This window comes from Bos taurus, chromosome 11 (assembly GCF_002263795.3).
Source record: "Bos taurus isolate L1 Dominette 01449 registration number 42190680 breed Hereford chromosome 11, ARS-UCD2.0, whole genome shotgun sequence".
Classification (NCBI taxonomy): Eukaryota; Metazoa; Chordata; class Mammalia; order Artiodactyla; family Bovidae; genus Bos; species Bos taurus.
In genome coordinates, this window is record NC_037338.1 from 14,546,729 (window position 1) to 14,663,080 (window position 116,352).

Consider the following 116,352-nt stretch of genomic DNA (forward strand, 5'->3'; position numbering starts at 1 on the left):
AATATTATTGTCTTTGTTATAAGAAGAAAAACATACCATTTGCCTTGCTTTATTAAATTATCAATATCTAAAACTCAGGCACAGAATCTTCCACTTATTTTTTATGGAGTCAAGAACACTAAGTAAAACCCCCAAATTAGTAAGACCATATCTCTTGAAAGCTTACTTTGGTTTATATTTGTAAAGAGCATACTGGAACTGGCTAAGAGTCAAGAGGAAAAAACGAGTTTCAACTCTAAAAAACTCTCTGTATTTAAAAGAAAGTCTTGGCCAGTCATACAGTGATAAATAACCTTAAATTACCAAAACAATAAAATTTAAATTATCTTAAAGGTACTAGAAAGAAAATTTACTACACATACCTAAAACTAAAGCTAATAAGCTGTCACAGATGGTATCAATTAAGATATTCCAAAACATAATAAGATTAAATGTTTTCTTTAAAAAAAAAAAACAAAACAAGGCTTCCTAAGGATACTCACATTTAATAACACCCCAATGGGATGTCTTCCACATATAGTATTATGGTATTTCTTCAAGTAATTGCTAAAAGATACAGGATCTAATTGTTCTATAATACTCATACCCTAAAAAAAAAAAAAAAAGAATGAAAGAAAAAGAAAATAGGACAACTTATTATTTCCTAATTAAATTTAATTACATTTTAAAACAGCTACTTAAAGCTAATGATCATAATTTTCCAATAAAGAAAACACATTACTTAGTGAAGTTGATACTTCACTCATTCATCCAAGGTAATCTCATTATAGTCAACTCTCAACAATACACACATTTTATTAACAAAAACATTTAATCCCCAGTTTAGTTTTCTCTAACCTCCTAGGATGTTTCTACACCACGTTCCCCAGTTGTCACTCAGCTCACAAATCCTCAAACATTTCAGGATTTTACATTTTTCATATGTGTGTGTGTACACACACGATTTATACAAGTAAACCTATTATGAACATTTTCATACAAAATCTAAAATTAGATTTGATATATGGTTATTTTTCTCATGTCCATTATATTACTCATACCACTGACATAATCAAGAGCTGATTATAATTTTACTACTTCCATTACATATACTTAAATATCAACAGTGTGTAAGGCATTTTAATTATCAGTAATTATTTAGGTATGTGATAAATGACACCACAAACTAAGAAAATAGTTAATATATTTTTAATCAATTTAAAGCTCATAACAGACTGATATAAGCTTAAGCAAAATAAGTCTTTACAAACAAGCTGAAAAAATAAAAGTTCTCTCTCTTTTAAACTAGAATGTTTTGTTTTCAAAATTTTAACTGAGAGTCAAAATTTTTTAGACTACTATAGAAACGATCTCTGATTTGGACAAATGTCCAATCAGAGATTACACAATTACACAATTAATTCTGTATTCTGCAAATGCCTTCAAATGTGTTCATAATACATCGATATAGAGCAACTTTAACTCATCTGAATCAAGCAAATAAACCAATGATTCTAAACTCATCCATTCACTAACTACGTCACCTTATTTTCTTACCCAGATAAAATACTTTATACTTATGTTCAATGAAGTGGATTAATATCCTCTGAGAGAAATGTAAATTGTGGTTTAACTAATGAATCAAGTGACATAATTGTGTCTTTTTTTAAAAAACATAATTTGTGTGTTTTTTAATTGTATTTCAACATATTTTAACAAGCACAATGTAAAAGCGTCTACAGTAATCAAATGAACACTCATCTGGAAAATGACAGCAGTTAGCAAGTGACATAGTACAAATACTGCAGTGGCAACATTTAAATCAAAATTTAATTTTATAAAGAATCTTTCTTCAGAATATCCAAGTTTTTCATAAACATTATCATATTTTTCTACAAATATATCTGAAAGATAAGCCTATGTGTGTGGTCAACTTCCAACTTCTTGCACATCAATTAGCCACTCTCAAATTTATCCAAAACCAGTGTTTAATGCTAAGTTGGTTTTCTCCTGTCAACTAGGTGGCATATGAACTAATTTAAAAGTTAAACCTAAGATAAATGATTAGTATTATGATGTTGGTACATAGAAAATCACTCAATATGTTTCTACAGCAAATAATAATACAGAGATGGAGTTATAAATCTCTTCCATAAATATGAATAATCAAGGTCTAACTCCCTAAAGATGAAGAAACTATACATTAAAAAGGTTAAAAACTTGTCTCTAAATTTCTAATCCTAGGCTCCTTCTCATTTACTTACTCTACTTCATACAGAATAGCAAGAGAAATATCAATAAACCTTTAATACTCGCACATAGCTACAAATGCTATACATCTTATAAAAGAATTTTCAAAGCTCCTGGATGAAGTCTAGGACAGCTTACCCTAAATCAAATTCCACTTTGTAATACATTATGTAACATTAAAGGTACAATATGTACCTTAATATTAAAATCGCAAAAGCACACTGTGAATAAATGTATTACATTTATATATATTAACATGAATAATTCAAAGAGAAAACTAATGATCACATTTGTAGAAGACAAAGAATTCAAAGTAAGTGGCCAAGAAACTTCACACAGAAAATATAAAATTATAAATGTAAAGAAGACACTACTAAATAAAGTGTTCAAAATGAAGATACAATAGTTAAATTACAATACAGAAAGCAAAAAATTGAGGTAATGGAAGTTAAGAGATTAAATTTAAAATTTTAATTCCCTGAAGTGCGTTATGTACCTACCAGGGCAAGAATCAATTTTATTATACTCAATTCTCTGACAAATACAACAGTTAAGAGGTATGCCTTTTTACAAATAAGGGATAGAGAGAAAAATTGAGGCATTTCTCATGAGTGAACCTCACCAACTAGAAAATTCATAAAGTATGCAAAAACAATAAAAACGATTAGTAAAACTGCAAAATGGAACACCCATTAATTAACATGGAACAGTGACAAATAAGCTTTTATATATATTTATGTTTTGATTCTAACAATTCTGAAACTACTATGACCAAAATTCAAAGAAGATAAAAAAATGCCAGTTTGATGCTACTGCCCAAATTCCAAAAAGATGAAAAATAAAAGTGCTTCCCAAATATGCCTAAAGAACTCTTCTATTTCTTAAAATACTGGAAGAGATGATCAGTAAATCTAATGTCCAGGTGATAGAAAGCTTGGTAGGGCCTGGTATATTGAGAATTTGAACTTAATCTAATGTGATTAAGAACTTAATGAATTTAATCTAATAGGAAGCAATGAAGTGGGTCACTACCCATTCAGCTCTAAAATACAACAAGACATTATATCCAACTGCCTATCCATCACAATGACCATATGGGTTTCTGAGGAATTTAGCAGCTTTGACAAGAAATCCTCAGACTGAAAGCTAACTTCCTACCTTGAAGGGAAGAAGAGCAAAGGGAATCTATCATTGTGCTGACTCTCCAAGTAATAAGTGAAAGTTTGTAATGTCAAATCCTACCTGGTCATCCTAAACTGAACAGGCGGTTCACCTAGCAGAGCTGCAAATTCAGAACTCTAATAAGATAACAAAGATTTTCCCTTTTTAAAAGTCTGCTGCTGCTGCTGCTGCTAAGTCGCTTCAGTCGTGTCCGACTCTGTGCGACCCCGTAGACAGCAGCCCATCAGGCTTCCCGGTCCCTGGGATTCTCCAGGCAAGAACACTGGAGTGGGTTGCCATCTCCTTCTCCAATGCATGAAAGTGAAAAGTGAAAGTGAAGTCGCTCAGTCGTGTCCGACGCTAGCGACCCCATGGACTGCAGCCTACCAGGCTCCTCCGTCCATGGGACTTTCCAGGCAAGAGTACTGGAGTGGGGTGCTATCACCTTCTCCGTTTTAAAAGTCTACCTATATATAATATATTACGTAAATTTCACTTAATTTTAAATACTATTACCTAGAAATAATCTCCCTCTAAAGAAACAAACACCAAAAAGAGTAGCAAAACATTTTTAGAAGTCTTTGAGAAATAAGAACTGAACCATATCTTTCAATTATTAACACACAACTAAAATTATATTATCATATCATTAAGACTGTGGCCTTCTTTTTTAAAATAAGGATACACATTTATGTTGGAGAGATGGGTACACATTTAGGAAGATGAGGTAGGAAAAGGAAATATTCTAGTTTCTTTAAGAGGTACCAAGATAAAATCTTATAATGAAAGAAATTTTATGGGGAAAAAACCACTCTAAACATAGCAGTGCTAAGAACAAATGTACTAATAAACAGCTACCTTAAGGAAGATACTATGAAACTAGTAGCAACTACTAAAGAAACGACCGGGCTAAGTTCAAGAGAAAGAAGTGTGAGGAGACAAATATGAACGATTTCACTTTCAAAAGATTAACAGGAAGAGAAGCAGCTAAAGTTCAAAGTAAATAAAGTGACTATTATAAATCTGGAAGGAAAAGAAGTTAAAAAGATGACTACAATGACATTTTCAGATTCTCTCTGCCAAATCATAAATGCCACTAGCCATAAGCAAACACTGGTTTACATCAAAAGCAGTACAGAAAAATAACCTACAATCAACTATATATAAAATATGTATAAATGTGGCTGCTGTTTCAAGTATGTTATCTAAAAGGTTCACAGAAATCAATATCTTAAAATGTGCTCTACTTTGGTCACTATACAAACTGAAATTGCAACATACTAATTACCAAAAAACATGGCCAGTAGTCAGTAATATTGTAAGGCTTTCAGAATCTACATCTCTTACAACTAGTTACTTTTTTCCTCCAAACTACAACATTTCAAAGATTCAGCTTGTTTTCCTATATATTTTTCTTTCCTTATGTGTTTTCTTCACATAATTAATTTTCAAGATATCCAAATGCTAGACATAAAATTCCTCCCGTCAAAAAATCAGCAATTTTTCTTTTGATTTTGGAGCCTAAAAACTTTATTTTCTAACATTTTATTAACTATGTTTAAAAAGACTCTTCTGATAACAAAAAAGGCACCAAAACTTAACATAAGTTTCAAAATAAAATCTAAAATTTTATAATTTTATACTTAAAATAATCTTTTCACTCTATCAAACTTTCCAAAGGTATAATTACAATTCAGAATTGCTAACATTTTTGCAATACTTGTATAGAAGTATCCTACTATATTCTCCTCTGAAAAGATTGATATATAGAAATTATGATATTAATTCTTAAATGAAAGAAACTTTACAACATAAAATGATATTCATAAAAAGGAATATACAGTAGGATATTCACCATTTGGTCACATAATCAATTAAGAAAACACACTGCATAAGAGCTGGCATAATATTGAGTGTATAGATATACTTACATATATAAAATCATATATACATGAGTATATGTATACAGCTAACCATTCTTGTTATTTTAATCCATTTATTCTAACTCCCAGAATGGATTTATAACTTGAATTAACAGCATGCTAATAAAAAAAAAAACAAAACACTTAAGAGCCCTTTGAAAATTATATAGACATATATTACTTATGGACTCTGTGGGAGAGGGAGAGGGTGGGGAGATTTGGGAGAATGGCATTGAAACATATATAATAACATGTATGAAACGAGTCGCCAGTCCAGGTTTGATGCACGATACTGGATGCTTGGGGCTGGTGCACTGGGACAACCCAGAGGGAGGGTATGCGGAGGGAGGAGGGAGGAGGGTTCAGGATGGGGAACACAGGTATACTTGTGGCAGATTCATTTCGATATTTGGCAAAACTAATACAATAAAAAAAAAAAAGAAAAGAAAATTATATAGACATATATTACATAAGTGTTTCAATAAATGGACCACAAAAATCAAGTTCAAGTCAAATGTTATATCAACTATTAAATTCAAGCATATTAAAATGAAGCAAATATTCAATATTTATTCCAAAATTATATTCCAGGCTATTTAAATAAAAATTTTAAAGCTAACTTCCAATAATTTTGCATATGTAAAGTATGGTAGATTTGGAATTCAACCTAAAGCTTATTGGTTCTGCTGAACCAAAATTTGTAAAAGTTTCAAAGCCTAAGAAGTGAGCAGAAGAGGCAAAAAATTTCAGAAGTTACAAGAATCAACCTATGGGTAAATGTGACTCTTCTTGCTCTTCCTCAAAGTAAGAAACCAGGGTCTAGTTATCCAACTGATCATACACATCAAGAAAGACAAACAAAGCTAGTCCTTTTAATATAACCTAAAAATCAACAAAGTTAGAAGGCAGGCTAAAAGAAATGTTAAGTATAGATGTTTGTAATATACAATATACACATAGAACAATAATATTACTTAAATATGTCCTCTATTCTAAAAAATTCCAAATGATGCTATTATGTTCAGTAACTTCAGAGCACCAGGTAAACCAATGTTTTGGGGAAACATTTCCCTTGTGCTAAAAGCATCAACTCACTGATTGATGAATTCTTACATTTGCAAAATTAAATGTTCTCTGATTAAAGTCCACAAATTACGTAGCTGAGCAGAAAACAAAGGGTAAGAAAATGAATAGGAAATTCTGTTCTTTTTCAACAGATCAGGGTCCATAATAGGCTAGCTCCAACTCACCTTCAAAGCTGGTTTTGGAATACAGTTGTTTGGACTCTCTCCATATTATTAAAAGGGGATCCCCAGGGGCAGGTATGGGCAAGTCTATTTTGAGAAAGTTCCACAAGTGATTTCAGTTGTAAAGATGGGGTTGGGAATTACTACAGTAGACAATCCCATCTCTGCCTTGGCTTTGATTAACAACTACATGTTGAGAACTCCCAAACTTACTCCAGATCTCTTCTCTGAGCTCCAAACCAATACAGTTAATCCATTAGCAAAGCCCTGTGGAATACAAGAACTCAAATCTATGAACTTCTTTCCATCTTCACTAATACCACCCTGGTTCAAATTACTAGCATCTCTCCCCACAACTCCTGCCAATGCCCACTGTTACTACTCCTGATCCTTTTGTAGAATCCATTCTCTATACAACCAACAAAGCAACCTTTAAAATAATTATTTTATTATTCCATCATTTCACTTCCCATTGTATTCACATAAATTTTCTATCCTGGAAGTTAAACCCCTACATTATCTGATTCCCGGCCCACCTCTCTTACCTGAGCTGTATCATTCTTATCCCTATCTCCTATACTCCTATAACCCTGATCTTTTTCCCTTTCTTCTAACACACTAGCCTCTTCCCATCATAAGACAGTTTTGTCTAGAATGTTTTCTTCCCTCTTATCTACTGAGTTTGTTCCTTCTTATCATTTATACCTCAATTTAATGTTCTTCCTCAGGAAGTCTTTTTCCAAGCATTCAATCTAAAGCAGCCTAGAATTATACGCTTTTTCAAAACCCTGTTAATATTTTCTGCATAGCACACATCACTTTTGGAAACTAACATATACTATATCCTTGCTGCTGCTGCTGCTAAGTCGCTTCAGTTGTGTCCGACTCTGTGCGACCCCACAGACGGCAGCCCACCAGGCTCCCCTGTCCCTGGGATTCTCCAGGCAAGAACACTGGAGTGGGTTGCCATTTCCTTCTCCAATGCAGGAAAGTGAAAAGTGAAAGTGAAGTCGCTCAGGTGTCCAACTCTTTGCGACCCCGTGGACTGCAGCCCACCAGGCTCCTCTGTCCATGGGATTTTCCAGGCAAGAGTACTGGAGTGGGGTGCCATTGCCCTCTTTAAAAATATATATATATATATGTGTGTGTGTGTCTCCTCCAGATAGAATAAAATTTCTGTGAGATCAAGTGAGCTTATTTGTTGCCTTATTTTCAGCAGTGCCTAGAACTTTAAATTTAAATGTACTCAAAAATAATTGGTGAAAAGAAAATCCAAATGCCTACTTGCCTGATATCTCCACTTGGATGCCTTGCTATTTGTAAGAGCAAATAAAACATATCCCTAATATTTGAATTTATGATCACCCTCCCTTGTAAAAAAACTAGTCTTATCATCTTGTGATTATGACCTAAGCGCAGAGAACGAAGACATAACCAGCAGCATAAGCCAGATAATTAAGAAACATCTTTTTTTTTAATTTTTAAAAGATTTTTTTATAAATTACATTCCATATACAATTATTACAAAATACTAACTCTATCCCCCACGTTGTACAATACATCCTTATAAGCCTATCTTACACCCTACAGTTTATACCTCCCACTCCCCGACCTATGTTGCCCCTCACCTCCTCCCACTGGTAACCACTGGTTTGTTCCCTATATCTGTGAGTCTGCCTCTTTTGTGTTGTATTCACTAATTTGCTGTATTTTCTGGAAGGAATTACCCTTGACACTTCCTTCTCCTCCAAGTTTTATCATCAGTCTGTCTCTAAAATATACTGGACACATCCACTCTGTCCCTCTCTTCCCCATCATCAACCCAACCAAATTACCATGTCTCACTTGGATTATCAAACTAGTCTATTCATTTCTCCTCCGGCCTCTGTCCAACCCATTTGCTGCAGTACAGCTATATGATCTATTCACATACAATCTTCTTCTATCACTTTCCTATTTGATATCCTTTAAACAGACTGTTCTAGATTCTCTAGCCTAATTGCTCACTCTCTCTCATCCCCTCAGCCATTGATTTGACAGATATACATACCGAGTACCACAAAAAGCCCAATACAAAATAAAGATCTTGATCTCATGAAGCTTACAATCTAATAGAGGAGGTTTTCACCAACAAATCAACAAATATTAAGTCACACAGTAATAAGTGCTAAGAATAAAAATAGAACAGGGTAAGGTTTTACACTGAGTAACTGAACAACAAAAGGTCTTAGAATGGTGGATTCCCGGATCGCTCAGTAGTAAGGAATCCGTCCGCCAATGCAGGTTCGATCCCTGGGTTGGGAAGATCTTCCCTGGAAGGGAAGATCCCCTTGAGGAGGAAATGGCAACCCACTCCAGTATTCTTGCCTGGAAAAATATCATGGACAGAGAAACCTAGAAGGCTACAGTCCATAGGGTTGCAAAGAGTCAGACATGATTGAGCACATCATAGAAAGGTCTTAAAATAACTGTTCACCACAGGGGCTTAGTGGAAAATTGTGGGCATATTTCTAGATGCTCAAATGCTCCATCATGTCCAACTCTTCACAATCCTATAGCCCGCCAGGCTCCTCTGTCCATGGAATTCTCCAGGCAAGAATACTGGGGTGGGTTGCCATTTCTTATTTTAGGATATCTTCCCAACCCAGGGCATATTTCTGGGTTGTGCCAATAACTAGAAGATACTACTGGGGGATTTAGTGGGTGGCAACCAGGGATGCTGACTGTCCTGCAATACAGGACAGTCCCACACACAAGGAACTGTTCTTATCCCTTAACACTTTCACAGCCTGGAGAATCCCATGGAGGGAGGAGCCTGGTAGGCTACAGTCCATGGGGTCACAAAGACGACTGAGCAACTTCACTTTCATGTCCATATATGAGAAAAACCTGCTTATAATTATCTACAGTCTTAACACCATTTTACATACAAACACAAAGATGTTTTGTATGATTTTAATATAGATTTCCCAGAAACAAACTATCATATAAAGTGAGGGAAAACTATACTTTGTTTAATTTACAGTTTTCCTATGAATTATTCACCATTTTAGAATTGGTGAATTATTCACTCACCCATGTAACTTGGTAATGTAAGTCACAAATATAAACATCTTTAAATAGATGTTTGTGTGTAGCTGTTGAATTAATGATACTCTGTAAGTATCTAACTACTCCACTGTCTCCTCGAATACAGCTGGTACCTGGGCATGTAACATTATCAAATATATATTAATTGACTATAAATTACTTTTCCTTTTATTTCTTTCTCAGATTACAATTAGGGTATTTGTTTAATCTAATTATGTACACAGAAAGATTATATTCACCAACTCAATCATTTGAAAAATATTTGCTGGGCCCCTACCTACGTTTCAACAGCTAGTCTAAGCACTTTGGATACATTTGTAAAGAAAACATATATCCTTACATAAAAAATAAGTGAAATATTTAGTTTCTTAGAGGAAAAGTAAGGTGGACGGTGGATGCTGAAAGGGCAGAGTGTAAGATGTGCCAGTAGGCCTCACTGGAAGGGTGGAAACCGAGCAGTCATAAAGTAAGTGAGACAGTCCAGTGCAAAGGGCACAAGCTCTAAGCTAGGGCACATATATGGCATCACTGGGGAACGGTATGGAGACCGGTGTGTCCAAAATGCCTCCTAAACATCTTACATCTCTATATTGTAATGGCTTCTTTTCTAAGTCTACTGGATGATGAGACTGTAAGGTCGATTAAATCAGAGATCATGCTTTCTCTTCTCAGTATCTTCAATACTTCATACAGTATTAGAATACAGTAAACACTCAATAACCATTTGCTTTATGAAGAAAATAATGACATAGAACCAGAAAAGTTTTCTGAGGCAACTGAGAACTAAACCTCAGAATAGCAAGATTAGAATAGTAGCCAGAAAAGAATTAATTGACGAACATGACAATATAATAAGGCAAAAAAAAAAAGTCAGTGAATCAAAATTCAAACAAAATTTCAAAGGCAAAAGTATTAGGCCATAATCGGATTTAAAGTAACATGATAAATTTAAATATGATAAAATCTCCTGAGTAACTGCATTTATTCCATTTGGCTTTTAATAAAATAATACTACTCAATATAATCTACTTATAGCTTCAGATCCAAAATCTTTACTAAAATGTATTTCTACTTTGACTAAATATTCTTATATTAAAACATACCCATAAAGCTTATCACAAATTGGCCAAGTTGATTTTAACAGATTACAGGTTACAGAGTTAAAGGTTGATAAGAGTTTAAAGATAATTTAGAGACTAAGTCTCTCCAAGTCTCTCATCTTAGAGATGACAAATTGAGGACTATAAAACTGAAACAATCTGTTGAAGATCAGAGAAAATTAGTGATATATTTGCTAGATTTAATATTCCATTATGAGTCGATACCAAAATGATCTGCATGTCTCTAAAACATTAAATATTATCTAAAATATTAAATACTAAATATTAAAGCAAGTACTCTAACCACCCTACTTCAAGGAAAACTTGAGGTTTTGACTCAATATCCGCAGGATATTTTGACTGTAGATTTTGACAATATCTGCAGTTTTGACTGCAGGATCAATATCTACTGAATTCCTGGGCTAGTAAAGAATACAATAATGTTTTAAAATTCTAATTTAAAACAAATCCAAATTCCATTTAGGAAAACCCAAATGGCCAAAAAATAGAATTAAGTAATAAAATAAACTTAGAATTTCCTATGATTGTCTCTGCTTAACAGTAAGTAGTGGCATTAGTATCCTATTGTCCCTAAAACCAAGACATTCCCCAAATAGTATCTAAAATTTGTATCTAATTATTCAAAGCATAATTAATTAATCAAATAAAATTAAGATGAAGGAAATCTCTACTAATAGAACAGGGATTATTTTATAATCAATATCACATGATTACAATATATATTTTGCACATTTAAAGATAGGGAAAGAATTATCAGCCCATTGTATACCTTAACATAATAAGTCTTGAGTCACTAATCTGAAATTAAAGAAAAAAATCTTAGAGCAGTAAAATCCCACACCTGAAGGACTTACCATTTTATCTAGATGTTCAATGGATCTATAAATCTCCCCCTGGGATTCATCATAGTAACTGTAACGGAACCTTTGACCTTGAAACAAATATCATGTACAAAATAAAATAGGGAAAAATTAGAAGCTAAAAAGAAAGCAAGCGCTTACCAAATAATTTCAGTTCTCACGGAAGGCAAAGCACAGCTTAAGCCTCTGAGAGAATGATTCCCAAGAGCCCTTGTATGTAAAAATAAAAGGCATATTTGGGAAGGTAATAAAGAAATGATATATCATCAGTGTTTTACAAGGTTAAAAACTATTTCAAACTGTAAAACCTTAAAGTCACAAGCAATACAAAAGACTAAGGAGAAACAGTTTAAAAGTTAGAAGCATTGTTAAAACATATTATATCGGTCTATAATGGAAAGTAAACCCAAAGAACATGATTCAAGAAGATTTGGCTTAAGGAAACTATCTCAATATAACAAACCAACGAAAGCTTGGCTTTTGTTGTACAAATGCAAAGATTTAATCTCTACTACAGAAAAAAAAAAAATGTAAGTCAGAGATATATGTGGCTTGTATAATTTTTATGATCTAAATTTTTAAAATTTATGTCACTGTTGCAAATGTTAGAAAACGATTAATACAAGTGCCTTTAAGTAGGATACACAAAAGTATAAATTTAACAAGTAAGTTCTACTCTGACAATGAAGTCTCCGTAAGGGTACAAGCACAGAACAGTCAATGTTTAGTTATTCTCCAAAGAACAGAGAGGGCAAATGGAAGAAGTTTAAAAAGGGAGAAACAAAAGGCTCAGGAAGTGAATTTTGCTTCCTACTATGTTCATATAAAAGCCAAAAGTTAAACATATTCATAATTAATTACAGATTATTATTCAACTGATTGTGTTGTATTTCAGATATATCAAAACTTGTTTTTCAGCAATGCCTTTATTTTCAAGAACTCAATATTTTTATATTCCTTATTTTCAAAGATGCATCAAAGTACAATTCTGAAGGCATTAGAGTACACTAATCGTGTACACACATACGATGCGTCTTTGTGCTGAAATTTTACAGCAAAGTTCACATAGCCAATTATTATCCTCGCATCTGAGAAGATGGGTTTCTTTGACTGGATAATTATGATTTTTAAGTTTTCTATTTATCTCACTAAAAAATATCATCTTACAGATCACGAGCTATGTAAAATTATAAAACCCTTTGGATGTCCTTTTTGAGAGAAACCATACTTCACAATTTTTAACATTTCATTAACTTGTTGATGCTGATCATCTCTGATAGTCACCTTTCTACAATATACCGTATTTCCTTAGCTTTCACATATTAACTTTTCACATACATTGACACGTATAACTACTCAATGTGGCAATTCTTATTTCCCCCCACTCCCCCACCGAGCACCACTATTAAATCAATATTGCATCTTACAATTCATGATATCCTAGAATCAAACAATAGTTTCTGAGACAATTACCTGCATTTTGAATATTAACAACCTTTTCTGGTAAACACTGGAAATTACTGTATGTTGCTATAACTATCAGATCTGTTACAGTCCTTGAACTAAAAAAATTCTTAAACAGTGACAACTCTATCACTCAATATCTCTATATTAAACAATTCATCAGACATTTCCTTCAAAACTTAGAGTTAGGTACAGCTTTGTTTTTCTTTAAAGACTATATGTACTTACTCCTATCTAACATGCATTACATAATTTACCCTATTTTTCCTATTTGCCAGGCTGGTCTCAGAAGGTTCAAAGACAAATCTAAAGTCTATCGTAATAACTTAGTGATTCAATTCACTGGTACTAAATTTCGACTTTTATTGCAAAGTTCTTTAGATAAAGCTGCCTCACATCGTCTGTGAAATGAATAAACAATCAAATAAACAATCCTGGACAAGAAAATTCTAACTCACTGTCACTGTAATTAGCCTATGTGCCTGGAGAACTGGACGTGTACTGGGCAGTCGCAAGACTGTGTCCAGATGCAGCAGAAGTGGAATGACGTATCCTGCTCCACTCTTTGAACCTGAGCTGCTTCAAGTTTATACTAATACATTCTCTTTTTCTTACTTCTGACAATAACTGTTAGTTTTAGTTGCCAATAATCCCTGTTACTGGGACATAATTGTCTTATCTCAAGATGGCCACTCTCAAGTGCAGAGAAAAATGTGTGTACTTTGTGACATTTGCTATTCAAAAGTCTTTTCTACTTATTTTCAATTTTAGAGCTGCTGTTTCAAATTGCTGAAGTTGGTTAAACCTGCCTTAATCATACATCAAAAGTGTAACTATATTTTAAAATGCTATCTTATTCATATGGACCATTTTCAATGTAACATTCACTTAAAAACTGCTTCTGTAGACAGAAGTGCACAGAATGTTTAAAATAAGTTAAAATACTAAATCAACATGTGATTTAGTAAGAATGACAAAATACAAAGAAAATAAATAAGCAAATGTTTTAATATTTTGTTATCTACTTTTTGCTATGTTTTAGTAGCCATCTCGAAATTAGTAGCTGAAGAACTGAATAGAAATATTTGATAAGCACTAAAGAATTTCTGTTAAGAAGCTAAATTCACACTTCTATAGCTACTACATTGAAAAAAGTATCTTACTTGTAACAGCTCAAACTGTCTCATGATAATTTAATTTTACAAACATTTCAAAATTACTTCAGTAATTCATTCTGGTCAACACGCTTAGAGAAAGCATCAAATTTAACGTAAATAGTTGCCATTGTCCTAGCCTAAATGCATTAATACGTACATACGTATGTATGCATATACATGTGAAAGCACATGAGTACACACACATAACACCTTTACTTAAACACCATTTGCAATTTGAATTCAAAAGATTTTTTTGCTTCCAATTATTAAAAATAAAGTTTATCAAGATTTTATTTACTAAGAAATAAAAGAAACGACACTAATACAATACACTGCTCATTGATGCACCTTCAAATATTGCTCATTTAAAATATATTATGATTTCATGTACCTCATGAGTTTTGTTTCACAGTATTTCTAACGTTCAGTAAAGCTTATGCAGCTAAAGTGAACAAATACGGTTGCCTATGTGCCTGGAGAACTGGACGTGTGAACTTTTATATAAGTATGAATTAAGCATATCACATAGTAAGAGAAAATTACTTACCTGAAACTTATCCTTTCAGAAGGTACACTGGGAAAATGGATTCTTTGAGCCCCTGTTTCAACTCCAAGTATGAGCTTTCTAGCTTTAAGAGCCATTGACACTGCCCCTAGGGGCAGCACAAGCTTTGGAACTCCCCTAGTGAGTATGTCAGTAGTTTCTTCAGGTGCCTTCCCTCAGTTCTTTTCAAATTCAAAAGATGAGAGGAAAAATAACCCAAGAAAAAAATCCTGTAAAGCAGAAACCTTACTCTTTGAGGGAAGGAGGGTAGCTCATTTGTGAATCCATTCCAGAGCACGCTTTCTGAGAAAAAGAAATACAGGTAAGTAATTTTCCCATCTCCAAAGGTGACTGGTGATTAATGAGTGGATTCACAGAGTGTGGAGAGTAAGCTCCAGGGATGTCTGTTTAACACACAACAGTCAACTAATGAGGACAAACACAACAATGAATGGCACAAGAACCAACACTGCTTTTGAAATACCTCAAAACAGGAAGTAAAAAAAAAATTAACTATCTCAACATTAAGCTATATGCTAGATTGCAGAAATAAATATTGAGCTTGGAAAGTTGTTCTATAAAGCCCCCAAAAGATCAGTGAGCAAAACAGACTTCCTGATGTATGTCCAGGAAAAACTGTACTATTATACATTTACTTAATCCCTTTATATGTTTAAATATTTGAGTTCAACCTCACAACACCTTGAGATAAGACTATTAGACCATTCTACACTAAGGACCTAAACTAGGGACATTTAATTGAAATCACTACCAAAGAAAAAATGTTTCATAAAGAAAATATTATCTAAGTAGCATCAAATAAGGTATTCATTTTTATAAGCAATATACTATAGTCCTTTCATTCTGAAGTCTTAGTTACAATGTAAAATTATTGGCTTTCTCTCAAACTCGCAAAAGATCAAAACCCTAAATATGTGAAATCACTATGTACCAATATTTGAGAAGACAAATATGATATCTTGAATAAGATATATTTCAGGAATTAGCTAACTTAAATCAATTTAAATATTTAGAAAATAGTAATACCATCATACCCAAGAGACTAACAACAGAAAGGGAGGAGAATATGAATAATCATATACTAATACATATTAAACTAGAAATGCCAGTTTTTAATAAGTGGCATGTATTTATTAAAAATTATGTAAATATACAAATGCAAGTTTACAGATAAAAATCCAAACCTGCTGAAGTGACTGTAGTATAAACCTTATTCATATTTTAACAAAATAATTTATCATTAACTTTTACCAAATAAATTTACTGAAACTGATTTGAAATTAAAACTATCCTTTAAAAGGAAAATTATCTAATAAACAGAAGTGTGAATCCACTTTAAAGAATCAACTTCTGTTAGATCCAGTTTCATTTAGAAACTTCTCAGAAGTTAACTGAAAGTTATGTTAATGAAAGCTGTCAATAATCTAAATTTCAAAGTATAAAGTTCAGGATGATCAGGAAAAAGCAAATATTAACAGAATATATGGGAAAGAGCAAAAATAAAACTCAGGAAAACAGAATACAAACTCTACTAACTAAAAAAACTAAAAAGTCCTGACAACAGACAAAATTCTCTGTAATGGAGCCATCCAGCAAGGTGTGGCATTTGTAAGTGCACAGTGCATGGGGACACATCACTTAACCGGGATGAAGTCAACTACCAGCGGCACGCGTCCTTTCTCTTATGTTACTCTTCCTGATACGCAAATGGTATCAGAGAAACACCATTTGGGGCTCCCCAAAAGCAGGGAGATTCAAATGAGGGGACAGAAAGACAGGGCACAACAGAATCTAGGTTCCAAACTGTCCCTTTGCTTGTCTCACCCAAAAAGAAAAATTCAGAGGATTTTAATCAATTTTTTTATTTCTCCAATATCTCCTTCAAGTCTAAACAAGAGCTAAGTGGGATCAGAAAGATGAATCTCTTTAAAGCAAACCACCCCTTTAAAAAATTAATTTTTACAATGGACATTGGCTAACAAATAAGGTTGACAAGGCAAAATTCTTCCAGTTACACACATATAGGTCTCTCAACTGTCTCTATCATCAAGTTTTTCATTTTATTTTTCACAGAACCCGGACTGAATACAAAGAGAAACAACCACTAGAAATAAAGATGTCGTTACTGCCAGTACTCTAACATATTATTTAACAGCAACAAGAAAAAAATCCCACTGTATATATCTGAGCAATTGGTCAACTGTACCATAATCAAGTGACTTCTCTTAAAGAAAAAAAAACAGCTATTCAGAAATGTGAAGTGTATTAAGAGCCTAACTCAATGAAACTTTTAAGATCTCTTGAGTACTTCAGAAAATTCATCTTTCCTGTGAAATGATTTTGAATTCAGCATTATCATTACTTAGGCATGATAAAATCAATCCGCATAGTATCATTAAAACAAGAAGAAACTAAGTATTGTAGTCATGAGAAAAGGCTAGATTTTTGAGATGGAAATTACTGTTCATCCATATAGGAAAGAGGACCAATGCCACTAGAGCATGAATTTCAAAAATATGAAATTTATCTTCTTTAAGTAAACACAGTTCAATCCATAACTAGCCAATGATTCATATTATTTCAACAGGCATGTACAGGAGAAAATGAAAACTTACTTTACAAGAATGGCAGTCATTATTACATTGTAGAAAGGAGTCTACCAATTTTGGAATAGTGTCCATGTAACTCTTTCCACTTACCCCCAAACCTCCAACAAATTTCCTAACAAGAATTAGTACAGTGCTTTCCGTAAGTACAAAGTAAGCATTTAATGAGCATTATTAGCGACAGTTATACTGAAAAAATAAACACTTGGAAAGGTTCTATTACTTAACCACTAAATGTAAATATAAATATGTTTTAGTCTCTTGACAATTCCAATAGCTAACATTTACCAGGCTTTGGAAAGTTTGACTTCTTTTTTGTAATTATAACCAGAAAATTCAATCCTCCAATTTAAATTCCAAAATTTTCAAGAAATCAGTAGATTAAATGGCCTAAATAATTTTCTGAAGATTTAAATAGATACAAAACAAAATCTGTTTTTCTCTCTCAACATTCTACTTAAATACAGTAGCGGACTAGGATTTGCTTTATAATCACCAATGAGGTAAAAAGGATGAGTTCACACAAAAGCAACATTAAAACATCTCGTCTTTTAAGTGGATTTATGTTGTGGTTGTACTATACCAACATTGAGGGATAGTCCAGGCCCTGAAGAATACTATCATATCAGGGAAGTGAATTATTTAGATCACAAAGTGATTTTAAACAATTCAAAGAGCCTTAAAAGTGAAGAGGAAGGGACACATGCTTTAGGAACTTTAAATTTCTTTATTCATAATACTTTATTCTTTATTCATGCTTCATTCATAATACTAAGAAAAATAGCTTCTCCCCCCCAATAATGATACTCCTTAGTTTTATGACTAAACTTCAAAATCCCCAAGAAAAGAACCCTTTCAGATCTAAGTAATACACTTATATCCATAAAAAATAACTTCTGCCAAAGGTAGCAAACCAACTAGCAAATAGAATTAATTATTAAAGAACCCTGAGAGGCGAGGTAGCACACAGAGCTACCTGCATACCCTAAACTAGGGCTTTCAACCTCAGCACTATCGACATGTGGGCAAGATAATCCTGTACGTTATAGGATGTTTACCTAACAGCTCCTAACAGCTTTGCTGGACTCTACTCATTAGATGCCAATAGCATCCCCACCTCCTTCCCACTCCAGCTATGAGGGCCAAAACTGTCTCCAGGCTTTTCCAAATGTCTCCTGTGGGGATAATCAGCCCCAGCAGAGAAATCAGTGATAACAAAATATTTATCTGTACCATTAGGAAGAATGGTTCTCTTGAACTGAAATCTCAAGGCCACACACAGTGCAGCATGATGTAAGAGAAGAAGAAACCAGCCTATCCAGGCCTGATAAATGTAGAATCAACTCTGGCAATCAATGACAAGACATGTAAAGGCCAGAGCTCCCTATAGCTCATTAAGGGTGTTTTTCTGGCCATTATGTAGCTTAAAATTTATGGTGTTGAGCCTTATGTTTTCACCATAATCAAAGAAACAACTGAAGAATGAACAGATATTGGCATCCTTAAACCATTAAATCAATGAGTCAAAGAGTGTCCTAAAAGGAACAGGATTCAGAAACATTCTATCACAGTAATGAATAAATAGAACAAACTGTATCCAAAGAATTCAAGAAAAAAATTTAACTAAAAGAGGCATCCATAAACATCTCACTTCCTTTATGATCTATTCATTGTGAAGCTTCCTTATTTTTTTTAATTCACAATAACAAAAATCTCTTCGAAGTTCTTATGCTTATGAACCAGTGAAGACCACAGTGCTAATAGCTAACATGTTACAATCTTTGGAGGGTACTTTGAGGTATAATCTTTGGAGGCAACTATGCGCAAAAATTAAGCACCAAAGGCAAAAAGAGAAAGAAGAAAGGACTAATTACAAGAAAAAATGTGGAGCAAGACTGGCATAGCATACAGTGCTCTTCTTCGTTCTAAAGAACATTTGTTTTATCTGCCAAAAAACTCACTTCAGAGAATTTATCACACAGCTCTACCTAGAAATGGGGTTAAAAGATCTTAACTCCTACTAACCTAAGTGTCTAAGCAAGGATGCCCTCACAGTGTGAATCCAATTATACCAGTCGCCTTTGGAAATGTATCCATAATCCCCTATTACAATCTCATCCTTTTTAAATGACCAAGAGTTTTTTATTCACCTTTATATATTATTGCTAAAAGTGTAACTTTCCAAGGAAAGTGATAAATAACTGAAGATCAGAGCTTAGAATGAAAAGACACCTTTAACCACAAGTACATAATTTCTACCATGAAATGGTAAAATCTAGAACTTACCCCAATGGCAGAAATCAGAAGAAACCACAAAGAGATTGCTAGGCTCCGCTAGGTATTTACTGAAGAGTTTTCCGAATTCCTGTTCTTTTGACTCACTCAGAGCTCCAACCAATACAGGAATAATGGTAAACTCATCCTTATGGCTTAAAGAAAACAGAAGAAAAAAAAAAAAAAAGTCATTTAAGAAATAAAAAAATAGGTTTCCAATGCTTGGCACTAAAAAGTGGAACATTTATTAACAGTGGTATGGATAATATACATAATGTTGTTTAATCCTTAAAATCTATAAATTAATATTTAAAGAAAACCATTCAAAAATGAGAGGTACAGAATATTAAAAATATCTATGTAAATTACAGAAATGTACACTAGTTCTTTAGGTAAAGCAGCTATTTTACTACTAACAATATCATCAAATATAAAAGTAAGCTCATCAAATCACTATCATCAATCTTCTCAACTACCCAAAAAAGCTACAATCATCTCTGCCCAATGCTTCTGCAGTTTAAAAGAGCATTAAATTCTTCCTTACTTAATTCTGATTGTAAACACCACCATTTCTGGCACTAGCTCTATAAACCTGCCAAGTGAGACCCACAAAACTTATCTTGGCTCCCAAAAGATTCACCAGCTACACCTCAAACCTAAACTAATTAAACAGATACAGAACAGTCTGAAGATACAACTCAAATTTCACTGGCATCTAGGATGGACATAGAATTCAAGGATATAGGTATTAATTTCTGGCAGCAAGAAAAAGATACCACGCCCATCCACAATGTCTATAGCATATTTACAAGTCCCTTTTTCACTCTACAGATTGAAAGATTTATGGAAAAGGAACAAAGCAAATTAAGAATAACCGTGACAGGCTATAGAAACAGACCTTTAAAAATTTTCATTGTAGTGAAATTTAATTTACATATATCCAATATTATTTATATTCTAAATGACCCCAGATTTGACATTGTAGAAACATGACTCATGCTTGTCTGACTTGTTGTGAACAGGACTTAAAAAAAAAAAATCTTATGATAAACGGCTTTTAATATGGTACTCTGGCACTTAATTGATGTAGGACAAACAGAATTTATAGAAGGGTCTGTAAAAAAAAAAAAACTAGGTTTAAGTATTACCAAAATAAATGTTAGCTCAGCTTCATAAAGCTAAATTCAGGGCACCCAAGCGCCTCCCCCAAAAAGGCCCCCTTACCCTTGTCAATTGCGAAATAAACAGATCATACAGATCTCCAGTCCCTCTGCAATGCAGGGGCTTCTTGGGCAGAATCTGCATCTATGGAGTAAGAAAAAAACAGGAAGCTGGCAGAGGAAGCTGCCATGGGATATCTCTTTCTATGATTCTTAACCACTGTGCTTCACAACTGCGTGAATGAATAGGGGCTTTTCAGTAAGGTAAGAGTGATTATCATATGAAAGAAAAGAATTTGTACTCTTGCAAAAAATTCAAGAAGATTGTTATGAGTTGTTCTAACTTCAAGCACTACCTACATAAATAAAAACACTAAGATCATTAAAATGACACAGTAGGGAAGCAGAGTATAAAAAAACAAGAAGTCAGAAGAAATGGGTTCAAGTACTATCTCTATCACATATAAACAAATGTTGAGTACAAAGGTAAGTTACTAACCTAAAAATTTATCTTATTTGCAAAATGATCATAATTACAATGCCTAATTCATAAAACTGTTACAAAGTGAGGAATACTGTAAGAAAAGTACTTTGTCCGTGTTGGTTTACTCTGCAGAAACATCACAAGTCTAATCTGTAAGAGCCACCAAACCACTCAGTTAACCTCAGTTTGAGCTATCTATACAGGGGTAAAAGTCTCATACTACTGAGAAATCCAACCTTTGAATTAAGATTCATCCATCTACCTCTTTGCCATTTCACTTTTTAAAAAATAATTGTTACTTCTGTTCTGTATCCCCACAAGGCATAAATCAAAGAAGAGAGAATTTGGCTTTGAACTGTGACATTCCTATTAAAAGTCCAGAATCCAAGTTGTGAAGCTGGTCTTCCCTAGCAAAGGAGTATAAAATCTTGCCCTCAAAGAACAATTATAAAACTGAATAAAACTGTCCCCAAAACAACGATTTTGTGCTCTGAAAATCAAGCAAAGGCCAAAAAAATACAATGAGAAGAGTTAATTCCTGAAAAATAAAATAACCTTTTTGAGAAGAACAGTGCAAGCCTGGCGCCTTACCAGGAACTGCCTCAATCCTCTGTCCTTCAACATTATGGTAAATGCAAGGTGAGGCTGGCTATGAAAAACCAGCAGCTTCGCTGTTGAAGGGGGCTGACTTTGGCTTGGGGCAGAGAGCAGAATACGCACACCCAGCAGGAAACAGAAAATCCTGCCACTTTTGTAGCCTGAAATGACCACACCATTTGAGGCAAGCCACAAACCTGAGGACTACCTAGAAATCTAACAGGGAGGTCCTGGGAAGGAGAGAGCCATATAGGGACAGGATAAACTGACAAGTTGTGAGAAGATGCGCCAGCTGAACAGGAGGCAGCACATGTGTGCAGGGGAGGTCCAGAAGGCTGAAGCTCCACCCAAATGCCAGGGAACTGGGAGGATGAGAGCAAGCACAAAGGCACGTGGAGACCTGAGGGACAATAAGCTCTTACACATCCCTGGCTGCCTGGAAACAAGGGATGCACACAAGCACTGGGAGACCAGAGAAGACCCAAGAGAAAGTAAAGGAGGCAAACCTGAAAACTTCTAATGTTCTCCCCAAAACACTCACAACCCACCAGCACACAGTGAAAGCTATATAGGCTCACGGTATTTAAACACAACTTCCAAACAAACAGTAGCTAGCACTAAGCAGTGCAGACACCAGGGTGAACTCTAGACAGTCGAGGTAAAAACAAGTAAGAATGATTTAAAAGCTGAGGAGATGCATCAATAGCCAAACACTGGAACAAAGATTCTGCAGACAGAGTCTATGAAAGGTACTTTTTTTAAAAAAATGAGGGCTTCCCTGGTAGCTCAGCTCCTATACCTCCCACCTGTCAGTATAGGAGGTACCAGTTCAACAGCTGGTCCAGGAAGATCTCACATGCCTCAGAGCAACTAAGTTTGTGTGCCACAACTACTGAGCCTGTGCCTGGAAGCCTGGGAGCTGCAACTGTTGAAGCCTGCACACCCTAGAGCCTGTGCTCCACAAGAGAAACCACTGCAATGAGAAGCCCATGCGCCACAACAAAGAGCAGCCCCTATCTGCTGCAACGAGTAAAGCAACGAAGACCCAGCACAGCCAGAAATAAATGAATGAATGAAACCATCACCACTATCATCTGAAGAAAAAAATTAATTACAATAAAGTTGCTATAATATACTGTACTATGTAAAAGTTCAGTTTCGAGGGAAAAAAAAATTCTGAGCCAAAGAACAAGGAAACTGTAACCCATTCTTGGGAGCAAGGAGAGAGCTAGCAGAAGCTGTATTCAAGTGGAATCGGATATTAGATTCAGCAGACAGATTTTAAAAGTTATCATGTGCTCAATCACTCAGTTGTGTCCGACTCTTTGCAGCCCCATGGACTGTAGCCCGCCAGGCTTCTCTGTCCATGGAATTTTCCAGGCAAGAATACTGGAGTGGGGTATCTTTTCCAACTCCAGGGGATCTTCCTGACCCAGGAACTGAACCCCCATCTACCACACTGGCAGGCAGATTCTTTACCACTAGCGTCACCTGGGAAGCCCCTAGAGTTATTATAAATATGTTCAAAGAAATAAAGGAAACTATGCTTTAAAAAGTTTAATGTATCAGTTCAGTTCAGTTCAGTCGCTCAGTCGTGTCCGACTCTTTGCGACCCCATGAATCGCAGCACGCCAGGCCTCCCTATCCATCACCAACTCCCGGAGTTCACTCAGAATCACATCCATCGAGTCAGTGATGCCATCCAGCCATCTCATCCTCTGTCGTCCCCTTCTCCTCCTGCCCCCAATCCCTCCCAGCATCAGAGTCTTTTCCAATGAGTCAACTCTTCGCATGAGGTGGCCAAAGTACTGGAGTTTCAGCTTTAGCATCATTCCTTCCAAAGAAATCCCAGGGCTGATCTCCTTCAGAATGGACTGGTTGGATCTCCTTGCAGTCCAAGGGACTCCCAAGAGTCTTCTCCAACACCACAGTTCAAAAGCATCAATTCTTCGGCTCTCAGCCTTCTTCACAGTCCAACTCTCACATCCATACATGACCACAGGAAAAACCATAGCCTTGACTAGATGTACCTTTGTTGGCAAAGTAATGTCTCTGCTTTTCAATATGCTATCTAGGTTGGTCATAACTTTCCTTCCAAGGAGTAAGCGTCTTTTAATTATACAATGACTACAGCAAATATCAACAAAGAAAGGCAAACCATTAAAAAGAACCAAAGGGAAATTTTGGAGTTGAAAAGTATAACTGAAATGAAAAATTCACTATATGGTCTGAAGAGGAGAATCAATATTACATAAAGAATCAGTAAAATTAAAGACAAAATAAGTTATCCAATCTGAAGAACAGAGGGAATAAAAGACTGAAGAAAAATGAATAGAGCAGTGGAGACGTGTAGACAACATCAAATACAAGAGGATGCACACAGTGAGAGTCCCACAAAAGTTACAGGAAACAAGTTAGAAAAAATAATGGCTGAAAAATTTCATGAAACATTTATCTAGAGATCAAAAACACTCAACAACCCAAAGTAGGTAAGTATAACAAGATTGCCAACCTAGATACAGCACAATGAACTGATGAAAACCAAAGACAAAGAGAAAATCGTGAAAGCAGCAAAAAGAAAATGACTCATTACTTACAGGATAGTCTTTTCACAAATAGTATTGGGATAATTGCATAATCCATAGAACAAAAAGTGAAGTCAGACTTTTACCTCATACCATACACAAATTGGATCATAGACACAACTATATTATAAGCTAAAAGTGTAACACTCAGAGAACAGGGTTCAGCAAACATCTTTTGAAATGGGCCATACTTTAGGTTTTCTGGGCTATACAATCTCTTTAGCAACTACTCAACTGCTACTGTAAAAAGAAAGCAGCCACAGCCAATAGGTAAATGAATGGGTGTGTCTATGCTCCCATAAAACATGACAATAACAAGCTAGACCCTTTCCGGCGAGGCAGGAACGTGGACGTCGGGTCTCTCGTTTGCACCGCGAAGACACCTCTACTGCAAAGATGGTCAACGTACCTAAAACCCGCAGGACTTTCTGTAAGAAGTGTGGAAAGCATCAGCCTCACAAAGTGACCCAGTGTAAGAAGGGCAAAGATTCCCTGTATGCCCAGGGAAAGAGGCGCTATGATCAGAAGCAGAGTGGCTACGGTGGGCAAACCAAGCCAATTTTCCGGAAGAAGGCTAAAACCACCAAGGAGGTCGTGCTGAGACTTGAATGCGTTGAGCCCAACTGCAGATCCAAGAGGATGCTGGCCATTAAGAGGTGCAAGCATTTTGAACTTGGAGGACATAAGAAGAGAAAGGACCAAGTGATCTAGTTCTAAGCTTTGGGATTCTTTTGTTCTTATGTTTTGAGAGGAAAATGTTGAAGTTACAGAAAAATTGCCTGAATGAGAATAAATACAGTGATATTCCTACTAAAATAAAAAATAAAAAAATAACAAGCTAGATATGGTCTGCAGGTTGTGTTTGCTGACCATGTTCAAGAAGAGAAAATCTATGTAACCCTAGATTAGGCAAAGATTTCTTGATATCAATAGTGGAATCCATACAAGGAAAAAAAGAAAGAAAGAAACTGAATCCATCAAGAACATTTGCTCTTCAATAAACACCATTAAGAAAACAAACAGATAAGACATACCATGGGAAGAAATCTTTGCATATCAATAAAAAACTTATGTCCAGAATACAAAAATCTCTCATAACTAAGTAAAAAGATAAATTATCAAATTAAAACTAGGGCAAAATATATGAACAGACATTTCACAAAAGAAGATACACAAATGACTATCATATGAAAAGTAGCTCAAATTCATAAGTCACTGGGGAGATGGCAAACTAACACCACAGTCAGCTTACACTACACATCTGTTAGAAGAGCTGTCATGTAAAGACTGACAATACCAGGTATTGGCCAGAATATGGAGAAACAGAACCCTCATGCTTTGTTCCCTAGAATATAAAATGGTGCCATCACTACAAAAAACACAGACTTATCATATGACTCAAAATTCCATTCACAAGTACCTATTCAAGAGAAATGAAAACATATTCATATAAAGACTTGTACTTGTACAAGAATGTTTATAACATTATTCCTAATAGCCAAAAATAAAGATGACCCAAATGTCCATCAACTGGTGAATGGTTAAACAAAATGGAATATTCATACAATGGAATATCCACTTGGCAATAAAAAATGAATGAACCATTAATACACAATGCAACGTGGATGAATCTCAAGAACAGTATGCTAAGTGAAAAAGGACCAACACAAAGGACTACATATTGTATGATTCCATTTATTTAAAATTTCCAAAAAATACAAATCTACAGAGAAAGAAGGTAAATGGGTACCTGAGGTTGAGAATAGAAGCAGAAATTTTCCTCAAATGAACACAAGGTTTCTTTTTTGGGTGATAAAAATGTTAAAACTAGATTGTGAGGGACTTCCCTAGTGTCCCCAATGCAGGGAGCCCAGGTTTAATCCCTGGTTAAATAACTAGACCCCATACGCTGCAGCTAAAGATCCCACATGCTATAACTATGATCCAGTCCAGCCAAATAAATAAAAATAAACAAAATATTCTTTTTAAAAAAACTAGATTGTGAAAATGTCTGCACAATTCTATAAATTCATCAAAAATTTTATAGGATATAAATTCATACTTCAAACTTCAATAAAACTGTTTAAAAAAAGGAAGAAAATCCATCTCTGCTACCTACAGCAGGTTACTTAAACTATCATCCGTCATCCATAAAAACAAAGTTAATAAAACCCACCTTACAAAATACCTATGAGCACTTTAGTAATACAGATGAAAGTTTTAGCCCTTCTTTTTCTGTCCTATGCTTAACCTATGCTGCAGAAAATTACTGATCCAAGATGTGTAACAAACAAAAAAACTGAAATCACACAACCAACAGTGAAGCACTCCCCTTAAAAACAAACAATATCACTCTATCACCAATGCGTCTACTGGTACAGAGTACAAAAAAGTCTAAATTCTAATGCAAAAATTCTAACATAAAAATGTGAATTCAGTAGCTAACATAGTTCTATAGTTAATGTTATAGTTAATAATACTATATGAACATCTGAAACTTGGTAAGCATACATTTTAAAAGTCTTCATCAGAAGAAAACTATGAAGTCTAATATGAACATTCTAAGTGATAAGAAAATCATTTAAATGGCAGTTTTCACTAAATTAGTGGCATATAAATAACTGAAATCTTAAAAGTGATGACATTTTAAACTAGATCAAATACTGTATACAAATAGTTATTTGATTGTTCTTTCCATGGCATTTATTTGAATATTTCTCCTCTGAACAACATTGATGAACATGAGAATTTTCTTTTCTATACAAATCCTTCCAACTTTCCAAAGATTTAGAAGCAGTCTAGAGCTTCTCAGGTGAGAATTTTTAAAAAACCATAACTAAGCCAGTCAGAAGAAAAGCTATTCTTATCTCTAAGATGCTGAAGCTGTTGCCACAATAGCGCTATATAATTTATTCTCCTCTCCTCTTTTAGATAGAAAATATTTACAGAAGGAAAAAAGAGAGGATAAAACATATGTAGATAAATACTAAAAGTCTACTCTGATAAAAATAAAATATATTCCAATCATCTCAAATGTCTTATGGTACCTCTTTGCTCATCCTTTTCATGGTCACATAAACAAAAACTGTTTCATTACAATCAAAAATTCAATTTTATTTATTTCGGAGATACTCCATGCTCTGTAATTCTAAAAAATGCTCTCTTCCTGATATACAGGTACTAATCCAAAGGAATCTTCTATGTTCATGAAAAAGAGAAACTAAGCAGTATACAAAGAAAACATGTTTGCTCTAAAATCTCAATAAATGACAATTAAAAAAAAAAACGATATATGCAGAAATACACGACCAGGAGTATGAAAGTCACAGGGTAAGAACACATGTGAAAATCACACTGCTCTTGTGGCTGTCATTTAAGCTGGACGGGGGTAGAAAATCTCAGGCTGTTTTCCATGTCCATAGACAAGTCATTCCACTCTGTTAAAGAGTAACTACACAAGAGCATACCGTATTTTTTCTCTGATCATTTTAAATAGTTGAAGACCTTGATTGAGGCCAAATCAGAAAGGAAAGAAGAATCTTAAGACCTAGTACAAACCTAAACTATAATAAGAGTTAAAATGGTATTCAGGTGAATCAAAAATTCACAAAGCTGGAATGGCAATATGGCAGCCTGGAACTGGGAAAGTGGAAAGGGAATTCTGCAACTGGGTTAAATTCAGCAGATTTGTTGCTGAAATCTTTAGAAAGTCCTATGTGTAAGACTGGCCTTTGGGTACCTAGCCACTTGGCTCCTGCAATGTTATTTAGGTGGATTAAGGCTCTTTTTACCCACTTGGGACACAGTACCAGCTTGCCTAGATTGTTCATAAATTATGTGATTATGGCAAACACCTGCTTTCCTACTGGGAGTTTTAGCATAGTTTTATAGTTTTAGTTTTATGTCTACATGACTAGCCCCTAACAAAAATCCTGGATTTAGAATCTTAAAGCAGGCGTCCCTGGCCAGAAACACTGTACGCTTGTTACAGTGCTGGAGGAACCACGTACTGTTCAGCCCACCCCTATGGGAGGGAGAATGCTGGAAGCCCACATTTGGATTCCTCCAGATTCTCCCTGACACATCTTTTGTCCCTTGCTGGTCCTATTGTGTATCACATCTTTTCTAATAAACCATAGTCATGATACATCTATGAGTCCTTCAAGTGAGGCTGGTCGTGGAACCCTCAAAAAAGGTGTTAAAGGCACAGAGACAGAAAGAAATCATAATGTGGAGTTTTAGGGAACCCTATGTGGAACAATTCCGCTAGTCTTTTCCTCTTGATCAAATTCACCTTCAACGACAGGGATACGTATACAGATTAAATGCAGAATACTCTGACTCACTGTGAGAAAGAATAAACTAGAAAGACCCAGAAAACATCAGGCAGAGTCAAAGAAACTAGGGGAAAAAGAGAGGGAAAAGGGAGAAGGTAAACTGTCAGTGACAACTAAAATCAACATTTAAGTCATTATAAATCTTTACTGTTTGATCAGGTAAGGGAATACAGTGAGACTATCAATATTAATTTCAAAGGGTATACCTTTCTGAATTTCCATTCCTGTAGGAAAACTAGTAAAAAAGATTTTACAAGGGCAGGCATATTTCAGGTACCAGAGAATCTTACTGAACTCTATTATGGAAACTCAACTGTTTGAAGCAAAACAGTACTATGATGAACTGGTGCAAGTCAGCTTTGAGAATTATGGTCACACCAGTATTTTTACAGAAACATTCCAGTATTTTGATGGAAACAAGTCAACATTTCCATGCCCTATGTTCTCCTAAAATTGTACCTGGTTTACACCAAAAAGTTAACATCTTGACCATCTCTGTTAATTGTACACTCTTACACGTTAAAAGTATTTAAAATGATCTTACTCTCCCACACAGAAATATTTACCAAGTTTTCTTCATTCTCCCATAACCTGCTCAGCTTTATCCATTATTACTTTAGTCCAAAGCCTCCATGATTTCTAAACTATTTCTATCAACCTCTTCCAACTCTAATCCATCCTTCACAGTACCATCATGACATTAAAGAAGAATACTCTTACAGTCAAGTTCTAATCATCACCCTCCTTCTGAAGAACATTTACTAGCTCTATAACAATCATGGAATAAAATACAAATATCTTAAAATGACATTAATGTCCTTCATAATCCTGTCCCAACCAACCGTTCCAGCTTTCTAATCTTGGCCCTTTTACTCTCTGCCCCTACAAGGTTACCTACTCAAATGTCTCCAGGCCCATGTTGGTACCATATATCTGTGAAAGGTCAGATAAGATATACGATAACAAGAAGTGGCAGGATCAACATCAAACTAAAAACATTCATATCGGTGAAAAACTTTTTCTACCTATGCAGGTCAAACAAAAGTCATCTAGAGACAGACCTCAATTACTAACCCAGACTTCTGTAACTTCCACAAGCTAAGTCAAATAGGTTCCTGCTCTTAAAATTAGCCCTGGGCTTTCTTACTTCTGCATTTTATATTTACAGTATTCTGTTTCCAACAAAAAATTCTGCCTCACTCTGTGAAAACTACAGCCATCCTCAAAGTACACTCAAATATCATCTTCTTCACAATGCCTTCTCTGTGCTCCCCTAACTCAGCTATCATCTTCATACCTTTTTTTCTGTTTCTATAAACTCTTCAATTGTACTTATAACATTTTGAATTATATTACATTTATTTATATACAGTTCTTATTTCTCCAACTGGACTATATGCTGAAGAAACACACAATATTTACTTGTTTTTGCATCACTCATTATTCCCTGCATAATTAAGCAACACTACTCGTATCTGAAAAATTTAGATTAACCAAATTTTTAAATTTTGAAGGTTCAATTCAGTTCAGTGGCTCAGTCGTGTCCAACTCTTTGCAACCCATGAACCGCACCATGCCAGGCCTCCCTATCCATTACCAACAACCGGAATCTACCCAAACCCATGTCCATTCAGTTGGTAATGCCATCCAACGATCTCATCCTCTGTCATCCCCTTCTCCTCCTACCTTCAATCTTTCCCAGCATCAGGATCTTTTCAAATGAGTCAGCTCTTCACATCAGGTGGCCAAAGTATTAGAGATTCAGTTTCAACATCAATCCTTCCAATGAACACCCAGGACTGATCTCCTTCAGAATGGACTGGTTGGATCTCCTTGCAGTCCAAGGGACTCTTCAAGAGTCTTCTCCAACACCACAGTTCAAAAGCATCAATTCTTCGGCACTCAGCCTTCTTTATAGTCCAACTCTCACATCCATACATAACTACTGAAAAAACCACAGCCTTGACTAGACAGACCTTTGTTGACAAAGTAATCTGTCTGCTTTTTAATATGCTGTCTAGGTTGGTCATAACTTTCCTTCCAAGGAGTAAGTGTCTTTTAATCTCATGGCTGCAATCACTATCTGCAGTGATTTTGGAGCCCCCCAAAATAAAGGTAAATATCTTAAAAACAATCAAATCTTTACATCAAACTAGTAAAACCAGACAGGGAGGAATTACCATATGGAGTCAAAATGAGTTTTGTTCACTAGCCTACTTAATTACTCCCTATAAATAAAATACATTATTCTTAATTTGTGATTAACAGAAACACTGGAAAAGGAAACATCTCTTGTGTGTTCTTGAGGAGGTGGCAAAGATAAAAGAAATCCTTTGTCCAACCCCAAATAGCAAGTTTTAAATAATAAAATCAGAGCCACGAAGTGGTAAAAAGTCTTTCAGAGAGAAGGAAAACGACATAGTTCATAAGCTCATATTGACATAGAAGAAAAGAAGCATATTAGAAAGGAATAAAAGAATTTAAAATAACATCTTTGGTATATTTCATTTTTTTTCTTATTCTTAATTGATCTAACATAATGATTTGTTCAAAATAATACAGCAATAATGTGCTTGATAATTATAGCTTATGAATGATAACGATGTTATAAGGGATAAGAACAAGAAATTGTGAATACTGTAAGATACCTGCACTGCATGAATCAGTACAGTGTTACTTGAAAGTGTACTTGCGTCAGTTGCAAATGTACATTGCAAATTTTACAGCAACCACAAAAAAAAGCAAAAAGAAGTGTAACCTATGCTAAGAGAGGAAAGAAAATGAACTCATATTAAATGTTCAATTAAAATCAGAGGAAAAAGAAAAAGAGTAAGAAAAGAAAGAACAAGAGCAGCGAATAGAAAATGGTAAAAAATATAACAGATATTAATCCAATAATATCAACAATCTTTTAATAGGTGAGTGGAAAGGTAAGTTTTCATTCCAATCCCAAAGAAAGGCAATGCCAAAGACTGCTCAAACTACCGCACAATTGCACTCATCTCACATGCTAGTAAAGTAATGCTCAAAATTCTCCAAGCCAGGCTTCAGCAATACATGAACCATGAACTTCCTGATGTTCAAGCTGGTTTTAGAAAAGGCAGAGGAACCAGAGATCAAATTGCCAACATCCTCTGGATCATGGAAAAAGCAAGAGAGTTCCAGAAAAACATCTATTTCTGCTTTATTGACTATGCCAAAGCCTTTGATTGTGTGGATCACAATAAACTGTGGAAAATTGTCAAAGAGATGGGAATCCCAGACCACCTGACCTGCCTCTTGAGAAATCTGTATGCAGGTCAGGAAGCAACAGTTAGAACTGGACATGGAACAACAGACTGGTTCCAAATAGGAAAAGAAGTACGTCAAAGCTGTATATTGTCACCCTGCTTATTTAACTTCTATGCAGAGTACATCATGAGAAATGCTGGGCTGGAGGAAGCACAAGCTGGAATCAAGATTGCCGGGAAAAATATCAATAACCTCAGATATGCAGATGACACCACCCTTATGGCAGAAAGTGAAGAAGAGCTAAAGAGCCTCTTTATGAAAGTGGAAGAGGAGAGTGAAAAATCTGGCTTCAAACTCAACATTCAAAAACTAAGATCATGGCATTGGGTCCCATCACTTCATGGCAAATAGATGGGGAAACAATGGAAACAGTGGCTGACTTTATCTTTTTGGGCTCCAAAATCACTGCAGATGGTGATTGCAGCCATGAAATTAAAAGACGCTTACTCCTTGGAGGAAAGTTATGACCAACCTAGACAGCATATTAAAAAGCAGAGACATTACTTTGTCAACAAAGGTCCGTCTACTCAAGGCTGTGGTTTTTCCGTTAGTCATGTATGGATGTGAGAGTTGGACTATAAAGAAAGCTGAGCACCGAAGAATTAATGCTTTCGAACTGTGGTGTTGCAAAAGACTCTTGAGAATCCCTTGGGCTGCAAGGACAGCCAACCAGTCCATCCTAAAGGAGATCAGTCCTGGGTGTTCATTGGAAGGACTGATGTTGAAGCTGAAACTCCAGTACTTTGGCCACCTGATATGAAGAGCTGACTCATTTGAAAAGATCCTGATGCTGGGTAAGATTGAAGGCAGGAGGAGAAGGGGAACACAGAGGATGAGATGGTTGGATGGCATCACTGACTCAATGGACATGGGTTTGGGTGGACCCTGGAAGCTGCTGATGGACAGGGAGGCCTGGCGTGCTGCAGTTCATGGGGTTGCAAAGATATAGACATGACTAAGCCACTGAACTGAACTTAATCCAATGATATCAATAATCTTTTAATAGGTGAGTAGAAAGACTGACACAGCCATAAAATGGGCTATTACTCAACAACAAAGAAAAATAAGCTACCAAGCCATAAAAAGACTTGGAATTTTGATAATATATTACTAAGTTCAAGAAGTCAACCTGGAAAGGCTACATACTACATGATTCCAACTACACGATATTCCAGAAACTATATGGCTAGGAAGACAATAAAAAGATCAGTAGTTACCAGGGGTTAGATGGAGATGGAGAGAAGAGAGAAGAGGAATAGGTAGAGCACAGGGGATTTTTAGGACAGTAAAACTACTCTACATGGGACTATTAGAGAGACATGAAATGAAGCATTTGGCAAAGCCAAAGACTATACTAACACAAAGAGTGAATCCGAATTAAACTATGAACTTTACTTAATAATCCTGTGTCAATACTGGTTCCTCAATTTTAACAAATATATTATACTAATATAAGATATTAAGAACAGGAAAAAGTTCAGTTATTAGTAATTAATACCATACATTTGGCATTTGGCATTTGATAGTAGTTTTCTCACTCAGGGAACTCAAAAATATAATTAATAAGAATAAACACAAGAAATTACAAGAGTTAGGCTTAACAATCTGGATAAACGATACAAAATCAATATTTTTTTAAATATATATAATGATATAAGTACTGAAGTTGTCAAATCCTAACCACAGTGAATTTCTAAGATTGACTTGAACCTAAAACCTAAGATGAAAGATTTAAATACACTGTACTGTGCTTTCAAGCTGTCCATGTTACAAAAATATTAGCAGTAACAAAAAGTATTATATGGCTGAAAATATATTTTTACAGTGAACGTAAGTATTTTTACAGGGCCATATTTCTCAAACACTTTGAAATTTACTAAAGAATTCCACTATTTACTTTGCACATTTTTCTGAACAAAAAAGCACTAAAACTGAGGCAAAGGAATTGTTCTATATCTTGACGGTGTTGGATATTTACAAATCTACATTAATCAATATTCACAGACTTCTATGTCATAAAGAATATATTTTACAGTGACCCGAAAATCAATTAAAATTTTAAACGGTAAACAAAGAGTAAATGAGAATAATACAGAGAAAGGAATAAAAGGAGGGAAAGATAATAGAGTAAAATGCAAAGAAAAAGAAGTGGGATCATGTTAATTTTAAGAGTGTGTGTTAGTCGCTCAGTCGAGTCCAACTCTTTGCGACCCCATGGACTGTAGCCTACCAGGCTCCTCCATTCATGAGATTTTCCAGACTAGAATACCAGAGTGGGTTGCCATTTACTTCTCCAAATTTTAAGAGTAAATAGCTTTTCCAAGATAGATGAATTCTACATATCCCAACTTAATATCTCTAAATGCAATTATATATAATATCAAAAATTATGAGTTTCAGTAATAAAGATAATACATGGAAAAAAGGATCCGAATAAAATGCTTAAGATACAACCTCCTGTTTACATTTTAATTACACAAAAATGTGTATGTATAAGTCTTATATATATATATACACACACACACACATACACAAACATATATGTTAGCATTTCCATAATAATATTCACTGTCAATAAACACTGCTGAGGAGAATAAAAGAGGCTTTCACTGCTCATTGTGTACGCTTTTAAATCATGTACACCCATTTTTTAAAAGGACAGATTTAACTGAGCAAGGACATTATGGGTCATTTTGTTTTCTCCTCTATATTACTCTTTTTTTTTTAAAGAAAGCTCTAATGAATATCACTTTTAAATATGCTTCATATAAGAGAATTATAAATAATACACTTAGATATTTAATTTTTTAGCCCATGATAATTTTCATTATAGTGAAAAATGAGGAAAAGTTTTAAAATTAGTCAACTGAAGTACTACATAGTCATATACTGGAAAGTCCTGCTGCTGCTAAGTCACTTCAGTCGTGTCCGACTCTGTGTGACCCCACAGACGGCAGCCCACCAGGCTCCCCCGTCCCTGGGATCCTCCAGGCAAGAACACTGGAGTGGGTTGCCATTTCCTTTTCCAATGCAGGAAAGTGAAAAGTGAAAGTGAAGTCGCTCAGTCACGTCCGACTCCTAGCAACCCCATGAACTGCAGCCTACCAGGCTCCTCCATCCATGGGATTTTCCAGGCAAGAGTACTGGAGTGTCCTATGTATACCCAGTTAAAAGGAGTTTAAAAAAAAACACATGTAAATAGGTTCATGACATAAAAAGCAGCTAATTAAAAAACTCTGACCTCATTTTTGGCGCCAGAGTTATTATCTATTGCTATTAATTTATTCAACAATTAATTACTGAGATCCTGTTGTGTGCCAGGTACTGAGATGAGTACAGAAGATACAGAGTAGACCAGCTGCCCTAGAATAGGGGACAGGTCAGGGAAATACTACAGAAGGGAAGCAGACAGATATACATATATAAATAATCTCCTGAAAAGCTATTTAACTGCAGTGCCACCGTGGTAGGCTATCTACAAACATAATCAACAAAATTCCTTCCACATCTGAATGCTCACACCACTCCTTCCGTTAGGTACAATTTTTCCCTCCCCTTGAATCCAGTCTTCCAATTTGCGTTGTCAAGTAAAATATGGCACAAGTAATACTGTGCCACTTGCAAGCCTAAAGATTAAGAGACCTAAAATTTCTACTTACTTTCTTGCTATCCTGAATTGCCATGTACTTCAGGATAGATCAGCAGGAAAGGGAAACCATGTGTAGAGAAAGGCCCTGAAGAAAAGTAACAAGTGGAGATAGGACCAAGATGACAACGAAGGTGCCTAGTAGACAATCTGCATTAAGCCCCAGACAGAAAGTGAGAGCACCCTGGAACCTCTAGCCTAAGTCAACCTATCTTACCTGACAGCAAATGAAATAGAGATGACTGGTCGCCACTCATCCCTGAACACAAATTTCTAGCCCAAAGAATCATAAGAAAACAAAAAAAGTACTTTAAGGTGATATGCCATGCTACAACTGATAACCGAGACCAAAAATGGGTGCCTGGAAAGTGTATTACTAAAAGAAACACCTAGAAAATATAATATTGGCTTTGGGGACAAGAGATAGGTGGAAGGTGAAAGGGCAACAAGGAGCCTGAAAAGTAGACAAGCAGTAAGGACACTGCTCGAAGAAGGGTTATCCATATTATTTCCTGGCAGAAAACAATTATCATAGAACTGTCACATGATAAAACTTAGAAGATAAGAGAATCTATAAATCTAACTAAGATTCCCCAACAAAATATTCAAAGTGTCAATGGTTTCTTCACAGCCAAATATGAGGAGATGTAAGAAGAAAAACATGACTTAAAGAACTATAAGCTGAGTTTAAAAGAAATATTTCTAACTAGGAGTTTCTTGGTTAAAAAATAACTGTTTCTCATTACTAACCTCTATAGATAGCCAAACACTGTCAAGCAAACAGCCTAAGGACAAAGACCAAATACAGAGTACTACCAAGAACATGGGCTCAGAATCATCAAATCAAAACCACATCTGTAAAAGCCTGTTAGGACCACAGGAAGACTTCAGACCATGCTTGCATATTCTCTCAGGCAGGTAAAAGGGCTTCTGAGAAATTACACGACTCTAACTTGGGCTCCAAAGTGGAGAGAATCCTGTCTCCGTAAGAAAGTGGACAGAATCTTATCTCAGTAAGAACTGTGGATGTGACTTTTGTCTAATGGAATGCACTTCTAATCTTATATATAGAAAATCCACAAAGTAGTTAATGGAGTTCTATCAGTTTGTACTAAAATAAAACACTATCTCAAATGAAAAGAGGCCTTTAGGCTTTTAACTGTCACATAAAGCAGAATAAAACTGCTACTCAGATGCAAACAAAGCCCATTTCTTATGGAAAAGTAAAAAGGACTCAAAGAATGGAGCCAAGAGCCAAAAGGACCCAGCCAAGAGCTAAGAATAATACAGATCTTCCTCAGCTTACGATGGAGTTAAATCTAAATAAATCCATTATAAGTTGAAAATACATTTACTACACCTAACCTACTAAATAGCATAGCTTAGCTTAGCCTACCTTAAGTGTGCTTACAATATTTTCAATAGCTTGCAGATGGGCAAAATTATCTAAAACAAAGTATATTTTATAATAAAGTGCTGAATCTCTCATGTAATTTATTGAATGTGCTGTGCTTAGTCGCTCAGTCATGTCTGACTGTTTGCGACTCCATGGACTATAGCCCACCAGGCTTCTCTGTCCATGGGGATTCTCCAGGCAAGAATACTGGAGTGGGTTGCCATGCCCTCCTCCAGGGGATCTTCCTAACCCAAAGATCAGACTCAGGTCTCCTGCAATGCAGAAGGATTCTTTACCAGGTGAGCTACCCGGGAAGCCCAACTTATTGAATACTGTACTGAAAATGAAGAACAGAACTGTTGTCTGAGTACAAAAGGATTTTTAAGTGTATTGGGTGTTCACCCTCATGATCACATGGCTGACTGGGAGCTGCTACTCCTTGCCACTACCTAGAAACATGAGAGAGTATCATACATATTGCTAGCCTGGGAAAAGATCAAAATTCAAAGTACAGTTTCTACTTAATTACGTATCACTTTCACACCATCAAAAAGCCAAAAAATCCTAAGTGGAGCCAGCATAAATCAGGAACCATCTGTAATGAATTATGAAACCACTATCAGAAGATAGAACCAAGCCATAATCAAGGACATTTTCTGTTTCCTGGTTAGATTTCAGAACTGCTTTAGAACAGAGATACTACATGCTTTTACCTTTTCCAACCTCCAATGTGATTAACTGTCTGTCTCAAAACCACATACTAAGTATATTGGGGCCTGTGGAGGGGGGTGGACAACGGGGAGACTTGCCTTCCCAGTTCACAGGTATCCAAATAAAAAAGAGCTGCATTCAAGGAGCCTCATCCACATCCCAACCAAATTCAGATGATAAAATAATGAACTTTGAACATGATGTCATAACTGGATGAGATTTCTGGGCATCTTAGGAGATGTCCTCCTTGTTGGAGAAACATGAATTGTCTACCACAGGAATAACTGTGGTAGTCCATCAACAAAGATGCCTGCCAACAATTCCTCCTACTCCTGTACACTTATGCTACTCCTCCCATCAAGAGTGGCATCTATTTCTCCTTTGAGAAACAAAATGCAGTGGAAATGATGATATGCAATTTTAGGCCTAGTCCTTAATAAGCCAAGAAATGTCTGGTTTTGTTCTGTTACCCAGAATCACCATGTAAAGAAATCCAGACCATCCTTCTAGAGATAGGGCAAAAAGATAAAAAAGCCCTGGCTGATTAAAAAAAAAAAAACAAAAAACAGGCCATAGAGAACAAATGAGGTATCTCAAGTAAAAGTCAGCTCTAAAGTCATCTTGGATCCTCAAGGCCTATTCAAATCATCTCAGTCAGTGTCTTGTGGACCAGAGCACGGTGTTCCCTACTCAAACTCCTGACCCCAAAATTGTGAGCAATAACAACAGCTATGATTTTAAGTCATAAGTTTTGAGGCAATTTGTTATTCAGTAAAGGATAACTGATACAGGTAATGGTAAGCAGTGCTTGCAGCAAAGGTGACAAAGGAAAAGTACTAGGTACTTTTGAAAGAGTCAGTATTACGGATCCTAATGGCACCCCACTCCAGTACTCTTGCCTGGAAAATCACATGGACGAAGGAGCCTCGGACATGTCTGAGAGACTTCACTTTCATGTGTTGGAGAAGGAAATGGCAACCCACTCCAGTGTTCTTGCCTGGAGAATCCCAGGGATGAGGGAGCCTGGTGGGCTGCTGTCTATGGGGTCACACAAAGTTGGACACGACTGAAGCGACTTAGCAGCAGCAGCAATGTAATCTGAGAGATAACGAAGGTTTTCCTGAGAAGTGATATACTTAAAGTGAAAGTGAAGTCGCTCAGTCATGTCCGACTCTTTGCAACCCCATGGACTGTAGCCTATCAAGCTCCTCTGTCCATGGGATTTTCCAGGCAAGAGTGCTGGAGTGGATTGCCACTATACTTAAAAGTGGTAATGTAATGTTACTTAATATGGAGGAAATTACAAACATAAATTTTGTTCACTGGTTTCAAATTTCTATTTTCCTACATTTCCACATTACACCTGTTTTACTTTTGAAATAACATTTTAGCCAGGAACAAAAGTTTTTTTAATGTCCTGTTGCAGTTGAAGAATGGGATGCTCTGATGACACTAGCATTTCAAAAAGTAAACAGGCTATACTGCTTTAAAATTTTCTGAAGAATTAGAATGTATTAAAACACAATTAACCTAAAATTGGTAAAGAATCCGCCTACAATGCAGAAGACCCTGGTTTGATTCCTGGGTCAGGAAGATCCACTAGAGAAGGGAAAGGCTACCTACTCCAGTATTCTTGGGCTCCCCTTGTGGCTCAGCTGGTAAAGAATCCACCTGCAATGCGAGAGACCTGGGTTTGTTCCCTGGGTTGGGAAGATCCCCTGGAGAAGAGAAAGGCTACCCACTTCAGTGTTATGCCTGGAGAATTCCTGGAGAATTCTATGGGGTCACAAAGAGTCGGACACGACTGAGCAACTTGCGCTTTCACAACCTAATATTATACTGCTTATAATTTAATATCACTCTATTTTTGCAAACTTCTTCAGCTATGTAATCCCTTATAGTTATTTTTGTGAAAAGATGTGGACAACATGAGACTGAGAGAAATACATAATACTTTGATAACAGAATTAAGAATGGAAATGACTGCCAAAACTGCAATAATGAAATAAAACCAACATGAAAAAATTAAACAAAATTAACTGAAGAGACATTCACTTTTAGGGTTAAAAAGAAACCAACCACTGAAGCACAAGAGGAGAAAATCATCTAGTTTAACAGTATAAAAAATCCTTGGGGTTTGAGCTGACCGCAAATGTATCAGACAAAAGTAAGTAAGCCATATCAGCATAAATATTGTTAATCTCATACTTCATTAACACATTTAATTAACAAATATTCACTGCAAACCTAAGATGTACCACTTATTTTCCTAAGAGAATACAGTAATGAGGACCAGAGAAGGAATAATTTCACCCTATTTAGAACTAATCAAACTAAAAACATATGGAATATTAAGTCCATATGAAGGAAATGGTTGAAAAAAGTACAGAAATGTGACCTTCAAAAGAAAAACGTTCGAATTTGAATATTGCCCTAAAGAAGGAAGAAAGCTCTTAAAACAATTCTTTCATTTTACTAAAATAATGACTACTATGTGACAGGCACTGTGCTAGGCACTGGGGTAACAGTGGAAAACAGAATGTCCTGTCCTCACCTACTTACAGCCTAGTGAGCATGCTGTCCTCAAAGACAGAGCTCTTAGCAGGCACCAAGTAATGATGTCAGCACTTTTTATAACAGAGATCTCTTTTATAATAGATCTATGTTATATATAGATTATCTCACTTATTATATATTACTACATAATAATTGCTTTTATAATAGAGATTCACATACTTTGATAAAGGCTGAAATAAATTACCTCCAAAGTTACTCGCAAATCTAAAATTTTATGATTACTTACTTGGAGCACTATACCATGAAAGAATGTAATTGTTATTCTGAGATAAATAAATATATAATGAATAAGATAACAGGCAAACCAATACATACAAACACATAGACACATGGGTTTTCTTGTTAATATTTCTACCTAAGAAAACAACCATGCCACTTCATAAATTTAACCTTCATAGGCAAACTACTCAAAACCAACTTCAATCCACATTCAGAAAAATCTAATCTCAAATTCTTTATTTCACTGTAACAAGAATTTTTAAATCTCTTTATCCTAGTGATCATCTTACCCTAGTTAAAATAATTCCAAAGAAACTAATATCCATGATTTCTCTGGGATTTCTTATATTAATTAGTATACCTTTCCATGGCTTTAGCTGTATAAGGCAAATGCATTTCAATACTGTGTTCATCTTCATCTGTCTGCAGAGACATGCGTTCAAACATTCCTGTCTTCCATAGTTCTCCGTAAACTAGAGGTTTCAAAATATAGTAAAACAAATGTATTAATGTATATCCTTATCCTGTGAGACTACCCAGTAACACAAAACTACATGCTTTGGCAAGAGACAAAAGTATCACGTAATATTCTCCTTTGGTTTTAGTTTAAAAAAAAGGAAAAAACAACTAGCTTCTATATAAGACAAAACAGTCAGACACGTAATGATTTACTCAGCATTTTCATATGTTATATAGTTACATAAAAAATAATAATTTAAAATTTTCATCAGGTCCTTTCATTATATCTAAAATCACCTCTAAGTTTAAGGTTTTCCTTGACCTTAATCAACCAGTAGATACTAACAAGAACAGCTGATCAAAACTACTACTGAAATATGGAAAAATCCCCCCGTCTACTTCCTCATGAGGTTTAATAATACAGTTTTTGAGTTTTGTTTTATTTTTAAATAAAATGTATAGGATTATTGTTTTACACCTCAGGTTTTGTTATACCAAGAACAGAAAATTCCTACTGAAAAATGTTATTTTCCTCAACATTAAGAATTAAACTTGTCAGGTAGACTGGAATGTAAATTTACCACAGGACTATGCCTTAATCTTAAATTTTTTAAATGATTTAGCAATTCAGACCCTTCTGGTGGATTATACTTAAAACAAGATATTATATAGCAAGAAAATAATAGAATTTAATACAAAAAAGACACAAGAATATTTTTATTTTATCATTGAACAGAATCAGCATTTTTATAACTAAATCCTTAAATGGGTTTACCAATATCAAAGAAAGAAACAAATAACTGTATGACTTTTCTTCTATGAAACTGCATCTGATTAAAAATTCTCATTGTTAGGCTATCCAAAACCAAAATTTTCTGAATGCTCTAACAAGGTTTTACAAAGCAAGTGTGACCCAGAGGGTGGATGAAGGTAGTAAAAAGGTACAAATCTCCAGTAATAAAATCAGTAAGTACTGGGGATGTTATGTACAACATGATAAATATAATGAACACAGCCGCATATTATACATTAAAGCTGTTGAGAATAAATCCTAAGAGTTCTCGTCACAAGGGAAAAATATTATTTTGGTTCTTTAATTTTGTATCTATATGAGATTATATTCACTAAACTTATTATTTCATGATATATGAAAAGTCAAATTACTGTGTCATACTTTAAAACTGCCGTATGTCAATTATATCTCACTAAAACTGGAAGAAAAAATAAAAATTTTAAAAGCATTTTAAAAATTTAAAAGTTACATAGCCTAAAGCCATTCCAGGGAGTAAGGTTAGAAATATTCCAGTTTTGTTAATAAGCTATATCCTAACAACAAAATGCTAATACTCTATAAAGCCCAAAATTATGAAAATTTAAGCCTAAAGTTTAAAAAGAGGTGACCATTTCCTTTGCAAATAGGTTCTTTTATTCTACAAAAGAATTTGCTGCAAAATTTCTTAAAACAATAAACACTCAACATAATTAAAATATAATTTAATGAACTGGAAGGATATATACTAAGTTCATGACCGTGGTCACTTTCGGGAATGTGGGAATGTAAAGTCAGTTCAGATGAGGAGAAAGTCTGAGTCAAGTGTGAACGATAAGTACATGAGTGTTTGTTTTAGTAGTTTCCGTACTATTTGGCATTTTTAAAATTATGTTTACCCATTCCTCCAAAAATACTATTAAAAGTCAGAAAAAGTTTTACTTTACACATTGAGTGTACAAAATGAGACACAACTAAATAAAAAATGTGATGCCTGGAATCTTATTTTAAAAATCAAAATAATAGGTATGTTTTATAAATAAAATACACTTAAGATTTATATAGCACTCTTCTTGCTAAGCTTCACAACTACAGGCTCATTTTTTCCCATAAAAACCATAAACAAGGAAATAAAATCATTATCCTCATTATCCATTTACAGTGAGGGATTTGTTATACACAGAGGAAGACTAACATGCCCAAAATCTTTCAACAAGTTGTTGTGGGCACCAATTTCTTTTCTGATGCTACACTGAGTACATGGTACTTCCCTGATTATAAATAGAACCACTACAGTTCAGAGACTAGTGAATCTACAGATTTTTGTGGCTGGCAGAAAAACTGCAGTTGTCTTTTAGGCATATGGAAGATTTTCTTAGTTTTTGTTTTTTTGCAGATTAGTTACAACAAATTTTATTTTTAAAATTGAAATATTACAAAAGTAATACTTTTAATTTAAAATAAACTCATAATTCCTATCTTTAAAAACTTTGTTTACAAGCTATAAGAGTTCTATATACTTACTCTTTTGGTCAATACGAAGGTCATACAGAGGTGTTCTATATATATCCACACTGGAAAGTGCACATCGAGAAAGGGGCACATGATGAGAAGGCCCAAGGATGAAAATTCTCCGGCTAGGAGATATACAACAAAAAACACAGGACAATTGCACTTCTACACAAACTTTATTAAGTAAAAAGAAAAAAAAGTAATTTTTAAAAATTACGTGTAAACACTGTTTTCCTTCTTGATTTCATCACCTACTGTTACATGCTAAATTGTGTTCTCTTGGTATCATACATAAAGTCCACCCCCCTGTACCTTAAAATGGAACCTATTTGGCGATAAGGTCTTTGAAGAGGTGGTTAAGTTAAAGTGAAGTCATTACGGTGAGGCCTGAATTCAATATGACTGGTGTCTTGACAAGAAGAGAAAGAGACACCAAAGGTGCACACATACAAAATGGTAACTGACCACGTGAAGAGACATCAGGAAGACAGCCGTCTGCAAGCCAAGGAAGGGGCCTCATAAGAAACCAACCCTGTCAACACCTTCATCGTGGACTTCTCCAGCATCCAGAATGAGGAGAAAATAAATTTGTTGTTCCAATCACCTAGTTTATGGTGTTTTGTTACGGCAGCACTAGCAAACTAGTGTACCTAATGACTTGCTTCTAAATTAAGTTCAGTTCCTTATCTCTGTCTTTCTGTTGAAAGGGCTTTAAAAGAACCATGTTCAATACCTGGAAATACCAGTTACTAATTATCTACAGTAAACCAATTGACTACGCTTAAAATCACCTCTGTATTCACAATGGCTAGAACACAGGTTTTCAATAGCTACATTAATTGCATTTTAAACATTCCAGCTATTAAATAAAATCTCAAACACATCCTAAACTTGCCTACAACTTTAATAAAATTACATAACAGTATAAAGTCTGAAAATCCAACATACTACTACAAAGAATTATTCAGATAAAGCTATTTCCACATTTCATCCATGGCAGAGAAGAAAGGCATCTTGTTGAGAAGAACTCAGTGTAATAAGCTTTATCTGTTCCTATTCAAGTAGAAGTCATTCCCAAAAACAAAGAAACATAATTATGTGTTCTTTGCACTATAGGCTAAAGAAAAGAATGGGACTAACTTGTAGCTTAAATCTTTACAATCCCTTTCTCTTAAACATCAAGATTAAAATGGACGAATTCTTATTTTATCTCAAACATCTCTACAATCTGAATTCTAAAACTCTCCTTTTTCTCTATTCTCCAGATTTATATGAACAAAACTTTCCCCATCACACACATGCTCACAGACAGGAAACTCTAAGAAAAATTAAAATTTTTCTAGAGAAAATTAAAAACTACTCATTGCTCAATTAAGGGACAAAAAGACACCAGAGCTCTACCTGTTTCACATCGAAAACTTGCAGGCCAAGGAATGTGCGCCATATTGCAAAGTATTTATTTTGATAAAATTCTATTACAGGTTAAGAAAATTAACCTATGGTTGGGTGTATCTTACTTGCTATCTGAGGTGTTGGGAGGGTTGGGGGAGCTAGGAAAGATGTAGGTAAGGAAAAGGTGATTCTCAGTTTCGTCCCAAAATCTCCTGAAGAAACTGCAATCCTCAAGATGTCACTCAGAGCAGACACGTAAGACCACAAAGCATTTCTAGTCAGAAACGTAATCCCTTTTCTCACCTCCCCTGCTAATACTCACTTCCTGTCATCATCTCTATGAGCAAATCAATAACGTTTAAGAAAAAAAAAAAAATCAAATCCATAGATTCCTAAATGAACAAAGAGACACCACTATGTTCTCACACCTTAATGGCATATAAATAACACCACACTTTTTAAAATTAAAGTCTAATGTGGGACATAAATAATGGTATATCTGAGTGTTTAGGAAACTTGCTTAAGGACAAGGTACTATATTGGGTTGGCAAAAAAATTCCTTCGGGTTTTTCCACAGGACGTAAGCAGAAAACTCTAACAAACTTTTTGGCCAACCCAGTATGAATTAAGAGCTAAGTAAGGAAAGAAAAGCATTTTTATGATTGAGGAATGTATTTCTAAGAAAAGAAGACTAGAATACTTAAAATCAGAGAACTCCTGGGAATTCAGGATAATTAAAACATGAAATGACTTTTATAATATCAATTGAGACACAGATATATTTCATAGGTAAGTGTAACAAGGTTCTTCCAACGGTGATTACAAGATGAGTATTACTTTAGAAATAAACACCTGAGGTCAGAAAGCCTAACTGCTTCCTCTAATTTAATACGTGGCTATTCATCTTGCTGGAGTTTTCGTCAGACCCAACTGAGATGAAAAGATAAAGCCTAGTTCGGAAAAGAGCTCCCAACAGTCTGAATTACCCAGCTGGGTACCCCAAAGGTTGAAACTCACCCGAAAGCAACATAGTGAAGTTTTGCATTTAGTTAAGAGAGATACCAGGGGAAAAAAGAGATTTAAGTCCCATCAATACAAAACCCTTAAAAGTGATATACCAAAAAACAAACCAAAAAAAGCTAGGTATTGTTGAAAAGAAGGAAAAACAAAATACACATTGAATGAGTACTAATCTCAGACTGAATTTCTGTGTTAGCTATATGCTAAAAGACAATTAACAGCATAAATAAAAAATAACATGTTTTCTCTTTCTTTCCCCCTAGATCGCTAGGTCCATAAACACCTAAGCCATATACATATTTTGGAGAGAAATGGATAATATAAGCATTGGAAGTAATGCCACTTTCTCTCCCTTTAATTAATTACAAAGTGCTTTGTCATAAAGGGGTTACTTTTAAAATATCTGCATATAATCACTGTTACTATACATATAAAAGAAACCTTTAATATGAAAAAATAGGAAAAAAATCAGTAGGCATTCTTTCAGGAAATAATGTAGTTTACACATAATTATACCTCCAGAGAATCCACATTTGTGGAGTTACTAAGACAGTAGTCTGTGCACTCAACACATGAGTTACTTAAATGCCTGTTCTCATAGTCAACTATTTATACTAAATAATGGAACACAAGTAATTTGTTTTTTAATGTTTCATACTAAGTGGAGATATTTTAACTGAAAAATGAAATGTCATGTGGCCCCAAAGAAGATTTCTTTTGGCTCTCTTTTTCTGCCCTGCAAAGTTTTCTGAAAGATACGAATCAAAATCAAGTTACTATCTAAGTAACATCCTGGGTTTCAGTTTTTAAAGTTTCAGTAATAGGAAAAGACTTGGCAACTATAAATATGGGAAAGAACTTAATGTATCATTTTAAAAATTCCTTAAACGGCCAGAGTACTCTTTCTAAAATATGAATCAGATCATATCCCTCTCCCACTTAAAATGTCTTTCAAAGGTTTTTCATGGTCAGAGGATAAAATCCAAAATCCTTAAAACAGGTTCTAAAGTCTCAAATGAACCGGTCCCTCCAGTGTGATTCTCCCCAACTTAGATCACAGTACTTTATACACACTGTCTTTGCAGTGCCCTGATGACAAGGATACCTCTGCCTATTTCAAAGCCTTTTCACATTAATTGCTTCTTTTGCTGGCTTAAGATCATCTCCCCAGAGATGCTATCTCCAATACCTTACCCACAATATAAATCCAATCACCTTGAATTATAGCAGTTCTCAAAGTGTGAACTGTAGATTCCTCAATACCCTTTCAAGGAGTTCACAAAATCAAGACTATTTTCATAATAATACAAAGAAGTTATCTGCCTTTGCAGTGTGTTAACATTTACACTTGTGATACAAAAGTGGGACTGTGTAAACTGCTGGCTACAATAAAGATAATGGAATAAAAATGTACTAGTAGTTATGTATTCTTCACCTTCACCCATGCTGTTTTTTTAAAGCCAGTTTCATTTCATTAAATGCTGAACTCTGAATACAGTTTTATTAAAATATGCTGTATGACAAAATGCATTCAATTTGTGGTAATAAATGCACAAAGTACCTCTGCAACATACAGAAGCATGTCTCAAGGAAAAAGCATTTGTGTGTTTTTGAGTTATGAGCTAAAGTAAACATTTTCCCCATGGAACACAATTTTGAGTTCAAAAAACGACTGCAGAGAAATTGTGGTTATTCCAACTTAGCTAACTGGCAGAAATTTTCTAGAAAACAAACAAAATGAGCCTGACACTTCATAGAAAACATTGGATACATTTGTTGCCAATGATAAACCTGAAACTTTTAAGTGAAAGTTAGGACTTTTGCAAAACTTGTATCATTGTGAGATTGACAGCGTCCCAATAATTAAAAATATTTCTAATGAAATTGATGGTGATATTAACAAATGTGATTTTTTTTTTACATTGTATGATGGAATGTCAACATCTTAAAGACCTGCCTAACTCAATGAACAAGTATTTTCAAAATGTCATGTAAGATATCAAAAAATCATGCCAAGGTAAAAGATCCATTCAAAGCCTATGCACAAAAGATGATCCTGGTGGACGTGTAGAGAATGGGAAAGTAAGAATGGAAGCCAGTATATCAAGTTCAAGCTTCTCTCTTGGACTGTTATTTTTTCTCTATACTTATTATTCCCAAAAGCACGTGTTCTCTATCTTCTCAAAGGACTCTGAAGACATTGCAAATCTCAGGGATAGCCACTTTCAAGAGAATACAACTATGACTGTCAATGATCATTTTCAACACTCAGACCTTCAAATTTATTTATTCAGAATTCAATTCCAATATAATAATTACAAGAATAAGGTGATCACTCACATTACCCATCATTTGTCTTTCTTTTTATTGATAGCCTTTATCACCTCCTCAGTCCTTCCTTTTTACCATTTTTTCCCTTCCATTCTTACTGTCCATCAGCTTATTTAACACACAATTTCCACGTATATCAATATAGACTCTCTATGTACTCCTAGGCCAAATTAATTCTGGGGTACCGTTTCAGTACATATCATCATCAAAAAAATTCTGCCAAACAGGAAAAGGTTTGGAAAAACCTGTTATATGAACTAGCCTTGATTATAGATGGTTTATAGACCAGGGTCAAATAAAGGATGTTTCTAAAAAGGTTTACAATCTAATTTCTACTTCACTCTTATTCATGAAACAAATTAAAATTATACATTAAATATGTACTATGAAATACCTGTTAGACTCTCCTCAAATCATCTGGCAATATTATAGTCTATTTATTATTAAAAATTGACTAAAAATAACTTTCAATCAAGGCCTGATAAAATGTGCAGGACAAACTTACTACATAAAAAACAAAGAGAGCAGCTTTTTTAACAATTTGAACAAACTGCTCAAAGGCAAGGAAGTAGGCTAAGGGTGAGATTCTCTTTTTAAACTCATGGCTACTGTGAGTTATTTCTACATCTCACCACGAATGATTATACTTCATCTATGCTAGTACGGGTCTAATCAACCAATCGACATCTGACAGAATTAAAAGTTTCCAGCAGAAATTTTTGAAATTTCACAAGCTTCTTATTTTAGAGAGTGGTATACTAAGCTTTTAAAGTTCACAACTTTCTCATTTTATAGAGTACTATATGACTCAGTCTCAATTTGCCAGGAAGATTTTTTTAAGCTAATTTCAGAGCTGTCATTAAATTATTATAAGATAATATACTTCAAACACCATATTAAATTCATTGTCAGATTCTAAAATAATTCAGATACCTTTTCCTGTCAATGAGAAATTATTCTTCATTCATTAATCAGAATTTAACAAGTACAATAAGAAATTTTCAATTATAAAGTGATTAAAACAGAACAAAGGGCTTTGGATTTTTCTTTAAAAAGTGTTCAACTCCAGGTTTTCAAAGAAAATTTTAAAAAGCAAACTATTTAACTGGTCTTGCTCCTGGACCCACTTCCATTGAGTGCATTCATGGGGGCAGGAGAGGGGCACACTCGGCTCTGACAGTATCTACCTTGAGACAACATCAGATTCCACAGGTTAAGGGTTCAGTCCTCCAAGAATGTCCCCACAGCCATACCCCACCTCAGATGCCAGTCACAAGCCCAGGTTGTCACTTAGGCTTTACTGATCAGAGATATTGCAACAACCACCTCCTTGAATTTCAATTCAGATGCCAATTAAGTCCAGGTTATTACCTGTACTTCTGACAGACTGATTACAAGTCAGAGGTTCCCATGACCCCCCTCCTTGGGTTCAATTTATTTGCTAGAGCAGCTCACAAAACTCAGAAAAACATTTCACTTGCTAGATCATTGGTTTATTATAGAAAGATGTAACTTAGTAACAGCCAGAAGGAAGAGATGCAAAGGGCAATTTAGGGGAAAGAGCCAGGAATTTCCATGCCCTCTCCAGGCAGGTCACTCTCCCTGAATCTCCGCAAGTTCACCAACCTAGAAGCTCTCCAAAGCTTGCCTTTGGGGCTTTTAATCAAGATCATGATTGATTCAACCTCCAGGCCCTCTCCCCTCCCCAGAGGAGGTCAGGAAGTGGGAATGAAAATTCCAACCTTCTAAAACACAGGTTGAATATTCTGGCAACCAGTCCCCATTCTTAGGTGGGGTCCAAAAGTCACTTCATTAACATACAAGAAACACCTTTTTTGTCAATGTCACCACTTAGGAAAGTCCAATGGTTTGGGGAACTACGGAAGAAAGCTAAATATATATGTGAAATATATTTTGATCATCTAAATGACCAAATATATATTTCTTACAAAATCACAACAGTGTATTAACAATCTAACATTTCCAGAACTAAATATTTCACCATCAAAGGGAAGGTAATAACCAAATGTTCAGATCATGAAAAACAGTATTAAAGCTTTTTATAACCTACATGTTATAATCAAATTGATAAAAAGTCAAACTCTTAATGAAATCAAATATATAATATGTAAAACAAATTACTTCAGTGACAAAGCAAGTATGATATAATCTCCAATCACCTAATCAAAATGGAATCTAGCTATATTACTTACGTAATAGATGGATCCACTTGTTTGTAAGCATGAGCAGCACAAGACCCACAGTACGTATACCCTGCATGGCTACAAAACAAAAAAATGTTTAACTTAATGATCAGATTCAAAAGCAAATCATTCTGGGAGAAAAATAACTTCTGAAAGAAATATAGTAATTATGGTAAACATAACAGAATTATGTGTATAGATTAAAAAGCAATGTAGGGAATGATGCAACTTCTAGAATAGCACAGGGAACACATGATTGTTCTGTGTTCCAATTTTAAATGTTAAAAAGTATTTTGTAATTTTTTTTTGATCTAAAAGAAAATTAGATTTAAATTTTTCATGGCTTATTTGAAGTTGCTAATGTAACACTAAGGGGCTTCCCGGGTGGAATCAGTGGTAAAGAATCTGACTGCTAACGGAGGAGATGAAAGAGACTCAGGTTCAATCCATGGGTTGGGATCCCCTGGAGAAGGGCACTGCAACCCACTCCAGTATTCTTGCCTGGAGAATCCCAGGGACAGAGGAGCCTGGCAGGCTATAGTCCATAAGGTCACAAAAAGTTGGACACAACTGAAGCGACTTAACACGCAATGTAACACTAATAATAAGATGTGAGTTTTTAACATTCCTGTTCAATACCATCAACAGACTATTACATATACAAAAACGATAAGATTAAAAGTAAGTCAAATCAGAGCAAAACAAATACCTTATAAGAAACAGCTCATGTCCCTCTGCATACGCAGAGGTAAGAGACCTGACCTGGCCTTTTGTGTACCACACCCTTTCATTTTCTCTCTCTATTACGCATTCTATCCTTCTCACCCTCTGGTCTTAGCTTTACATTAGTTCTCTGATCACCCATACAATGCCTTCGTTTCAGAACTTCAATTTTCTTTCTTGACTCAAGTTATGTGAGTCCAGAAATATTTTATTTAATGCTTCTAGTGTGTGGGCAGTAAATGTTTAACAAATGGCTCTGCAGGGAAAAAAAAATGTATACATATATACAGAAGCTTATTATAAATTTAACTAAAATAAAAAGATATATATCACACAATTTACAAACAATGAAAAAATATGTAATATCCTTTACTGCAAATTCCGCACAGGCAATTGATTGTCCCAGAATGCTTTCCCTGATTTTAGCTGACCTCTTTAATCATTAGCCAAATAATGACTGCAAATGAAAAGAGTGAAACAATGAAGACATATGTCTGAATTTCACTCATTCAACAACTTGAAAAATGTCTTTGTTTATTAGACAGTAGTTTTTTAAATACGGGAAAGCATATTTTCTTCCTCATTTCTTTGTGCTAGTCACAATTGTAAAGCGATAGACATACCATAAAGTTTAACCTGCATTATTAACTTTTCCCCATTTCTTTTCTTGAGTATAGACATATAATCAACAAAAAATAAAGTCCTGATTTGTAGCAATCTGCCTATTAATGTGGAGTAAATCATTCCTATCATGGCCAATTTCAAGATGCACAGTAAACTGAAAAGACAAAACACAGACTGGGAGAAAATATTTGTAAAGCATATATCTGATAAAGGATTTATATATAAATATATAAAGAAAAAGCAAATATCTGATATAAGATTTATATCTGATATACAAAGAAATTTCAAAACAACCTAATGCTTTAAAAAGATACAGGTAACTATTTTACAAGACAAAAAGAATTCACACAACAATGTGAATGCACTTAACACTACTATACAAATGGTTAAAAACCCTTAAAATGGTAAATTTTATGTTACGTATATTTTATTATGATTTTTTAAAATTTTTAAATAGAAAAAGATGTGAACAGATACTTTCAAAAAGAACACATGGGATGGCAAAAAAGCATACGAGAGAAGGCTCTACATCAGTTAGTCATTAAGGAGAGGTGAATTAAAACCATGAGCTACCACTAAACACCCACTAGAATAAGCTAAAATAAAATGAGTGACCATACCAAGTGTGGCAAGGATGCAGAACTGAAATTCAGTCTGTACTTGTGGAAATGCAAAACAGTACAACTACTCTGGAAAAAATGGTTTGGCGATGTCTTTATTTAAAAAAAAAAAAAAAAAGCTAAGCATACTTCTGCCATATAACTCCTGCCAGCTATTCCACTCCAAAAAAAAAAAAAAAAAGCATTATGTGCACACAAAGATTTATACTCCAATATTTATCCCATTTTTATTTGCAGTAGCCAAAAACAGAAACAGTCAACTATCCCTCAAAAGGTGAACTGATAAACAAATTAAAAAATATCCATACAACAAAGTAACTTTTCAGCAATAAAAAGGAACAAACTATTGACACACTCAAAATAATTATGCTTAAAAAAAAGGAATGGCAAAATAAAGAAAAATAAATATGCTGAGTGAGAACACAGACAAAAGTTTCATATTATATGATTCCATTTAAATAATTCTATAATTAAAAATGTTTAATTTTGAAAAAGAATATATACATATATGTGTGTGTAAAAGCGAGTCACTTTGCTGTAGAGCAGAGACTGACCCAATACTGTAAATCAGCTATACTTAAACTAAAAAAATAAATAATTCTAAAAAATAAAAACTATAGTGACAAGAAACCAGTGGACATAGGAGGGTGGGGAGAAGGGCAGAGAGGATAAGAAGGCACAAGGAAACTTCTGAAGATGAGGAGTATGTTCACTGTCTTAATTGTGGTAATGATTTCACAGGTATATACATATTTCAAACTTACATATAAAACTATACACTTTATATGGAGCTGAATGTTAATCATACCCCAATAGAGCTGTTTTAAAAATGGTACTCTCATCTTAACTAAACACAGAAAAAGAGTCACATAAGTCAACCACAGTCATACAAGATAGCAATGTGCATGCTTAATTAGGACTAAGGTACCATGGGACATACGCTAAGCACACTGTAATCACTGAAGGCTTTACTAATCACATTAATGGTGGTCACTCCATTCTCACATCTCTGTCAAGGGAGCCTATCAAGCTGCCCCAATATAGCAATATTCTCACAACCCAATTCTAATTCTAGCCAGAAGGTAATGTAAGTTGTCCTGTGGCTCAGCAAATTCAGTTTTGCTGTCATCCTGTACTAATCTTGATACTCCAGACTAACCAGAGGCTCTATCTGATCCAATTATAACCCCCATCTTTCAGTGCCCAAGACACCAATACCAACTGCTTCAGATTCTTAACACCTGTTCCTCATCTTAACATTACTGGCTCCTTCCAATCAATTCAGAAATACACTGTCTTGCCCTGCCATGTGGACCTTAAAATTCATCTGATCCATCCGGACCTGTCCTGGTCTGTCTCAAACGTGAATGACATTCAGATTTACAACACTACTTTGCTCTTAGTTGTCACTCACTTCACATTCCTCCACTTCTCAATTCTTATATCTTAAACTGGTCCTTTCTTCTTAGATCTGCTTTTCAGACCTTAGTTACTACTTGCTCTTCATGAATTTAAAGGCCCTGAACCCCAATCTATGCTCCAATCTCTAAATCAACCTGTCTTTCTGAGTCTCTCCCGGTTTTACCAATGCTGTTACTACTTAAGCTTAGTTCTTTTTTTAAAATACATATTTTAACTTTTTATCACAACTCAGCGATTAAACACCACCACAGCTGATTAACAATGTTGTGATGTTTCAGATGCATGGCAAAATGACTCAGCCATACATATACATGTATCGGTTCTTCCCCAAACTTCCCTCCTATCCAAGCTGCCACGTAACACTGAGCAGAGCTGCATGTGCTGTACAGTAGGTCCTTGTTGGCTATCCATTTTAAATATAGCAGTGTGTACATATTAATCCCAAACTCCCTAACTATCCCTTCTCCCAATTGAACATCTTTTCATATACCCCTTGGCCATCTGTATGTCTTCTTTGGAGAAATGTCTATTTAGGTCTTCTGCCCTTTTTTTGATTGGGCTGTGTGTTTTGATGATACTGAGGCACATAAGCTACATGTAGATTTTAGTCAAGTCATTTGCAAATATTTTCTCCCATTCTGTGGGCTGTCTTTTCATATTGTTTATGGTCTCCTTTGCTGTGCAAAAGCTTTTGAATTTAAATAGGTCCCATGTTTGTTTGTTTATTTCTTTTATTTCCATTATTCTGAGAGAGAGACTAAAAGAGATATTGCTGCAATTTATGTCCGAGAGTTATTCTGCCTGTTTTCCTCTAGGAGTTTTACAGTGTCTGGTCTCACATTTAGGCCTTTAATCCATTTAGAGCTTATTTTTACACACAGAGTTAAAGAATGGTTTCACTTTTTTACATGTTCCTGTCCAGTTTTCCCAGAACCATTTATTGAAAAGGTTGTCTTTCCTCCGTTGTATAATCAAGCCTCCTTTGTCATACGTTAATTCGCTGTAAGTGTGTGCGTTCTTAAATGCCAGACTTCTTAGAAACACTAGATTCTTGAAGAACAGATAGGACAGAAATAGTAAGAGAAGAAGTGTAAGGGCATGCAGGAAGGGAATAAAGGCTGAAGGAAAAACATGAGCAAATGTCCGAATGTATGATGTAAATGAGAAAATATGAAATTGGCCTGAATGCAGTAAGAGAGTAGTACTAAGACAGAATGAGACTCTGACTCAGTATCAAGTCTGGACTTGGTAAAACAAGTTTCTGAAAAGCTGATGTATGCTCTTGAGCAGGGAAGTGACCACGTGAAACTGTCATCGTGTACTGAAACACAAGCACAGAGGACATCAGGGACAGAAGAGTTACATGAAGCTCTCTCGGAAACTGAGGTTTCAGGTAGTAATGTCATGGTCCAGAATGGTGTCAGTGTCAGTGGGAAATGAGAAATCAATGCACTAGAGTCTAAAAAGAAAAACTGACATATCTTAGTGACCACATAGGAAAAAGAAGAAGAGGGCAGTTATGTTTAAGGGTGGTAACTAACGTCTACTAAGTGCTTACCACATGTCAGGCAATCTTCTATGTTACCTCAAAGCATTTCTTTTAATCCCAACAACTCTCTGAAATAGGAGTTACTATTCTTTTCTTTTTATAGGTGAAGAAACTAAAGCGGAAAGGCTAAGAAACTTGCTCAAGGTCATACAGATAGTAAGTGGTACTCCAGGATTCAAAGCCAAGCAGTAGAGCTCCAGAACCCTTTCTTAACCACCAAAAGAAACCTTTACATATTTGAAGGAAAAAGGGGAAGGGTCCGTGGAGTTGGAAAAGTAAATGTCCTAACAACTAAAGAATAATTCCAGAATCACATATCCTGTAAGACTACAGGGAAAGACGATAGCTTTAATAACATGATTAACTAAAGTAAACTTGTTTCATAATAAGAACTCAGATTTCACGGTTTTAGTCCTTTCTGAAGCTGAAGGCTTAAAAGTATGCTTGAACGAAAGACAAAATAGTGGCAAAGAGAGAGGAATCTTAACCTGGATAAAAAATACATTGCAGTGTATCTTTTTTTAAAAATCATTGAGTATACCATCCCTCTTATCCCCCATAGTGAGGAACTCTACTTACATGAAAGGACTAAGATCACAGTCAAAGAAGAGAATTTCTATTACTTTCCTTTATCCTGGCCCAGATATATGGTAAAGAATAAAGTTGTAGTAATTACCATCAATTCTCACCAGTGATCCTCTGTCTCTATACCTTTCTCTTGCTAATATCATCTAATTCTACATGTATGTAGAAAGAGGTTCCACTAAGAGATCACACACAAGAAAGAAGGCTTTGCTAAGGGAATGACTAAGTTATTTTCTTTTGTGCATGACAGCCAGAAGAGCAATGAAAATTTGCACTCTACAGATATTTGACTATGCATCATAAAAGTGTGTCCAAGTCAGTCTTTTTAAAGTTTTTAAAATCCTTAATACAAAGACATCCTTGCTAGCAGTTACAGGTCACTCTGATTCTTAATGTAACTTCTCATGAAAACAAATACAGAATTATACTCTAATATCTATAGTTTGTCATTAGGCTAGAGCTATGCCTCTAAAAACTAATCCTTCTTTTAATGCAGAGTACCTTTGTTTCTCCCTTTACGCCTACATAGCAGACCCTTTGTATCAGCAAGTCCAGTTCCTAACCTACCAGAATTTGTGCCCCTTACAGAGCTGCTATTAAATGAGGATGCAAAGTCACTGTCCATGATCATTCACTGGTTAAGTGACAGTTTTCCATACAGCGACCTTGCAGTGTGATATAATTTAAATTCCTACATCAGGAAAATTACCAATCACTACATGGACTTTCACTTGTATCAACCATGAATGCCAAGAGTCTACAAATATTCTATGAGAGGCTTTTCATCAAAGAGGATATAGGGAATCGTAAAAGAACACTTATTCGACTTCAACAAAGTCAGAATCTAGTAGTCCTAGTTCTACTGAACAGCAGCAAAAAATGCAAAATAAAGACCACACTGGATGAAACGAGAAGACTGGACTAGATGAAATGAGATCTTTTTTTTAAGGGATTTAAGAAAAGTTTGCAACCTTAAGCTATGATCTACAAACCTAGAATCTAAAGTTAAAAACCCCTGTGAACATACACACTACTATGTATAAAATAGACAGCTAATAACAACCTGTTGCAGAGCACAGGCAACTCTACACAACACTCTGTAATGATCTTCATGGGAGAAGAATCTTTAAAAAAAAAAAAAGTGAATATATATATATATAACTGATTCACTTTACTGTACCCCTGAAACTAATACAACATTGTAAATTAACTATATGCCAACAAAAATTTGAAAAAAAACAAAAAAACAAAAAAACAACACCTGTGAGCATACAGGATCAAGCTGAGGGACAATTGGCCCCAAACAGTTCACAGAAGCAGCAACCTCCATACTGCCCTCTCAATTTTATTCTGCTGCACCTAACTTTGCATTCTTTCATAGGCATGGCTCAATGGCCCTAAAGATTCCTGCTTCAATAAAAAATATCAGTAGATTGTTATACCCCAAAAATGTCCAAGTAAAACAGCCATTATTCAGGATATTTTATTTTTATAATTGGAACCTCACAAATATTAAGTAAACAGTGTTATGAGCTAAAAAGTCAAGTAAGAATAAACTAACCACAATGTTGCATATTGAGTTTCTTTTACTGCTGGAGTATATATGATTTGAGATACTGCCATGAATAACCTGCCACTTAACAAGGACAGCATATCTCTAGGAAATTAAATTAACTAGATAATTTATGAAGATTCACTATCTCATGATATACACTGGTAAGAGCTCTATAGGTATGCTTCGCTATATACAACCTGGTCTTCTATATAAATGTTTCTTGGCTTTCAAACCAGTTTTTATACTAAAGGTGACACATGTCCACAGTAAAAAAAAAAAAAGAAAGAAAAAAGTCAAGCAATGAAAAAAGGTACAGAATGAAAAGTAAAAGTATCCTTTGTTCCATACTATTCCTGCTAGATTAGCCACTAAGAAATCAAACTCTAACAGACTTTTCTGGTGGTCTAGTGGGTAAGACTCTATGCTGTCAATGTAGAATATGCCATGTTGTATAGCCAAAAACTTAAAAAAAAAAAAAATCAAACTCTACTGTAAATGTATGGTGGGAGCCTCCAATAGTCATTGTGTGTGTATGCATGCTAAGTCACTTCAGTAGTGCCAGACTCTTTGCAACTCTATGGACTGTAGCCCACCAGGCTCCTCTGTCCATGGGATTCTCCAGGCAAGAATACTGGAGTGGGTTGCCACGCCCTCCTCCAGGGGATCTTTCCGACTCAGGGATGGAACCTGAGTCTCTTATGTTTCCTGCATTGGAGGCAGGTTCTATGCTTTACAGCAAAATATAGCTTCATCATGTAAATTAAGCCCCTTCCATAATCATTGGCTTATATTTTTATATTCAGTAAGAGGTTTCTTAAGTGATGCAGACCTGTACAGATCCATTTTAAGGGTTGCTGAATTATTCAAGAATACTGCAAGATAAACAATTCTGGCATCAAAGTATCTGGCATTCATGGTGGGAGGGCTTTTGGAACTCCTAGTTCATGAGATCATTTCAATATATATCCCTGGGCCACACACTGTCTCCTGTGCCTTAAGTAACCTGTAGTTCTGTTTCAATCAAAGGATAGGATATTTTTTAGTCAAATTTTTTGAATCCTTCTCCCAAATGTGCCTGCTTATATGTCATACAGATTAGAATTCTTTAAGACTGATCAACAGTTAGTTTATGGGTCAATATTTATTTTTCTAATGTCAATAATAAGTGACATTATTCTACTTAATCCACATCAATATAAAAAGGACCAAATATTTAAGCATCTTTGAAAGTGTGCTACTTAGGTTCTGGGTTTGTCTTTTTAAGGTTCCCCCTGTATGATTTATTCTTATGAAGGCAGAATCTAAGAAAAGGTGGTCCCAGAGAGCTAGAATTTATAAAATTTTAAAAATACATTTTTTATTTTAAATAAATACAGAAATCTTAAAATTTTAAGTTGTCTAATTACTATATAAGTAGTTCTTACAAAGACCTTTCTGTGCCTGTGTCACGTCCAACTCTGTGGCCCCACAGACTTTAGCCATAGCCAGGCTCTTCTGTCCATGACATTTTTCTGGCAAGAATACTGAAGCAGGTTGCCATTTACTCCTCCAGGGGATCTTCCCAACCCAGGGATCAAACTCAAGTCTCCTGTGTCAGGACTCATGCATTGGCAGGCAGATTCTTTGCAACTGAACCACCTGGAAACCCCTTTATGCCTATTTAACATTAAAATATTTCTACCTTAAAAAAAAAGGAAGGTAACTCTGGAAAAGTTATCTCTGGAAACCATATGATTAGATGAACTTAACTACATTTAAAGTTTTCATATATTAACAAAGCAGAAATTATTTATATATAAACTACAAAGTCACTATATGGCAGAAACATGCACACCAAAGCCAAAACTATTTTCAATATTCATTTTGAAACCTCAGGTAACTTAAGAAATCTTTTACAAAGTATTTGGAACTCAGGCCCAAATATCTCATTTCCCAGACCACTTCCAAAGATTTCAATTTAAAACTAACTACAAGAAGGAAACAAGCATAGCTAGTTTTTCATGAATAACTAACCTCATTTTAACCATAACAGTCAAATATCAGCATAGAAATGGAAATGACAATAGAACATATATTATGATATACTATAAAAAGATGATTACTAAGCTCTCGTTTCTCACCCAACCACGGATCTCACTTATACAAACTTCCCAACTTATCCTTGCATCAATTTTTCTCTACTGGATTGTGTCAACATTATAAACACTTCAATAACTCTTACTTTAAATTGACGCCATATTCCCATTGCCCTGTTTATAAATCCCTCCTTGATTTATAGCAAAATTTCTCCCCCCAAAAAATGTCTATATTCACTGTCTTCATTTCCCTCCTTGATTCTTTCTTGAACCCACTCCAACTGTGCTTTCATCCCCACCACTCCACAGAAATTGTACTAAAATAACCAGCGATCTCCACAGTATCCAATTATCAATTATCAGTCTGCATCTTATTTGACCTACTGGCAAAATTCGACACACCTGATCTCCTCCTCCCTGACACATTTTCGTCCTTTTACTTCCCAGAAACATCAGTCACTCTTGGTTTTCCTCCTTCCTCCCTCATCCTCCTTCAAAATCTGCTTTGCAAATATTCATCTTCATCCTGACCTCTAAATAAAGCTGGCTTGCCTAAGGGCTTAGTCTTTGAATTTCTCCTATTTTACTCCCTAATTTACTACAGTCCAATTAGACTTTAAGTGATAAGTTACACACTTAACTGTGTTAAGTGTGATATACCAACACAGCCTAGCCCTTCTTCCCTGTACTCCAAACTCACACATTTAGCTGCCCATTTGCATCTCAACATTAACACAGGGAGAATAAAATGTTAGAGTCTATACAAACACTTAAAATTCCACTCCCCACCTCTACCCTTGTTTTTTCCTTTAATTAATACAAACACAATTCCATCCTTTCAATTTCACAAGCCAAAACTTAAGTCATCCATGACTTTTTCTTCTACTTTATTAGCCCTACCTTCAAAAATATCCAGAATATACTGCTTCTCATCACCTCTACCACTACTCCCAGTCAAAGCCATTATGTCATCTCTTTTCGGTACTAAGAGTAATAAGCCTCCTAAACAGACTCTTTGCCTCCACAAAACAAAAAGTCTAGACCACAGCAAGAGTAATCCCCTGCAAACCTAAGTCAGATGGTATTACTTTTCTGCTTAAAGCTTCTCCATACTTGCCATATAACTTGGAATGAAAACCAAAGCTTTTATGATTTCCTACGAAGCCGCCCCACAGTCAAGCCCCCACTGCCAATCTCAGCCACCACTCTTCCCCACACATATGCCTCTCCAGCTACACTGGCCTTGCTTGTCCTCAAACACACTAAGCATATTCTGTCGCAGAGCCTCTGTCCTTGCTGCTTCGCAACCTAAACTCTCTTTCCTGGGTATCTGCGTAACTCCTCTCTCACATCATTTAGGCTCAATTGTTCCTTAACAGGGAGAGTTTTTGTTATTAATCTATATAAACTAGCAACTCCCAACCCATGCTGTCACTCTCAATCTTTTTATCTGCTTTATTTTTCTTAGCGCCCAACTGCACTCGACACAGAAGTATTATTTACTGTCTGCATTCCCCAAATACTAAAAGGCAAGCACTATGAGTAGTGATTTCAATTTATTCAAAGAGCAGCACAAAGAAGAGCATCTAGTATTTAGCCTGATAGATATCTGCTGAATGACAAAATAAGTAACAGCAAGTCATTATGCTAAAAGTTTTATAAAGATTAGCTCATTTAATCGTTAGAAAAACTATATGAAGGTAATATCATGATTCTAATTTTACCAATAAGACAAAGGCACAAGAGATTAAATAACCTGTATGTCACACAGTTGGTAAGTAGTGTAGTCAACTTCCTGAGTCTTTTAAATGAGATCAACTTAGATCTCATTTAACTAAATGTTTGGCACATAAAGTACGTAACATTTATATAATACTTATTATGTGCCCAACATTAATGTAAGTTCTTTATGTGTATTTACTTGTTTAATTCTCATAGTGTTTAATAAGTGGTTACTATTATTATTTTCACTATTTATTATTTATCAAGTTACCAACCTGAACTCGAGAAGTCACATAAAAGATGCTGCTGTGAGAGAAACAGCAGAAACTCCAACATTTACCAAATCAAAATTAACTGAATTCATACCATACAAACAGTTAACTGTGTTTGTTAGCTTGTAATTCTCAAAAAGTGCTCTAACACTGACAACAGATTGCCTTCTAATAGGCAATAGACTGCCTTCATTTTAAAAAAATCTACCCATCCTCTAAAATCCTGGCTGCTAGTCCATATTGCACCACATTATGTTTAATACACTTTTATTTGTAAGTTTAAAATTATGTGATTAAAGTCGATCTTTTTAATGTTTAAAATAGAACTTACTCATTTGTACCAAATACTACTGCAATCACCAAGCTTACCTAATGTTTAAACTGTTTCAACTAATGTTTAACTGTTTTAAAAGTCAGTTTTATTACCAAAAATAAAATTGGAAACTTCTTCATCTGAGAAAACAGCCAATTCCTTTATCCTTGAGTTAAAGTGAAAGCCACAGCAATCATGAAATTTAGTGAATATAACTTCTTCATTTCAACACAGCATTTGATTTTTAATTTTTAATTCAATCCATAGACATTCATCCTTTATTAAAAATCAACACATGAAAGATTCTGGGTAAAGACCCTTAAAACTTACGGTGCAATAATGGCTCTAGCAGGTCTTTTTGTAGACTGTACTTGTGAAAGCCAACCTTCTAGCTGGGCATTCAGCTGCGGTCCTATAAAAAGAGAAAGAGGGAAACTGGAGTGAGCAAAGCAGTACAGTACCAGTAACCATACATGACACAAAGTTCTCACTGAACTTATTTGGGACTAAAATAGCTTAATGGGCAGTGGATCATCGTTTTAGATGTTAATGTCTGAAACTTAACCACTTATAAAGTTTCCAGGAGCAAGCCATATGATAAAGACAAGTACTGATTAAACAATATTTGCTTTAATCCATCCACTTTATTTACAACCATCTTCATTCAAGAACAACAACACCTCCTCAAACAAAGGTACTGATCAAACAAAATAAAACAGCAAACAGAAAACAACAGTATATGAAAAGAAAATAACTGAATATTTCTGGAGCATCAAAAGCTGCCTTAATCACTAAAATCACATCTATAGTGTGATCATTACAATACTCAATGATTGTTTCTGCCATCCACTCCAGCCCCTATTCCCATATCATATCAATAACCAGGAATTGTACCACCTCAAAAATTTCAAGTTCAGGCATCCCACTCTCTTCACTTCCTATTATTCCAGTTCACTTCTAAAAGTCTGTTGGAGTCATTTTGCCAACTATCCTTCATCCTCTCTTCTCCACTTCTTATACCTATCCTGAGATTTGATGATACATCACTATAAATCACTTCTTTGCCTGTGGCCTCCTCCTTTGCTCCTCTCTTCCTCCATCATAGTCAAATCATAGTTAAAACCAGCATTCCACCTAACACAGCAGCTCCACCCGAATAGCTGAATAAGACTGTAAAGAAACACAACCATAAGAACTTTGAAATTATGTTCATAAATTTCAGTAGACCCTTAGGAGACAAAGCCCAGAAATCATACCACAACAACCTAGTGAATCTGCTCCTCCATCTTTAAGATAAAGAATTACTTCATATAGCTTCTCCATTTATCTTAAACCGTCATCCCCTTCCCATTCCCAGCAGATGATCAACCTTTTCACTTTGTTAAGGAAAAACAAGCCGCAGAAGAATACCCAACCATCCTGGTTTGCTCAGGACTTCGCCAGTTTTAGCACTGGACGTCTGGTGTCCTGGGAACTCTCTCAGTCCCAGGCAAACCTGAATTGAGTCACCCTAAACTCAGAAGAGAATTACCTCCTCTTCCTCTTTTCCTGCTCCTATCAAAAGAAAAATAAACTACTTCTGCACTGGGTCCCAATTTGTCTTCCTTTCCTGCTCTTCCAACTATCCTTTTCTTCCGCCCTAACTTGTCCCTTTGTACAAGATCATTATCATCGGCATGCAAATTTAAATTTTTTTAATTAAGAAAAAAGAAAAGCTAAACAAGCCTCTAACCAGCAACTCAGGACCATCTTTCTCAAGGACCCAGTAGCCATCTCTTTGAAATGTGATCAAGGAGGACAGGAGCCTAACTTCAGAGGGTCACCTAGCCCCAGGTTGCTAAACTACTTCCTGTCATAAAAATACATAAGTTTATTTTTCCTTGGATAAAGCAATTAGCTAATACATTATGGTCACTCTGATTACCAAGCGAATTTAGAATGAACTATGTGTGACAAATGTTGCTGTCAAGTCCTCTTTCTTGAGCACTACTTATTATTTATCCTAAGAATATGCATATAATGGATTTTATCTGCTTAGCTGTATAAAAGGATAAGTGTTCTTTAGGTCTTTGCAATCTCTTAGCAGACAGCTGGTGACGTGCATCGTATTCAAGCTAATTACTTATCAAAAATACAATTGTTTCCTTTCTCAGAATTTTTATATTTATTGAAAAAGTTCTTAAATTTATTTAGATATGAATGTTCATAGCACTCATGTTTATGTAAAAACAAAAGCAAAATGAATTCAAAATATTCTTAAAATTTTCTTCATATTCACAATCTGATTTCTAAATTTCTTTTAACTCAGTCATCAATGACCCTGTTTTTCCATAATATCATCCTCTGTACCATTTAAGGAAGTAGTGATGTGAAATTTCTTTTTAAAATGCACCTCTACTGCCTCAGAATTCTCCTGCAAGCAACTGACACACATTGTTCAAGCTGTGATGCTACACCTTTCCTGATGTTACCAAACCAAAAGGTATCACCAGAAAGTGCAACTAACAGGTTTCAGAAGACAACACAGCGTGTTCATCTCTTCCTTAAACGATATGTTACCTGAAACACCAATGGGTTGCATTACCTAGTCATACCCAACAGGATTAATTATTGAGTTTGGGTATATGTAGGCAGTGATAACCATTTCACAACTGACAATGATTTAAAGATGCCACTGACTGCAAAACCCATTGCAATATCAGAAATATTAAAATCTGGGGGAAATCTACATCTTTAAATCAATGAAATATAGTAGCACTATGAAAACCACACTCTCCACAATGTTCTGGTATTTTTATTTCAATGCAGAATAGTGAAAAAAATCATTGAAGACTAGCATCTGGGAATGCTTCTCACTGTAACCAAAACTGTTTCTCAAAAGGCTTCCTGAATATAATCATCTCATTTAATTTAAAAAGTAACATTTCAGCAGTTCTCCCCAAATCCCTTCCCTTCTTACTGTTGTCTTACCTTGATCATATACTCAGAATTTATTGCTATGCTTTTTACAAAACTAAGTATCTTATTTTTAGATACATCTCAAGGGATGCTATTTGTTTTTATGCATCTATGACAAGACTCCTCACACAGAGAATAACATGCCCTTGGGAACACAAGAACTGTCTCACTGAATCTGACCCCAAGCCCATCCAGAGCAGCACTATAGCAAACCCAAAACACAGAAACAATCTTGTTGTAAAGAACATTATTGTTCTCCTTGATACAAACCTCAAAGAGTCAGACCAAATCCAAATATCTTGGATTCCTTATTACCCACTAAAATTACAAACATAAGAATTTGTTTATAATTTTTGCCAAACTCTGTAGTTCAGGATACAATTCATCAGGGCAAATAACTATGCAGTGAACAATCTTCAGCGCATACCATCCAACTCGTATCTGGCCAAGTGGCTATCACTTAACCACATTCCTGCCCCTTCATACAGTCTTTCAAAGTTTTTCATATAGTTAATATCAATTCCATTGGATTTCATACCTAAAAGGGATTCAAAATTTGAAGGATCACAGTGTACTCCTCCCTTGAGGTGATTTACAAAATCATAATCTGAAAAATGGGTTCAGCACTGAATCCTTTAACAGTCTATTAACTTGGAATCACTATTCTGAATCTATTTATAAACAAATTCCCTATCCCTATCAAATGTTGCCACTGAATTCCTTGAGAGTACCTGGTTATAGTGTCTCACCTCAACTCTCTTTAAACATCAACATATTGATTTATATCTGCTATTTCTTCATTATAAAAAAAATATGAGGGAACACATATAAAGACAAGGGTAAAACAATAATCCTATAATTATAAAAAACACCAAAATTAATATTTTCCAACTTTCCTGCTAGTCTTTAAAATGATAGACAATTCTGTAAACTGCTTTTATTTACATAACAATACATAAGTATTCTCCTATATTATGGACACTTTAACATTTTATAGTTAAATAAGATTTCTTTGTGTAAATGGATCACTGGTTTCCTTAAATATTACTCTAATATATTTAGATTTTTTCAAAGTTTTTGTGCAATTATAAATAATTCTATAACACATATCTCTATTTTCATATTTTAAATTCTCTCCTTTGGAGACTCTCAGAATGGAATTACTATGTAAATCAATGTGAATCTTTTTAAGATTTCAAAACATGTATTAAAAATGTTATCCAAAATTGCATCCCTTCAAAATTATGCACCATGCAGGAACAACACCTGTTTTACCATACCCTCACCTCATTTCTCTCATTTGATAAAAATTAAAATTTAATGCCTGACCTCAATTATATTTGGCATTTCAAAATAAATCATTCTATTTCTTCAAAGCAATTAAAATGACTAAAATATATACATATTGACTCTTAAGATATGTATTTTCTACTTAGACCACGGAATAGCAACATGATTGTTAACAATGGATAACTTGTGACTGGTAGGAATACTTAAGGTTTAGCAAACAATTACTATCTATTGGCCTTTACAGTTGTTGCTGCTGTTCAGTTACCCAGTCGAGTCCGACTCTTTGCAACCCCATGGACTGCAGCAAGCCAGGCCTCCCTGTCCCTCACCATCTTCCAAAGTTTGCCCAAGTTCATGTTCATTGCATCAGTGATGCCGTCCAGCCATCTCATCCTCTGATGCCCTCTTCTCCTTCTGCCCTTGATCTTTCCCAGCATCAGGGGCTTTTCCAATTATTTGTCTGTGCACATCAGATGACCAAAAAACTGGAGCTTCAGCTTCAGCATCAGTCATTCCAGTAAATATTTAGGGTTGATCTCCCTTAAGATTGACTGGTTTTATCTCCTTGCTGTCCAAGGGACTTTCAGGAATCTTCTCCAGCACCACAGCTCGAAGGCATCAATTCTTCGGTGCTCCGCCTTCTTTATAGTCCAGCTCTCACAACCGTGCGTGACCACTGGGAAGACCATACCCTTGATTATACGGACCTTGGTCAGCAAAGTAATGTCTCTGCTTTTCAAAATACTGTCTAGGTTTGTCATTGCTTTCCTGTCAAGAAGCAATCGTCTTCTGTTTTCAAGGCTGTAGTCACCATCCACAGAGATTTTAGAGCCCAAGAAGAGGAAATCTGTCACTACTTCCACGTTTTCCCCTTCCATTTGCCATGTAATAATGGGGCTGGATGACATGATCTTAGTTTTTTAATACTTAATCTTAAGCTAGCTCTTTCACTCTCCTCCTTCACCTTCATCAAGAGGCTCTTCAGTTCCTCTTTGCTTTCTGCAATTAAGAGTGGTATAATCCGCATATCTTAGATTGTTGATGTTTCTCCTGCCTATCTTGATTCCGGCTTGTAACTCACGCAGCCCAGCATTTCTCATTATGTGCTCCGTGTATAGGTTAAACAAACAGGGTGACAGCAGACAGCCCTGTCATACTCCTTTCTTGATCTTGAACCAATCAGTTGTTCCATTCAGGGTTCTAACTGTTGCTTCTGACCCGCATACAGGCTTCTCAGGAGACAGGTAAGATGGTCTGGTATTCCCATCTCTCTAAGAGCTTTCCACAGTTTGTCATGATCCACACAGTCAAAGGCTTTAGTGCAGTCAATGAAACAGAGATAGATGTTTTTCTGAAATTCCCTTGCTTTCTCTTTAACCCAGTGAATGTTGGCAATTTGATCTCTAGTTCTTCTTCCTTCTCTAAACACAGTTTGGACATCTGGAAGCTCTTGGTTCACATAATGATGAATAGCCTAGCATGCAAGATTTACTAGCGTGGGAGATGAGTGCAACTGTCCAATGGTTAGCCATTCTTTGTTACTACCCTTCTTGGGAACTGGGATGAGGGCTGACCTGTTCCTGTTCTGTGGCCATTCCTGGGTCTTCCAGATTTGCTGACATAATGAATGCAAAACCTCGATGGCATCATCTTTAGGGATTTGAATAGTTCTGCTGGAATTTCATCACACCCACTAGCTTTATTAACAGCAGTGCTTAAGGCCCACTTGACTTCGCACTCCAGAATGTCTGGCTCTGAGTGACCAACCACACCATTGTAGTAATCCAGTTCATTAAGATCTTTTTTACACAATTCTTCCATGTATTCATTCTATCTCTTCTTGATCTCTTCAGCATATACTAGGTCTCTACCATTTTTACCCTTTATTGTGCCCAAGTTATCCATTATACCAGTCATAAGTTATCCATTACTGAAGTTTAGCAAACAACTACCATCTACTGGCCTTTACAGGAGACAGGTCAAATTCAAAACCAAGCCTATTATGTTGTATTATGCTCAAGTTTTAAATCACTCACAATCATAAATACTTTCATATTCTCCTGGCATTAAATCTTCTTAAGTAATGGGGTATTTTTTTAACCTATTTTAGTAACAATAATTCTTTCTCCTATAATAGTCAAAAAGTGGTCTACAGACCAGAATCATCCAATGTGTTTATTTTAAAAAGAGATCACTATGTCACCACAATCTCTGGGGATGGTACCTACAGCTTTTAACAAGCTTTTAGCAAACTCTGCGGTGACTGTGATACACACTAAAATGCGGGGCCGCTGCCATAACGGCATTAATGTGAGCAAGAACATGCTATATGAATGAGTATATGAACGAACGCAGCTAACGTAACAGACCCTTGGTGACAACTGTTTCCATTACATAAATAAATCACATAATCTATAAATTAGCAATATAAAAATCCATGAATTTTTGTCTCTAAACTACTTGAGGGCTTCCCTTGTAGCTCATTGAATCCATAAGTGATCCACTATTCCTTAAAATATACATAAGTTTATTTTTAATAGTGTTTCTAACCTCTCACTTCAATCAATGCCTCACCAGCTTTTCCACTCAAACAACCCTGATGACAAAGGAAAATAAATTCAAGATTCACAGAAACTGGATGATAAACAAACTCTTACATCTTCTTAGTCCAATAATTTATGTGAATGTAATAAACTAAATGACAATACAACATCCATAGTCATTTCAAAACTCCCATGCTCCTACCCGTGATTTAAATGGAGGCCCTAAGAAGACACACCACATTTACCCTCTAACACCAGGGTCAAGTACTCTAATTAGGAAACATGAACCAGAATCATAAAAAGCAAGAAGCTAAAGTGGTACAAATGCTTAAAGTTGAGTCCACAATACTTCTTTAATGCCTGTCTAACCAGAACTTGTTATTTTCTCCCAACTGCAACTAACATTTTTTTTTTTAAATGTTTCTTTGGGTTACAACCAACCAGTTACTACTACCCAATGTGGATAATTTGATACCAAATGCAAACACACAATTTATGGGAAAATAAAACAAGTCTGCCTGAGTGGAAAGAATCAGAAATAAGATAAGACTTTCCACACAAGGAAACAATTTTCAGGTAACTGCTCAAAATAAGTTTCTGATACCAATGGTCAAGATGGCAGAATAGGAGGACGTGAAGTTCTCATCTCCTAACAGGTCAGGACTTGGGCCTAAGCCCCTGTGATGGTGGTGGTTGTTCAGTCACTCAGTCATGTCCGACTCTTTGCGACCCCATGGACTGCAGCACGCCAGGCCTCCCTGTCCTTCACCATCTCCTGGGGCTTGCTCAAACTCACGTCCATTAAGTCAGTGATGCCATCCAACCATCTCATCCTCTGTCGTCCCCTTCACCTCTTCCCTTCAATCTTTCCAAGCATCAGGGTCTTTCTAATGAGTTGGCTGTTTGCATCAGGTGGTCAAAGTATCTAAGCTTTAGCTTCAGGATCAGTCCTCCCAATGAACATTCAGGACTATTTCCTTTAGAATGGACTGGTTGGATCTGCTTGCAGTCCAAGGGACTCTCAAGAGTCTTCTCCAACACCACAGTTCAAAAGCATCTATTTTTTGGTGCTCAGCCTTCTTTATGGTCCAAGGCACTGTGGTAGGAGCACCAAGTCCAAGCTGCTGAACTTACAGAGTACTTCAACCTTAAGAAATATGAATCCATGTGAGCTCTTCCAAAGGTCTGCATCTCAGCACCAAGACCCAGTTACACCAACTGCCTCCAAACTCCAGTGCTGGACACCTCAGGCCAAGCAATCAATAAGACAGGGACACAGCCTGACCCATCAACCAAAATGAGATGACAGAGAAATATGTTACAAATGAAGGAGCAAGCTAAAAACCTATAAGAACAAATAAATAAAGAGGAAATAGGCAATCTACCTGAAAAAGAATTCAGAGTAATATTAATAAAGATGATCCATAAACTCAGAAATAGAATGGAGGCACAGATTGAGAAAATACAAGAAATGTTTACAAGGACCTAGAAGAAGTAAAGAACAAACAAATGGTGATGACATTAACTGAAATGAAAAATACACTAGAAGGAATCAACAACAGAATAACTGAGGCAGAAGAATGAATAAGTGAGCTGGAAGACAGAATGGTGGAAATAACTGCCAATGAGCAGAGTAAAGAAAAAACAATGAAAAGAAATGAGGACAGTCTCAGAGACCTCTGGGACAACATTAAATGCACCAATCTTTGAATTATAGGGGTTCCAGAAGAAAAAGAGAGTCTGAGGAAATATTTGAAGAGATTATAGGTGGAAAACTTCCTTAATATGGCAAAGGATATCAGGCCAGAAAGAACTGGCAAGATATATTTAAAGTGATGAAAGGGAAAAATCTACAATCAAGATTACTCTACCCAGCAAGGATATCATTCAGATTCAATGGAGAAACTACAAGCTTTACAGACAAGCAAAAGTTAAATTAATTCAGCACCACCAAAACAGCTTTACTGCAAATGTTAAAGGGAACTTCTCTAGGTGGGAAACACAAAAGAAGAAAAAAGACCTATAACAACAAGCCCAAAACAATTAAGAAAATGGTAATAAGAACATACATATAATTATCTTATATGGGAATAGACTAAATACTTCAAACAAAAAACATAGACTGGCTGAATGGATACAAAAACAAGACCCATTATACGATATCTATACACACCCACTTCAGATTTAGGGACACACACAGACTAAACCGTGAGGGGGTGGACAAAGATATTCCTTGCAAATAGAAGTCAAAAGAAAGCTGGAGTAGCAACACTCAAATCAGGCAAAACAGACTTTAAAATAAAGACTATTAGTAATACAAGAGACAAGAAGGACACTACATAATGATCAAGGGATCAATCGAAGGAGAAGGTGTAACAATTACAAACATTTATGTACCCAACATAGGAGCACTTCAATACATAAGGCAAATGCTAACAGTCATAAAAGAGGAAATCAACAGTAACACAGTAATAGTGAGGAACTTTAACACCCTCATTTATACCAAAGGACAGATCATCCAGACAGAAAATTAATCAGAAAATATAAGCTTTAAATGACACATTAGACCAGATAAACATAATTGATATTTATAGGACATTCCATTTGAAAGCTGCAGAATATACTTTCTTCTCAAGTGCACATGGAACATTCTTCAGGAGATCACATCTTCAGTCACAAATCAAGCCTTGTTAAATTTGAGAAAACTGAAACAGTATTAAACATCTCTTCCAATCACAATTCTATGAGATTGGAAATTATAGGGGGGAAAAAAAACTGTAAGAACACAAACACGAGCAGGCTAAACAATATGCTACTAAATACCCAGAGATCACTGAAGAAATCAAAGAGGAAATCAAAAAATACCTAGAGGGACCTCCCTGGTGGTTCAGAGGTTAAGAGTCCACCTGCCAACGCAAGGGACACCTGCCTCGGAGAAATGAAACCCGTACACCACAACTAATGCGCCCAAACGCTGCATCTACTGAAGCCTGTAAGCTCCAGAGCCTGCCTGCTGCGACTGCTCCGTGGGCTCCAGCACACATGCCCAGAGCCTGTGCTCCACAACAAGGGAAGCCTCCTCAATGACAGGCCTGCGCACCACGACGAAGAGTGGCCCCTGCTCGCCAAAACTACGCAAAGACCATTCGCAGCAACAAAGACCCAGCACAGTCAACAATAAAACAAATAAATTAAAGAACTTTTAAATCTTCCAATAAACAAAAGTCCAGGACTAGATGGCTTCACAGGTGAATTTTATCAAACATTTAGAGAAAAACAAATAACACCATCCATCTCAAACTCTTCTAAAACAAATAGCAGAGGAAGAACATTCCCAAACTCATTCTACAAGGCCACCATCACCTTAATACCAAAAGCAGAAAAAGATAATCACGAAAAAAGAAAATTACAGACCAGTATCACTGATGAACACAGAAAAATTCTAAAAAAAATATTAACAAATTGAAATCCAAAACATATTACAAAGGATTACATACTATGATCAAGTGGAATTTATCACAGGAACACAAGGATTCTTCAATATACACAAATCAATATGATATTCCATATTAACATATTCTTGACCAGAGACACATTAATACATCTTTTGTTAACCAAATGTTATTGACCAGAGATGTATCAATACATTTTTAGAGACTGATACATTTAACATCACCATGCCAAGCTATTAGAGCTTAAAACTGACCAAAAGTTCATTATACAACTTATGATTGTTATTATCATTCACATTTTGTTTGTTCCCTTAGGTTTTGGTTCCAACCTTTTGTACATTATAACCGCAAGTTTCAGTTCAGTTCAGTTCAGTCGCTCAGTCGTGTCTGACTCTTTACGACCCCATGAATCGCAACACGCCAGGCCTCCCTGTCCATCACCAACTCCCGGAGTTCACCCAGACTCATGTCCGTCGAGTCAGTGATGCCATCCAGCCATCTCATCCTCTGTTGTCCCCTTCTCCTCCTGCCCCCAATCCCTCCCAGCATCAGAGTCTTTTCCAATGAGTCAACTCTTCGCATGAGGTGGCCTTTATTACCATAAAATTTTCAAAACTGATCAATCACAAAATTCTGAGTTAAGAATTTTTCTGTGAATTTTATGCAGATACTTTCTCTAATGAACCTACCCAAATACAGTAAGTACCATATACAGAAAATCCACAGCAAACATCATTCTCAATGGTGAAAAACTAAAAGCATTTGCTCTAAGGTCAGGAATAAGACAAGGATGCCCACTCTTATCACTATTATTCAACATAGTTTGGAAGTCCTAGCCATGGCAATAAAGGGAAAAAAAGAAATAAAAGGAATGCAAAATGGAAAAGAGAAACTAAAACTGTCACTGTCTGCAGATGACATGATATTCACACTAAGAAAATCTTAAAAATCCCACTAGAAAACTACCGGTGCTAATCAATGAATTTGGTAAAGTTGCAGGATACAAAATTAATGCACAGAAATCTTTTCCATTCCTATAAACTAGCAATGAAAGATCAGAAAGAGAAATTAAGGAAATAATCCCATTTATTTACCACTGCAACGAAGAGAATAAAATACCTAGGAATAAATGTTCCTAAGGAGGCAAAACATCTGCCCTCAGAAAACTATTAATATAAGACACTGATGAAAGAGATCAAAGATGACACAGATAGTGAGATATACAACGTTCTTGGATCTATTTTCATATTCCAAATGATAATGACACAGAAAAAAACTTATAAACACTAAACCAAACAACAAATCATTGTTAAACCTAAAACAACATCTACATTACTAATCTAGATTAAAATAAATAAACCCAAATCGTTGAGAATTGCTATTTGACCAATAAAATATGTATCAGAGGGTTGGGATACATATATATGGACCAATCTGACAATATTTCCCTGTTACCAAGAAGGGACTTCCCCCTTTTACTTTACTTCCCTAGGTTTGATTGTTGTTGTTTAGTCGCTAGATCATATTTGAATCTTTTATGACCCCATGAACTGTAGTCTGCCAGGTGCCTCTGTCTGTGGAATTTCCCAGGCAAGAATATTAGAGTGGGTTGCCATTTCCTTCTCCAGGGGATCTTCCAACCCAGGGAACCTGTGTCTCCTGCATTGGCAGGTGGATTCTTTACCACTGAGCCACCAGGGAAGTCTTCCTAGGTTTGATATCCATTACCAGATTTCTGGTAGAGAGAATCAAAGAATAGAAAAACAATCTAGAAAAGAATGGTCCAGAAAAGAGAACATTAAGCACTTTAGTAGTATTTTTTTCAGTTTATCTTTATTGAAGTACAGTTGATTATTAATATCTTTCTTTTTATAATTTTTTCCCTGAAAATGCAACACTTTCAACAATTTGTTTTTTCTTTTTTTTTAATTTGTCTATCAGCTACTTGAGTTATTGTCCACTCTGACTTCTTCAGCAATCTTGTAACAGACAATCTAGATAAGTCATTATTACTTTTTGAAGTAATTAACGATAATCTACCACCGTTTTTGTTTTTGTACTTTTGCTGTAACATGTTTGAGGCCTCTTTCCTTTTTTTCACAATTGTTGGTACTGTATGTGCCAGCTCATTGATTTAAAGACTGTTTCTGATTTTGCAACCATAAGATGCAAACAAAAAGAATTTCAGCAAGTTTTTCCTTTATAACTAGCCAAGAAAACATGCCTAATGTGAACAGAGATGGGCATGCCAGGTATCAAACAAGAAGAAAAGAAAAAGATAATTGGTCAGAAAAGCCATCAAAATAAAAGGCTTTCTAAGGAGTTCTGAGAGTGATGATTTAGGGGTAAAACTAAGTTTAGAAACTAATGGACATGATTAAGCAAGAAAGTTAAGGTACATGTGTGCATCCGCTCTACCAAATACTTTCCATATCATTTGAACTGTTTTCATCAAACTGCCTAATACTGAAATAAATATGTTAATCTAAAAGCTGCCCAGATTGAAGAATACCTGGTTTAAACCCAAGTGGAATCTCTCCCATTCCCAGAAGATCAAACCAGAAAAGTTCTGAGAGCCTCACAGCCATGCTCAAGCATTAGCTCCTTTAAGAGGCCTTAGATAATGTCACTGCCACTTTCTTTTAAATTACAGCCACCACAAAAACTCTATTAAAGAAATAAAAAACACTCTTTCAAACCCCTGTACACTTAGCCAATCTGAAAGACATACAGATAACTACTCAACCAATCAATTCTATAAACGAACACTACCCAAATTTTTTCAGCAAAATTAAAATACAGACCTTTGTGCCTAAATAAATCGGAAAGGGTTGAGTGAAAGAATTGATTGTGACTACACTTGGGAGGCAGACGAATGACAGCACCATGACCAATGACATGACCATGACACATTGTCATGGTGTCAATGACAGAATTAAGACCATGAAGTCTGTTCTAAGAGGAAGACTCTGACTTCAGACACACTGAAAGTTTTTGGAGACAATAAGGCAACCAGATAAAGATATCCAACTGGTAAAGAATAAGAGTCTTAACTGCAGAAAAAAAGGACAGAAACAGATTTTGGAGTCATCTAATTACGATGGTTAAGTATGAACGTGTACATATCAATGCTGACAACACAAACGTTAAAAAACTGAGTCTTAGGACAGAGGTATGAGTACGAAGCTGACCCAGCAAAGGTGGGCAAGGAGATCAACACAAGACTAGGGGGAAAGAAAGTACACAGAAAGCAAAGAGGTAAGATCTTCAGGAAGATTAGCAGAATCTACTCCAATAGTCTGTAATAAACAAGCATGATGAGAACCGAAAAATGCCAAGCAATATATTTGGTGACTCTGAGAAATTAGTAATCTTAGAACAATTACTTTCCAGTGCTTGGGAGTAAAACCTGCATATACAATAGTTATAGACAAGATGAATTACAAGAAAATGGAGTCATCAAACGAAAACACTCCAAGAAGAACTGAAAGCAACTATCATTGCCTTCTTTTTCATCACTTCTAGGTCTCCTAATTTGAACTCTCCAACACTTCAAATACATCAATTTACTCACTTTATGAAATATAACCTTAACCTATAGGCACTAGCAATCATATTTTTATACCTCTCAATAAACAAAGCCATCTATTAATGTCATGGGAAAGTCAACATTTGAGTATGCTTTTGGAATATTATCCAAAATAGCAAAAATTTTGGGAAGATAAACAGTTTTAAGATTTTTTTCTACATATTCACATTTAAACATGTATTACAGGTTTACAATCCTGTAGGTAGTTCCATAGAAATTCAAGCCAACATTTCATATTAAAAAGGAGAGTGATAATTAAAATTACTAACATTTAATATTGGTAACATAGCTTTCATCTAAGGACATAAAAGCAACATTTAAACATCCATTAATGCTGACCAAACAGTCCTGCTTGCTCCAGGAGCATACAAGCATCAACATGTTTAAAATCTACCCTAATGACACATAAAGTGGTTTAAAACATTTGTGATTAATATTCAATAATGACAATAAATGGGAATATAACAACCAAAGTTATTTTGGATAAAATACTTCAGACTAAAAGTAAATCTTCTGAATGTGACCTTTAGTAACTGTCATTCAGAAAGTTAAGAAAAGGACCAGACAAAAATCTGCCTGCCAATGCAGGAGACATGGGTTTGATCCTTGGTCCAGGAGGATTCCACATGCCGCAGAGCAACTAAGCCCTTGCGCCACAAGTACTGAAGCCCATTTAAATCATGCCTGCAAGCCGCAACTACTGAGCCTGTGTGCCGCAACCACTGAAGCCCACACTTGCCTAAAGCCTATGCTCTGCGACGAGAAGCCACCACAATCAGAAGCCCACACGCCGCAACGAAAAGGAGCCCCTGCTTACTGCAACTGGAGAAAGCCCAAGCAAAGCAACAAAGATCCCATGCAGTTAAAAGAAATAAAATAAATAATAAAGGCTTAAAAAAAAAAAAAAAGAAAACATTTGTTAAGTAAACACCATGAACAAGGTAACAAATGCAACAAAAGTATACTGTTTTCATTTACTTTAGATACACTTGATGTTCACTTCAAAAAGAGGCAAGAAAAGAACTGCAAACAAGGACAGGAAAAACCAGGGAGTTCCCTGGTGGTCCAGTGATCAAGACTCTGCACTCCCAAAGCACGGGGCCTGGTTTCCATCCTTAGTCCAGGAGCTGATCCCCCACATGCCCCAACTAAGACCTGGAAGAGCCAAATAAATAAAGGAATATTTTTTAAAGATAAAAAAAGGAGGAGGACAGGAAAAACAAGAGCTTATAGTATACTTACAACTGGAGATATCAAGGGGACATTTCATACAAAATAGGCATGATAAAGGACAGGAACAGTACGGACCTAACAGAAGCATAGAGATTAAGAAGAGGTGGCCAGAATACACAGAAGAACTATACAAAAAAGGTCTTTTCTTTTTAATTTTAATTGGAGACTAATTACTTTACGATATTGTAGTGGTTTCTGCCATACACTGACATGAATCAGCCATGGGTGTACATGTGTTCCCCATCCTGAACCCCCTTCCTACCTCCCCCCACCAACCCCATCCCTCAGGGTCATCCCAGGGCACTGGCCCTGAGCACCCTGTCTCATGCATCAAACCTGGACTGGTGATCTATTTCACATATGGTAATATACATGTTTCAATGCTATTATCTCAAATCATCCCACCCTCGCCTTCTCCCACCGAGCCCAAAACTCTGTTCTTTACATCTGCATCTCTTCTGCTGTCTCACATATAGGGTCATGGTTACCATCGTAATGACCCAGATAACCACAATGGTGTGGTCACTCATCTACAGCCAGACATCCTAGAGTGTGAAGTCAAGTGGGCCTTAGGAAGCATGACTACAAACAAAGCTAGTGGAAGTGATGGAATTCCAGCTGAGCTATTTAAAAGCCTAAAAGATGGTGCTGTTAAAGTGCTGCGTTCAATAGGTCAGAAAATTTGGAAAAATTCAGCAGTGGCCACAGGACTGGAAAAGGTCAGTTTTCATTCCTATGCCAAAGAATGTTCAAGCTACCATACAACTTTACTCATTTCATATGAGTGTAAGATTATACTTAAAATCCTTCAAGCTAGGCTTCAGCAGTATGTGAACCAAGAACTTTCAGCTGTACAAGCTGGATTTAGAAAAGGCAGAGGAACCAAAGATCAAATTGCCAACATCTGTTGGATGATAGAAAAAGCAAGGAAATTTCAGAAAAACATCTACTTCTGCTTCACTGACTACACTAAAGCCTTTGACTGTGCAAATCACAACACACTATGGAACATTCTTAAAGAGATGGAAATACCAGACCATCTTAACCTATCTCCTGAGAAACCTGTATGTGAGTCAGGAAGCAGCAGTTAGAACTGGACATGGAACAACAGACTGGTTCCAAACTGGAAAAGGAGTATGACAAGGCTGTATATTGTCACCCTGTTTATTTAACTTATATGCAGAGTACATCATGTGAAAGGCCAGCCTGGATGAATTACAAGCTGGAATCAAGATTGCTGGGAGAAATATAAACAACCTCAGATATGCAGATGATACCACTGTAATAAAAAGCCCCTTGATGAAGGTGAAAGAGGAGAGTGAAAAAGCTGGCTTAAAACTCAACATTCAAAAAACTAAGATTATGGCATCTGGTCCGATCACCTCATGGCAAACAGAAGGGGGAAAAGTAGAAACAGTGACAGATTTCATGTTCTTGGGCTCCAAAATCACTGCAGATGGTGACTGCAGCCATAAAATTAAAAGACACTTGCTCCTTCGAAGAAAAGCTATGACAAACCTAGACAGTGTATTAAAAAGTAAAGACATTACTTTGTCAACAAAGGCCTGCATAGTCAAAGCTATGGTTTTACCAGAAGTCATGTACAGATGTGAGAGTTGGACCATAAAGAAGGCTGAGCACCGAATTGATCCTTTTAAACCGTGGTGCTGGAGAAGACTCTTGAGAATCCCCTGGACTACAAGGAGATCAAATCAGTCAATCCTAAAGGAAATCAACTCTGAATATTCATTGGAAGGACTGATGCTGAAGCTGAAACTCCAGTAATTTGGCCACATGAGCAGACTCAATGGAAAAAGACTCCGATGCTGGAAAAGACTGAGGGCAGAAGAAGGGAGCGATAGAGGAAGAGATGGCTGGACAGCATCATCAACTCAATGGACATGAGTTTGAGCAAACTCCAGGAAGAGAGTGAAGGACAGGGAAGCCTGGCATGCCGCAGTTCATGCGGTCCCAGAGAATCAGACATGACTTAGCTACTGAACAACAGTACAATGTGACAGGCACAGTACTGGGTTCCTTAGAATGTTATTCTTGGTTAACTGTCATAGTGATCATATCACATAGTTATTATATCTAGCTTACAATAAATTTAAAGAACAAAGTTCCCCTGGGACTTTTTGGGTAGTCCAGTGGTTCAGACTCTGTGCTTCCACTGCAAGGGGCAAAGGTCCAATCCCTGGTTGGGGAACTAAGATCCAACGTGCCACGTGGCATGATCAAAAAAATATGTTTCCTCAAGTTCATACAGCTAATAAATGGCAATGTCAAGATCTCTGAGTCATACTGGTCTGTCTCTGAACGCCGCCACACACTGCCAAATCTGAATGCAAGTGATCCAGGTGAGCCCTAGCTTTCCTACAGAGCTAAGCCTCAATTTCCTCTTCTGTAAAATGAAAAGGGTAAACTAAATTATGTCTGTAGTTCCACGTTACTGTAACATACAAAGAGATAGATATTTCAGTTCAGTTCAGTTGCTCAGTCGTGTCCAACTCTTTGCGACCCCATGAATTGCAGCACGCCAGGTCTCCCTGTCCATCACGAACTCCCGGAGTTCACCCAGACTCACGTCCATCGAGTCAGTGATGCCATCCAGCCATCTCATCCTCTGTCGTCCCCTTCTCCTCCTGCCCCCAATCCCTCCCAGCATCAGAGTCTTTTCCAATGAGTCAGCTCTTCGCATGAGGTGGCCAAAGTATTGGAGTTTCAGCTTCAGCATCAGTCCTTCCAAAGAAATCCCAGGGCTGATCTCCTTCAGAATGGACTGGTTGGATCTCCTTGCAGTCCAAGGGACTCTCGAGTCTTCTCCAATACCACAGTTCAAAAGCATCAATTCTTCAGCACTCAGCCTTCTTCACAGTCCAACTCTCACATCCATACATGACCACAGGAAAAACCATAGCCTTGACTAGATGAACCTTTGTTGGCAAAGTGATGTCTCTGCTTTTGAATATGCTATCTAGGTTGGTCATAACTTTCCTTCCAAGGAGTAAGCGTCTTTTAATTTCATGGCTGCAGTCACCATCTGCAGTGATTTTGGAGCCCAGAAAAATAAAGTCTGACGCTGTTTCCACTGTTTCCCCATCTATTTCCCATGAAGTGGTGGGACCAGATGCCATGATCTTCGTTTTCTGAATGTTGAGCTTTAAGCCAACTTTTTCACTCTCCTCTTTCACTTTCATCAAGAGGCTTTTGAGTTCCTCTTCACTTTCTGCCATAAGGGTGGTGTCATCTGCATATCTGAGGTGATTGATATTTCTCCCGGCAATATTGATTCCAGCTTGTGTTTCTTCCAGTCCAGCGTTTCTCATGATGTACTCTGCATAGAAGTTAAATAAACAGGGTGACAATATACAGCCTTGACGAACTCCTTTTCCTATTTGGAACCAGTCTGTTGTTCCATGTCCAATTCTAACTGTTGCTTCCTGACCTGCATACAAATTTCTCAAGAGGCAGATCAGGTGGTCTGGTATTCCCATCTCTTTGAGAATTTTCCACAGTTTATTGTGATCCACACAGTCAAAGGCTTTGGCATAGTCAATAAAGCAGAAATAGATGTTTTTCTGGAACTCTCTTGCTTCTTCCATGATCCAGCAGATGTTGGCAATTTGATCTCTGGTTCCTCTGCCTTTTCTAAAACCAGCTTGAACATAATTGATTAAAGAACAAATTGAGTTATGGAAGAGAATGGAGAACCCAGAAAAGGACCCTCATGCATACAGTCACCTGATCTTTGACAAAGGAACAGAGGCAATACAACAGAGAAAAGATCATCTGAATTTTCAGCAAACGGTGGTGGAACAACTGGACAACCAGGGGTTATTCCACATGCAATTAGCTCTTTTCTAACAATACCGTCTCTTCGTGAGCAATAAGCTTTGTATAAATATAGGATAATGCAGGAGTTCATTCTATAAAGGAAGGCGAAAAATAATGAATAGTAAATTGTTTTGTAGTTATGGGCCTAATTTCATTAAATGAAGTTGCCAGGTAGAAATGTTAATAGGTCCCAATCATTTGGTAATCAATAGTAACTACTTCTAATAAAAACATAATTCCCAAGTAAAACTTTATGGTTTTTTTAATGTGTTGGTGTTCAGCAGAGGTTTTAAAATTTTTGATTTGTTGTTTATATATGTTCTGAAAACAGGTATTATGAAAGTACTCTCTGACCTCTGTTCTCAAATATTATCTTGGAAAGCCACTTGAGGCCTCAGAACAATGAGGGGCTGCCCAGGAGGACTAGCTCATAGGAATCAAATTCACAAATGCTAACCAAGTGTCAAGAGTCCTGCCTCTGTATCTCAATCCCTGGTCCAAGAGCCATATTCAAGAGAACTGCTGATGTAATTAATAAAAATTCAGACACCGCCCGCCCCAACCAAAGCCTAACTCAAAAAGACTAAGTCAGAGTATACAGGAAAATATCAAGCCTAAACCTAGCAGATAAAAGCACTTCATTGAAGATTATTCTATTTCTTCCTATTATCCTTAAATATCTGCCCCCTGGCCAACCCTTGAAATTATCTTACCTCATTCAAACAGTTCCAGGCATCTCACCTTTGAAGTATCTGATTCTGTCTCACTTGGCAATAGGATGCATCTGCAGACCTGCGCTCTGCCTGGCTTCAATACCAAGGGTCCCAGGGCTACCAACACCCCAGCAGGGCAAACTGCAAACAGCTTGTACCCTGGTTTCACTGATTCTTCTCAGAACTCTCTCTTGCTGATCTCCTGACCTGGAAGTCTGAATACTGCACTGCCTGCTACCCTATTGGTATTAGCAGATTTCCATCTCCTGGTAGCAAAGAAAGTGAAAGTGAAGTCGCTCAGTCGTGTCTGACTCTGCGACCCCATGGACCGTAACCTGCCAGGCTCCTCGGTCTGTGGGATTCTCCAGGCAAGAATACTGGAGTGGGTTGCCATTTCCTTCTCCTGGTAGCAAACCTTCCATTTATTTGGCTCTGCTTTGTTAAGAGACCAAATTGCAATGTGATAAATCCTACAAGTGCGTCATATTAATTACAAAGGAGGCCTCCTCCTCTTTCACTTTTTATCTCCTTGATTACAAAACTACCTTCAACTTCATATTCTTACACTCCAAACTCTATGCTTCCCCCAGAATTCTTGACATATAAACTGTTTTGTTTCACAATTTAATCTCTATTTGTGTTTTTTGTTTTCATCCTAATTTCACTGTCAATGTCCATAATAGAATTTTAGATAGTAAATACATTCTCTCTCTAAACAGGACATTTCTCTTCCGGATTTTTAACGTTTTTTCATCATCTAGAAAAATTAGAGTCCTGGTTCAATTTACAGTATATTCATAATAACAAAATTTTAAACTTAAAAAAAAACTGGAAAAACATGGGTTTGTAAACTACTAAAAAAATGTAAAATACCAATTTGACTTGATCTTATATGCATATTTTCACTAATATTTATTAATGTTTACTTTTGAAGTGACTTAGCAGCAGCAGCAGCAGATTAATGTTATAAATAATTCAATACCATCTACCTCTTATATAGAAAAGCTAGTTATTAGATCCAGTTAGCCATTTAAGACTATATTAATTACATAGAAAACTTTCTAGGAGGATTCCCAATACCCAATATTTCAACAGAAAGTTGTGTGAAACCACCACCTGTACCAAGTTCCTGAACATCCTCAGAATCCCCAAAGAAAACCCTGTACCTACTAAGCAATGATTCCTCATCCCCACCTACTGTCAGCCACCAATCTGCTTTCTGTCTCCGGGGGTTCACCTCACTGGGATATTTCATGTACATGAAACTGTAAAATTTGTGACAGTTTAAAACGGCTAATTTTATATTATCTAAAATTTACCTCAATAAAACAAAGATAATTTAGACAAATCTTCATTCATAGTATGATAAAAATGAAGTCAGTAAATCAGAAAGTGCTAATTATTCTCTCTCCTCCTCTAACTCCGATTTTTTGTACCTGCTTAATGTCACAAAGGGTTTCCCTCCTAGCTCAGCTGGTAAAGAATCCTCCTGCAATGCAGAAGACCCGGTTTAATTCCTGGGTTGGGAAGATCTGCTGGGGAAGGCATAGGCTACCCACTCCATTATTCTTGGGATTATTCCCTGGTGGCTCAGCTAGTAAAGAATCCGCCTGCAATGAGGGAGACCTGGGTTCGATCCCTGGGTTGGGAAGATCCCCTGGAGAAGGGAAAGGCCACCCACTCCAGCATTCTGGCCTGGAGAATTCCATGGACTCTATAGTCCATGGGGTCACAAGAGTCAGACATGACTGAACGGCTTTCACTTTCAATGTCACAGACATCTATAAAATATACACCTTGCTCTGCAATACTAAATAAAGGCACTTTATCCACTACATTTGGGCGGTTTTTTGAGTTTTTGCATTTTTTTTTGTCGCATCACACAGCACGCAGGATCTTTGTTACCTAACCAAGGATGAATCTGTGCCCCTATAGTGGAAGTGCGGAGTCTTAACCACTAGACCACCAGGGAAGTTCCGACTCACTACGTTTTTGCCTGATACTCAACAAAGAAGCAAGGTCAGTATATCACGTCATTTGCAGTTAACAATTTAAATATGTGAAAATTAGCTTCAATTAACATGATATTGGTTGGAAAACTATACTTTGTTTTCTTATTCAAGACATAAATGTTTAAAAAAATTACATAAACCTAACAAGATGATTTATGTAATGGATACTTACATATCCTTTATGCACCTTTTTAATGACTCAAATTGGCTTCTAAGTAAAAATTAAAACATATGAATACATTTGTTTTCTCATGGCTTCAACATCTCTATAAATTCAGCATTTCAAAGTACAAAATACCAATAAACTGATAAAAAGAATTTATGGACAGATGTAGAATACCAAAATCTAAGTTAACTCAATCTTGTGTTCAGAACCACATGTCACCAAGAAAAACAAAACAATGATCATGAGTAATAGAAATAGATAGTGAAATCTTAAAAGTTCTAAGAGGTACACTGAGTTTTCTTAAACCAGAACAGGAACATAATAAAAAAAAAAAATTTTTTTTAATAAAGTTTCGCCCATTTAGACAGTCAGCAGTAGGAAAGTAAAACTAATGTAAAAAATAAAAATAAACACCAGCACATTTGGTGAATTTAATGACTCCTAAATTATGCATTCTCCTGGGACAACACTCCTTTAACCAGATAAAGTTGGGATTTGAGGAAAATCCTCAACTCCAGATCTGTGTGACAGAGAGAAGAGTCAGCAGGCAATGCATATACGATAGGGTCTTACTGAGGCCAGTTAAGCAAAAGCCTAAACACCTAAACCCATGGAGGAGATGCCACCCATATTTAAAGAACACTTAGCTTACACATCCTTTAGTGGTTATCCAGAAAAGGGCAGTAGTGTCCTAGTTCCATTTCTTCCCCACCCTCTATGTGGGCTGCGTGCTAAAAAAACAAAGTGGTTTTGCCTAGAAACAAACTGTCTCTGGAGAAGGAAAGGAAGCAAGTACACTGCAATGATGAGCTGAGAAAGGAGTCTAGACTCCAAAATATGTTTAAATATGGTAGAAATAAAAAATGCTGAAAATAATGTAAAAACTATATACCGTAACAACCTAGCATTAGTGGTCACATTTCTAAAACTTACTAAACATATATCCACATACTAAGATTATGAAAGCACAACTGAAGAAAACAACCCACAGTGTCCACAAAGTTGGATCATACATGCAAACCACTTTCTCTTTAAGTGGCCCATAAAATGAAAAAAGGGTTGTTTAACTTCCCTCTGGACATTTTTTTTTTTTTTGGCTGCACCATACATCTTAGTTCCCTGACCAAGAATTGAATCCGAGGCCACGGCAGTGAAAAGTGCAGAGTTCCAACCACTGGACCGTCGGGGAACTCCCTCCATCTAGACTATACTATAGCTAATTTCAACTACTATTAACAAATATTTCTCCAAAAATTAGTGCTCCTCAACTGAACACTTTATAGGAGAAAGATAAAGTGGCAACTGAGAAAGCAAATTCTCAGACAGTTTAAAAATTTTAAATAGTTCAAAGTAGAAAAACACTAATGAAGTCAAAAGTTTCCCTCATGTTCTAAATTCCAAATTTAGAATGTATAAGTCAAAGCTATAAAGACTATATTTTTAAAACCAGTGTAAGTTATTCAAGAAAACTGCTTTGAAATATCAATAACTAAATACATCAAATGTCAAGGGAATACCCAATTCTAACTACTCACAATATTAATTACTATAATCATATTCTTGCTATTTATACACACCAACACAAAATACATTTGGTTTTTCTTTCAGAATTTCAACCTTTCATTTCTGTGAAATTAAACACCAAAATCCTCCAAAAGAACATAAATTTTCAGATTATAAGCTATATAATGAGATAAGATAAACAAAATGAAAATGTTTATTAAAAAGCATTACTAATACTGCCATGTATATCTTTTCATCCTCTTTTTCAATAGCAAACAAATATTGAGCTTCTTATGTGTATAAAACACTAACTACATAACAGTATCGGTCACAGCCACTTCCATCAAACGGCTTATCTAGTTGGGGAAACAGCTAAACCAAACAAGGTAGGATATACACAATGCCCGGGGAGGGATTAAAAAGTTGTGAAGAAGAAAAAATGCTGGGAAGAAAATGGACTTAAGTGTTAACGTAGAACCACAGGAGAAGACAGCAGGCTATTTCCAAACAGAAGGAAGCTATGAAGAAAATCACAGAAGTGGAAATGACAATTCCAGCTGCTTCAAACAAAAGCCTGCACAGTTGACAAGGGGAAAGCTAGAATGGGTGACCCCTTAAGGCCTACATTAAGGAGTTAGCTTGTTATCCAGATAGAAAATGGGTAGCTACTGAAAGTTCTCCTGCTTAAAGATATGTTTTAATTATAAGAGCTACATATCAAAACGTGTAGGTGCTCAGTTGTGTCCAACTCTCTGACACCATGAACTGCAGCCTGCCAGGCTCCTCTATCCATGGAATTTTCCAGACAAGAATACTGGAGTGGGTAGCCCTTTCCGTTTCCAGGGGATCTTCTCTACCCAAGGATCAAACACACGTCTCCTGCATCTTCTGCCTTGGCAGGCAAATTATTTACCACTGAGTTTTCATTCCAATCCCAAAGAAAGGCAATGCCAAAGAATGCTCAAACTACTGCACAATTGCACTCATCTCACACGCTAGTAAAGTAATGCTCAAAATTCTCCAAGCCAGGCTTCAGCAATATGTGAATCATGAACTTCCTCATGTTCAAGCCGGTTTTAGAAAAGGCAGAGGAACCAGAGATCAAATTGCCAACATCCGCTGGATCATGGAAAAAGGAAGAGAGTTCCAGAAAAACATCTATTTCTGCTTTATTGACTATGCCAAAGCCTTTGACTGTGTGGATCACAATAAACTGTGGAAAATTCTCAAAGAGATGGGAATGCCAGACCACCTGATCTGCCTCTTGAGAAATCTGTATGCAGGTCAGGAAGCAACAGTTAGAACTGGACATGGAACAACAGACTGGTTCCAAACAGGAAAAGGAGTACATCAAGGCTGTATATTGTCACCCTGCTTATTTAACTTCTATGCAGAGTACATCATGAGAAACGCTGGACTGGAAGAAACACAAGTTGGAATCAAGATTGCCGGGAGAAATATCAATCACCTCAAATATGCAGATGACACCACCCTTATGGCAGAAAGTGAAGAGGAACTCAAAAGCCTCTTGATGAAAGTGAAAGTGGAGAATGAAAAAGTTGGCTTAAAACTCAACATTCAGAAAACGAAGATCATGGCATCCGGTCCCACCACTTCATGGGAAATAGATGGGGAAACAGTGGAAACAGTGTCAGACTTTATTTTTCTGGGCTCCAAAATCACTGCAGATGGTGACTGCAGCCATGAAATTAAAAGACGCTTACTCCTTGGAAGGAAAGCTATGACCAACCTAGATAGCATATTCAAAAGCAGAGACATTACCTTGCCAACAAAGGTTCGTCTAGTCAAGGCTATGGTTTTTCCTGTGGTCACGTATGGATGTGAGAGTTGGACTGTGAAGAAGGCTGAGTGCCGAAGAATTGATGCCTTTGAACTGTGGTGTTGGAGAAGACTCTTGAGAGTCCCTTGGACTGCAAGGAGATCCAACCAGTCCATTCTGAAGGAGATCAGCCCTGGGATTTCTTTGGAAGGAATGATGCTAAAGCTGAAACTCCAGTACTTTGGCCACCTCATGTGAAGAGTTGACTCATTGGAAGAGACTCTGATGCTGCGAGGGATTGGGGGCAGGAGGAGAAGGGGACGACAGAGGATGAGATGGCTGGATGGCATCACTGACTCGATGGACATGAGTCTGGGTGAACTCCAGGAGTTGGTGATGGACAGGGAGGCCTGGCTTGCTGCGATTCATGGGGTCGCAAAGAGTGGGACACGACTGAGCAACTGAACTGAACTACCCATGGTCACTGTACAATTTATGCACCATGCATGGCTAACACTTTACACATTTGGAAGTTTTTAATGATTATTTTTACCTTTATTGATATTACACTCTGAAACTCCACAAAATAAAACTTGTTTTAAAAGTTAATTACTTCCTAATATTTTATTTTCAAATGAATATATGTTTAATAATCTAGAATATTCATTTATAAAAAACCTTGTATGGGAAGCAATATGGAACAGTGGGTAAGAGTTCCAACTGTGGAGCCAATGGGTCAGAACACATCACAAAGTTCATAATCTTAAACAACCTAACACTCAGCTTCTTCATGTGCCTGTCATATTAAAAGTGCAAGTGCAAATGCCTGACATATAGTAAGGACTCAGTAAATGTTAATTAACAGTCATTAAGCCAAATCCAGAAGCCCTACTATTATTAGAGGCTGGCTCATTTGAACTTCAGTGAGGGTTCCTTTGCACTTATTTTCTATTCCCCAAAATTCTTAGTGTAAAGCTACCATGTATTTCGTAAACACTTCCTTATTAACTGGTATATAGAACCCAACTGTTTATTACTATACTAGATGATGGGCAAACTGGTAGACAGACTGTATCTAAGTCCATAACCCAAAATACCTTAGCTTGGTTATTTAAAGTGTTAGTTGCTCAGTTGTGTCTTTTTACGACCCCATGGACTGAAGCCTGCCAGGTTCCTTTGTCCATGGAATTCTCCAGGCAAGAGTCCTGGAGGGGGTAGCCATTCCCTTCTCCAGGGGGTCTTCCCAACCCAGGGATCGAACCCAGGTCTAATGCATTACAAGCAGATTCTTTACCACCTGAGACAACAGAGAAGCTCCAATTACTTAAAAACAGCACTTTAAAATTTAAAGAAAATTGAAAGCTGGTGATTAAACTATATTGAGATTAAAGTTCCAATGTTAATATCAATTACCAGTGAAACTTTGAAATATTTTAAGGACTTTTTAAAATTTTTAAATCATGGCTCTTCATTAAATATTTGTTTTAGTATAAACATTTTAATGCTTGATCAAAATTTTTTTAGTTCTATCTGCCTTTACATGGATTCCCATTATAATTAGGATAAAACCCAAACCATTTTACCAGCCCTCTAAGACTCTCCATGATGTAGTTCTAGTCTCCCTCTCCAACCCTCTTTCCTGTATTTCAGCCATATATAGTCTAACTAGAAATCTCTCTCCTCAGGAACTTCACAGCATTCAACATTTCAACTTACTTCCATCTCTACAGAAAGGCCTCTTCTAATCCCCATGCATTTCACCTCTACTATTTCACCTCCACTCACTTCTTTATTACGTCTTCACTATAGTCAAATGCCGGAGAAGGCAATGGCACCCCACTCCAGTACTCTTGCCTGGAAAATCTCATGGACGGAGGAGCATGTTAGGCTGCAATCCATGGGGTCGCTAAGAGTCGCACAGGACTGAACGACTTCACTTTCACTTTTCACTTTCGTGAATTGGAGAAGGAAATGGCAACCCATTCCAGTGTTCTTGCCTGGAGAATCCCAGGGACGGGGGAGCCTGGTGAGCTGCCATCTATGGGGTCACACAGAGTCGGACACGACTGAAGTGACTTAGCATAGCATAGCATAGTCAAATGCAGAGACAAACAGTAACAAGTATGGTTACAAATGGCATAATGCCAAGTAACCTTTCCAATCTGGCCACAACTGACTACAACAGGAATGGGGGTCTAGAGCCAAGAAGAGTCCATTTATAGGCTGGCCAACAGCTGGTAAAGTAGCCTCAGAAGACAAAGAATTCTACACAAAGCAGAGATGGAGATCACTGAACAGTCAGCTCCTTGCCTTCTACCTCTTACAGTTTATTTATTTAGAATTGAAGTACAGATGATTTACAATATTGTGTTAGTTTCAGGTATATAACAAAGTGATTTGGGGGTTTTTTTCAGATTATTTTCCATTATAGATTACTACAAGATATTGAATATTGTTCCCTGTGTTTTACAATAAATTGCTTCTCTATTTTACCTACAGTCATTTGTATCTGTTAATCCCATACTCCTAATTTATCACTCCCCCCTCCCTTCTCCTTTGGTAACAGTAAGTTTGTTTTCTATGTCTGTGAGTCTGTTTTCTATGTCTATATCTGCTTTGTATATAGGTTCATTTGTATTTGTTTTAAATTTCACATATAAGTGATGTCATATAAATCTGTCTTTTTCTGTATGACTTACTTCACTTAGAATAACATTTTCTAGGTTCAACAATGTTGCTTCAAATAGTACTATTTCATTCTTTTTTATGGCTGAGTAATACTCCATTTTGCACACAGACATGTGGATCGTTTCCCATCTTAATCACCATAACTAGCACTGCTATAAACACCGGGCGCATGTATCTTTTTGAATTACAGTTAACACCATAAAACTCTTAGAAGACATCACAGGCAAAACATTCTTGGACTTAAATCACAGCAATCCTTTATTAGATCAGTCTCTCAAGGCAAAAGAAATGAAAGCAAAAATAAACAAATGAAACTTCATCAAACTTAAAAGCTTTTGCACAGCAAAGGAAACATCAACAAAACATCAAGACAACCTATGAAATGAGAAAAAGTATTTGGAAATGAAGGGCCCAACAAGGGCTTAATTTCCAAAATATTCAAACAGCTCATGTAACTCAATATCAAAACAAACAAACAAAAAAAAAATCAAGAAATGGGCAGATGACCTAAATAGACATTTCTCTAATGAAGATACACAAATTGCCAAGAGGCACATGAAAAGATGCTCAACACTGCTAATTCTCAGAGAAATGCAAATCAAAACCACAATGAGGTATCACCTCACATCTGTCAAAATGACCATCAGTTATAAATAAGTTCTGGGGATCTAATGTACAATTATAGCTAACAATACTATATTGTATACTTGAAAACTGCTGAAAGAGTAGATCTTAAATGTTCTTACCAAAAAAGGATATGGTAATTATGTGAGATGACTGAGTGTTACCCTTCTGTGGAAATTATTTCATGACATATAAGAGCATCAAACCATCATGTTGTACATCTTAAACTTCCACAATGTTATATGTCAATTATGATTCAATAAAGATGGAGGAAGAAAAGGAGCTATGTCATATACTTTTCTATTTCCAAATCCCTAAAAAAAAAAAGCTACAATGCTGAAAGTCATAATTTATCTGTCACGGTCTGAGTACGGGTTGGAAAAGAATTTCCAGACACGAGGCAGAATGAAAGAAGAATAAAGTTTATTAGAGTGGGTAGGGGAGAGTCATTGCCAGCACAGCAGGCCAGCCACGGTAAAAGACAGTGAACAGGGGTTCTTGATTCATTTTTATACCCTGGGTGTAAGGAGTGGGATAGGGGTCTTACAGGTCATTTGCTGATTGGATGAGGCATGTGTACTGGGTAAGAGGAAGAGTAGGGCAAATACCTTCTCCCTATGAGGGAGGAGGCGAGATGGGTTATACTGTTCCATTAATAGTTACAACATGGAGGAGGGAAGGATGATAAGGGTCTGGTTTTTCGTTCCTGCATTCCAAGACCCTCCTTGGTTTTATCTGCTCTTTCGTCCTTGGGTCACCACATTATCTAAAATGACTTATTGGATGGTTATAAAGAACAAAGGCTTTATTTTATTTACCTACTTATTTTAAATCAGAAAACACTGTTGTTCCGTCTTATATTAATTTTAACTGTTTAAATCACATTTATTTATAAAGAGAAATGTCTAATCCACAGGCAATTTTATAAACCAGAAACTGTAATCTGTGATATTTAACTTAAAAACTAGTAGAACAAAGTTATTCACATAAAGTCCTTAATTTATTAATAAAAAATTAAAGTCATTTCTTGTATGATCAGATACTTTTCTTCCATATATTCTTTTCATTCATTCATTCACCTATTTGTTTGATGAATCTTATAAAATGTCTACTACATGCCAATACTATTTCTGGTACTAGTATGTGAAGACAACAATAAACAAGACAGGTGGGTCCATGTTCTCATGGAGTATATATTCTAGAGAAGGGAAGCAAACAGTAAACAAGTACACAAATAAAGTAACTTCAAACTGTGATGAATGCTGTGAAAGAAATAGACTATTTCATTGCCACTGCATGTGCAGTAAAGGAAGAATAAGTAAAAATGATAGGAAAGGCACCCCAAGCATGCGACAATTGAATTGCAACCTGAAGAATAACAAGAAAGAAGCAAGAAAAGAGCTGGAGGAAGAGACTTCCAGGAAGAACGAACAACAAGCACAATGGCCCTGAGGTCAGGAACCAGGAGGAAAAGGGATCAGTTTCATGAATCCTAAAATATAGGGAACAAAGGAGAGAATGACAGAAGACAAGAGAGGATAGGCAGGCATAAGCCAAATTATGTAGGTTATCTAAAATCAGAAGCTTAAAAACAAGAGGAAATCACCAAAGCAGCAATCATTAAGCAGTACAGCCATATAGCTGACTTAAATATTTTTAAGTTCTAAATACTTGTAAACTAAGCACACTACAAAATATAATGAAAGACATAATTTAAGGCTAACTCTGTCAGCATATATTAATATTTAGCAAGTTGGTGTCAGACAAATAGCATAATAATCTAGTCAGATTAGTCATTCACTCACTCATCAAGCATTTAGTGAGTTCCTGCTCTGCGCCAGACACTTCCCTGGGTGCTAGAAATACAAACATGATAGTGGTGATGTCATCTTCCACTCTGAGCAGTAAACACAAAACTAATAATGTTGATGTCATCCTCTACTTTGAGCAACCCAGTTTCCTTGTAATAGAACCAACTCTGGTGTGTGGTAAAAATGCAGACATCCAGGAAGAAAAAAAAGCAAACATCTGGGTCCCACATATCAGCAAGTCTAACTCAAAAGTTTTATGGTAATCCCTCACCACACTTTGAAAAACACAAGTGAGGAAGTTTATCAAAATCACATGTGAGTTATAAATTACATCTCCCCATTTTCCTTGAGTCATTATAATTAGTAGAAGGAGTATGTAATATGGCATAGGGTGTGGTGTGTGTGTGTGTGTGTGTGTGTGTTGGGAAGTTTAATCATAATTGCCAAGTCTGCAAACTGGAGGTTCTCAAAGTCCAAGGCCCTTTCAAAAGGTCCATCAAGTCAAAACCATTTTCAAAATACTAAAAACATTATTTGCTTGTTTCACTGTATTGGCACTCATTGGGATTCACTCACTGGCATTGCCTGATGGTTCAAAAGCAGTGGTGGACATCTTAGCATTAGCACCACACTATACTAGTAGTCGTTACATTCTTCACCACCCCACACTAACCACTATTCAAAAAAAGTTTTATTCAAAAATACCTTTGATCAAACTGTAGCTATAAATATACACATTTTATAAAATATCTAGCCTTAACTACACACTTTTTTAATATTCTGTGTTCAACGGTTTCCCAGGGCACTTACACAACTGCACTGCAAGCCATGTTGTTATAGAAAATTATTTTTCTTGAAAGAACGATTCCTAGACAAATGGTTACTTAATCTTGGGTATTTAGCAGATATTTCCTTGAAATAACATCAAGGAAAACAACTGTCAATATCTATTGCTAACTACAAAATTCAACCTTTGAGAAGAGCAGAATTTTGCAAACTTGCTTCTGCCACTGTAGATTTAAAAGCTTCCTACTTTATCACTTTTCTGAAGAGTATGTGAAATTAACAAATGTGATTCTTTAACAATGAATAATAAAACGTGTAAACACTCGTCAGATCTGCATAACCCAAGGAACAAATATTTTCCAAATGATTAGTGCAAGGGGTTAAAAAATCCTGCGTGGATGGAAACATTCAAAGTGGGGGACAGACCAACTGATCTTGAAAACTTCATTTCACTGCCATGATTTCAAATTTCACACTGCAATAAAATCTTTCTGAAACTGGAGTTCACCATCAAGGAGCACACCGTTTGATTTTGTTGACAGTTTCACAGGTATGTTAAAAAAGTGTAACTTATTGTATGTCAACTATACGTCTGTAAAAGTTTAAAAAATAATAAACTACCACTTGAGTTTTTGTACAGCATCAAAGAATAGCTACAATTATCTGAACAGTCTATTAAAATACTCTGTTCTTTTCTAACTACATATCTGTATGAGACCAGAATTTCCTCATATGCTTCAAGTAAAATAACATTAGAGAATGCAGTAACAGATATGAGAATCCAGCTGTTTTCTATTAAGCTAGACACTAAATATATTTGCAAAAATGTTATTAAATGTCAATCTCTTTACACCTGAAACTAACACAACACTGTAAATCAACTATGCTCCAATAAAATTTTCTTAAAAATGCTACTTATGTTAACATGGAATGGGCTTATTGTTGTTATTTTAAATGAATTAAATGTAAATATTTCTGAAGTCCCTTAGTTTCAATCTCTAATATGATAGGTATTAATAGACATAATCCACAAACAAGTTCTGTGAGGTTATCAATAATTTTGAAAAAATATCTATTGTAATATGAAAATGTTGAAAGTGTTAGCCACTCAGTCATGTCCAACTCTTTGCGACCTCATGGACTGTAGCTCACCAGGCTCCTCAATCCATGGGATTTTCTTTTAAATATTTTTATTTATTTATTCGGCTGCACTGGGTCTTAGTTGTGGCATGTGAGATCTAGTTCCCTGACCAGGGGTCAAACCTGGAGCCCCTGCATTGGAAGCACAGAATCTTAGCCACTGAACCACCAAGGAAGTCCCTGTCCAGGGAATTTTTCAGGCAAGGATACTGGAGTGGGTTGCCATTTCCTTCTCCAGGGGAATCTTCCCAACCCAAGGATAGAACCTGGATCTCCAGCATTGCAGGCAGATTCTTTACTGTCTGGGCCACTAAAAAGATCTTCAATTATTAAAAGTGTAAGTACAAAAAGGCAAAGACAAAACCTAAGAGACTGGCATTTTACACTTTAGCTTCCATTTGCTGAAAAGGGAGAGAAAATGATGGCATGTCCATACGTGCTTGTATATGCATGAACATTGGGAACTCAAGAATCCGATAAAGGGAAGCAGAATATGGGATACACAAAAAGGTACCAGAATGAGACTTCTCAATGAATTATCTTTAATCTTTAAAACATACAAAATGTATTTTAAAACTTTTAATTTATAGTCTAATTTAAAGAACATAATCCTAAAGCCAGTATTAAACCATAATTCAAATGCCTTTTCAATTTCTAGGTTGCTCAGAAAACAAAAAAGTTTAACCTTTTTTTCCCCTCTCTGAAGCAAAACAGTATCACTAGCAACTATCAATAAATACTTATGCCAGAAAAATAAGTATCTGATTTCTCAAATGAAAAGGGAATTTTTTTAAACCTATAAATTAATCCATCACCTAAAAGAAATAGTAATGAATAAAGTAATTATTAAAAAAATACTGGGAGTTCCCTGGTGATCTAGTGGTTAGGATTCAGGACTTTTCACTGCCATGGTTCCACTTCAACCCCTGGTCAGGGAACTGAGATTCCACAAGTTGCACAGTGTGGAAAAGAAAGGAAGAAAGAAAGAGAAATATTCAGGTGAAACCATGAAATCAGCAGTTATTTTAATTCTTTTATACTTCAAAGATGTCGCTGATAGAATTAAAAGCAAAATTAGATACTGCACAAGAAAAAAAGAATCAGTGAACTTGGAAGATAAAGCAAAAGAAATTATCCAAAGTAAGCAGAGAGAAAAAAAAAGAATTCTCAGTGAACTGTGGTTCAGTATTAAGCTATCTAACATACTTTTGTTTGGAGTCTAGAAAACAAAGGAAGTGAAAAAGAAAAACATCTGAGATGATAATGATGACTGTTTTTCCAAATTTGCTGCAAACTACAGCCCACACATCTTGAGAAACCTGACAAATCCGAAACAGGACTAAATTCAAAGAAAATTATTCAAAGGCACATGATAATGGACTAGCAGGAAAATGGTAATAACTTTTTAAAATCTTAAAGTAACCAGATGAAAAAAAGACACCCTGAACTCAGAGGAACAAATATTTTAAAATCACAGAATTCTCAGAATCTGTGCAAGCCAAAATACAACAGAACATTTATAAAATGCTAAAAGAAGTGATGTCAACATATTTACTGAATTCAACACCTACCAAACTACCTTTCAAAAACAGAGTCAAAAAAAAGCTATAGAAATCAGGGACTTCCCTGGTGGTCCAGCAGCTAAGATTCTGTGCTCCCAATGTAGGGGGCCTAGGTTCAATCCCTGGTCAGAAAATTAGATTACACGTGCCAGAACTAAGACACTCTGCAGCCAAATAATTACAAAAAAAAAAAGCTACAGAAATCAAAACAGTATGGTTGTGCATATTCCCTGGTGGTCCACTGGTTAGAAACCCACACTTTCATTGCCAAGGGTGCAGGTTCGATCCCTGGTTGGAAAACTAAGATCCTACAAGTCGTGAGGCAGTCAAAAAAAAAAACACAAATAAATACAATAGAAGATTATGGTAGTGACATAGGACAAACAGAAAGACCAATGGAACAGAACTAAGAATCCAGAAATAAACCCAAAAATCTATGAACTATTGATTTGAATTTTTAATGGATAAAGAATAATCTCTTCAACAAACGGTTTTGAGACAGCTAGACTATCCACAAGCAAAAGAATGAAGTTGATCTTAACCCACTCCATTTACAAAACTTGTATCAAAATGGATCAATAACCTAAATGTTAAAACTAAAACTCTCAGAATACAAAGGCAAATCTTCATAACCTTGGATTTGCCAATGGTTTTCTAGATATAATATCAAAGCATGAGTAAAAAGAAAAAAAAAAGACAATACTAAATTTGGCAAAATTAAAAACTGTACATGAAAGAATATTATCAAGAAAGTAAAAAGACGATCTGTAGGATGGGAGAAAATCCTAGCAAATCATACATCTGATAAAGGATTTCTTTCCAGAATATTACAGATATTACAAACTCTTATAGATCAACAACAACAACAAAAAAAGCAAACAACCCAATTCAAAAATGGGCAAAGGACCTGAAAAGATACTTCTCCAAAAATGATTACAGATGGCCAATAAGCACATGAAAAGGTGTTTAACATAATTAGTCATTAGAAAAATACAAATCAAAACCATAATGATACAAACTAAGTCTTCAGGATGGCTATTATCAAAAAAAAAGGAAACTAACAAGTGTTGTCAAGGTTGTGAAAAAAAATGGAAACCCCACACACTGCTGAAAAAAATGTAAAATGGTGCAACTGCTGTGGAAATCAGCTTGGTGTTTTCTCAAAAAGTTAAAACACAGCATTACTATAAAGTGAAGTTGCCCAGTCATGTCTGACTCTTTGTGACCCTACGGACTGTAGCCTACCAGGCTCCTCTGTCCATGGGATTTTCCATGAGTCCTGGAGTGGGTTGCCATTTCCTTCTCCAGGGGATCTTCCTGACCCAGGTATTGAACTATATTACCCAGCAATTCTACTTCTAGATAGATATAAAAAATAACTAAAAGCAAGACTCAAGCAGATACTTGTACAACAACATTCACAACAGTGTCACTCACAAAAGTCAACCGGCAGAAATAACCGAAATGTCTGTCAACAGATAAATGAACAAGTAAACTATGGTATATCATATAATGGGTAGTACTCAGCTTTAAAAAGAATTCTAACATGCTACAACATAAATGAACTCTGAAAACATGCCAAGTTAAATAAATCAGACATAAAAGGACAAATATTGTATGAATTCACTTAATTAAATGCACCAAGGATAAGCAAAATCATAGATAAAGAAAAAAGACTGGTTGCCAAGGCTGAAGGAAGGAGTCAACAGGGAGTTAACTGCTTAATGCGTACAAACCTCCAGTTGGGAAAGATGAAAACATTCTAGAAATGGATGCTGGAGATGGTTGTAAATAACACAAATGTACTGATGTCAGAAAAGTATACACTTAGAAATTGGTAAAATAGTAAATTTTGTTACATATATTCTACCACAATTTTTTTAAGTGTCTTTGTACACTTGGGGCCTTGCCAGATAGTTTATGCCAACAATGTGACTTACTGTGAACTCCTATTTTTGTTCTCCTGCTAACCTGGGCCACATTGTATCATATGACCTCTGCAGGACACAGGAGGCTGGAGACTGAGTAGCTAGTCACAAAAGTGCCCCATGCCTACAGACTGACCCTCAATAAAAACCTGGGTACCAAGGCCCGGCTGAGCTTCCCTGGTTGGCGATATTTCATGCTTGCTGTCACGCATCACTGAGAGGACAACTGGACTCTCACACCTGGTTCCTCCTGGACTCCACTATATGTACACTTCCTCATTTTAATCTGTATTCTTTCTCTGTAATAAACCCCATCTGTAAGTATAACAGTTTTGATCCTTCTAACGAATCATCAAACCTAAAGGTGGTCTTGGTGACCCTTGACACACATGGAAAAGCATATACCATGTAAATATTAACCACAAGGAAGCTGGATTGGCTTCATTAATACAAAACAAGGAACAACTCAAAGTAAGAAATATTACCAGACAGAAAGGAACAGATACTGTGATGCTCAATTCACCAAGAAAGTGTAACTCCTAACAGGTGTATCAAAAAACAGAGATTCAAAAAACTTGAAACAACAAATCAACAAAATTAAAAAAAAAAAAAAAAAATAGACAAATCCAGAATTACAGTTGGAATTTTAATATTCCTCTCAGGAATGGACAGACAAAAAAGGAAAATCAATAGGAATGTTAGAAGATTTAAATACAACAACCCAACCTAACCTAATTAATATTTAGAGCGCATTCTACCCCACATCTACAGAAAACATACATTATTTTCAAACAAACACAGAACACTCACCAAGACAGACCATGTAATGAGCCATAAAACAAGTCCATTGTTAGATGTCTGAGCCCAAGGGAGAAAAACAGATGCATCATTTCCTAAACTTATCTGACCATAAACCCTTTCTGCAAAGGCATCTCCAAGGACCACTGTTTCCCAGAACACTTTGGGAAAACCTATTCCATTCATTTTCAATGTCTCCCCCTAAGTCTCCTCTTAACTGTGACTAATAAGAGAGTCAATAAATAACACCCTTTCCTTGACTACCAAGCCAGGATTAGTTAACACTTTGTTGTTAACTACTTTGTTAGTTAACAACCTTGCTGTTCAGCAGCTCAGTCGTGTCCGACTCTTTGCAGCCCCATGGACTGCTGCTTGCCAGGTTTCCCTGTCCCTCACTATTTCCTGGAATTTGCTCAAACTCGTGTCCATAGAGTGGGTAATGCCATCCAACCATCTCATCCTCTGTCGTCCCCTTCTCTTCCTGCCCTCAATCTTTCCCAGCACCAGGGTCTTTTCCAATGAGTCGGCTCTTCACGTCAGGTGGCCAGAGTATTGGAGTTTCAGCTTCAGCATCAGTCCTTCTAATGAATATTCAGGGATGATTTCCTTTAGGGATGACTGATTTGATCTCCTTGCAGTCCAAGGGACTCGCAAGAATCTTCTCCAGCACCACAGTTTGAAGGCATCAATTCTTCCGCGCTCAGCCTTTTTTACTGTCCAGCTTTCACATCCATACATGAAGACGTCATAAAGTATATGCAAAAGTCCTAAGGCAGGTATAAGCTTGACATATTTGGGGAACAAGAAGGGGGCCTGAATGGCTGGAATAGCATAAGGTAAACAACAAGCAATATGAGATAAAATGAGAAAGCTGAGCAGAGGTCAAAGCATGTAAAACCTTCTAAGCCTTGGCAAGGATTTTTAAGTATGATTTTAAATATTAATATGATAGGATTTTTAGAAAAGAATATTATCTTACTTACATTTTTAAAAGATCTCTCAGGCTGTTGTGTAAAGAATAGAATGGGAACTAGGCAACCAGTTAGGAAGCTCTGGGAGCAGGGTAAGAGATGGCTAAGACCAGAGTCGCTTAAACCACATTAAATGTGCTTATCTAAGAAAAAAACTATATAAATTGTGTTGAGATGCCTTAAAGCACTTTCCCTACTTGGCTTCCAGCACATCTTCTCCTCACCAGAAGCTTCATCTATCTTACTTACATGATAACCCTCACCTCCCCAACCTCTTCAAGTGCGAAGTGTTCTAAGGCTCACTCACAAACCTCTTTTTTTCTGGCCACTTTGATTCCTACAGTGATCTCATCCAGACACTTGGCTTCAAATATATTATCTGCATGCATGCTCACATGCTCAGTCGTGCTCAACTCTTTGCAACCCCATGGACTGTAGCCGGCCAGACTCCTCTGTCTATGAAACTTTCCAGGCAAGAATACTAGAGTGGGTTGCCATTTCCTCCTCAACAGGATCTTCTCAACCCAGGGACTGAACCCATGTTCCCGCCATCTCCTGCATTAGTAGGCGAATTCTTTACTGCTAAGCCACCCAACATGATGATAATTCCCAACCTTATATCTCCACCCTAGGCATCTCCCCTAAACTCCAGACTCACATATTCACTTAACTATAAAGCAAACATCTCAAACTTAATAGACCAAAATTAAGCTTCTTACCTTCCCCCTCCAAACCTGTTTCTCTTCCTTATCTCAGATAACAGCAACTCCATTATTGCAATCTCAGGGATAAAACTTAGAGCTATCCATGACTCTTCTCTGCCTCTCATATCTAACTTTGAGTATGTTAGCAAATGCTTTAGACTCTACCATCAAAATATATCCAATAATCAACCACTTCTTATTCACCTTCACAGCTATTACTCAATCCATCACCATCTGTAAGATGGAGTGCTACTTTCCTCTTAACTGTTGGTGCAGCCCTTGCCACTGCTTTCACCACACCCAACTCTAGTCTACTGCTAACATAGCAGTCAAGCTGTTCAAGTAAGTCTAAATTCGATCCTGTCAGAACTTTCCAATGGTCATCTCACTCAAGTCCTCACACTGCCTTCCAGACCTAATGTCGTCTGACCACAACACCTTTGTGCCTCTGCCCCAGCTATTTTATTTTCCTCTTAACTTCATATCAAACCACCTCATGTCACTTCATTCTAGTTGCAATGACCTTCTTGCATTCCTCAAATACTCCAGGCCTGCTCTAGCCACAGTACCTTTGAACTTGCTGTACCCCTGACCTGAAATTATATAGAATGCAAGCCTTGTTCTTTCACCTACTTCTTCACTCAAATGTAGGTCCAGTGAAGTCAACCCTTTCCTTGCCATTTAAAATTCCTCCCATTCCTTAACATCCTCATGTGTCAGCTCTGCTTTATTTGCTTTGTAACTCTCCAAAGCACTTTCCTCTATCTAACGTACTTTATGTTTTACTTACCTTATTTATAGCCTGTCTCCAACTAGAATATAAACTCTATAACGATTCTGTCTGTTTCATCTTCTATGCACCTGTCCCTAGAGTAGTACCTTTCAGACGGAACTGAGTCTGTCCAATACTGACAAATATATTAAATGAAGCCTGTACAGAAGTGTCAAGTTTTGTTAGGCCCAAATTCAAAGCTAGATTTGATTAATCCTTGATTAATTAAATTCTACCAATGCTTCCATCAGTTTTTATACCATATCAATAATACTCAATATTTCATAAATGTTTTTAATCATGTTTTATTATTTTATAATATATTTACCTGACAATTATAGAGGTGCTTACTGATTCCAAATAGCTCAACTTCTTACTTACTCTGGCATTACTATAATTAGAAAGAATACTAGGCTTCAGCTACAAGTCCTAGGTTCAAATTCTAGCTCTACCACTTAACAGTAGATGACTCAGGCAACTTAGTCTCCTTCAAGTCTTAGTTTCTCATGAATAAAATAGCAAAGACCTGCCCAGCCTACCTGTCCTACACCTAATCATAAGATTATTGTGAAAATAAAAAATGAATGAGACAATGCTTTACAAACCATAAATGAAACATAAGTGCCAGTTAAATACAAATATTGTAGTATGGAAAAAACCTGACTGGAACAGAATCTCAGTGTTTGGGAAAGCATACTTCCTCACCCCTAGTTTCAGAGTCAGACTGGCTCTTCCACTTACTTACTACACCTTAAACAACTTAAACAAGTTGCTCAAACTCTCTGAGTCATGGTTTCCACATCCATAAATGCAGATAATACCAAACTTGTAGCAGCCTTTTGAAGATTAGAGGTTACATACACATATATGTAAATGCAACTACAGAACACATTTAACAAATGACATCTTTGTTTGGTGTCTTGATTTTCTTCAAAATGGACAAAACCCCAAAAGTAGATAACATAAACTACACTACGGAGGTGAGGGAGATTTCTGACTTGGAAACCGCACGTGAAAGGACAAGCGAGAAAGTGAGAGGGAGGCAATTAAGCAATGCTCTCAGCAGTCTACCTAAGGAACGTGTGCTTTCTCGTCTTTCTCCAAGATAAAATTATAAGAGGAAGCACAAAGAAAGACCATCATACAGAAAAACCATATTAATAATCTAAAAAGTTCATTCCAAAACTAAATACTATATAGTATTTTCTCTTCAAAGAATGTGTGTTCCTCACACACCAAGATATATTTTGACACTCTAGAACTCAAGATACAAGCAATAAAAAAAGGTTGTGGTTTTCCAACGATAGAACCAATATAATTCTATTAAATATATTCATGAAATACGACAGAAAGAATTAGAACTTAAAAAAGCAAACTGCTATTAAGATATATCAAACAAACATTTCAAGAATGCTTTATGAAATCATTAGACTCTGATATATTTCCTTACTTCTATGACACGAGTGATTATAAGCTATAACAACAAATTTCCAGGGGGGGAAATACTCCCACATTATATACACACTTAAGATATAAAATATACCAATCTCAGAAAACATTAAAATGTAATACATCCCTCAGAGATGTTGAAAATGTTCTATTTCTTGAGCTGGGGATAGTTACAGAGTATGTTATATTTCTGGATATTCATCAAAGTGTACCACCCATTTTGCACACTCATTTATAATTTTTCTATATGTACATTTCAAAATAAATCTATGTAACCTACCAAAACCATATAGATACAACTATCAAGCAAATGAATTACTAATCCTACTATGAAAGGTGAAAAGAAAGCTTTTAAAAGAAAACATAGGAAAGTTAATCTCATGACACTAAGGTAGGTAGAGATTTCATAAATGGAAACAAAACAACACTAACCAATTGTTAACCAGACTTCTTTAAAATGAAGAACTTTTGAGTCACCAAGACACCAAGATCCTGAAAAAGCTACAGAGCAGAAGATATCTGCAATACTCCTATCTAAAAAGACTATATCCAAAATACATAAAGAACTACATCAATATGGAAAAAGTAAATACTCTAGTAGAAAAAGGGCAAAAGACTTAACAGACATTTCACAAAAGCAGAAGTTCAAATGGTTAATAAAAAAAGATGCTCAATTTCAACGAAATTGGAAATCAGGAAAATAAAAACTACAATCAATGTCACTACACACCCTCCCAGAAATAACCAAAAATAAAAAGACTGACAATACCAAGTGTTGGCAAAGATGTGGAACAACTGGAACTGTCTCACACACTGCTGGAGGGAGTATAAGTTTATGAAACCACTTGGCAGAACTTCAGCAAAATCTACTAAAAATGAATATATCATAGCCATAACTATGACCTAATAATTCCACTTAAGGTACATACCCAACAAAAATGCATATATGTGTTCATCAGGAAATAAGAGTACAAAAATTTTCAAAGCGGCAAAACTGTAAATAAATTTCCATCAACAGTAGAATGGAAAAACTGTGGTTTAGTCATAGAATAGAATCAGTTTAGTTCAGTCGCTCAGTCGTGTCCGACTCTTTGTGACCCCATTAATCGCAGCACGCCAGGCCTCCCTGTCCATCACCAACTTCCAGAGTCTACCCAAACTCATGTCCATCGAGTCGGTGATGCCATCCAGCCATCTCATCCTCTGCCGTCCCCTTCTCCTCCTGCCCCCAATCCCTCCCAGCATCAGAGTCTTTTCCAATGAGTCAACTCTTCGCATGAGGTGGCCAAAGTATTGGAGTTTCAGCTTTAGCATCAGTCCTTCCAATGAACACCCAGGACTGATCACCTTTAGAATAGACTGGTTGGACCTCCTTGCAGTCCAAGGGACTCTCAAGAGTCTTCTCCAACACCACAGTTCAAAAGCATCAATTCTTCGGTGCTCAGCTTATAGTTCAGTCGGTAAAGACTTTGCCTGCAGTGCACGAGACCTGGGTTCAATTTCTGGGTTGGGAAGATCCCCTGGAGAAGGAAATGGCAACCCACTCCAGTAATCTTGCCTGGAGAATCCCATGGACGAGGAGCCTGGCAGGCTACAGTCCAGGGGGTTGCAAGAGTCGGACACAACTTAGCGACTAACCCCCCAAACATTAGAATAGAATACAATAATAAACAAACCACAGTAAAACATGAATTAATCTCAAACATAATGTTGAGCAAAAGAAGGTCAAACAAGATATACTACATGATTCCTTTTATACAGAGTTCAAAAACAGACAAAACTTAACTATGGTGTTAGAATACAAGGAATACAGTGAAGTTGAGAATTCCAGTACTGACATTTGCTGAGCTGGCTGCTACTTACAATAATATCCCTATTTTGTGAAACTTCAACTAGCTGTACACTTTTCTCTATGTATGTCATATTTCTTTAAAAACTTATATTAAATACAGTCCCCCCAACTAGTGAATGAAGATTTCTAATCCTTTTCTACCAGGATTCTTCACCTACAGCATGCTCAGAGACTTAACTAGCAATGGTCCTATATGACGCCCAATGCTCTTATGGATTCAGACATCAGTATCTTTGTCCGAATCTCCTATATGCCAAGTACTTTAACGTTCACTTGTTCAAATACTTACTGCATATCTACTAAGTTATACAAAACCAGTGTTGAGAACTTAAGGTATAAAAAAAATTAGTAGCAAATGATCCCTGGCTTCTAGTTCATACTCTTATAAAAGACCACACACATGGGTAACCAGGTAAATGTATAGAGATACACACAGGATATTATGGGAACACAAAGGAACATCAACAACAGACAGTGGGAGGAAAGGCATCAAGGGAGGCTTCTAGGAGGTGTTAACACCTGAATCCTTAAAACATTAGAAGTTATCCTGGCGAAGTGCATTCCAACAGAGGAAACAGCTTGAATAAAAACACGGTGATAAGAAACAGCATAGTGTATTTAAAGAAACAATGAACAGCTGTTAGACATTGCTTAAGAGTAGTAAAAGGGAGAACTAGGATGGGACTGGGGGAAGTGGCAAGAGATAGAAAGATGCCAAGTCATGAAAGGACTTATCCAACAGGCAAGATGGGCCAGTGAGGTTTATGCAAAGAAATTATGTGGTCAGAGAGATTATCCAGGGAGCAATGCAGAGCACAGACTTAAGAGGAATCAAGCTGGCAGAAAGAACTGCAGTTAGGAGAGAGTTATAACTGTCCAGATAGAAGATAAGAGCCTGAAACAATGAAATGAAAGATACAACACACCCAGAAACAAAGACAGAGTACAGTCATTATGCTGCTGGTCTAGAAGTCACATTGGGAACCACTAACGTACACTATGTGTCAACGATTTTTTTCTGTAGGCCAAGAAATAGTAAAAACTTTAGGCTTTACAAGCCACATACAGTGGCTTGGTTTGGGTTCAGGATGGGGAACACATGTATACCTGTGGTGGATTCATTTTGATGTTTGGCAAAACTAATACAATTATGTAAAGTTTAAAAATAAAATAAAATTAAAACCAAAAAAAAAAAAAAAATGAAAAACTATACTTCACTAGTGGACTTAACAAAAAAAAAAAAAGGTCAGGCTGGATTTGGACCGCAGGCAATGTGAGTTCACTTTGCTGATCCCTGCTGTGCACCCGTAAAGAAGTGAGGATTAACCGTCCTGTGAGATTAATTTTCCTAAAATGTTTCTTGTGTATCAGTGCCCCACTCAGAAACTTCTGCACTGGTCCTGACTGCCCACTGCATAAGTCAAATCCCTATGAATGCGAAGGCATCTACACCCTAGCTTCAACCAGGTCCTTGAACCACACCCTTTTGAGAACCTTCCATTCTTATTATACTGACCTACTTATACTCACCCGCCTCTGTATCTTTGTGGTGTTCCCCAATGTACTTTCCCCTTTCCAAAGCTACGCAAATACCCTTCCTTCGAAGCATAATTCAAATCTTTTGAAGTGATTCCACCCTCCTCCTAGCACCTAGAAGCACTGCTTCAATTTATCTGATATTTACTTGCTGTCCTGAGTTACTACTTACTTCAAATTATCTTCCTGGAAGGCAGGGAATACTTGATACTTCTATCAAGGGATCTAGCATATAGCTAGATGAAGATGTGTGTTATAAAACATATATGTATGCACACACTTTTTTTTTCTGAACTAGCTATATAAATGAAGCATATTTTATTTCTCTCTTTTATCAGTAATTGAACACTTCAATTTTACAGACACAATCATTTAAATGCTGTAGCAACTACAGAATGACAATCCAACAGCATATGTCTCCTATTATATGTTTTTAGGGTTAGTTTAAGGGAACAACAATAACACAAGTAAAATTTTTCCAATGGTCAATGTTACCAATCTAGGTACACTGGGGTCTAGGGTCACTAGATTAAATCAAAATTTACTTACATATCTTTTTACTCATTTTTAAAACATGAAATCAGCTTTTAAAACTAAATTGCTTTAAATTCACCCTTAATTATTACTTAAGTCACACACACACACACACACACACACACACACACACACACACAAGCCACACGTGGTCTGAATTTTTTTTTAACAATAAACTTCTCCAGGACAACTCACATTACCAAAATGACACTGACTTCATTCAGAATTTAGAGAAATAAGAATATAGTTAAAAAAAAATTTTAAGTTGTCCATTTTAGTTCACTATTGATAGTTTTAAAAACACAATGTCTTGAGCTAAAGAATTCTTAACATTGAGAAGATTACTGAAGAAGTCTTTTCAAGTCTGAAGTGTGAACTATGCCTCATTTTACTATGAAAAGAATGTTCAAGAACCTATAAAAATTGCTCCGGAATCATTTGCCCACAGTTCAATGCAAACTACAAAAGAAGTTTAAAACACTTTTGAAAGGTATAGAAGACAAATTAACCAAAAGATGGTCATGAAAGTGAAAACTGAGACTCTGTAACGCTTCAGAACACACTGAAGAAAAAATGTCTAGTGACTTACAACCCTGAAAAGACTATTATTCATTGATAAATTTAATAGTAATAGTGCATTGACTGGAAGACAAACCCAGGAACCAGTGTCTCCCATTCCTGTTCTGCCACTGGTCTGTACAGAATCTTGGGCACATCTGCATAAACTGAACAAGAAAAGCTGAGCTAACATTCTAGGTTGTGAGACCTGATGAAATATTTATGAAGTACTTTGGGACCATGAGGGAAGCCACTGTAACCATGAAAAGTCATCTGCTTAATGCAAAACTATAGCTACCTGTTAGGCCTGCAAATCCTTTGTGTCTTCTTAACACAGGAAATCTTCAGTGAGTCAGTAAAGTGCATGCATTTAATGAGAGAGCTTAGCAACCTCAGAGAAATGAATTATCTTGCAAAGCTTTGTCTTCTCACAAACCATGTCACTGTCCAACCCATCCATTTGCAAAGTAAAACATGATCTGACTCACATTAAAGAGTTGGGTCTAGTTATTGATAAGCCAATACCAAATGACTGAAAATTCAGGAATCACAGTGGAACTTTGTCACTTAACAGAAATGTGACTCCAGAAAGTAATCCCCCCAAACAGTCGTTCCAACCAGAGCTTTATTAAAGGGAAAGTCCCTACACTGTCTTACATAAAGAGCTCTAAAATGTTTTTGGACAGTGTCGACAGAAGATTAAATTCACTCAAAACCTGACCCACCGCGTTCATTATTTCCAGCACCTGCTCGGTGTTGAGGCTTGAGAGGCCGCTCAGGAAAAGTGCTGATGCCATCTCCAGCTGCCCCTTTCGTGAATGACAGTAACAATGAAAACACTGACAAAAGAGCTGGGAGGCCACCCCATGCCCCTGCTTAACAGTACTCCTACCCTACCCCCAACGGGCTGAGCTGCGAATCCCAGAAAAGGGCCTCCTCTCCCAGATCTCCCAAGCCCAGATCTTGCCTCCGGTCTGACAAGTGAAAAAGTACTACCCTTCACTCCTCTCAAGACAGCAGAGCACCTGAAGAGGTGAGGGGGGAATGCGGCCTCCAGTTCTCAACTGTCGGGGGGGCGGGGGGTGGAGAGGGCGAAGGCTGCCTGGCAGGAGGCGGGCGAGCAGAGCCCGGGTGCACCCGGGAGGCTGAGAACTCCCCGGGTCCCGCGGGCGCCCTTCGGGCAGGAGAGGAGAGGAGACGGGAGGGGAGGGAAGGGGAGAGGAGGAAGGCGCGTCCCTCCCGCGGCCGGAGGGTCGCGCGGAGGAAGCGGGACTCGGGCGCCGGGTGAACAGTCCTCCCCAGGGTGGCTGCGGCCGGCCACCCGCTTCCCGGGAGCTGGAGGAGGCGACGAGGAGGCTCGGTCGGAGCACATTCTTTGCCCAAGCCGGGTCCCGAGGGAAGGCGCAGGCTGCCGAGGAGGCAACTCTCTCTCTCATCCAACTCCGGGCAGAGCGTGAGGGTGGCCGGCCCGGGGCTGCCCGGCACGATGCCGCCCGGGTGGGGGAGGCGGCGAGGCCGGCCTCCGGCCCGCTCCCTCCCCACGCGGTTCGCGGCGGGCGACCGTCCGCGCCCTCGTCCCTCCCGCCGCCGCGCGGGGCCGGGCCGCCGACCTCGGCCGGCCGGGCGCCGGGCCAGGCGGCGGCAGCGGCGGGCGGGCCGGCCGGCCTGGGGCCCTACCTGAGGCTGTGTACCAGCTCCCGGCGTGACTGGCTTCCCGGCAGACCACTCGGTTGGACATCTTGGTGCCTGTGCCGCCTATGGTGCACGAGGATGAATGAGGAGGCGGCGGCGGCAGCGGCGGCAGGAGCGGCTCCGCGAGGGGACGAGACACCGCGGGCCCAGCCCAGGAGGAGGCGGCAGCGGGGAGGGGATCGGCCCGGCCCAGGAGGAGGAGGAAGAGGAGGAGGCGGCGGCCCGGGAGGAGGAGGAGATGGCAGCCGGGGCGGTGGCGGCGGCGGCAACAATCACCACAAACTCGGGCGGCCGCCGGAAAACGGGGCCCGCGGCGGCCTCACACCGAAGCTCGGAAAGCCGTGGCCCCGGCCACCGGAGTCACCGCTGCTCCCCAGCCGGGGCTGGTGCCTCCGAGCCGCCCCCACAGCCCCCTCCCTTCCCGGTCGGCCTCCCCGAGCCACCGCCAGTGACCCCACCCCCGTGACTCCACGCCCGCCCCCTCCCCCCACCCCCAGCGGGACTCCCCGCACCCACCCCCACCCCCACCCCCGGCCGGGCCCTCCTGCCCGCCCGGCTGCCGGCCCGCCGGCCCCGCCCCGCCCCGCTCCTCCTCCGGCTGCGCGGCGAGGTTAACGGCGGACACCGGACAGGCCAGACGGCATCTGGGGTCGGGTGGCCCCGCGAGGAAGCAGCGGCGGCAGCGGCTCTGCGCACACAAAAGCCCAGGGCCGGGGCCTGAACCGGGGAAGGCAGCCTCGAGAAGAGCCAACGCTTCCTTACTCGCCACTCTAACGGGTCCTGCCCACTGAGCATGCCCAGCAGCCGCTGCCAGGCCCGCCGAGGAATCTCACCGTGCACGCTCCGCTCTCCGGGGTTTAGCGGCAGCAGAGGCGGGGAGGAGGAGGGCGCGGGGAGCAGGACGCAGCCGCAGGGCAAGCCCCCTCCCCCAACCAACTTCCTTAAACCAGGAGCACCGAGGGCTTTTCGGTGCAGCTTTCCACGTGGAAAGTCCCCTGTCTTCCCCACCATACGCAGGAACCCTTAGTGGGTGCTTACCCCCAAGATCTCACTCCTAGGCACGCAACTCTGTCGCCACGTTGGAAAGTTCATTTGTAGAAGCAGGTGTGCCTGTGGTGCGGCAAATGCTGTTTTTGCTTCACAGGGCCACCCTTACTACCTAATTGTGGCTTCATACTGTAAAGTTGTCTTGTTTCGATTTATGTTTATGTAAGTGCATATCTTAACTCTGTACCTGGGGGACAGTGTGACATACCTAGCCTCAGTTATTCTGATCTATAAAATGGTCATAACAATACTAGAGGTGTTATTGAAAGCCTAGTACATCGGTTTCCCTATAGCTCAGTTGGTAAAGACTTTGCCTGCAGTACAAATAGACATGGGTTCGATTCCTGGGTTGGGAAGATCCCCTGATAAAAGGAAATGGCAACCCACTCGAGTAATCTTGCCTGGAGAATCCCATGGACAGAGGAGCCTGGCAGGCTACATACAGTCCATGGGGTTGCAAAAGCCGGACACGACTTAGCGACTAACCCCCCAAACATTATTTCCAACCTTCAGTTATCTTTTAAATCCCACCGCAAGTGTCAGAAACAAAGAATTACATTAAAATTATATAATAATCACAGTAAAGTAGAATATCTTGGACCTTCAAGAAAATGTTATGGAGTAGACCATTCCGAAACTAGGAAGAGAGTAAGAGCAAATGGCATGCCTTCAATGAAAGACTTGGAATTAAAACTATAACATTGTTATATCTGAAATTCACACTAAACAGATCCGTGGTAGAGGCCAAAGCAAACGACTGTGCTTAATTTTCAAGTTTCCCTAGTGTCATAGTCATAGAATTTCTTTTTTTTTCTTTAGGTACTACATTTTGTATTCTCACCTATTCAACTTTAAGGTCCGTGGATCTTGCTTGAGATCCCAGTCCTGGTCAATTATTGGAACATTTCTGACTTTCACACCTTTTTATACACTCTTTTTAAGCTGCAAAAAGAAAAAGAAAAAAACTTCCATTCTATATAGATCTGTATTCAATTTTTAACCCTCTCACTTCACCACTAACCTGCCCAAATATTGGAGGGTGGGGTACACGTACCAAGTAGTCAATCTAGGGATAAGAGAAAAAGGAGGGCTGAAGCCGATTCCCTGGTACTCTTTCTGAAGTGACAAAACTCATGATAACTGATGAAATTGTAAACACTTCATTGTAAATTTCAAGAAAAGGAAATAGTTGATATGGTTTATATGGTGTAAGAACATTGATTGCTCTGTCACTCATCAGCCGTGTGGTTATGGATATCTAGTAATTTAACCTTTTCAACCCTCAGTTATCGCATCTGTGAAATGCAAACAGCAGTCATATTTAACTCACTGGCTTGCTGTGAGAATCACCAAGTAAGGCACCTGAAAACAACTTATAAACTGTTCTTTGTAAATGTTTGTTTTCTCATTATCCTCTGCTCCTAGGTCTCATTCCAAACTAGTAGTCTAATCTAAAATTAAGCATCATCCCTATTAAAATGCTCAGTTGGAGGCTTCTTTCCTCAAAGGATTTTTCTTACTGATCAAACTCAGCAAAGACCACAGTGCCAAGTGAAGTCAAAGGTTAGAGGATCTTCTATTATCTCTAGAATGCTCTTAATATATCCCATCATTACTCCTCTTGTCCATCTTATTCTGGCTACTTTATTCAAGGATAAACTCTTTAAAGAGATGCTGAAACTACTCACTTATCCACAACCCCTAAATTTAGGAAGATCCATATAAATACTTGATCAATGGAAAATACTTGATATCAAAGAAGCCTGTTTGGCAATACTGTACACTTCATATTAACAATTCCATTATATCTACCAAGGATTTGGGTTTGACACTCCATAAACATCATCCAAAGTAAAGGGCAAGGAGGAAATCTTCATTAATAGTCTTCATGAAGCACTACTACTACTACTACTAAGTCGCTTCAGTCGTGTCCAACTCTGTGCGACCCCACAGACGGCAGCCCACCAGGCTCCGCCATCCCTGGGATTCTCCAGGCAAGAACACTGGAGTGGGTTGCCATTTCCTTCTCCAATGCATGAAAGTGAAAAGTGAAAGTGAAGTCACTCATGAAGCACAGACTTCAACAAATAAGATACCCAGAGCCCAACATTAATCTATCTTCTGAAATACAGAGAGTCACTGCATCAGTCTATACTAACAACTAGAAACAAACACAGTATCTGTCAATGATACTTGTTAATTTAGGATATATCCGTATGTATGCACCCTTTAAAAACAATAAGATAGTGCTATATACTGGTATGGAAAGAGCTCCAAAAAAAATGCAAAAAGCAAACTGCAGAACAATGTGTATGGTTACGATATCATTTGTGTAAAACCAAATACTTCTATTCTCACACACTTGCATAGATGTGGAATATTTCTAGAAGGATACAACAAACTGCTAACAGTCAGTGTACATCTTTGTGTATCTTTTGAACTTTGTGCCATATACGTACACTACCTATATCCCAAAATAAGTAATTTATTAGGCTTCATTTTTGGAGCTTATATGGCAGTATTAAACTGCCCATTTTTAAATCTTACTTATACACACCTGGGCTTCCCTTGTGGCTCAGCTGGTAAAGAATCTGCCTGCAATGCAGGAGACCCGAGTTCGATCCCTGAGTTGCAAAGATCCCCTGGAAAGGATCCCCTGGAGGGAAAGGCTACCCATTCCAGTATTCTGACCTAGAGAATTCCATGAACTGTATAGTCCATGGGGTTGCAAAGAGTCGGACACGACTGAACGACTTTCACCTTCACTTTATACACAACTGCTAGATTGAGGAGCCCTCTAATTACTAAAGCTCTTTACCAGAAAAATATTCTAGAATACCACAGGGTTTTGAAAAATTGAAACTTGAGAGAAGAGTTTAGCATAAGGATGCTCTTTTGATTTCAGTTAACACTATAACCTAGTATCCGTTGACTTAGCCCTTTTCTTCTTTAGAAATCATTCTCCATAAGGAATATTTACTAAACCTTTACTATGTACCTGACACTAGGCTAAGTCTTTACATATTTAATGATTCCCACAAGATGAAAACTTGTTCACTTCCCATTTTTTTGGAGTAAAATTTGTACACGGACCTTTCTGCAAGTTTGTTAATTATTTAGGATTAACAAACAGAGAAATTAAACTGAGTCAAAACATTTAAAATATTTAAAGGCTGACGAATTTTCTTATAAAGAAAATTCTTATTCATTACTGACTGCCCCCTTTAGCTCTGGTGATCTATTTCCCTAGATCACCTACTTTAACTCCAGAGATTTTAAGCAAGTGGATCCTCAGAAGTAGTCATTTACACCATCCATCTTTTTCCCCTTGTTGCTATACTTAGACATATGTATCAGGCCTATTTGTTAATACCTTTTTGGAATCCAGTCCAGGAACATACCTGGCTACAATATTTAATGCAGTCCCTACAACCATTCTATCATGTTGCTAATGGAACGTTATCAATCTTAAAATCTCCTGTGGTGTGTGTCTGTGCCCAGTTGTGTCTGAGTCTTTGTGACCCCTTGGACTATGGCCCACCAGGCTCCTCTGTCCATGGGATTCTCCAGGCAAGAATACTGGAATAGGTTGCCATTTCCTACTCCAGGGGATCTTCTGACCCAGGGATTGAATCTGTGTCCCCTGTGTCTCCTGCATTACAGTTGGCTTCTTGACCCACTGAGCCACCTGGAAAGCCCAAAATCTCCTATACCTTTTCCTAAATGAAATTTATTTATTTTTAAAGTCTTTATTGAATTTGTTACAATGTTGCTTCTGTTTTATATTTTGGCTTTTTGGCCCAGAAGCATGTGGGATCTTAGCTTCCTGACCAGGGATCAAATTCACACCCCCTGCATTGGAAGGTGAAGACTCAACCACTGAACCACCAGAGAAGTCCTTCCTAAATGAAATTTAAACAAAGGTTCAATATTCTCCCAATAGGTTCACCAGAATTAGGAAGACAGTTTAGTTTTCTTCTACTAAAACGTTTATATTTTTGGCCCCAGCGTGTGGGAATCTAGTTCCCTGACCGGGATTAAACCTGTGCCCTTGGCAGTGAGAAAGTGAAGAGGAACTAAAAAGCCTCTTGATGAAAGTGAAAGAGGAGAGTGAAAAAGTTGGCTTAAATTTCAACATTCAGAAAACGAAGACCATGGCATCTGGTCCCATCACTTCATGGCAAATAGATGGGGAAACATTGGAAACAGTGTCAGACTTTATTTTTTGGGGCTCCAAAATCACTGCAGATGGTGATTGCAGCCATGAAATTAAAAGACGCTTACTCCTTGGAAGGAAAGTTATGACCAACCTAGATAGCATATTCAAAAGCAGAGACATCACTTTGCCAACAAAGGTCCGTTTAGTCAAGGCTATAGTTTTTCCAGTGGTCATGTATGGATGTGAGAGTTGGACTGTGAAGAAAGCTGAGTGCCGAAGAATTGATGCTTTTGAACTGTGGTGTTGGAGAAGACTCTTGAGAGTCCCTTGGACTGCAAGGAGATCCAACCAGTCCATTCTGAAGGAGATCAGCCCTGGGATTTCTTTGGAAGGAATGATGCTAAAGCTGAAACTCCAGTACTTTGGCCACCTCATGCGAAGAGTTGACTCATTGGAAGAGACTCTGATGCTGAGAGGGATTGGGGGCAGGAGGAGAAGGGGACAACAGAGGATGAGATGGCAGGATGGCATCACTGACTCGATGGACATGAGTCTGAGTGAACTCCGGGAGTTGGTGATGGACAGGGAGGCCTGGCGTGCTGCAATTCATGGGGTCGCAAAGAGTCGGACATGACTGAGCGACTGAACTGAACTTGGTGGTTAAAGCACGGAGTCCTAAACACTAGACCACCAGGGAAGTCCCTGTTTTTCCAACTTAAGGTCTCCATATCCTTTGGCAATCTATTCCTGATTTACTGTACTGGTCCTCTCACTTATCCACCTTTTTTAAGAAATTCACTCTAAAAAAAAAAAAAAGAAATTCACTCTATAGGATATAGTACTTTTACTCTATTATTGTAAAATTTGCTTACTAAACATTATCTTCCTAATCAAAGGATAGGAACTGTTTCCATAGTATAATTGTTAGCTACACATGAAATACCTCCTCGAAGTATAGCAGAAGCTTGCTTAAGTGATTCCTATTTAACCAGCTTACTGGAGTAAAGCGATGTTCTCCATCTCCATAGTAAATACACTGTACCATGTCCACACAAGCTGAATTCTTAAAGCTGGTAGATTACACTTAGGAAATTCACACTGTTGCAACTCATCTCCCAGGTGTGTGTGCATCACTAACAAGGCTTAATCACATTCTCCAACCTATTTATACCAGATGTACAAGGTACTGCCATTACATAATTTAATAAAATATTACACAAGCCAATGAAATAGAAATACATAATGCAAAAGGTATTAGTACAAAAATTAGGTGAAATGCTTTGGACTCAATAAAAACAACTGTCAAATGAGAGGCGGATAAGATGACCAAAGGCAGGAGAAAAAACTCATGAAAAAAGGATCATTATACACTTAACACCTTAAGGCATTAAGATCTCATGTCTAAAATCTTCAGTCAGTTCAGTTCAGTTCAGTTGCTCAGTTGTGTCCGACTCTCTGCGACCCCATGAATTGCAGCATGCCAGGCCTCCCTGTAGATCACCAATTCGAGGAGTTCACTCAAACTCACATCCTTCAAGTCGGTGATGCCATCCAGCCATCTCATCCCCTATCGTCCCCTTCTCCTCCTGCCCCCAATCCCTCCCAGCATCAGTCTCTTCCAATGAGTCAACTCTTCACGTGAGGTGGCCAAAGTACTGGAGTTTCAGCTTTAGCATCAGTCCTTCCAAAGAACACCCAGGACTGATCTCCTTCAGAATGGATTGGTTGGATCTCCAAGGGTGTACTCTCAGGAGTCTTCTCCAACACCACAGTTCAAAAGCATCAATTCTTCGGTGCTCAGCTTTCTTCACAGTCCAACTCTCATATCCATACATGACCACAGGAAAAACCATAGCCTTGACTAAATGGACCTTTGTTGGCAAAGTGATGTCTCTGCTTTTGAATATGCTATCTAGGTTGGTCATAACTTTTCTTCCAAGGAGTAAGCGTCTTTTAATTTCATGGCTGCAGTCACCATCTGCAGTGATTTTGGAGCCCAAAAAAATAAAGTCTGACACTGTTTCCAATGTTTCCCCATCTATTTGCCATGAAGTGGTGGGATGGGATGCCAGGATCTTCGTTTTCTGAATGTTGAACTTTAAGCCAACTTTTTCACTCTCCTCTTTCACTTTCATCAAGAGGCTTTTGAGTTCCTCTTCTCTTTCTGCCATAAGGGTGGTGTCATCTGCATATCTGAGGTTATTGATATTTCTCCTGGTAATCTTGATTCCAGCTTGTGCTTCTTCCAGTCCAGCGTTTCTCATGATGTACTCTGCACAGAAGTTAAATAAGCAGGGTGACAATATACAGCCTTGACGTACTCCTTCTGCTATTTGGAACCAGTCTGTTTGTTCCATGTCCAGTTCTAACTGTTGCTTCCTGATCTGCATATGGGTTTCTCAAGAGGCAGGTCAGGTGGTCTGGTATTCCCATCTCTTTCAGAATTTTCCACAGTTTATTGTGATCCACACAGTCAAAGGCTTTGGCATAGTCAAGAAAGCAGAAATAGATGTTTTTCTGGAACTCTCTTGCTTTTTCCATGATCCAGCGGATGTTGGCAATTTGATCTCTGGTTCCTCTGCCTTTTCTAAAACCAGCTTGAACATAATTGATTAAAGAACAAATTGAGTTATGGAAGAGAATGGAGAACCCAGAAAAGGACCCTCATGCATACAGTCACCTGATCTTTGACAAAGGAACAGAGGCAATACAACAGAGAAAAGATCATCTGAATTTTCAGCAAACGGTGGTGTTACAACTGGACAACCAGGGGTTATTCCACATGCAATTAGCTCTTTTCTAACAATACCGTCTCTTCA

General features: G+C 37.0%; 2 protein-coding genes across 2 annotated transcripts; one reads left to right on the forward strand and one right to left on the reverse strand.

Moving 5' to 3' along the window:
* Positions 1 to 481: 481 nt before the first annotated feature.
* Positions 482 to 109,116, reverse strand: MEMO1 (mediator of cell motility 1; the record flags this gene model as incomplete). Its single annotated transcript, NM_001076395.1, is given in 9 exon segments — positions 482 to 587; positions 11,625 to 11,701; positions 19,709 to 19,851; positions 41,061 to 41,172; positions 43,452 to 43,564; positions 50,396 to 50,464; positions 62,177 to 62,258; positions 108,313 to 108,390; positions 109,090 to 109,116. Coding segments are annotated over 8 exon segments (763 nt in total), but the record flags the coding sequence as incomplete, so codon positions are not given.
* On the forward strand, positions 24,863 to 25,349 carry LOC101906221 (large ribosomal subunit protein eL42-like). The gene has a single exon (XM_010809886.4). It carries the CDS (start codon positions 24,919 to 24,921, stop codon positions 25,231 to 25,233), a length of 315 nt encoding a protein of 104 aa, XP_010808188.1. The 5' UTR covers positions 24,863 to 24,918; the 3' UTR covers positions 25,234 to 25,349.
* Positions 109,117 to 116,352: the final 7,236 nt, after the last annotated feature.

Coding starts and splice junctions, on each gene's coding strand:
- LOC101906221 (XM_010809886.4), top strand. CDS start 24,919: ATGGTCAACGTACCTAAAACCCGCAGGACTTTCTGTAAGAAGTGTGGA.